This window comes from Rosa rugosa, chromosome 3 (assembly GCF_958449725.1).
Source record: "Rosa rugosa chromosome 3, drRosRugo1.1, whole genome shotgun sequence".
In the NCBI taxonomy this organism is placed as follows: domain Eukaryota; kingdom Viridiplantae; phylum Streptophyta; class Magnoliopsida; order Rosales; family Rosaceae; genus Rosa; species Rosa rugosa.
Genome location: NC_084822.1, coordinates 25,634,353 through 25,756,346, shown reverse-complemented (window position 1 = coordinate 25,756,346; position 121,994 = coordinate 25,634,353). Strand labels below are relative to the sequence as shown.

The 121,994-nt window shown below is 38.6% G+C and overlaps 8 protein-coding genes and 3 long non-coding RNA genes across 24 annotated transcripts in view; 7 read left to right on the top strand and 4 right to left on the bottom strand.

The window, feature by feature from the left end:
* Positions 1 to 12,207: 12,207 nt before the first annotated feature.
* Positions 12,208 to 14,016, bottom strand: LOC133735414 (uncharacterized). 2 transcript variants are annotated; one of them, XR_009858990.1, is made up of 5 exons: positions 13,846 to 14,016; positions 13,629 to 13,672; positions 13,447 to 13,524; positions 13,256 to 13,331; positions 12,208 to 12,539 (listed from the first exon to the last, which is right to left on the bottom strand). It is a non-coding gene; the product is annotated as an uncharacterized LOC133735414 (long non-coding RNA). The 2 variants fall into 2 exon arrangements; XR_009858991.1 differs by having other exon boundaries at positions 13,256 to 13,322.
* A 14,178-nt stretch (positions 14,017 to 28,194) lies between these two features.
* On the bottom strand, positions 28,195 to 31,084 carry LOC133735650 (uncharacterized). Of its 2 annotated transcripts, XR_009859197.1 has the most exons (6): positions 30,708 to 31,084; positions 29,639 to 30,129; positions 29,450 to 29,547; positions 29,226 to 29,323; positions 28,756 to 28,823; positions 28,195 to 28,645 (listed from the first exon to the last, which is right to left on the bottom strand). It is a non-coding gene; the product is annotated as an uncharacterized LOC133735650 (long non-coding RNA). The 2 variants fall into 2 exon arrangements; XR_009859196.1 differs by having other exon boundaries at positions 28,756 to 29,323.
* A 134-nt stretch (positions 31,085 to 31,218) lies between these two features.
* On the top strand, positions 31,219 to 41,489 carry LOC133735649 (embryogenesis-associated protein EMB8). Its single transcript, XM_062163050.1, has 13 exons — positions 31,219 to 31,671; positions 31,749 to 31,810; positions 33,539 to 33,639; positions 34,336 to 34,425; positions 35,501 to 35,623; positions 36,134 to 36,211; positions 36,929 to 37,014; positions 37,208 to 37,256; positions 39,146 to 39,202; positions 39,311 to 39,441; positions 39,540 to 39,623; positions 40,524 to 40,590; positions 40,798 to 41,489. Exons 1-13 carry the CDS (start codon positions 31,286 to 31,288, stop codon positions 41,221 to 41,223), a joined length of 1,740 nt encoding a protein of 579 aa, XP_062019034.1. The 5' UTR covers positions 31,219 to 31,285; the 3' UTR covers positions 41,224 to 41,489.
* A 12,417-nt stretch (positions 41,490 to 53,906) lies between these two features.
* On the top strand, positions 53,907 to 55,670 carry LOC133739639 (GRAS family protein RAM1-like). The gene has a single exon (XM_062167423.1). It carries the CDS (start codon positions 53,990 to 53,992, stop codon positions 55,445 to 55,447), a length of 1,458 nt encoding a protein of 485 aa, XP_062023407.1. The 5' UTR covers positions 53,907 to 53,989; the 3' UTR covers positions 55,448 to 55,670.
* Positions 55,671 to 72,354: 16,684 nt separating this feature from the next.
* Positions 72,355 to 77,044, bottom strand: LOC133735559 (uncharacterized). Of its 8 annotated transcripts, none has more exons than XR_009859118.1 (6): positions 76,768 to 77,044; positions 76,495 to 76,640; positions 74,125 to 75,898; positions 73,299 to 73,508; positions 72,876 to 73,107; positions 72,355 to 72,775 (listed from the first exon to the last, which is right to left on the bottom strand). It is a non-coding gene; the product is annotated as an uncharacterized LOC133735559 (long non-coding RNA). The 8 variants fall into 8 exon arrangements; XR_009859120.1 differs by having other exon boundaries at positions 72,876 to 73,084; XR_009859122.1 differs by having other exon boundaries at positions 72,876 to 73,031.
* An 812-nt stretch (positions 77,045 to 77,856) lies between these two features.
* On the top strand, positions 77,857 to 81,162 carry LOC133740874 (uncharacterized). The gene is made up of 4 exons (XM_062168806.1): positions 77,857 to 78,540; positions 78,619 to 78,724; positions 80,560 to 80,708; positions 80,816 to 81,162. The coding sequence occupies exons 1-4, from the start codon at positions 78,400 to 78,402 to the stop codon at positions 80,909 to 80,911; spliced, it is 492 nt and encodes a 163-aa protein (XP_062024790.1). The 5' UTR covers positions 77,857 to 78,399; the 3' UTR covers positions 80,912 to 81,162.
* Positions 81,163 to 90,070: 8,908 nt separating this feature from the next.
* On the top strand, positions 90,071 to 103,091 carry LOC133735324 (protein PSK SIMULATOR 1-like). Its single transcript, XM_062162744.1, has 6 exons — positions 90,071 to 90,231; positions 90,428 to 90,544; positions 90,896 to 90,993; positions 102,203 to 102,272; positions 102,620 to 102,662; positions 102,778 to 103,091. Exons 2-6 carry the CDS (start codon positions 90,475 to 90,477, stop codon positions 102,779 to 102,781), a joined length of 285 nt encoding a protein of 94 aa, XP_062018728.1. The 5' UTR covers positions 90,071 to 90,231; positions 90,428 to 90,474; the 3' UTR covers positions 102,782 to 103,091.
* A 2,518-nt stretch (positions 103,092 to 105,609) lies between these two features.
* On the top strand, positions 105,610 to 109,845 carry LOC133736027 (FHA domain-containing protein PS1). Its single transcript, XM_062163463.1, has 7 exons — positions 105,610 to 106,115; positions 106,187 to 106,338; positions 106,475 to 106,684; positions 106,841 to 108,634; positions 108,741 to 108,876; positions 108,980 to 109,368; positions 109,455 to 109,845. The coding sequence occupies exons 1-7, from the start codon at positions 105,821 to 105,823 to the stop codon at positions 109,686 to 109,688; spliced, it is 3,210 nt and encodes a 1,069-aa protein (XP_062019447.1). The 5' UTR covers positions 105,610 to 105,820; the 3' UTR covers positions 109,689 to 109,845.
* Positions 109,846 to 110,215: 370 nt separating this feature from the next.
* On the bottom strand, positions 110,216 to 112,780 carry LOC133736028 (protein SENSITIVE TO PROTON RHIZOTOXICITY 1). Of its 2 annotated transcripts, none has more exons than XM_062163466.1 (2): positions 112,378 to 112,780; positions 110,216 to 111,929 (listed from the first exon to the last, which is right to left on the bottom strand). In XM_062163466.1, exon 2 carries the CDS (start codon positions 111,902 to 111,904, stop codon positions 110,336 to 110,338), a length of 1,569 nt encoding a protein of 522 aa, XP_062019450.1. In that variant the 5' UTR covers positions 111,905 to 111,929; positions 112,378 to 112,780; the 3' UTR covers positions 110,216 to 110,335. The 2 variants fall into 2 exon arrangements, with proteins under 2 accessions (XP_062019450.1, XP_062019448.1); XM_062163464.1 differs by having other exon boundaries at positions 112,441 to 112,778.
* Positions 112,781 to 113,617: 837 nt separating this feature from the next.
* On the top strand, positions 113,618 to 114,070 carry LOC133737476 (uncharacterized). Its single transcript, XM_062165017.1, has one exon. It carries the CDS (start codon positions 113,618 to 113,620, stop codon positions 114,068 to 114,070), a length of 453 nt encoding a protein of 150 aa, XP_062021001.1.
* Positions 114,071 to 116,643: 2,573 nt separating this feature from the next.
* LOC133740819 (uncharacterized) overlaps positions 116,644 to 121,994 on the top strand; it is a 5,747-nt gene continuing 396 nt past the window's right edge. For 2 of the 4 annotated variants that reach the window (XM_062168763.1, XM_062168761.1), the window contains exons 1-5: positions 116,644 to 116,873; positions 117,024 to 117,126; positions 117,216 to 117,359; positions 120,974 to 121,071; positions 121,155 to 121,242. In XM_062168763.1, coding sequence (XP_062024747.1) covers positions 117,231 to 117,359; positions 120,974 to 121,071; positions 121,155 to 121,242 — 315 coding nt within the window. In that variant the 5' untranslated portion in view covers positions 116,644 to 116,873; positions 117,024 to 117,126; positions 117,216 to 117,230. Of the gene's footprint in view, positions 117,127 to 117,215; positions 117,360 to 120,758; positions 120,888 to 120,973; positions 121,072 to 121,154; positions 121,243 to 121,994 lie in introns of all 4 variants that reach the window. The other 2 variants (XR_009861431.1, XM_062168762.1) reach the window with 2 other exon arrangements.

The following is a 121,994-nucleotide window of genomic DNA, read 5'->3' as shown; positions in this document are numbered from 1 at the left end:
TTCTGCCAGAAAGATGAGACTTGGCTTTTTCGCTTGCACCATATTAACTAGGGCTCGTTGTGTTTCATGATTCACAATTCCCCGACAATTCCATGCAAGTATCTTGCATTGAAGCATGGCGAAGAATATAGCAGCGCACGGCGGCGCAATGGCGGCGATGGACTCACTTAGGGTTCCTTTCTAGACCAAAGTGGGTGTTTCCGTGTTTGGCGGTTCTGGGCGTGATATCCTAGAGAGGAAGAATAGAGATTAATATGGGTGGCTGAAAGAGTGGAAGAAAATGATAGAAAAGGACATGTGGCAGCAAGTGATTGGAGAGAGGAAAAATAATAATAATAATAATAAAAATAAAAAGAAGTAGCAGCACGTGGGAAAGAAAGAAAAGGAGCTGATGATTTATTGCTGACATCAGCACAGTTCAGATATTTTTTTTTTCCTTTTTCTTTTCTTTCTCCTTTCTTCTTTTCTTCACCTTTCCCCATTTTTTTCTTTCTTCTCTTCTTTCTCAATGCACTTCCACACATTATCAGAGGTGGTTGGATTCCGCTCCCTTAATGGTGTTGACCATGGTTGACCCGCATTGACTATTTCGTCATTTTGTCGGAAACTTAAATTTGCTCCAATTTCGCACCATTTTCTCTCGTTTCCGCAATTCCGCTTATTTCCTACAAAATAAATAAAAATAGATTAATTACATATTAATTGACATGGGGATTTGCTTATTTTTAGTGTTTTAGATATAATTACACGCATATAAATGCGTATAATCACATAGCTATCGGACTTATTCTCGTCTTCCTGTTGATATGGTTTGACATACCGATCACCGCTCTTGCTTCCCTAGTCTTTACTTCTCTTATACGTCGACCGATTAGGCTTCTGATTCCAATCTCACTTCTTGTTTTCTTTGTAGATTGAGGGGTTTTGTGTTGGTTTGTTCTCGGTTGCCTGCTCTATTCTCAACAAGGATCCAGTACCATAGGTCTCGAACTCGCATACGCATGCCTTATGGTAGTTGTGATGAGCTCATCGTAGTCTACGGGCGAATTGGTATTTATCACGTACGAGAAGTTCTTCGGTCTAAGCCCTTGGCGAAAGACTATTTTTGTTAACCCCTTATCGAGATCCCGGTCCTTTGCTGTTGCCATATGCCAGCAGTTTACAAATGCCTTCGTGCTCTGCTTCCTGCCTCATTGGATCTTGAAGAGTTAGGTCGAGGTGTGGTATCCATCAGTCTGTAGGATGAAATGGGCTACAAATTTGTCAGCGAGTTGCTTGAATGATTTTATTGAACCTACCGCTAATTCATAGAACCAACTTTGCCTCCCCGGAGAGATTTCCTAGAACATATTACAACAAATCTCGTCCGAGTAACCTTTTGTGCTCGTCCGAGATCTGAACCCATCTAGGTGTTGATAGGGATCGCTAGTCCCTGGGTAATCTATTTTCAGTGACTTGTGACAGGGAGCGCACCAAGATGCACGCCTGTTGGGTAAAAGGTCTAGAACGATCTTCGAATCCAGTATTTATTTGGGCGCCAAGTAGCTCGATTCTCGCTTAGCTCTATCGTAGACTGAACTCCAGCGACAGACTAGCTCAACTGAACTAAGGGAGCAATGTTTTCGTCGGGAATATGTTGTTGCGGTGCATCTCCAGACTATTCTCGTGGGTAGTGGTGGGGGTGGTAGATCTTGCAAACACGTGCGAGGTTAAAGTGGCAGATTTATGGACCACCCACTGGTTTAGCCCAGCTGCTGCGGTTTAGGGAGTTGCCCAGACACTCCTTGTAGGGTAGGTAATGGTGTGGCCAATGCTCGCATCAGGACCTCATTTTGTTGTACCCTACAATCCAGTGAACATGCCAAAGTCATGTTCTCTTCCTCTAGCTCCTGGAGTCTTTCTTGAGCGAACGAGCTGCTTTTGTAATTGAGACGGCTTTGCTCCCGGTCTAGGCGACTTTGTTCCTGGAGAGCGAATATGTTGGCCTTCATGAGTTCTAACATCATTATGGTGTCTTGCTGGCGGGTACAGATGTCCTAGCTATTGGCTCCGTGAGGTCCAGAGCTCCTAACCCTTCATTTCCCATGGTCGAGTTATCCACCTGACTGACGAAGGCATCGGTGGTAAATATGAGAGTACTCGCGGTATCCTTTAGTTGGTTGTCTGCATCATCGGTCTACTCAGCCATGGTAATGACCAGTTGTGGGCTGACACCTTGTTTCCTACAGGCGGAGCAAAATATTTTTATCTATAGTCGGGTAAAGGCATATAGAAAGAGCAATGCTGAGTAGATGACCTGGTGGGGCCACACGTACCGCTTCCTATCAAAGAGAATACATAGGGTGTCAAGACTGAAGATTGAGCTAGTCAGTCTAGGCCAGTCTGATGCCAAAACCAGGGCTATGTATATAATCTGATAGGGTAACAATACTTAATTAGGGGTCCTCCCCTTAATGAGGGAGGTTCGACCCTTTAAATACCTTTCCAGGTAGAGGAGTTTTTCCTTGTTTTCGATGTGCGATGGATGCTCATTTCCTCAGGGCTTGTCACCTAATACCAAGCACTCCTTCATGAATATAGCAGCAGGAAATAATTGCTTTAGCTGTTCTAGTATCGAGTTATAATGACTGAGTCAAGGTCCCAATACCCCCCCCCCCCCCCCCCCCCCGCTTTAGTGTATCGGGCCATGTGGACTGGTGCCGAGCCATGCAGACCTTGTGTTGGTTAGCTTACGTGCTATGCCTGCATATTGTTGCTAGTGTCTATAGTTCATTGGTTAACAAAATCGACCCACTTTCTAGCCATCAAAACTGGTTATACCTTAGAGAAATTGCCAAAGCTATATGTCAACGAAATAGTGAAGCTACATGGGTTCCTGTGACGATGTGTCAAATCAAGATTCAAGGTCTATGTCAGGACTTTTTGAGAAGTTTGTATGAGGCTTTGGGAACAAAATTGAACTTTAGCACCGCTTTCAACCCTCAGACATATGGCCAGTCAAAAAGGACTATCAAATTAATTTTAGAAGATATGTTGAGGGCATGCGCTATTGATTTAAAGGGTTCATGAAAGGATCATCTACCTTAGCGGAGTTTGCTTATAATAATATTTACCAGGCAAGTGTTGAGATGGCACCATTAATTTGAAGCGTTATATGGTAGGAAATGCGGGTCTCCTATTTTTTGGAATGATTTGGGTGAAAGGAAGTTATTGGAGCCTGAGTTAGTAAAATAAACTATGGAAAAGATAAAAATGATTCGAGAACACCTACGTACTGCCCAAAATAGGCAAGAGAGTTATGCAGATATCAGAAGGAGTAAAGTGGAATTTCAAGTGGATGATCGTGTGTTCTTAAAGATATCCCCCATTTAGGGAGTAAAGAGATTCAGGTTTCAAGGGAAGTTGAGTCCTCAGTTTGTGGGACCATTTGAATTATTAGAAAGGGTTGGAGAAGTGGCCTATAGAGTTGGCTTGCCGCCTACGTTGGCCGGAGTGCATGATATTTTCCATATTTCCATGTTGAGGAAATATTGTAACGCCCCAAACTGCACCTCACCAGGTTAAATATGTTACAGTGCCGCAGGTCTCAAAAACATAAGCCAAAAATTTGACTTTCATTCTAGAAATCCGCTAGGCAATTTGTTTTAAAATAAATTTTTCATAAAATGCACAACGGAAACTTTTAAATTGTTTTGAGGTGAAGTCCTTTCTATAGATGCTTTGGACTTCTTCTAGATGCTTCTTGAATGTTCTTGGGCTCTCCTATTCCACTCAGTATCCTAGTGTCATTAGGACTCCTTATGCCAACAGGTTTCCAAGTCCAATAAGGATTCTTCATTTCCGAGATGTTCTAGAACCATTCGAAGCCCTTCTTGTTCAATAGGGACTCCAAGTCATATTAGGTTTCCTTTTTCTAGCAAGATTAGGTTTCCTAGTCTAACTGAGATTCTGTCATTTGTTATTTCCGTTATTTTTCCGAGCTTGACTCCTAGTTGACTCAGGATTCCTACGTCAACTAGGATTCATTTTCCTATAGGATTGGGAATGTATCATTTCTCCATTTCTTTCCATTTTTGCGTCTCATTTACTCCTTGCCCTCATTTATATCATTTATGGCTCTCTAGAGCTCATTTCTTGCGTTTGAAGCTCAAATGTACCGAAAAACAATAAACTAAGTTAGAAATAATAATGTTAAGAGAATAACTAAGTTATATCATGTAATACCCCGAAAATTCGTAATTAATTCCTCAATGCTTCGGGAATTATTAAAGAGTTCGTTAATACGATTTCATGGTTCGTGGATGGAGCGGGAGTATTTCGGACGATTATTTATTCGAAAAGTATGGTTTTAGGAGGGGTGCGAAGGTTGACTTTTTATATGTTTGAATTTTGTGAAAACTTCCTTCACGAAAGTCGTAGAGCACGTCGATACGAGTTCGTGGATATGTGGAACTCGTGAATCGGAGTTCGTATGAGAAAGTTATGAGCGATTGAAAATTGAGAAAATTTTATAAATATGAGAAAATTTGGGAAATTGCAAAGAAGGACAGAAATTTCAGAAAACCGAAACCGAGCCCTTTTCTCTCCCGAGCCCAGATTTCGCCCTCACCAGTTTTTCGGCCATATCTTCCTCATCCGGCCACCGATTGACGTGAAACAAAGTGGGCTTTTCTGGTCTCGACCCCTTTTACGAGTTTGTAGAAGAAATCGAAGTGAAATACGAGCTGTAGGAGGTGCTACAAGGCCGAGAAGAGAACCTCGTCGGGGACGAAATCGCCTCCATCGGTTCTTCTTTTTCCGGCCACCATAGCCGGTGGTTCTTGAGGGCTTTTGAAGCCCATAGGACTTTGATACTTCTCCCAAAGCGGCTTGGGACGATTTCACTTGTGGAGGACGAATCGAAGCTTTGAAATTCTAGGGTTCATCGAATTTCTGATATTGCGAGGTAAATTCCGGCCACATGGCTATGATTTAGACTTTGTGTTAGTTATGAAATTTGCAATTCGAGTTGAGATGAAGAACTTTCATGTTGGGAGTTTTGCCAAATTCCGACTTTGGTCCGGCGGCGGCGCCGCCACTGTGGTGGTGGTTTCCAGCCACTTCCGGCCACCTCAAGAACAGTTTCTTTCCATTTTTGTGTTCTACGTGTCGATACAATCGTTTGCATATATAATTCATAATTTTTAGAAGTTGTATGATCAAGTTATGAATTTTCAAAGTTTTAGGGTTTTCGGTTCGATCGATGTTCGATCCGTGAGGATTCGGCCGTCCGATTGACTTGTCGTTTTGTTATGTTGATCGTATTAGTATTCCGGAGACCTCGGGTGGTCTCGGATGAAGTTTCGCTTCGATTGGCGTTACTTTCGGATTGTTGGATTGATTTGGTAGTTCGAAAATTAATTGTTTTTAGTGTTTCGGGTACTAAATCGAGGTCGTATTTTATTAGGTGTTTGACAATGTTGTTTGGACGGATTGTTATGCTTGTGTATCTCGTATGGCGTATGAAGACACAGCAGGATATGGAGGTGAGTAAATCTCACGTGGTTAATTTACGAACGGATTTAGTTATTACTCGGAATTACTTGTTTAATTGTTAAATCATTTTCGAAACAAATTATTTGTTTTAAAATATATGAACTTGATCGACAACGGTTCATGGGTAAGTTAAAACAATGTTTTGATATAAAATGATTTTCGAGAGGAATAATTTACAAAACTATAGTTGGTATTAGTGGTCATTCCTGCGTGAATGACTACGTATATATATATTTACGTGGTATATATATATTGGATGGTGTGACATTGGTGAAGTAATGATTGAGAGTTGTGATTAGGTGCCAAAGTGGCGATAGTTGTGATTAGGTGCCAAAGTGGCGATAGTTGTGATTAGGTGCCAAAGTGGCGAGAGTTGTGATTAGGTGCCAAAGTGGCGATAGTTGTGATTAGGTGCCAAAGTGGCGAGAGTTGTGTTTTGGTAATTGTAGAAATGTGTTCCATGTTGTTTCATGTGAGTGATTGATGTAATTGTATTAAAAGAGTATTTAGAGTTGATGGGTGATCATCTATTTTAGTCAAAGTCGATGGGTGAACATCGACTATCGACTTTAGTTTGGAGTTGATGGGTGATCATCTACTTTAGTCAAAGTCGATGGGTGAACATCGACTATCGACTTTAGTTTGGAGTTGATGGGTGATCATTGACTTTAGTGTGAGTTGTTTGACTTCTTCATTTATTTTTCTTTTCCTTCTAATTGTTGAATTTTATGTAATCTCCTGAACTAAGTTCTATGCAGGGATTACTGATTTTACTTAATTCAATTGTAAGTGCGGTTGTGGTTTGAGACTTGTTGTGAATTGTGAATGAGTTGTGAGGTCATCGTTTTGACAAATGTTTTATGTTGAGGGGAAGTGAGTGTGATTTGTCTTGAGATGTTATGATATGAACTTGATGTTTGGTTGAGTTTTGTGAAATTAATTAATGTTGCTTTAATTCATCTCACGAATTGAGAAATTATAAGCATGCGTGACGTGAGTCACTTTATTTGAGTTTATTCATACGGGTTGAAAAGCTTACCGGGTTTGTTTTGTTCATTCCCGGTGCACTATTCTATGGTGTAGGGGTTATTGTGCAGGTTAGAATATCGATTAATAATCATCAAAGCTGAGGTGTACGTTCGGTAGCGTGGACGTCGAAGGGTACTCTTAGTTTTAAGTCTTCCGCTGTGTAGCGAGTTGTGGTGGGTGTGTTTACTTATTGAATTGTCATTCAGTTTAATTTGTAAACTATTTATAATGTAATATGTGACTCTAAAGAACGAGTCGGTATTGACATTGTGAGTTCAGTTTGTTTGTTGCATAGTTTAATTAAAAAAATTTCTAAGTGTCTTCTTGTGATTGTTGAGTTTTCCCGTTTCAGATTTGAATTTATTTATTCAAAGTTCGGGGCGTGACATATCATTTATGGCTTTGAAGCTCAAATGTACCGAAAAACAATAACTAAGTTAGAAATAATAATGTTAAGAGAATAGCTTAGAAAAATGTAGAGAGAATGACGCTTAAAACGTCACAAAAAATGCTCCTATCAGTATTGGACCTAACCACCGGGGTTAAAGGTGGTCATAGTCTAACAACCTCGCAGTTTGTTTTTTTGTTGTTGTTTTATTTCTGTTTTATTTCAGTCCTGCTTGATCTAGCTAGTTAAGATAAAGATTGCTTATTGAGCGCCCGAGCTCATCGATGTTTTTTTCTCTTATTATTCTCAAACCTTGAGGAAAAGGACATAACAGGCGACACAGTGTACCGGCATAGAGAGGCCAGTTGGCTAAAAGAATTAGAATAATACTTTGCTGAGAGTAACTATTTACCTTATTTCCAACTTGCGGAGTGGATAACGTTGTTTTGGAATATTTCTTCTATTTAAAGTTTTGTAACAATGTTTTTCTTCCAATGATTGATTAACTAGGAGATTATTTTTTGTGTTGCTTTCAGTTTAAAATTGTTGCTTTATGAATTATTGTGTGCGAATTATTAGTTAGGCCTGGCTTGCCTCCATCCTTTATTTGTTATGTGGCAAGCGGCCGTAGTCTCGCCAGTTTGGGGCATGACAATAACAATACTTAATTAGGAGTCGTTACCATTAATGAAGGTGGTTGGGCCTATCAAATACTCCTCAACTGGCAGGGGGTTTCCCTTTTCTGTGATGTGGGATTGATGCCTTCCCAAATAGGAGGTAGCTCCTCAGTTCAGGCCTCCATCAAAGAGATCGCACCGCTATCCAATGGCCTCCAATGTTGCCTGCTACGGGTGTTATGGTGCCGAGCTCTGATTCCAGGTGTCGGTGTGTGGTCTGGATGTCTCTGTGTAGTGTGGTGGTACTGCAAAGTTCATGTAATAGTTCTACATATTCCTACTGGTTTATATAGATACCTTTGCCCAATTTTTATAAATAATATTACATAGTGCAATTAGTCGTAAATGAGCCATCTTGGTAGGTTTATTAACCTTATCAATACGGGAAACACAAGTAAAATTAACCTACCCAAATAATTGATTAGCCAATAGTAATTTAGTAACCTTGGGTACTTCAAGAAAAAAAAAATTGTAATCTAGATTAACTGTGCTAAGAGAACGCGCTCCACGGGCCTACTATTTTTCCTTATCTGATTGGCTTAGCTAGTGACTGTTAACTCTTGTCCGATCTCCAATCGCTGGCTCTCCTTCAATATCCTCCACCCTGATGATGGCATCAGTACTAGTCTTCACCTTCTCCGCCCTCCCACAGGGGAGTGGCGAAGAAATTTTTCTCCTCCAAGCTTAAGTAAGTGATTCTGATATGATGATATAATTTGTGACAAGTTACAGGCGGTGAAGGTTACTGAATCTGAAGTTGCTTCTCCTCTCCCTATAGAATTCTGATAGCTATCTTTCACAATTGGTTAACCCTGTTATCCAATATGGTAATGCTGCAAATGAAGACTTCAAGATGATTGAGGATGACTACCAAATCACTCTAGGTACCATTGCTCCAAACATTAGTTTTCCATAGGTGTGAATGATAAGCTGAATTTAGAATGGAGGTGTGCTATTATAATCAAACTTATGGAAAAACCCAATGCTACTAATGTGTTTACCTATATGTATAATGCTCTGAAGAGAAAATGGAATCCCCAAGGTCCCTAATGTTTCTGGTGACTTCTCCGGGGTTGGTCAGGCAGAATGCTATACCCACTAGTGGGTACCAAGATAACTTCGGGACCCTGTCAAAGAAAATACACAATGTCAGAGGTATAAACCGTACCGGACGGTTTATGCCTCTCCGATGCTGATGTAAGGTTATGTATGTAATTTGACAGAGTAACAGTAAAGGAGAAGAAGTTATTACGTACCCTTATGAAGGTGGTTGAGTTTGGCTTATATACTTGGGCATGGGAAAGGTGTTTCCCATTTCTTCCATATGGGATGCAGTTCACCCCTTTGTAATAATAGCAGGTTCTGGTGTGTACTTTGGTGAGATCTACCGGGCAGGCCTGAGACCTTTGTCACCCAAGGTGCCGCCCATTATAAGCACCATTATGTTGGGTGCTGGACCCGGTCCATGATATGGCACTTGGGTGGCCCTGCGGGGTCTGGTGATAGCATGAAACCTTGTGGCAGTCAAGTATCTGCTAGTATGTACACCTAACATTTAATTAATCTTCCTAATGATTTTTACCTTGTGAAATTCAATTTGCAAGAGGATATGAATGTGTCTTTGTTTGGTGGTGTAATACCCCAAATTTTCCTTATTAGTTTTCATATGAATTTCATAAATTAATAAGTGATTTGATTGCACGATTATTTGTTTTGTGCGTGAAACGAAAGTGTTTCGAACGAATAATTACTCGAAACGTCTTATTTTCGAGGGATTAAGAGTTGACTTTTTATTCATTAGGTTTCTCTGAAAACTTCCTTCATAAAAGTCGTAGAGTTCGTGGACATACGGCATGCAATTTCTTAATATTGTATGAAGCAAGGTTAGAAAAATTGCTAGGCGCTAGTCGGGCGGTGGTCAAGGGACTAGCGCCTAGACGCCTAGGCGGAATTGTATTTTATAATTTTAATTTTAATTTTATTTTTATGGCGTTTCTTTAAATAATTAGGAATATAAGAAGACTTAAAAGTATTTCAAAACAAAAACTACTTAAAGAATATAGAATATATAGCCCAAGTGCATAACTTTATCCCAACTTCCCACGTGCCCCAGACTATCTTGACGGATAGACCATTCAGCCCTTTTCTTTACCATTCATTCCACGTGCCCCGATCCTCAGAGAAACATTTTTGACTTTTTTTCCTTCTCCCCACCGACTCAAATCTTTTCTTTGAGTTTCATTCTTATCTGCAACAACAATGGGCAACTCTGACCCTCTCCCCGCAACAACGCCATCGACCTCTGCAAAGCCTTCAAGGTGTTCGGCTACGACGCTGTCATCAACATACTCCACGGACCTCACCAAGACTTTCCTTCGAGCTGGGGGGAAAAACTAAGAAAGCCCCTCCTCCTCCTCTGGACCTCTGACTCGGCCCCTCGACGCCACCATCATTCGTCAAGCTTTCACCGCCGCCGATCTCCGCAGCATCACTAAAGTCTCTGCTCTCGAACCTCCTCCCAGATCGCTAATTCAAACGACTCGACTCTACAATTTTCAACTCAATACCGCCTAGCGCCTACCCATCTACCCGCCCAGGCGCCTAGGCGGCTGCCTAAGCCGCTTTGGCGGCCGCCCAAGTCCAGACCTCCCATTTCCGCCGATTTGTCATTAATCGAGTCGGAGAGCTGCCGCCCAGAGCCTAGGCGCCGCCTATACAGCCTGGGCGGCCGAGTTTTAGAACACTGGTATGAAGAAGTTAAGATCAGCGGAAGTTATTTCCATTTTTGGAAATTTTAGTATAAGTAAGAATTTTTGGAAAAAAAATATTAGTTTATGAAAATGGAAACTTTCCGAATTTTTCTGGAAACCTTTCTCTCCTAGAAATCCTTGACCAAACCAAGAACCCTTGAGCCAACCCGGTGCTATCTTCCAGTATTTTCCAGTGGCGAAACCGGCCCAAATTGACTCCCCCGGCCATCCTCTCCCTCCCCCAGGCATCGTCTTCCTCCGCAAGCACTGTACCGGTTGGGTTTTGAAACCCTTTTCCTCTTGGTTCGATCCTTACAAGCCATAAAGACTTATTTGAAGTGTAGAGCTCTAAATCGGGATTTGATGTTTTAGCCACACAAACTTTCAAGCTTGATCTAGGCCTAATTGGCCTTAGTGCCAGGTGTGAAAGTTTCTCCCCTTGTTGTGCTCTACAAGTTGGTCGGAGCGGATTCTCCATATTTTAAAGTTCATCTGACGATGCATGGGGCTCACCCGCAACGGCTTGTGGCAGCGCATCCGGCCACCGCTGGATTAGTTCTTTACTCCATTTACCTCCCTTAGTCAATACAGACGTGTAGGTGTGTTTAATATTGTGATTGCTCGACTTTTTGGACGAGTTATGTTATTTTCAGTTTCGATTCATTGGATTTTCAGTTCGTGAAGATCGGACTATTGGATTATCTTTTCATTTGGGCGATTTGATCCTAGAAGTGTTTCGGAGACCTTGCGGTGTCTCAGGTGAAGTTTTGTCTCAATTGGAATAAACTTCAGTTTTTTAGTTCAAGTGTTTCGAACTTTAAACGTTCTTGTACATTGTGTCTTAATGAGTTGTGACCTTGATTTGATTAGGTGCTTGACAAAGTTATTTTGAGCGGATTGTTATGGATTGTGCTTATCTCGTTTTGTGTGTGAAGACGTAGCGGGATTTAGAGGTGAGTAAGTCTCATGGTGTCTCAGTTGATGAATTAGTTATGTTATGGTTTATTAGAAATAATTGTTAGTTGTGAAATCATATTTATTGAAAATAAATTGTAATACCCCAAAAATTTATTATTAATTTCTTAAAATTTTCGAGAATTAATAAAGTGTTCATTAGTATGATTTTGTGGTTCGAGGGTGGAGCGAAAGTGTTTCGGACGAATAATTACTTGAAACGTTTTATTTTCGAGGGGTCAAATGTTGACTTTTTATTCGTTGAGTTTCTCCGAAAACTTCCTTCACAAAACACTACAAAAAAAAATTGCAATAGCCACGGCGCGTCCCCGTCGCCAAAGGCTATTTTGCCGTCGCAAAAGACTATTCGCGACGGCAATGCTTCCGACGCCGTTGGTGGCGTCGCCAATGGTATTTGCAACGGCAATGCGCCGTCGCAAGACTATTAGCGACGGCAAATGATTTGTCGTCGCAAGAATTTTGCTACCGAAAAAAGCCGTCGCAAATACCAATGGCGACGCCACCAACCGCTACTGAAGTTTTTTGCCGTCGCCAAAAGTCATTTGCAACGGCAATAATGCCGTCGCAAAAGTGTTATTTATGAATAAAAAAAAATCTGGCTTGCAAAATGCATGGCCAATTTTTTAATTTTTTTAATTTTTTTTTTATAGATAAAAGCTATACAAAAAGGAATGCAACTTATACAAAAGGGAATGATACATTCATGAATGTTACAAAAGAAATGAAGGTTATACGAAAGTTTACAAGATAATTAATTAAGCTTTAAAGAAATGAAGGTCATACATCTGAGCAATGTTCAAAATTCTAAAATACAATAAGCTTTGGTGATTGGAAAATATATATTGAAATGTGTGATATGCAAAATATATATTGAAATACAAACTCTGAAATACTTGGTGATTGGAAAGCTTTTTTTTCTCTATCTCAACTAGATTCTGGGCATATGGTGCTTGCTCAGATCGATGGAGGTGTCCGCTTGATAACTCTCCCCTCAGTAAAGAGAAAAATATAGTGTTATGAAGTAACTGTAAACCTTGGCTGTTGTAGTAGCTGATACTTGGTAGGACTCATCAGAAGCTTTTGGCCTTGATTAATGCATCTTGTCCCAGATCATATCCCTTCGCAGCCATTGTACTGACAACTTCCTGAGCAACAATTACTGCCTCTCCAGGGCTAAAATGCATGCTGATGAATATAAAAGCAATGTTACTACTTGGCACCTTCAAGAGTATAAAAAGTTCAAAGGGGGAAATGATGAAAAGAAATACTTAGCAGTTTAGACACTCAATAACAATTCCCTTCTGTAACAAAAAATAAAATAAAATAATGCTGCCTGCCTAAGTCATCAACAACCCAATCACTTGTACTGAACAAAAATGGCCAAATATAATGGTTATAACTTTTTCTACATCTCTATTAAGAAAGACTAGACTGAATACTGAAAGACTAGATTTTGTTCTCACATAGAATGAGTTTGAAACTGAAACATCAAAATCTGTAAAATACATGAACTAACACGGGACAATGATATACCAAGTATAGTAGCCACAATGATACATGCAACTTCACTAATATTTGAAGATATCAAATATCTGATGAATTGCTTTGTGTTATTGGAAATTGCCTCTTATGCAACAACAACCCAAGTATTGAATGATAGAGAGAGAGTTTTCCTTTAACGATTGCTTGTGACATGAAAAAGACCAAGTATCACAATGGAAAACAAACTAACACAAGCCAAGCAAACCTGACCTTACAGAAACTTTAGAAATTGATTGCATTTAATTCATGCTCAACCCAAAGGTATACCAACACAAGCCAAGCCAAAGTGACATTACATAAAGTTTTAAAAATTTGTTTGCATTTAATTATGGATATGCTATATTTGATGACTAGCTTACCTACAGACTAGTGGTTGGAGGAATGCATATGTTGATAGTTGACATGTAAGGTCTCTTACTGTCTAGCCTGTAGCTTCTACCAAAAAACATTTGTCAAGCTTCAGACATTAACATGAATTGTTGACTAAAATATATATGCACCAATATTATTACAATTCTAGATACAGATTGCAGAAAAAGAAACAACCCACCACTCGTACAAAATCGTGCAGCTCCAACTTCTGACCACCATTACGTTGAACTCATTTTGCATCTACAAATCTCTTCTCCTGGTAAAATACAATTACCAAGCTTCAGACACCAAACATTAAATGGAATCTGTAACTGGAATATAGTGATCCCTTTAGTTTATTACAAGATATATATGATATACCTGGGAAACCTAGCCCTGCAACAATTCGTGCTGCTCCTCAATATCTGTTAATGGATTCATAAGTTTGGTGAGTAGATTTACTTTTGTTTCTCTGATAATGAAAATTAAAAAGTTAACATCAAGTTTCTCATCTATCAACGTGTTCACTTACCCCTAAAACTCAAAAGAGGAAAAACCATAGTTCCCACAGAAGAAGAATTAGAGAAAATAATATTACCTATAAAGATGGTAATTGATAATTGCACTGAGAAAATACTCAGTGCGATTGCAGTCGGGTCTGAGGAGATCTTTAAGGGCAAAATTGTGAGGGCAATCGACTAAGGCCAGGACTTGCTTGATTCTGTTGCAGAGATTGATGGTGTGGAGCGAGGTCTATGAAAATCGAGATTCTCAATGTCACGCCCCGAATTTTGAATAATTAAATTCAAATCCGAAACGCGATAACTTAACAAGCACAAGAAAAACACAAAGAAAATTTTCAAATAAACTAAGCAACAAAACAAACTGAGCTCACAATGTCAATACCGACTCGTTCTTTAGAGTCACATATTACATTACAGATAGTTTACAAATTAAACTGAATATCAATTCAATCTGTAACCACTCTAACCAACTCACTACACAGCGGAAGACTACAAGTATGAGCGCCTTTCTACACCCACGTGACGGAAAGTCCACCTCAGCTTCGATAACGATCACTTGATATTCTAACCTGCACAATAACCCCTACACCATAGAATAGTGCACCGGGAATGTAAACAACAAACCCGGTAAGCCTTTCAGCCTGTATGAGTAAACTCAAATAAAATGACTCACGTCACTCATGCTTATAATTTCTCAATTCGTGAGATAATTAAAGCAACAATATTTAATTATCACAACAAAAACATCAAGTTTCAAACTAATCAATATCATGCTCAATAATTTCAACCCAACTAAAACCCACATACTCTGACTCTCAATTCATTTTATCTCACTTCCCACAATCTCCAACTATACAAATAACTCAAAATATTTTAAACATTTCACGTCCCCACAATCTATCAGATCTCCATTCCTTTGCCTCAACGGCACAACCAGGAAAACATACTCATTTCCAATCACTACAGATCACAACCCACAACTATACCCACAATAAGAATTAAGCAAAATCAGTAATCCCTGCATAGAAACTTAGTTCAGGAGATCACATGAAAACAAACAAAAGAAATCATATAAATCCCTGCATAGATTTTAGTTCAGGAATTTACATTAAAACAAACAATACAAAAAGCAGTAATCCCTGCATATAACTTAGTTAAGGAGATTACAATAAAGCAAACAATACAAAAGCAGTAATCCCTGCATATCACTTAGTTCAGGAGATTACAATAAAGCAAACAATACAAAAGCAGTAATCCCTGCATATAACTTAGTTCAGGAGATTGCATAAAATTCAACAATTAGAAGGAAAAGGAAAATAAATGAAGAAGTCAAACAACTCACACTAAAGTCAATGATCACCCATCAACTCCAAACTAAAGTCAATAGTCGATGTTCACCCATCGACTTTGACTAAAGTAGATGATCACCCATCAACTCCAATTACTCTTTTAATACAATTACATCAGTCACTCACATGATGAATTGTATACCACTACACTCATACAATTACATCAATCACACACATGATGAATTGTATACCGCTACACTCATACAATTACATCAATCACACACATGATGAATTGTCGCCACTTTGGTCACCACTTTGGTACTACTGTATAAACTATCGCCACTTTGGTCACCACTTTGGTACAACAATATAAACTATCGCCACTTTGGTCACCACTTTGGTACAACAATATAAACTATCGCCACTTTGGTCGCCACTTTGGTATTACAATATAATTAATCACACTCTCAAACACAACTTCACCAATGTCACACCACATTTTCAATTCACTCTTTCAACAATATAACCATCAAACATATACATATCACAAAGCCACTCCATCTATATATATATTCCACGTAAATATATATATACGTAGTCATTCACGCAGGAATGACCACTAATATCAACTATAGTTTTATAAATTATACTTCTCGAAAATCATTTTATATCAAAACATTGTTTTCACTTACCCATGAACCGTTGTCGATCAAGTTCATATATTTTAAAACAAATGATTTATTTTGATAAATATGATTTTGCATGCTAACAATTAAATCTACTAAATTAACATAACTAATTTATCAACCGAAACACCGTGAGATTTACTCACCTCTAAATCCCGCTGCGTCTTCAATACAGCCCAAAATCACAATCACAACCGTTCGCCCAACCAAAACCATCAATCACCTAAACAAATACGACCTTAACTTAGCAACCAATTCATAAAACACACTTAAATGACTATCCCACAGTCGGATCCTCATCCGTGACCACACAAAGTCATCGGAACAGCTCTACGATCAACATATCACAATTTGAAGTAAATCTGACGGTCGGATCCTCTCGGATCGCAAACCGAAGATAACGCGTAAAACCGTAAATCTAGCATGCATCAACCTTTTTCCAAATTAACCTTATAATATATGAAAACGACCGTATCGATGCGTAAATGCATAAACTGAAAACAGAACACAATTTAGAGGTCCTACGCGCCGCCACAAGCGGTGGTTCAGATTGTGGTCAACCACGGCGGTCAACGCCGGATCAACCACCTCCGATGCCAAAGTCACCAACTACAAACTTGTTCAAAATGAAGAGATGAGCCACTTTCATACCTGGAGCAAAGTGAGATTCGGTCTAGATCGTCCTACATCAAGCTTGGAAGTTGGATCACTCTCGTGCGTCTGATCAGATCCTAGATCAAATCAGGACCATCGAAAAAGTCAAACCTTGATCTAGCGCTCTACACCCCAAATCGAGATGCAAGGCCTATATGGGGATGATCAGCAGGAAGAGGACAACCCAAAACTGAGAAGGATCAGTCCGTGCAACGCCGGCAAGGCCGAGATCCGATCGGGTCGGTTTCGCTTGGCTGGGCGTCTTCGATCCGGGTCTGGGGGCAGCGGCTCGGCAAAGCGACGGCAGAGGGAGGCTGTGCGTGGAGCGACGAGCACGGTAAGGGCCGGGTCGTGGCCGGAGGACTCCGGAGCAGAGAGAAAACGCCTGGTCGGGTCGATCGGAACCCGAGGGTTCTGAGGAGAGAGAACGGAGAGAATCTGGGGAGGAAAATGAGAAAAAGGAAACTTTTGGGATTTTCTGAAAAATCCGGAATTTTCTCATATTTATAGAAATTTCCCCAAATTTCAATCGCTCATAACTTTCTCATACGAACTCCGATTTTCGCGTTCCGCATATCCACGAACTCGTATAGACGCGCTCTACGACTTTCATGAAGGAATTTTTCGGAGAAACCCAACGTATAAAAAGTCAACCATTGCCACCCCCCCTAAACCATATTCTTCGACTAATAATTCGTCCGAAACACTTCCGCTCCATCACGAGCCACGAAATCGTACAAACGAACACTTTACTAATTCCCGGAAACCATTAGAAATTAATAAAGAATTTCCGGGGTCTTACACTCAAACTGCTCCAAGGCATCGAAATCAACTTGCCCAAAATCCCTGCATATCTAGAATACTCAGATTAACTCCAACTCAAATAAGAAAATAACTGGAATTAATTGGGAAGAACAGAAATATTGATGATTGAAGAAGTTGAGAGCGATGAGGATGCGGGTGTAGAGTAAAGCCCGCATGTATTGGCAAAAAGTAAAGCAGAGTTACAAAGGGAGCTCGTAGCTCTTTCGATATGCAAAATTAGACAAAAACCTAACCTATCTTATCCAGAATTTGATATTAGATTATGTGAAAGTTCACATAATATGAAAACCCAATCAAATTAACAGAAACTTAAAATGTACCCAATCAAATCAAAACCCTAACCTTTTCCTTTTTCTCACACTTTTGCTGGGTTTTATAGAGGACGCTTTTGATGAACGATTGGTTGGTAGATCTTATGATAACTCGCCAGATGTGACCTAAATTGGCGCCTTTGGTGGGCGTTGCATTCCGCCGCGAATTTGACAGATCGAGAGTGGAAAATAGCTGAAGGAGGTGATGGAGAGAGGAGGAAATCTGAAAGTACTTATCGGTATCGGATCGAGACGGAGTCATGGACTCGAAGAAGAAAGAGGGCGGAGCAAAGAAAGAAAGAATAGGGATTCCAAGAGATAAAATCGTTTAAATCTTAAAAGAATACAAAGTATGAGAAATGAAACATATAAACCACCCTAACACACGACGGTAGCTGCATTTTTTTTTTCTTTTTTTGAGAAGACACGACGGCAGCTACTTTGCAGTCGCAAACTGTTAAAATTTTGCTACGGCTATTCTCGCTGAAGTAGACCAACAGTGGCTGGCCACGACCAGTGGCCACGGTAATTATTACGGTCGCAAATATTTCACACAACTGCGACAGCAACTGTTTTGCCGTCGCGAAATAATAGGTTTTAGCGACGGCAATTTTACGCCGACGCAAAATAGTGTAGCCATTGGAATTCTTTTTTGTAGTGAAAGTTGTAGAACACGTCGATACAAGTTCGTGGACATGTGGCACGCGTAAATCAGAGTTCGTATGAGAAAGTTATTGTCAGCAGAAGTTATTTCCATTTTCGAAAACTTTTGTATAAATGGGGAAATTTCTGGAATTAGAATTCACTTTCCATTTTTAGCATGAATTCTAGAAAATTCCAAAAATCCCAAACTCTCTCTACTTTCCGGTTGACTCGACCCGGACCCAATTTCAAGACCTAACTTTTCCGGCCGATTCCGGCATCCTCCGATGACGGCGCTTGCCCAGTTCAGTTCGCCTCCTCCATGCGGTCCTCCCTGTGGTGGCGACTTGCTCCAATTCTTGTCCACGGCGGCGGATCGAAGCGGAAAAGATTGGCAGTGTCGGGACCCGACCGAAACTCTCTCCTCCTGTCTTGTTTTTCTCGTGGAAGCATCCTCTTTTCGATCCATAGTGGTGATCTTGATCGATTTGCACCGGAGAAGCTCCAACTCACAGTGAACAGTGGTTTCTAGCTTGTAGTGGCGATCTAGGCTGAACCGGCCAAAACCCCAGGTAATAAAAGTTGATCCTTATGGTGAGCTCTCCAAGTTGGATGATTGGATTGAGCTAGTTTTGAGTTTGGCACGACGGTGCGTGCGTTGCACGTGCAGCCGCCTGTAGAGGAGCTTGGCGGTGCGTTTGGCCATGTGTGGGGTAGTTTCTTTCACCGAATATCATCTACTGGTTGATATGCGCGTTTTGATATATGGTTTGTAGCATTTGGAGATCGTATGAGCATGTTAGGGTTTTTAGCGTTTTCGATTCGCTCAGTTTTTTATCCGTGAGGATCCAATTGTTCGATCGGCTTGTAGGTTTGTCATATCGATCGTAGAAGTATTCCGAAGACTTTGGATGGTCTCGGATGAAGTTTCGCCTCGATTGGCATCACTTTCAAGGTTTCAGTTCAAACGGGGGTTCGAACTTTAATCGTTTTGTGATTCGTGTACTAAGTTGAGACCTATTTTACTTAGGTGATTGACGGAGAGTGTTCTGTACTTTATCTCGGCTGTAAGAGAAGATGCAGCCAGATTTAGAGGTGAGTAAATCTCACGAGGTTTTTTATTTATGAACGAAGTTACTTTATTATTCAGAATTACTTGATAAATTGTGAAATCGTTTTCGGAAATAAATATTTTTATTTTAAATTATATGAACTTGATCGTCTATGGTTTATGGGTAAGTTAAAATAAAGTTTTGTTATAAAAAAAATGATTTTTCTCGGTTTTGTGCTTTGTGAACTATAGTTGGTATTAATGGCATTCCTGAGTGAATGACTACGTGTATATACATATATATATATATATATATATATATATATATATATATATATATATTTACGTGAAATATATATATTGATGGTATGATATTTTTGTGAGACTTTATTCTTTGTGGGGAGCAATATATCGTGATAATGATGATTTATATTTTGTTTTGAAAGTGCTTGGAGTGTGGAAACCATAGTTGAAATGAGTACATGATATTGTCATCTATGAAGTGTGAGTAACATTTTTGGGTCTTGAGTGACTCTTTAAAATGATTTGGTCTTTGTACCAAGAGTCTGAGTACCGAGGATCATAATAGTGATCGAGGACGAGAAATCGTTTGATGGTTTTGTGAAACCTTTTGGGTCTAGTGTGACCATGCATTGGGAGTAAATTAGTGACATGTGCGGCAAATTAAAAGGAGTCTCAGAGTATTCTTCATTTATCGTCCAAGAAGGGTTTTGTTGTCCCAGAGGGACTATGATGTAGGCAACATGTGTGGTGATTGTGGTTGTAAAGTGTGTCAGTGGTGGTGGAGTTAATTGTTTTCATCGTAATCTCCTGAACTAAATTATATGCAGCGATTACTATGATATTGAATTATGTGATTTAATGTAATCTCCTGAACTAAATTATATGTAGGGATTACTTTATGTTTATATTACTTGATTTCATTCGTGAATTCTTGAACTACATTATATGCAGGAGTTATGGATTTAGTTTTGATTTTGAAATTAAAGTAGAATGGTTGTTTGAGTTTTTTTAGGTGAGTTAAAATGTCTTTGAGGTGACATTTACATCTTCTACGAGAACAGGAAGGGGATATGAGTGATTGTGTTGTGAGAATTCTCTGTGATTTCACAATGTTACGATGAGAATAGATATTTGTTTCCAAGAGGAAAGGGTTATGATTTTATGTGTAAATACTCGGTTGACTTGGGGTTTGGTGGTTTTGGATCGTAAGTTGTGATATCATATGTTGGTGGTCTAAATCACGAAGTGGATTATTGAGTATGACGTTGATGTAAAATTGTTGACGAGTGTTTTATTTCTTATTTGATGTTAAGTAGAGGTATCTAAAGCATGTGCTTGCTGTTATAATTTTTGAGTTTACTCATACAAGCTTAAAAAGCTTAACGAGTTGGGAAAATTTCGCAAACAGTACACCAAGTACAAGCCACTAATAATTCTTATACATAAAGTTCCAAACCAAACATTTCGGTACACGAAATCTGAAACTCGACCCACTATCAGTACACGACGTCAATTTTTGACACCAAAATGTCCATTATGCCCTCAGTTTTTTTTTTTAATAATTGTTTTTTTCTGTTATTTTTTTCTATTATTTTTTTTCCTTCTTTTTTTCTGTTAATTTTTTTTTTGTTATTTTTTTTTCCTTCGTTTCTTCTGTTATTTTTTTCTATTATTTTTTTTCCTTCGTTTTTTCTGTTATTTTTTTTCCTTCATTTTTTTCTCTTTCTTCTTCCTTCTTCCGGGCTCACTCCCTCGCTTCCAACGCCGCCCTTGCCCTCCAATTGGTGAGATTTATGGTCCTACAGCTTATATTTGTAACTCAGCCAATATTTAGTCATGTGAAAAGAAAGAAAGAGATAAAAATGAAGGAAAAAAAAAACAGAAAAAATGAAGGAAAAAAAATAATAGAAAAAAATAACAGAAAAAATGAAGGAAAAAAAATAATAGAAAAAAATAACAGAAAAAAAGAAGGAAAAAAAATAACAGAAAAAAAGAAGGAAAAAAAAATAACAGAAAAAATGAAGGAAAAAAAATAACAGAAAAAACGAAGGAAAAAAAATAATAGACAAAAATAACAGAAAAAACGAAGGAAAAAAAAATAACAGAAAAAAAAAATTATTAAAAAAAAAAAGAAATGAGGGCATAATGGACATTTTGGTGTCAAAAATTGACGTCGTGTACTGATAGTGGGTCGAGTTTCAGATTTCGTGTACCGAAATGTTTGGTTTGGAACTTTATGTATAAAAATTATTAGTGGCCTTTACTTGGTGTATTGTTTGCGAAATTTTCCCTAACGAGTTTGTTGTTGCAACACGGTGCACTATTCAATGGTGTAGGGATTTGTCCTGCAAGTTAGGGTGAACGTGGTTGAGGCAGAGAGCTTCCTTGCTGTTGCAGTGGTAGGTTTAGTAACCTAATTTTGTTATGCACTTGTTCGTCTTCTGCTGTGTAATGAGCATAGTGCCTGAGTTTACTTATTGAATTGTTATTTTAGTTCATTTGTAAACTTAGTATAATGTAATATGTGACTCTAAAGAACAAGTCGGTATTGACATTAATGTGCTCGGTTTATTTTGTTGCTTAATTTAATTGAAAAAAATTCTCAGAGTGTTCTTTTGCTTGTTAAGCATTGGGTTGATAGTAACTTTCTTATTGATATGAGTTTTCTTGGTTGTTGCTACAATTGGTTTAATAATAGAATTAAAGAGAGATTGGACAGAGCTTTCTGCAACTGCAATTAGAGAACATATTTCTCTGAGGCTTTCATCAGACATCTTCCTAAAATGAAATAAGATCATTGTCCCATTTTGCTACAATTACATTCTAATAATTATGTTAATAGGAGAGTCACTCCTTTCAGATTTCAAGAGATGTGGTTAACTCAATGTGACTATTAGCTTTGCTTCTGGGTGTGCAGATGGCTATTGAACACCAACTTACGCCATTGATCGTTGAAACTGATTGCAAGGATTTGGCATTGGCGATTAATGGATCCTCCTTAGATCATTCTGAATTGGGTTTTTTGCTTCATGATTTAAGAGACTTGCTGCACGAAGCTTTGGCAGCTAGAGTGGTTTTTGGTGGACGGACAGCTAATCAGGTGGCTCATATTCTGGCTCGGGAAGCCAAGTTAGACCAGTTTGTGTTAGACTTCTTTACTTCTATTCCTCCAAACGTGGAGGCCCATATAATCTCTGATTGTAATGATTCTCAATTAATCAATGAATTAGTCTTTCATTCCCCTCAAAAAAAAAAAATGTGACTTTTCTATCTTTGTTGCTGAATCAGTGAATCTTGGTAATCTATTATGGAGACTTTGTTAAAAAAACCACTGACCTCTCCCATGATTTGCAGTAGTGGAATGTCAATATATTTGGCAACATCTTCAAAAGGAAAAAGCATCTTCTTGCTCGCATTGGTGGCATTCAGAAAGCTACTGATAGTTATAGTAATTTATTTCTCATCAATCTTGATAGTGAACTCATAGTACGAAACTTTAAGGGATCAAGAAAACTTGTTTTGGAAACAAAAGTCTAGAGATAAGTGGTTGCAAGGAGGGCAGAGAAACACCAAGTTGTTTCATTTAATTACACTTGTGAGAAGAAGAAAAAAATAAGATTGAGGGGTTCTATGATAATAATGATGGTCATTCGTAGACTAAAATTGGAGTTATGAAGAATATTGCTGTCAATTTTTTTTTTCAAAATCTTTTTCCTGAGTCTACTTTCTCTGATACAAGATACTTAATTCCATGACTTTTCCCTCACATTGATGATGTTGATATGAGTAATTTGTATCTTCCTGTTGACATGAATGAAGTTAAATAAAAAGCCATGTTCTTTATTCGTGGTCTGAAAGTTCCGGGTTGTGATGGATTTCCAGCATTATTGTATCAAAAATTTTGGAGTGTATATTCAACTGATGTCTTTTCTACTATGCAAAATGCCTTCAATTATGGAATTATCCCTAATGTCCTGAATCATACTATTATTTCCTTAATTCTTAAAGTTACTGGTCCTCAAAATATGGTCCAGTTCAGGCCTATCAATTTATGCATAACAATTTACAAAGTGATTTCCAATATCGATCATTGTTGTAAGAATAAGATATTTGATGCAGAAGCTTATTAGTCCCAATCAAGTCAGTGATGTTTCAAGAAGACATATATCAGACAATATCATGATTGCTTAGGAGATCCTTTACAAATTCTGTTGAAAATGAAAGACAAATAATGAAGAAAATGAAAGACAACTATTTGTGGAATGTTTCTACTATTACTTCATATGATGTTTTTTGTATATTAATCTCATAGAACGAGTACAAGATATGGTCCTATAAATGGAGGAAGACAAAACAGAATTAAAGAACAACTAGACAAGGAAAGCCATAAAACAAGGAAAATGAAAAGAAGGAGACAAGGTGAAAAGTGAAAGGAAAAAGGAAAAGTGAAAGTGAAAGCAAAAGGAATAGTTCCTGTCCCTTTCACACTTCTTTTCTTCTTTTGTAGCTAAAGACAAGACAGCAAAAGGAGACAAGGTGAAAAGTGAAAGGAAAAAGGAAAAGTGAAAGTGAAAGCAAAAGGAATAGTTCATGTCCCTTTCACACTTCTTTTCTTCTTTTGTAGCTAAAGACAAGACAGCTCATAATTATTTCCAATACTCCCCCTCAAGCTGGATCAAGGAGATTCATTGAGCCAAGCTTGCCAAGAATTCGATGGAACTGAGCAGTGGAGAGAGATTTGGTGAAAATATCAGCCAGCTGGTCATGACTTCGAGTGTAATGAGTATCAATAATTTTGGATTGAACTTGAGCTCGAATATAATGACAATCAACCTCGATGTGCTTGGTTCTTTCATGAAAGACTGGATTAGAAGCAATGTGCATTGCAGCTTGATTGTCACAAAAAAGGGACATTGGTTGACTAGTAGGGAACCCCAAATCAGAGAGGAGACCTTTTAGCCAAATAAGCTCACAAGCAGTGGAGGCCATAGCTCGGTATTCAGCTTCTGCACTAGAACGAGCAACAACAGTTTGCTTCTTGCTCTTCCAAGTAACCAGGTTACCACCAACAAATGTGCAGAAGCCAGTAGTGGATTTACGATCAAGGGAGTTACCTGCCCAATCAGCATCAGTGTATCCCATTATGTGAGTGTCTCCATTGTTTTTCATCAAAATGCCTCTACCAACGGAACCTTTGAGATAACGAAGGATTCTCTTTACAATGTGAAGATGAGCCAAAGTTGGAGCATGCATGAATTGGCTGACAATGCTTACAGCGTAAGCAATGTCAGGTCGAGTGATCGTGAGATAAATAAGCTTACCAACTAATCTTTGATAGGCAGCTAGATTACAGGGAGACTTACTTGATACATCAAGTTGCAGCTTACTGTCAAGGGGAGTGCGAACTGGTTTGCAATCCTTCATATTTGCATCTTGCAGCAAATCAAGAACATACTTTCTTTGGTTAAGAAATAGGCCTTTATGAGAAGTAGCCATTTCGATACCAAGAAAATATTTAAGAATCCCCAAATCTTTGATAGCAAACCTGTTTCGAAGCGATTGTTTGAGCAACTCAATCTCTTCAGCATTGTCACCTGTTATGATTAAATCATCAACATAGATAAGCACTAGAAGTTTGCTGGTTGAGCCAATGCGAATGAACAATGAAGAATCTGCATTACTTCTGTGAAAACCGACTTCTTCAAGTACTGAACTAAGTTTGGCATACCATGCACGTGGAGATTGTTTTAAGCCATAGATGGCTTTGTGAAGCTTGCACACTATATCAGGATCATGAGATTGAGAATGACCAGGAGGTAACCTCATATAGACTTCCTCTTCAAGATCACCATGTAAGAAAGCATTTTTGACATCCATTTGGTAGAGAGGCCATGCATGATTAATTGCAACTGATAACAAAACTCTTACTGTGTTCATTTTAGCAACAGGAGCAAAAGTTTCCTTGTAATCTACCCCATATGTTTGAGTAAAACCACGAGCCACTAAACGAGCTTTATGTCTCTCCACCGTGCCATCAGTGTGAAACTTGGTCTTATAAACCCATCTGCAACCTACAGCTTTCTTTCCTTTAGGAATTCGAACAATACTCCAAGTATTATTATCATTGAGAGCTTGAAGTTCATCTGTCATAGCCTGCTTCCATTCAGCAAGATGATTGGCTTCCTCAAAACTTTGAGGTTCATGAGTATTATCAAGGGCACTCAGAAATGCAGAATGAGCAGATGAAAATTTATTATAAGAGATGAAGTGTGTCATTGGATACCTTGCATTGTACGTTACATAATCATTGAGCTTTGATGGAGGACCTCGTTCTCGTGGAGGGTTTCTACGAAGAACAACTGCAGATGGAGCAGTGGGCTCATCAACAGATTGCCTATCAATCTCTGGATCAGAAAGGACAGCTGGAACTTCTTGAACTGGAACAGCAGGATTGATAGACGGATTGCAATCCTCAACAGTAGGGAGAGCTGGAGCTTCTTGAACTGGAACAACAGGATTTATAGAAGGATTGCAATCCTCAACAATAGGGAGATTTGGACTTGGGAACATATCAGATAGGAACTCCCCTTGTCCAGTATCACATGATTTCCTTGTGAAATAAGGAGTAACTTCATCAAATCTTACATCCCTGGAGACAATGAGTTTCCTAGTAGCATGATTGTAGCATTTATACCCTTTTTGAGTAGATGAATATCCTAGGAAAACACATTTATCAGCTCTAGGATCAAGTTTATCACGTTGATGAGCTTGAATATGAACGAAACATGTGCAGCCAAAGACTTTCAAGTGAGACAGATCAATCTTTCTGCCTTTCAACACTTCAAGAGGAGATTTGAAACCAAGCACTCTGCTAGGTAATCTATTGATGAGATATGTGGCAGTGAGAACACCTTGAGACCAAAATTTTTTGGGAACATTCATTTGAAACATAAGAGCTCTGGTTTTTTCAAGAATGTCTCGATTTTTCCTCTCGGCAATCCTATTCTGTTGAGGAGTACCAACACAGCTAGTTTGATGCACAATGCCTTGTGAGCTCAAGTATTGTGACATGTTATTGGACATATACTCAGAACCATTATCAGATCGTAAAATATGAACAGATGATGAAAATTGAGTGATGATAAGTTTATGAAAATCCTTAAAAACATCCACAACTTCACTTTTTAGTTTCAAAAGATACAACCAAGTAATCCTCGTAAAATCATCTACAAATGTTACAAAATACTTAAATCCATCATAAGACTCAAGAACTGGACCCCAAATGTCTGAATGCACAATTTCGAAAGGGTTACTAGCCCTAGACAAAGAAGAAGTAAATGGCAATCTAGAAGATTTTGACAAATGGTCTGACATCACATTGATTAACTGCCTTGTGCATATTAGGGAACAAAAAAGACAACACATTCTCAGATGGATGAGCCAAACGCTGATGCCAAAGATGATGATCTTGAGCTAAACTAGTTTGAAAAACCTTGGAGGGAAAGGAGTTTTTTGACAGGTAATAAAGTCCATTCAAGAAGAAACCTTCACCAATGGTCTTCTTGGTGATGAGATCCTGAAATATAACCTTATGAGGAGAGAAAATGACAAGACATTGCAAGGTATGTATAATTCTTCCAACAGATAGAAGTTGAAAAGGAAATGAAGGAACATAAAGAGCAATTGAATCAATGAGACTGGAAAGTAATTTTAGTTTTCCTTTCCCTAAAACAGAAACACTTTGGCCATTTGCTACTGATACTTTAGAAGGGGTGGACAATTTTTCAAAATCATGCAAGTTTTTAAGCTTATTTGTCATGTGATCCGAAGCTCCTGAGTCTATAATCCAATAATCATCCACAACACAAACATTTAGAGCAGTTGAGAAGGATTTTAGAATACCTGAGGCTTCTTCATGTGGGACACAATCAGTTTCTGCAAGAAAGCCAGCAAATTTTCCAAGGAGTGGAGTGTGGCTTTCACTCCCAGTTATAGTTGATTCTTCTTTTTCACCATGCATCTGCCTCTTGTTGAGATAGGCAGCAAATTCATTCATCAAAGCAGCGGGATTGGAGGTGAAATTCATCATACTCCCAGTAGAAGGAGCATAGAGTCAGGCTTTGAATTCCTGCTCTGATACCATGTTGAAAATGAAAGACAAATAATGAAGAAAATGAAAGACAACTATTTGTGGAATGTTTCTACTATTACTTCATATGATGTTTTTTGTATATTAATCTCATAGAACGAGTACAAGATATGGTCCTATAAATGGAGGAAGACAAAACAGAATTAAAGAACAACTAGACAATGAAAGCCATAAAACAAGGAAAATGAAAAGAAGGAGACAAGGTGAAAAGTGAAAGGAAAAAGGAAAAGTGAAAGTGAAAGCAAAAGGAATAGTTCCTGTCCCTTTCACACTTCTTTTCTTCTTTTGTAGCTAAAGACAAGACAGCAAAAGGAGACAAGGTGAAAAGTGAAAGGAAAAAGGAAAAGTGAAAGTGAAAGCAAAAGGAATAGTTCCTGTCCCTTTCACACTTCTTTTCTTCTTTTGTAGCTAAAGACAAGACAGCTCATAATTATTTCCAATAAATTCAGAAAATCTACTGGCCATTCTTTGCTTGGAAGGTAGACTTAGCTATAAATTTATAGATTATGTTCTAGCTATATGAAACTGTTTTTCCTCAACCTTCAATCAAGTTGGTTATGACTGCATTATTCCCAAATGAGCCATCTTGGTAGATTTGTTAACCTTCCCCAAACGGCAAACACGAGTAAAATTAGCCATCAAGAGTAAAATTGACCTGACCCATAATTAATTGACTAGATAAACAGCCCGCGCTTTGCTGCGGGTGTCTTTAGTTTTCAGTTTATTAGAATGCATCAAACATGGCCAGCAACAACCTTACTTAATCAACAATATTTTAGGAAATTTATCAACTGAGTCTACCTGATCAATTTACTCATTACATTTTAATAGCTGGATTACACTTAAAACATTGATGCCATTATCATAGCAGTATTCCCCGTAAATTTTAAAGAGCAACCAGATGCCATTATCGCAACAACCTTCTTTCAGATTTGTGGTTGAAAAAGTGAACTACAGATTTTCCTATCAAGACTGCTAATTAGAATAAAAAATAGTACATGATCATCAACAATGCAAGTACTACTAACTTCGTTGTCTGCCCAAGCTGCAACATTCCAAGTGAAATGTGAAAAGTTTGGATGAGAGCTTGACATAAGTCACATAACCGAACTTTGTCTTCGATTAGCGGTATTCGACTGATGGCAACCAAAACAACGTCATAGAGAGTAACACATCTCAGCTTGAAAGCAGAAACTGAATTGAAGCCTTCCTTGTAAAAGCATAAGTACCGTTTCTTCATATCCTGGAAAATCCAGATGCACGGTGAAATTAAGAAGACAGAAATGAAATCTCAGAAAGCTAATCATCAGAAAAACTTAGATGAATGTTATCAAAACCCTGCAGAATGAGTACCGAAATGTTACAATTCTGATGAACTGCTCCATTGCAAATAGCCTCGAAAACGTGCAATAAGATTAATGCTGCTACCAATCCAGAAATAGGTCTTTAGAAAAGAAATTCTAGATCGGGTGGATAGATAAATACTTGAGGAAATAGTGATAAACTGGTATTTAATACAAAAAGAAGGGTTTGCAATGAGAAACTTGAAGTTATAATAACCATCAATAGTTATAGCAGCAGTACTAATATATATTTTCTTGAATAAAGTTATGCATGCCACTAATCTCAGATTGCAGTAACGATAATGCATGGAGAGAGAGGGAAAAATAATCATTAAACTACTTTGGTTCTATTTTTCAATCCGCCGGTTCTCTAACCATCAATTCAAGCACAACTCATTAAACTATAAGGAAACTGATTTCCTCAATAAAAATTGGCTGATGGGATGTATTAGCAAAATGATGCTATAATAGCTTTTATACCTCAATCACAATACCATTTCACAGTTGAGACTTGAACTAAAAGTTTATTTAATGAAACCCAGCATCATTGGTAATTGAGCTAAGTTGTCCAGGAGAAACTGCAAAACGAATAAAAACATCGATACAGAAATTGGTTACAAAAACACATAAGTTGTGCAAAAATTGTAGCAGAAGCTCGTAGGAATACTGGACATACAATTGACCAAGAATAAGAAGATACTTACTCACACATACTGAGAGAACTTAAAAATAACCCAGCAAATGAACTGACATTTCTTTATGTTCACTCTGTTCTGCCTAGAGATTGAGCAAATTCCATGTCCTGAATAGCAACAGAACTATTATAGATTAGTAATGGTGTTGATGTACTGTTGAAACATAAATGCATCGATGATTGTTCAGGAAGAAGATACCTCTAAATGAGAAGGAGAAAGAACTCCTTCCAACTTTTGTGGATCTTGTAGGTGAATCATTTGATAGTCATAAACGTTTTCACACACACACATAAGTAATAGAAAAGAAAATTTATTCCACTATGTATAATAATCAAAGATGAGAGATTCTAGTCCAACTTGTGATTGCAAGGAGCTTTTTTTCTGTAAAGCTGGAATCAAACATGAAGTCGAAACTGGACATGAATTTGCATTGGACCTCTTAGCTAACCCAAACCATAACTTGGACCTAGGCTGCAATACACCTCCTTAATTGTTTCCTTACGTTCTCTTCTGGACCTACTGCCAATTGATGCCAATAGTTTGGCAAGGAATCCCTAGTAGCTCTTGTTCTTTTCTCTAACACAATTAGGGTCATCCATCTTTACCTAAACAAAAAGCACAGTAATTATTCTCTCTCACAATCCGAAGCAGCAACCGCTGGAGGAGCTTATGCCTCACGGGCACAAAAACTGCAAAAAGATGCAAAAATAATTAGAGAGAGAGCACATGACCTACCACTACCTTCAAGATTTTGACACTTCAGCAAGAGAAGACCCACTTCTTTGTCTGCAGGCTTCTAAATTAATTAATCACTCTTGTTTATACAATACTGTCTGCTAATTAAGCATCTCAATCTAAACAAATATTCATGGTTAATTTAATTATTTGTTCACCAGGGAAGAAAAGAACAACATTTAACCCCCCATAACCAAAACTGAAGAAAACAAAGCAGAAGAAGCTTAAAAAGCAAAAAACCGATGTCTAATACTGTTTCCTTCATTTCCTTAGTAAAGCATCCACCGTTAACCCAATATTATAATTATTTCAGCTATATAAAGCAACCACGAAAAAAACAGAGTGCTCTGCTTTGGGTTTTGCATTTCGAGCTCATCCATCTCCAATCTCAATCAAAATTCGAGCTCATCTCTATCAAAACCCATCAAAGATTCAAACTTTCCCACACATACATAAGCAATAGCCAAGAAAACAAAGGGTTTTCAATCAAATCAAAACCCTGAGCCGGAAACAGTGAGAAATGAAAACGTACCAAGTGAGTTCCGATTTTCTTGATGCTGAAGCTATAGCTTGAAGCAGTGATGAAAACTCTTGCTGTCTTGTAAGGAGAGGGTGAGTTTGGACTTTGGAGGTGGGCTTTTGTTGTTGGTGACTGAAATAGACCGGCCTGTGGAGACAAAATCCGACCAGGAATTGGAATCTCCGATGAAGACTCAGTTGAAGAGGGTGGCCTTGGAGGAAGAGCCGCAGTTGAGGAGGTAGTTGTCTGAGGGAGTGAAGGAGGCGGTTTTAGGAAGCAGAAGGAAGAAAAGAGAAAGCAAAAACACGGCGGAAGAGAGATGGAAAACAAAAGTTGGTCAGTGGCAGAGCCGTAAAACAAATTTCAAATGAGGGCAAAACCATCACTCCATTTCGGCCCTGAGTGAACAGTAACTCATCTTTGGTTTATAGTAAATTAGCCAATAATAAATAGTAACCTTGGGTAAAAAAAGAAAAAAAAAAAAAAAAACTGGTAATCTCGAGTAACTTGACGTGTCCCCACTGCTCTTCCTCTTCCTCTTCCTCTTGAGTAACCTGACGTGAGAAAAAGGAGTAGGTAGAAAAAACGAGATGCGCCATAGGATGGTGGATTGCTGGGGCGGACTCCGTGCAGGTTCAGGTTCAGGTTCAGCGAGCAGCTTCAGCCCCTACCTAGTTTTGCTGAACGATCTCCTCCTCATTCCCGTTTGGCACTACCTCGTGGCCTTGATCGCAATCTGCTTCGCATTCCTCTACCATTTCCTCGAATTCCATTTCCTCCATGACCTCTTCACCGGATTCAGAGGCTGCTCCGTCGCCTTGACCTACCACTCCTCCTCCCGTATCTACCACGACGTCGTTTCCAAGTGCCGGATTCTCCATTCCAGGTATTTGGTCACCCCCTGGCTCTCAAGTCCTCATTTGCAGACCGTCTTCCTCAGTCTCTTTGGCCGCCCTCCGGTTTTCAACTACCGCAGGTACTCCAATCATCATCCCCTTCCGATTCGAAATTGGATTTTGAATTTTTGATTCATGCTTTTTTGTCTAACACTAGAGAACTTTTTCATCTCTCTGATGGTGGAACTATCGCCTTGGATTGGTTACTGGACTCTGATGGTAACCATTCATCCCTTGACACTAATTAATGTGCATGTATGTACACTACATTTTGTTCATCTTCATTTCATTTGGTTCTTTTCATAGTATTTCAAGTCTAAATTTCGTTGTATGCTCTTGTTCTTATATTCTGTTCTGATTTCTACTTAACATCGGACCAATGTTAGTTTGTACTGACGCGGTATTCACTGTTCCCGGGTTTTGTACTACACGGCATTCATTATGTCATTGTTTAGTCTTCATAATCTTTTGGTTTTTGCTCTTCGAAAATGTGTCAAAAAAAAAAGAAAAACATGGAAGAAAATCGGACAAGTATGGATGGGGTGGAGAGGGGAGATAGTATGGCTAGGATGTTTCCTAGAATGGTGAGTTGAGAAGAAAAAGGAATTTGATTGAAGTTTATGTCGAGAGCGGGCAGAAATTGTTGAGAGGCGGTTAAAAACAAGGCTTTGCTTGCAAATGGTTGCGAGTTTCCCCATAGAAAGGAAAGTGCTATGCACAAGATAATGGGAAGCAAATATGGCACTCTAAACCACTAGAGGGGGTCAAGTTTAGAAAGATAGTGGAGGCTATGATAATTGGTTGCAGGGAATGTGTTGAGGAAAGGTTCTCAGAAGATGTGCGGGCAGGGAAATCATGTTTGAGCAGTTCTTTTTTATGGCTGTAATTTTTGATAATTACAGTGTTGCGATTGCTGTATGACAGATAATTAGTCCTTTTCTATTATCTTTGATTTGTGGTTCAGAAGAAGAAATATATGTGACAGGGAATTATTGGTTCTGATGCTGACAACAGGAAGGTTTTAGTGTACACATTGCTCACTAGGATTTTAAAGGCTGCAACGCTTCATGAGGAATTTTCTCTTGTACCTCCTTTTACCGATGGTTATATGATAATGCAGATATTAATCATATTATAGCTTTGGACCCCTGTTAGGCTATTTAGAATGTATTAAAGTTATAGATTTTGGCTTGGTTGGTATCACTTGGTAAGGTTAGTTACTCTAACAAAATTCAAAGAAGACCAAAATAAATGTTGTGAGTTGTGCAAGGTGAGTAGTGAGATTGTTGATCGCCTATTTTTTCTATTCCTCTGGCTTTAAGCTTATTGCACAGAAGTAGTAGCTGGTAATTCTGGAGGATTGTGCAGCCTTGTTAATGAGGCTAGAGTTGGCTGGGGTTGGTCAAAAATTTTGGTTGGTTTCTTCTTGGCTGTTCTATGGATGCTGTAGTGGCAGAGAAGCAGAACGGCTTTAGAGGGATTGGAAGGGACAGTGTGGGGAGATGGGAAATGATTAGATTCTGGTCTTTTGTTTGATTTTGTAAGGGTTCGAGCTATGTTAGACTTTCTTGGTTTTAGTTCAATTGGCAAACGGCTGGTCCTTTTATTGTGCTTAGTATGTTTTTTTTTTTTTTTTTCTAATCTTTCTTGTTAGAAGTTAGAACGTCCAACCCAATTTTTTTCTGCTGTCCTGGTTATACTTGGGTTATTTTATCTATAAATGGATATAGTATTATAACTGGTTGTTTATATAATTATTTGCTTTATTAATTTATGTTGTGGATCTTGCCTGAAGTCTTGATACTTGCGATTTTAATCATTTCCTCTTTCCTCAGTCACATAAATATATATGTACACACACACACACACACAAACACACATTTCTTGTATCAGAATACTTGGAGCTTTATGATAATGGTTACTGTATATCATTTTTCTTTGCTTCAGTTCTGGGAAGTAACTATGACACAACCAGTGCTATTCCGAAAGATGATATAAAACCGATTGTGCTAGCCATTCCTGGATTGACAAGCGACTCCGAATCTCCTGTAAGCTTCATAATTGTTTACTTTCATTCTTTTATTGGGTCTGAAAATGCTTTCTGGTGTAATTCTGGCGTCTCTAGCAATAAAATCTTGTTGTACAGGTTTCCTTCTATTCCGCTGGATTGAAAGGCAGCTGTAGGTTATGTCTTGTAATACTGTTTCGTATGCATTTGATCTAGTTTTCTGGTTTATTGATTTATTTTTTTCTTTGTTGTAGACTTCTTGTCCACATTTATTGTACCATTCTGTGTGATCAATAAAAGTGGTTCCTTTTAGGAAACATAATTAATTTTGGATTCAAATTGAGTAACTAGTTAGTTAGAAAGGATGATAAAATGCTGCTAGAAACTCCAAAGGAAATGTCGAAGCTTGGAGTCTCAGGTGGATTAGAGGATGTTGGTTTAAGAGCGATATACTGTGTAAAAATAGCACTGAATCAATAATTTGGGGTACGTGTTGATCTTGCAAGATGTTTAAAATACAATTGCTCTCTGTCTGTCTCCCTCTCTCTTTGGTATCGCTACTAAATTAATTCTTTGATTTAAAAGATATGAAATTGCATGTTTCATGTAAAACGTTAATTGTTGCCACACTGGGTTTACTCTACATTTTCAACTTCTTGACATAATCAGCTATCTTCTTGGGCTGTTTTTTGCATACATGATGAGTGACTGATGTAGTCTGATATTGTTACTGCAGTATATAAAGCATCTTGCTTTTAACACGGCGCAAAAGGGATGGAACGTTGTTGTTACCAACCACAGAGGTTTGGGTGGTGTTTCAATTACTGTAAGCAGCTCTTTACAAATTTCCTTCTGTACTTCTTTTTCGAGTCTATATATCCATATTGTTAACACTTACAGCCTGGTCTGTTTCATTTAAATCTTTTTTTTCTAATTCTATACCACATGGGAGAAAACCATGAGCCTAACTGTTCCTACTAAACCATCAGTGGTGGGGCCACTGATGAAATTATTCTACACAATTACCGGCATTTTTAGAGCAAGAGATAGAACTTGTAGGACCTATTATCAGATGGCACCATAACTAGCACCATGCTAGTTTTGGGAAAGGAGTATAAGCTATTACTTTCTTTAATGCTTTTTAAGGAACATTAGGTTTTATTTCAAATTGAAAATAAAGTACTACGAATGATGGATATGGAGTAGATCTGTACAAAGCAGAAAGTTCAATAACCACGTCGGAATATTTCGTAACTCTGCCCTGTTTGATAAAGTAAATGGAATGTCCTAGCGGAGCACTGATTCCCTAGATGAGGAATACACATATCCTATTTTGTAAGCAAAACCGGACAAGTTGTCCACTGTAGTACAAACAACATCATCTATCACCAAATAGCTTCTACAAATATCAAAAATCAGATCCAAACGAGCATTTTATTGTATCTAAATAGGTTGTTTGGAATTTGACTTTTGTACTCCTGTACTTATGGATACATTGTACTCTTTGAGAGGCTTTCTATAGGAATACAGTGATAGATATGGACAATTATTATCAAATTCTACAGAATCATTGTGTGGTATTGCTGAACTATTTCAGGACGCCTTTTTTGCACCTCCACCAATTTGTTGGCTTATTTTCATCTCGAGCTCCAAAATTTAGAAGTCGCTATTTTAATTTCCCCACTAATGGAAGTGGTCTAAAATGTAGTATTCGAGTTGTGTTGGCATGATGTTTTGTAGTTTACTGTTCTAAGATCTATGGCAGAAATTTTGTAGGTCGTGCTGTACTTATCCCTGGTTAAGTTTTCCGGCTATTGCCAATTTCTTATTAATTATTAACTTCTCATTAGGTTTATTGATATATAGGTAATCCCACTGTGTTTTATTATTACGTGTTTCAGTCCGATTGCTTTTATAATGCTGGTTGGACAGAGGATCTGCGGGCAGTCATTAATCATCTCCATCATGAATACCCCAACGCTCCTTTATTTGTTGTTGGAACGAGTATCGGAGCCAACATTTTGGTATGTTATGTGGTCATGTTATATAATTCTTCTAAGTGTTTTGAAAGAAGCCACTATTTGTCTTTTATTTTTGCTTTAAATTTTTCTTAGGAGAAGCTTAAGTTTTTATAGGAAAGAAGAAGGGTACGATTTTTGGGGAGATGTGGTGTAATGCAGTTACCAGAGTTGGATGGCAGTGGAAAAATTAGGAAGGTTTTTGATTATGTAAAGGGAGAGGGCTAGTTTATGGGCATCCATCGGGGCATTCATAGTTTATTGTTTGGTGATTCTTCTATCTTTTAAATTATTGGGAACTTTTCTGTAGTTTGCTATTGTTTTTATATTTGCTTTTCCTCGGCATATACCTTGTCCACTGTTGTAGTCTGTCCTTTTATCTATGAAAGTTGTTACACTTGGAAAAAAGAAAAATGCTCACTTGACCTTCATTTCTCGTAATGTTCGCTGTTCTTAGACCAAATCTCATTTTGTAAGTTCCATTCTAGTACTTAACTCTAATTTGATTTATTCCAGGTAAAATATCTTGGGGAGGATGGAGATAGTGTTCCAGTTGCTGGAGCTGTAGCAATATGTTCTCCTTGGGACCTTCTGGTTAGTGCTTGACTTTTGTTGTGAATGAAAATGTTTATTCTTGGTAATTGTTGGAAATTACCACGACATAGGAAGAAGATAATTCTTATTGCAGTGTGAAAAGGATTCTTAAACGATGAGGATTTAAGCGAATTATCGTACTGGCTCTGCTGCATGCTTCGTTTTATGGGGAACCTCTCAAAGCATGCATGTGGATAGACATTCTTTTGAGCCTCATAATTAGCTCCTTTTTATTTTATTTAAGTAATGCATGGACTTCGTATGCACATTGGGGCAAGTACCCGGATATTGAAAGTATCCCTGAAGTTATGCATCATTTTTTTTATCTAAATATATGTGGATTTATCCTTGATATGGAAATATCTGTCAATACATCCTTAAATATGATTCTCAATATCCTTTCACCTGTTTAGGTAGAAAAATATCTAACTGTTGCATTCACCACTGGTACCTGTTTTAAAGTTATATGCTTCATCTCGTAAAAAAAAGATAAAATAAATAATAAATAAATAAATGAAGAAAAGTTATATGTTTTAGCTAGCTAAACAGTTTACTGTGAAATTTATGATATTGTAAAAATAATGTTGGTTTGTTGGGATTTCAAACCAAGATCTGTAAGAAATATGCTCATTGACAATTATGATGGATTTTAGTCCTTCTGTATAGGCAGTAGTCCCTTATAACTGTAAACTTATCCTATTTTGATTTGCCCTGCAGATTGGTGATAGATTTATAAGCCGTAGACTGTTGCAAAAAATTTATGACAGAGCTCTTGCAATTGGCCTTCAAGGCTATGCACAATTGTATGTATGTGCTTCCCTTTTGAATTGGGTAGTAAATAGCTCCTAAAAGATTATGTAATTTTCTACTTTATATGCTTAATGCCTACTTATATATATGTTACACCCTCATATGTAATTTCTTGATATCTTAAAGTTTTGAATTTCTTAATCAAAACGATGTTTGTGTGAAGAAATGTTTAATTGTTTATTGCAGACACCAGCCTATTTATTCTCGCCTCGCTAATTGGGAAGGTATAAAAAAGGTAGGGTGTTGTCACATGCTTAAGATTTTCAATCCCCAGCATTATTTTAAGAGGAGCATTTAATAGTTTGGGACTCGATAATTTGACACTTCTAGAAACAATGGTTTGACCAACAATAAAATTTTTGCATGATTCTTTCATCTATTTATTTTTCTTGGCAGGAGACCAGAATTATTATGGAAATAGTGCATTAGAAATCCACTAGATTAGAAAGCTACAAACTAAACAACCCAACAAAAACCAGAAACAACACCCAAACCCCAGACTTTAAGGCTTTAGATAACAGGTGCATTCCAATTTTAAAACAAATGGCATCAAAGAAATTATGCTTAAACACTACTAAAGCCCATAAAGAAGCAAAGAATCCACTCCTATCCCGCAGATGATTCAACTACTCGCCCCTTGCATCTTCCCTTTCATCTTTGTCACTGAAACATTTAGTTGTCAGTTTTTGATATTAGAAGGATCTTTGAAGACTATGGAAAGGGGGTGGAGGACCTTTGGGAGAAAGTTAGGTTCTTGTCAGCCTTGTGGGCTTCAGTTTATGTTGAATTCAAACACTTTACTTTCTCCTCAATCACTCTAGAATGGAAGGCTGCAGTAATATGAGATTGTTATGTTTTTGGCCTTGGTTTATCTCATTTTTAGGGTAGTCCTTTCGTTGTAGTCTTCTTTGGGTTTTGTTTTGTTTCTTATTGCCATGAACTCTTCCGCTAAATGTTCATTTGTTATCAAAAAATATTGTCAGAATTGTCCAATTTTATACTTTTGTCCTTGGTAAAAGTAGATGCATAAGATGCAGATATAGTTTACTAAAAGATGAAAGCACACATCTATATGTGTGTGTGTGTGTGTGTGTGTGTGTGCCCCTGTGTGTGTGCGAACGTGCAGTTCCCTTCCAGAGAGAATGACCGATTGACGTGTCATACTGGTATCATGATCGATGAAAACATTGACACTTTTTCAACAATGAGGTGTCTGTATTTTAATGTATAGCAGTTAGGAAAAACCCAATTTCCATTTTCTTTTCTTTATTCATTTTGTAATTACTTTACAATATTTGGTAATGAAAGGTCTACAGTTATTATTTTTTATTTTTTATAATTAAAAAATCTTGCGTCTCCTCAAAGGAGAAAAGAAAGGTAATGAAAGGTCTACAGTTCTTGTTATATGTTGTTGTACAGTTAGGTAAGGGTCTGATGTATCTTGAATCCTTGCGATGCATGTGCCTTTTGAGGCAAAATGTTTTTTACAATCATATAATGTATCAGTAATATGAAGAAATAGGAGAGTATTAATCGTCAATATGGTTCAAATAGATGAATTTAGGGGAATGTGATTGCTAAAACGGCGACATTTTGATCATTCTTCTCTTGCTTTCCTTTCATTTGCTATAGTTTTTGTGTTTGTTTGTTTGTTTTTTTTGTTTTGTTTTTTTTTGTTTTTTGTTTCGGCAGTCCTTGACTTGATAGAAAGGTGAGTTTCAGCTGCAAGGAAGACAGACATCATTTGAGTAATAGTGTAATACAACACAGATTAAAAAAAAATGACATTCAAAATTCTATCAACTTCGACAATGTGACCAGCTTAATGAATAAAAAGGCAGCGTCTTGTTGAAGGGCAGCACTTGGGCATAGAAATTTTATGCCTTTTGCCTTTCTCCATTTCCCCAGGGGAAAACTCTGCCCCAGTGTCCAGATTCATGCCTGAGGCGTGCCCCCTTTTGAAAACCTTGATTTAAACCATTCATGTCTCCTGGGATGAGCTTGGACCAAGATAACATTTTAGCTGTGTTTAACATATTTTAGTGTTGAAACATTGATGCTATAGTATATATATGTCCTGCCTTTTACTAATGTTTGCTCTGTTGTTATCTTGGGCTTCGAAAGTCGCGCTCTATTCGTGATTTTGATCATCATGCTACCCGCCTTGTTGGGAAATTTGAGGTATTAATGCACGTGATTTACTAGTTTTTCTTGCTCAGCAGCTTTTTTTTTTTTAAACTATTTCAATTTTTATTTTTTCTGATTAAGTTGAGTGTGCTGCTGTGTCAGACTGTGGACACATATTACAGGCGCTGTAGCAGTGCTAGTTATGTAGGAAATGTGTCAGTGCCACTACTTTGTATCAGTGCATTAGATGATCCACTTTGTACTAGGGAAGCCATTCCTTGGGATGAATGCAGGTGGAGTTGCTTTTAATATTCCATCGATTTCTTTCTTTCATTCATCACTTTTTTCTTCCACATAATTTAAGCACATGTTCAATATTTGTCTTCAATAGGGCAAACTTAAATATTGTATTGGCTACCACAAAGCGCGGAGGACACTTGGCTTTCTTTGAAGGATTAACTGCAGCTGGCATCTGGTATTTAATGTTCACATATTATTATGATGCACTTGTATCATTCCAATCCTAGCTTTCCTCTGTTTTCATCTGGTACTTGATATGGTTTTTGGTATTGTTTTACAAAATGGTTTCTCATTTTCCAAAACCAAACTAAGAGAAAGGCTTTGGTTCCATATTAAGAAAATAACTTTCAAACAGTGCATAATAGAAAGTTTAGGGCTGAAGCTTACACTACGTTTAAGTTTAGTACCTCATCTATGAAAAGTTGCAGATTACCTCAACTTGGATGTCAACTTGGATACCATACTCCATTCGAGTCCGTTAACTCGCTTTATCTGATGACTTGACATATATGGTATATAATTTCTCTTGATGAGGATGCCAAATTGGTGCCATCTGGCAAAGAACATTTAAAGGATTAAATGAGATTCGAAGTTGTTTCTCTCTTTTCAGTTCTGGCAAAGAACACGCTCATAATTAGATTTTCACTATTTTCTTATTGTGAAACTATTACATCTGCAACCAGACTTCTGTTTTAGAGATATGAAGCTCAATTTTTTCATTTTCATTTGTAACACAGTTATTTGCAAGCCTTTACTATTCCAGAGTATCTTTGTACCTCAAATTTTGCGATTTATCTGCCCATATTGCATCTGTATGAAATCCTTCTTTAAATCACATTTTGTCCTGGTAGTTTGGATCATTTTCTACTTTAGCACCCTATTTCCAAATTTGTTAATCACATCTATGTAGTTCATTCCCATTTTACATCTGAAATGCTATTGATCATGTAAAAGGTAATTATAGGCATTTTTATGAAGTTGGAATTTGTATGGCGTCTCTACTTGTGCATTTATTGAGGAAACTGCATCAGAAATTCCCTTCTGACCGTTGGTGGTCTATTTTCTTTCCTTGCAGGTGGGTAAGGGCTGTGGATGAATTTTTAAAAGTTTTACATAGTAGCCAGTATATGCATGTAAAGAAGGTATAAATTTGCTTTCAAATGCTTAATGAAGTAGTAGTTGGTGCATCATTTGTGCATTTTATTTTGTGATACTGTTGAACAGTCGGTTGTTGCTGAAAAGTTATTGGAACTAATGTTCTTATAACTTCATGCTCTATTTTGTTGGCATGCTGCAGCATACTGGTTAAATTCTGCAAGTATTAATTGTTGAGTTTCATGTGTTTTCAGGTGACAAGTTCTTACCCACCATTAATACTGGACTCTTCAATAGATCAGGGTCCCTATGTAAACATTGCAGAAGATGGAATGGTAGCTGCAGTGGGCAATGAACAGATAGAAGAGAATAGGGTAGAAGATGTACTTGAATCAGGAGAAGGTAAAATTTCAGCAGAGCGAGATCAACAGCGGCCACAGCCAGAGTCGGATTCTTTGGCTGGTGTTGTAGAATCTTCTGAACAAGCTACTACGCCTCTTGATGTAATTGCTCCTGTTAGAAGATGCTTAGATCTGCTATCTCGACAGAGTAAGTGGTCATTGTGGTTGCTTGTTTATATTGCTATTGTGACAAGTTGGCCAGTGGTAGGTTCTGTCCTCCAGATTGCATTGCAAAAGAAGCTCAGAAATGTCTTACCTGGTGCTTTCTTCAAAAGATGAGCACAGGCTATTTACATTACTATTGTATGCTAAGTCTAGGTTCTCGATCCCAACTTTATAAATAAACAATACAGCTATATACATGACTAGCAACACCTGTGTATTATGTATAACTTATAATTAAGTTACAAAACCCAATGTAATCTGTATCGATGAAAATAGGGAGAAGTAGTATATTTGGGTTTATGGAACCGAACAATGCAATCTTATACAGAGTGAATCTGCAATATGGACCTCAATTTTTTATTTCTTGTAATTTTCTTTCATTCGGAGAAAATTCTTGGTGGTTCGGACTTCGGACTGGTGTGATTAGTGAATGTTAAAAGGACAATTATTAGGTTCACCCTTAGGCCATGTTTGGTTGGTGGAAAGGAAAGGAATCAATTTCCTTTCCTTTGGGAAAGTGTTTCCAGAGGGGGGGGGGAACCAATTTCCCTCACTTTTTCCTTTCCTTTGGGAAAGTGTTTCCCTTCCTTGGCTGTCCCAAACGCAGGAAAGGAAACACTTTCCTTTCCCAATGCCCACTTTCCAGGAAACAAACATGGCCTTAGGGTGAATGAGCATATTCACTTCTATTGCAATTAATGCATTTTAACTTTATATATATATATATATATTTTTTTTTTGAGAAGTAGATAATTTTATTCCTTATCCATGGCCAGAAGACACGTACATCATATCTTGTCTTACACCAAATAAAACCTAGATGGTCTAAGCTGTTAAGCACATAACAGGTAACCCTCATTGGGAAACAACTTGAGCACAAATTTTAGACCTAGCCATAAGGAGACAAATCCAACAACTATCTAAATCCTTGCTAGAGTAACCCTAATTGCCTAGAGACCTCATTTGACGTACAATCAGAGAAACTAACTTAAATAGCAATAGACTGGAATCAAATGCTAGGTACCGAAAGCAGGAAGCTTAGAGCTTTCCTTTGCCCTTATTCTTAGGGCTAATCTCTTGAGCAGCATCAGCAGGAGGGTAAGTCAGACGCAATGCCCCACTCACCTTCTTATGTGGACGAGGATTTTTATTCTTGCTACCTAGAGGTCTTCCAACCTTCTTCTTCAGAATTCCTTGTTCACTCTCACTATCAGCTTCAACCAACCCTAAGGCATCCGCTTGCAGTGTAGGCAACTTACCACCCAGGATTGTTTTAAGCTTCTTTGGGGAGGGAGTACAACCTCCAGTTCTGCTTCGTTTCTTGTAAACACGAGGTTCCACTTGCACAGCCTGGACAAGTGGACTGGATTCGGAACCGCCAACCATGAAGGCCGAGCCCAAAGAATCAGTCCCAACTTTGTCTGGTTGCTGTATTACAGCAGGCTCAGCAGTCATATCTTGCATGGAACTAGCAGATGGATTATCTTCTGGCGGTGATCTGTCCAATTTCCGGATTACAGGCTTTTTCTTCTTGAGGAAAGCAGAGGAGGGTTTCGGGAGTTCCCGGCTGGCCTGGGTCGAAAAGGAAAAGGATCCACCTGTAGTTGGAGGACCACCAAACTGCAGAACCCTAGGGGTAGATATGATCGTATTAGGTTCCATGCATTTGGTCCCAGAATGCGTAATCAAGCCACATTGAGAACACCTTCCTTTGAGATGCTCAAACTGAAACTTCAGAATCAGTTCAATCCCTGCAGCCAAGAAGATCTTACGTTCAAGGAGAATGGGTTTGGAGATATCATGCAAGAAGAAGATGCGCATAGATCCTTTTCGAAACTCCTTCTTGTCATAATCCAGGAAGCCCCCCAACAGATTCCCAATGAGGATAAGGTTATCAGGTTCTTCATAGAGTGGAGGGATACCTGAAACCCTAGCCCAGATTCGAACATGCTTCAGTGGAACCTCCACAATAGGTAGGACTCCGTCGTACTCCTCCAGACAGACCGGAGCACGATCAAAGCACCAAACTCCACCTTTGAGAACCTTATTCCAGTCTCGGGCTGATTCAAAAGAGAACAGGAAGAGGTTATCATTCTTTTCCTGAACCCTAAATTCCTTTTCCACCATCCAAGTTCGGAGGAAGTGGGATTTGAAGGTGGCAGAGTCCACAGGTCTGCGAGTGAGAGGTTTTCCGAGAAGAAAAGATTGGGAGGATTTCTTCACAGGGCCTCCACCAATTCTTCCAAGGTTTGGGGCGTGACCACCCTCAGCAAGAGCCAAGGAGGCGGCAAAGCTAGAGGTGACGGCGTCGATGGAAGCCATGAAAGAGAGGCTGGGGGTAGGGAGCGGCAAGGAGGCCGCTTGCTAGGGTTTTGAGATAAAAAAAAAACCTAGTTGAGAGAAAATCTCGTAGCTCTAACTTTATAATTTTCTAATCCAACTATTCATGTTGTATAATATCATACAAAGATTAGCTCTGTAAAAAATCAATCAAATTGAAGACTTTTTAGTTATTCATTTCTATGAAATACATGGACGATTCATTATAATAGTAGTAAGTGTTGTTAGAACTATATATTTGTTTGATTCAATTAGATAATTAAACGAATTCTGTTTTGATTGATTTTTTGCAGGGAGGATCTCTAAAGGCTCATTTAAAATATGAACCGTTGGATGATAAATTTCTTAAATAGAAGTATGTTAATCGACAATAGAGGTGAATATGTTCATTCACTCAAGGGGTGAACCTAACAAATACTTGTTGTTGATGGGTCCCTTTACGTTTTTATTTTTTATTGTTATTATTATTATTACTAGTCTGCATAAGAAAACTTTTTGTTGTTAAAAAAAAAAAGTTATCTGCGCAGATAACTATAGTGGGTAGTTTGTTTGCAGAGAAAATAGATTAAGTGGGCAGTTATTCATGGGGTTGATAGTTTTTTCTCACGTACTTATATGTTTCCCTATTTTTTTTCTTTTCTTATTTTTCTGTTTCTTTTATAATAAATTATTCCTATATATTTTATGAGTTTTAAAGTTTATTAATATTTCAGGATTATTTTGGTACATTTATTCAGTTTTGGCTAACAAAACCTCTTCTCTTAATAATAATATAGATTATTATTTTGGTTCCATGCATTTGCTCTGCTGAGATATTTCTATTGGCAATGTCACATGGTACCACCACTTGGCAATGTCACGTAGTAGGACAGAACCACAAAATAATTACTCTTCATATGGAAGGTTGAGATGTGTTCGCCCATGTTCAATTTCACAAGCTTATTTATTAAAGCTCTTGTACTTTAAAATTTAAATAGACCTGTAAATAGACCAGATTTGGAGCGCATCAACATAAATCCGAATCCGTTTAGTAATAAAACTTTTCAACCTGACCTAATCCGATAACCCGGTGGATCGTTGATAGCTCAATCCAAATCCCTATCTGGTGGATTAATGAATACCAGATCCGCTAATTTGATCTATTTATAATAACGAATATTATAACTTAAGTAAAAGAAAAGGATTTGGATTTGTTGTTGAGATTTCAAATGATTTGATTTGTCACGATGGTGACGTGTGTTTTCCTTAAAAGAAAAGGATTTTGATTTTGGAAATAATCATCGTGTTGATTTGTTGTCTTGAGTCGGAAAGGTGTTTTGTGATTATTTGGGTTTACTCACACGAGCTTGTAAAGGCTTACCGGGTTTGTTGTTTCAACCCGGTGCACTATTCCATGGTGTAGGGGTTATTGTGCAGGTCAGAGTAACGAGTAATCGTAGTTGAAGCTGAGGCTTTGTTGCTGTTGTAGCTTGGATGTAGAAGTACTTTTGGTTTTAGTCTTCCGATGTGTAGTGAGTGTGGTGGGTGTGTTAATTATTGAATTGTTGTTCAGTTTAATTTGTAAACTCTATATAATGTAATATGTGACTCTAAAGAATGAGTTGGTATTGACATTTGTGAGCTCGGTTAGTTTTTTTGCATAGTTTAAATGAAAAAATTTCTTAGTGTTCTTTTTGGGCTTGTTAGGTTATCACGTTTTGGATTCGAATTTCTTTATTCAAAATTCAGGGCGTGACATACAAGTACAGACATTTGCAGAGGAACCTAGTTCAAAAGCTAATACATCTCAGAGCTCGCATTTCTCCAATACCGAGTTATCGTGGCTAAGCGTAGACGGAGATCAAATTATGATTTAGAATACTGTCTAAGTAGTAAGTTCTGACTTACTTCTTGTTTTTCTCTTGCAGGATCAGTTTCTGATGATTATTTATTATACAAGTTGTTACAGTTCCCTACCAATGTTACTGCATGGATCTGTCAAACCTCAGTCACCTCAAGTCTACTAAAGGTTAGAGACTGTCTTCAGGTCATCACTTACTTTTTTGCAAATATGGTTTAGTTTTTAATTATGCACTACTTGCAGGCTATTGGTGTTGGCTCTTTCTCTGGCAATACTGTTCCAATGACCCTTGAAAATATTGTTTCTCTGGATTACATGCAAGTCTATTCAATAAATAAAGGGAGTTGGTATGGAATTTAATGGTAATCAGTACGAAAAGGACTTCAGCACTGTGGGAGCGTCAGACTTCATTTCCTCATCTGAGAAGTGGGGTTATAGCAGTACAGGGGTTTACATGAGGAAGGATGATGCAAATTACAGAGCAACAAACACCTTAACTGCCTCGCTCCACTCTTAGAGAGGTAAGAAAACACTTGACCTTGAGCTTGGAGGGTTTTTTGCCTAACTAAATGAACAACTTTTGCTGCTATTATCGATCATTTTGACCCTAGCAAATTAGTCAATTTCAGGCTGGATTGATTTTACTTTGTTGAAAATTTGGAAGAATTGATGTAGTTTAGTCACTTGGTGGCTGATTAAAGGGGTAGTACAATTTTTGCAGTGTTTATCAATGGATATGTTGGTAGTGGTTTCCAGGTTTTTGATGAATGTATGGTACAAAGCGATTTCCAGTTTCTATATGAATGGTATATTGTGGTTTATATTTCCAAGTTCTGATGAATGTATGGTACATTATTGTGGTTTCCAGGTTTCTGAATGTATGTTCCTTCATTAAGAAAAGAACAATATATTGAAGCCAAATTCTGTGGTTGTAAACCAAATCACACAACATAAAAAGCATAACAATTGAACATCCAACAATAGAATTCAAGAAAAATTATGTTGCCTGAACAACTAGAATCCATAGATAACTCACCGTAGATGTTATTTGAATAAAGTTTACACAAAAGATTTGCCAAAGAAATTTTGAATTTCTACATATTCAGACGATATTTTATTGTCGTTTCACATTAAATCAAACAATAGATAATTGGTAAAGTCTGTTGCTAAAGTTTAACTACAACAATATTTGATTATCGTTCTATATTATATATAACCACATATACTTACAATTTGTGCATATTTGGGCACATTCAGACGACATAAATTTTTTAAGTGTCTGTCGTTTGAGTTACCGTCTGACGTCGGGCTGTACCCGTCGTTTGAACGTCAATCAGATATCAGCTTACTAGAAGACAGTTTTTCTTCATATCAGATAACAATCCAAGTCTGTCGTCTAATGAGGTTATTAACATAGTGTCCTTTGCAGGTGACATTGGAACATCTTTTAGAAACTTCATGAATCTTCTTTGACGTCTCCTAATCCACTCAGGTCTCCTGGCATCATTAGGACTCCTCATGTCAACATGTTTCCTTATCCAACAGGGATTTCTTAGCTGATATATATATTCTGGAGTATTCTGAAACTTTCTCGAGCACTCCTTGTTCAATAATGACTCCTTATGACACTAAATTTCCTAATCCAACTTGGATTGGGTTTCCTTATTCAAGTAGGATTTTTAATTCCGTGACATTAAAAGTTTGAATCCAAGTCAGCTTCTGAATCCTACTCCAACTGGGATTCCTTTTCCTAATAGGATTAGGAGAACTTCATTTCGCCATTGTTGCTCATTTCTGTGCCACTTGTGCCTCACTTATATCATTTCTGGTCTTTGAGGCTTCATTTTACTCCTAAAGTATCTCCTTCACTACACATTACCTAGAAAACGAAAACTAAGTTAATATGATTAAGTTAAAGGAAATAACTTAGCAAAATATGAGAATATAAACATTATAAACGTCGTATTATATGCTCCTATGAAATTCTCCCACACTTAGATTTTGCTATTTACTAGTCACTTAGCAAAATCAAAACAAAGAAAACAAAAACTAAAAGACTCAAAACCAAAGAAAAATAAGTAAGTGTAGAAAACGAAAATAAAAAAACTCAAAGGCTAGCTAGAAAACGTCATACCTAGTGACTCTGGTTGCTTTGGTTTGGGATGGCTTGGTTTTTTTTTTGGTTTTTTTTTGTTTTTTTTTTTGGCAGATGCATAATTGCTCTCCAATTATGTCAGTGGCAAACTTCCTCAGATATCTTGGTTTATCTCGTACCACAATTGCGTGCATTGGTGAGTCGCGTAGCTAGAGTGAATTATGAAGTGATGTAATTGTTGATTAATTTTGTTTTTTTTTTAATGATAGAAAAAAGTTACATAACAAAACCACGAACAACACCCCTTCCCAACTAATCTTATTGGAAAGTTGGAGACACCCCTTCCCAATAAACAGGAAAACCAAACTTTTGGATTCTGCTGATTTGAAGCTAAAGATGCTAAACAATCAGCTACAAAATTAGCTTCCCTAAAAATATGTCTAAAAATTATCTCTTGGAACTGTGACGCCACAAGCTTGATGTCTCGAATTAGAACCTGAATTCTCCATTCTCCAAGGTATAGCAATATTTCCTTTGATATTGTCAATGAGAATTTCGGAACCACCTTTGAACACAATATGGGAATAATGACTAAGGAGAGCAGTATGAAGACCTTCCCTCAAGGCAGTAGCTTCTACAACCAAACTGTTAGTAGAGCCAATATATCTACATGCAGCAATAAAAGGATTACCATCAAAATTTCTAATAACAAAAAAAATAGATGCATCACCATTTCGAATAAAACCATCAAAGTTTAATGTAACAAAATATTATGAGGATGATCAATTGTGCTTCAATAGTTACGGTTATTTGATTAAGTGCGCAGTGATTTCTAGAATGGAGATTACTTGTTAAGGCTCTGTACTCCGTTTAAGCCTAGTAAGCATCACAATTTTGTGGGCTTAGGTTTTGATGTATGTATTTTCCTAACAATGTCTCAGTGAAGCCATGCGAATATATGAATGTTCATTCTCTTAAAAAAAAAAACAAAGAATAAAAAAAGAACAACACAATTCCAGTTTTCTAGCATTACCTGGCTTAGTACGTAGTATTGTTATTATTTATAAAGTTTTCTTGTTTAGCCAGAAACCCGGTATATCTGTAAAATGGTTGAAGACTGCAACGATCAGAGGTAGCTAGACTGCGAAAAAAGTTGCCGTTCTTCATGAGACTGTCCTTGAACGGATCTTGTCTATTAAACTATATACACACATGGAAGAAACAAACCAAATTTAACTAGGCATTAATGTGTTTCATACCTAGAGAGCATCCTAGAATTTGCCATATGTCAACCTCATGATAGTCTATGGAACAGAATCTAGTCTTCTTACTTGCATATAAACAATAATCTACGTGCATTATATTTTGGCATTTTCCTAAGTGCCAAATATAAGTTAGGGGGCCATTTTTATTAAACTAACCTACATGTCCTCCATAACCAAGACAACCAAGAGAGCTTCGATGCCTCCATGTTTTATGTGACTTTCCAGGATTGAAGACCTCATTGGACTTGTTCAAACAGCTATTTCCAAGAAAAATAAAGGTTCTCCAGCTAATTTATTCTTTCCAATGCTATTTGATCTCTCTTTGTTCAGAGGCCTGTGTATTTATTAATTTACATGCTTATTATACAATATCTATACGTTCTAAATATAAAAGCAAAATAGTCAAACCAAAACTTGAGAAGATTCAGCTCAAACTTAAGAGCATATTGCCATATTGTGTGAAACATGCAGCTAAACCTTTGAAAGAGTCAAGGATATACCAATCAATTAATGGTTTAAAAGAATAAAAGTTATGAATACTAAGCCATACAATGTTGTTCTTTTCAATGTAAATAATTTTAGTTTTCTTAAGTTTTTTTTTTTTTTTTTTAAGTAGAAGTTGAATGCATTAGATCAACAGCCAAACGCTAGAGTCTACAAGAACTTACATAAGAAATCTGACAAGAAAAGCCGAACTACCTACCTAAGCTAGAGCAGATCATTAAAATCTCTGGGACGCTCACATTTAAGCGAGCCTACAAGAATGAAAAAACCTTACCTCCTACTGAAAAGAAATCATTCAACTAGCCCTCACTTGCCAATCATGCAATTGTGGTACAAACAAGATACTAGAAATGTCATAGAAAACTTATAGAAGTTTATCCAACCTCCCACAGGCTTAATACCCTAATACATTAGGGCCCACATTGCCTTGGCCTGAGCCCAATCCTGTAGGCCCAAACCCAAAACAAGTCTTGTCTAGCAGGAAAGCCTCCCTGCCCCATCAGCCCAATATTGAGCCCAGGCCCAAAGACCCAGGCCCAACCCCAAACAAACAGAGGAGGAGCCTCTCTGCACCGCTGCTCCTTTGTTGTCGCTGCCGTCATGTCCTCCGGCGGCAAACCTTTGGACCACAGCATCAGAAGTGCAACAAATCGCCGCACCCGCCGCCTTGCCTCGACTTGACCGATTGCTTCCTCACCACCAGCGACACCGATCGAGCTTGATGCTGCACCAGAGCCCAACAATTTAATCCACGCCTACCTTGCAGTAAAGAGCTCTCCTACGTAGCCGGCCAGAAGTCGCCAAACCGCTGTATTCCGGTACGACCCAAAAGCCCAGACCAAAGTAAATATGATCGAAGCCTCGTAAATGAAAACATTGTATCCGATATACTGTACCATACTGTGATACCCCGGAAATTCGTATTTATTTTCTGAGGATTTTCCGGAATTTAAAGTGTGGGTATCGGACGGTTTCGTGGCTCGATGGAGCGGAAGTGTTTCGGGCGAATAATTATTCAGGAAGCGTCATTTTAGGGGGGGGGGGGCAAGGGTTGACTTTTTATTCGTTGGGTTTCTCTAAACTTCCTTCACGAAAGTTGTAGAGCGCGTCGATACGAGTTCGTGGATATGTGGAATGCGAGAATCGGAGTTCATATGATGAAGTTATTGGCTTCGGAAAAACTTTCCATTTTTGTATAAAAGGACGAATTTTTGAGAAATTTGCAAGAGAGCCCAGATTTCCCAAAATGGAAACCCGAGCTCAATCCCTCTCTCCCGAGCCCGCGCGCAGGCAGCCACTTCGCCGGCGTCGTTCTCGCTCGTCCGGCCACCTTTGGATGCGATTCAAAGTGGGTTCTTGTCGCCTCAATCTCCTCTAGAGGTCTGTGGAGGGATTGAAGAGAGATTTGAGCTGTGGAGGGAGCTACATCGACTGGAAGAGGCCGCTTCGGGGACGAAATCGCTTTGATCGGAGTCGGCGATTCCGGCCACCATGGCCGATGGTTCTTGAGGGCTTTTGGAGCCTTGAGGACGTAGATGCTTCTCCCAAAGTGGCTTGGAGCGATTTCACTTGTGGAGGACGAATCGAAGCTTTGAAATTCTAGGGTTTCAATCGGTCTGATTTGTTCTAAGGTAAAATTCGCTCGATTGGTTTATATTTGGACTTTGATGTAGTTATGAAAGTTGTAATTGAAGTTGAGATGATGAATTTTGGTATTGGGAGTTTTGCCAAATTCCGACTTTGGGCCGATGGCGGCGCCGCCTCTGTGGTGGTGTTTTCCGGCAGTTTCCGGCCACCTCAGGGATAGTTTATGTTCCTGAGTTCGATGTACTCGTCTATACGAGCATTTCGATATATTGTTTGTAATTTTTGGAGATCGTATGAGCATGCTGTGATTTTTACAGTTTCGGACCGTTCGATGTTTCGATCCGTGAGTATTCGAGCTTCCGATCGACTTGTGGTTTTGCCATATCGATCGTAGAAGTATTCCGGAGACATTGGGTGGTCTCGGATGTGGTTTCGCCTCGATTGGCGTCACTTTGGGGATTTTAGTTCAAAACATGGGTTTCGGACTTAAATCGTTTGTGGATTGTTGTTAAGTTGAAACCGTATGTGACTAGGTAATTGACGAGGTATCCTTGGACGGTTGTTTTGTGGTGTGGCTGCCTTGTTCTGTATTGAAGACGCAGCGGGAGTTTCGAGGTGAGTAAATCTCACGATATTTGTTATGAGCCTAATTACCATATTGTCTTGGAGTTATGGGATTAACTGTGACTATAGTGGTATTAGTGGCATTCCTAAGTGGATGACTACATATATATATATATTTGCGTGATATATATATGTATTGGTGGTTTCACTGTGAGGTGAATAATATTTGAAATGAGTTCATTATTGCTCGAGAATGGTAAAATTGTGTATTGAGTTGTGATTGTAGAATATTATGTGTTGAGATACCATGGGTCTAATATGACCGTCTTAAGTGAGATTTAAGATATGTAAGGCTTGTGTAGGAGTATCTGTGTAATGAATCGATGACATCAGTGAATCTTTGTGATGATTGTCATGTAAGGCCTGTGTAGGAGTATCTGTGTAATGAATCGATGACATCAGTGAATCTTTGTGATGATTGTCATGTAAGGCTTGTGTAGGAGTATCTGTGTGATGATCGCTATCTGTGTGATGACTGGTGATATCTGTGTGATGATTAGTTGGATGATCGCTATCTGTGTGATGATCAGTAGGATGATGGCTATCTGCGTGATGGTCAGTGTGATGATAGCTCGGTAGCGGAGTTGAATTGTTATTAAGTTAACAAAGATCGAGAGGACTGCTGTGATAGCCGGAGCTACCTATGGATGTCAGAGTGTGGGGTTATGATGATTACTATGACTTGTTTTGCTTGTTTTGAATTGTGATTGCCTTGTTTTCTTCTTGATTTTATTGATTAATGGTTTGATTTATCTTGAAGACCATAGTGGTGACGATTGTGCTCTGTGTGAGGATAGGAAGGTGATTCATTGTTTTCACCTTGATGTCATGTTGATGACAAAGGCTTCCGGTGGAAAGGAAACGAGTATGATCCTTGTGATTTGCCGTTGTGCGTCAAGGGATTTCCAAACATTATCTGAAGTGGTTTTGTTTAATGGGAAATTTGTGTAATGGGATGCTAGGTTGAGAATCTTAGCATGTAGTTTAGTCACGAGTTGACCTACGTAAGCATGTTATGGAAGATTTTGAAAACAGATGGTTGTAGTTGTGAGTTATGTGCTTATCGTGATTAGGTTGAGGTGACTTAAGAATGTGTTTCTTTTTAGTGGTTTTGAGTTTACTCATACAGGCTTGCAAAAGCTTACCGGGTTTGTTGTGTGGCAATCCGGTGCACCATTCAAACAGTGTAGGGGTTAATCCTGCAGGTCAGGGTAATCGTGGCTGAAGCTGAGGTGGCGTGCTGGCAGCATTACGGTAGGAAGCCAAATTTTGTGACTTTACCGTTATAAAGATTTCCGCTTGTAGTGAGCTCTGAGAAGCATTTACGTTTTATCTTGTTGTTGACAATTTAATTCGTAAGGTTATGTAATATATGACTCTACGGAGCGGGTCAATATTGACATAGTAGGTTCAGGGCATCAATATGTGTGTAGTTAAAGGGGAAAAAGTTTCCAGGTATTTTGTATTGATAACTGAACGTTCACGCATGTATAATTATGGGGTTATATATCGATTTTTATTTGTGTTAAAAATCAGGGGCGTGACACATACACTGTCAGAGTTGGAAGAAAAAAAAAAAAAAAAAAAAAAAGAAGAAGAAGCTTTTGGTACGTCCACCAAAGCTTGCAAAGAGTCTAGACTCTTGCAACATATATGAAAGAGCATAATTAACTACGACGGACCAAAGTTGATGATCAAGATTTCTTGTTATACACGTCATACTTTGCAAGAATTGAAGCATCCTTTATTAATAACGAACAAATGAGATCGTCTAGCGGTCCTTTCAAATAGAAGCTAACTTGGCACTTAGCTAGCCAACACTTCCAGCATGCACACATTAATACCCTCGATGTGCGTGTTCCATAGGATTGGTGTCTAGAGGATCAAATTCCATTTGACAAATTAACGGAATCTTCATATATGCCCCGGCCCCTTTTTCTCATAGCATACAAATGGCAGTCATTTTCAGAATAAAGAAAACGAAACTAGCTAAGGAAGTAAAAGAGAGTATTATTGTATCTAGAAGCAAAGTAATGTGCAATTTCTTTGAATTTTTTTGATAAGGGAATAAGGGAGGACAAATCTATTGTTCAAGGACGGTAGGTTTTGATACCCCAAATTTTTCCGCTGCTGTTTTTGTCCAATGCGTACGGCATCTTCTTCCTCCTCCGAACTACCCAAAGGATCATTATAAATTAAGGACCAGAAATCAAGCGTTTTCCTAAACCTCCAAAACAGCCTCGAATAATAAAATGACCATAAAAAAAGAAAAAAAAAGATCAATTCGTTTTCTTGACCTAAGACACTAGTTCTCGAGAATAAAAAGATACCCATATATGCATCTTGTCTTTCTGATAGGTTTAACAAAAAGAAAAAGTTTATATTCTTCAATATCTCTCTTGTCTTTTGTCTTTTGTTCCATTCCCATGTAATGACACAAAGGAATTTTCATCATGAGATATTCCATCCCACCCTCTATCTCCTTCCTTCGATAAATGGTCATCCATCCCTCATGCTCCTCTCATTCTCTTCATCTACTATTTATTATTGAGTTTTCTAATTTTTGTCTCAGAGAGAGAGAGAGAGAGAGAGAGAGAGAGAGAGAGAGAGAGAGAGAGTAGTAATATGGAAGATATAGATGAGGAAGGGGATGAGCTTTTGAATCTCAGCCTAGCAATTGTTACAAACTCAGGCGGTGAAAGAATGAAAAAGAGAAAGAGAAGGGAGAATACTGGCGATCTCAGTTCATCATCATATGAAGGTTGTGAGGGGAAGATATTCAGGCTTCTTCAAATGAGGGAACAAATGCTAAAACTAGACCACAAGAAGAAAGGAGGAAGAGGAGATCACAATTATTGTAATGATAATAATATTTATGATAGTGTTGATGAAGATGGCAAAGGCCTCCAATTAGTCCACATGTTGCTCATAACAGCCACAGCCGTAAATGAAAACAATGTGAGCTCAGCCTTGGAGAATCTTACAGAGTTGTACAAAAGTGTTTCCTTGTGTGGCGACTCAGTGCAACGAGTTGTGGCTTACTTTGCAGATGGCTTGGCAGCGAGGCTTCTCACCCGGAAATCACCATTCTACGACGTGATTTCCAAGGAGCCAACGCATGAGGAAGAGTTTGTAGCCTTCACTGCTCTTTACCGGGTTTCCCCCTACTACCAGTTTGCTCATTTTACAGCCAACCAGGCCATAATTGAGGCATTTGAGAAAGAAGAAGACAAGAACAACCGTTCCTTGCATATAATTGATTTCGACGTCTCCTATGGCTTTCAATGGCCTTCACTAATACAATCTCTTTCCGAAAAGGGAAGCAGTAGCAGTCGGATATCCCTCAGGATTACGGGGTTTGGAAGAAGCTTGGATGAACTGCGGGAGACGGAGAACAGATTGCTCAGTTTTTCAAAGGGATGTCGCAACCTCGTTTTCGAATTCCAAGGATTGCTGCAAGGCTCAAATCTCATAAACTTGAGGAAGAAGAGAAACGAAACGATTGCGGTGAATTTGGTTTTCCATTTGAACAGCTTGAACAATAATATGAAGATATCTGACTCATTAAAATCTGTACATTTACTTAACCCTTCGATTGTAATGTTGGTTGAACAAGAAGGAAGCAGAAGCCCTCGAAGTTTCTTGCCGAGATTCATGGAGTCTTTGCATTATTTTGCAGCCATGTTTGATTCTTTAGATGATTGCTTACCACTAGAGAGCGTGGAGAGGCTGAGCATTGAGAAGAACCATCTGGGAAAGGAGATCAAAAGCATGCTCAACTACGACCATATTCAGGAGGATCGAAAAACCGAAAAGTCGACGGAGACATGGAAGGCGAGGATGGAGAGTCATGGTTTTGAAGGAATTAATCTAAGCTCCAAGTCCAAGATCCAAGCTAGACTTCTCTTGAAGATAAGGACCCATTATTGTCCGCTTCAATTCGAAGGAGAGAGTAGTAATGGTAGCAGTACTGCAGCTGGATTCAGGGTTTTTGAAAGAGATGATGGAAGGACAATTTCTCTAGGATGGCAAGATAGGTATCTGCTTACAGTTTCTGCATGGCACTGTCACTGTGTATCATAAATATATATACAGACATTTATATTCTCCTATATCCTAACACATTCAATTCATATCATTTTTGTAATAATCTACTTGTATAAACTGATTGTTAAGCTAATGCTTAAGCTTACTGATCACTTTGCCTCAACATCGATTTGGTTTCCTAGCGCTAAAGTCTGCTTAGCTGTTCATCTGTGATTTGCGTTCCCTTTATGAATGAGATATTTGACATAAAGAAATGATATTTACCAACTCACACTTTATATATATATATTTTTTAGTAACGTCTTAAATTTTTTTTTTTATAAGAATTTCAATTAAAAAAAAACAGAAAGTGTGAATTGCAAATTAGGGAGTGTAAATTTTATTATTCTTTAATAATATTATTATTATAATACTTTTAACAAAACAAGAAAGAAATTTTTATATTAATTGATATAGCTCATACCCATGAGAGTGTGAGAGCTGACAGATCAAAAATGAGAGTTGGGAATGAGCGGTTATGAGCATATTAGTTTTATGTGATATTTAAGGTTTAGGGTTGACTTACTAGATCGAGACCCAAACGACGACAAAAATAGCTGCAATTTTGAGCATAACCATTTCTTCTTATCATGATAACATCCAACGATCGATTTTGATACAGTCTATTTGCTGCACATTGTTGCTCATGGGAGATATACTTTATGATACAATTAATAAATAAATTAGACCATATTAGTAGACATATAAAGATTCCACGGGCCCACAAGCAGTACCCAAGCCCAAATGGTCAAACCAGGAATTGGGCCGTACGTACCCATTCCTTCCGGCCTAAGGCAATGGCTGCAATGCGCCGCCTCCAAGTCTGCCTCCCCAACACTAGCGTCTGGCTTCAAGCCGTCCAACCATCGGCGATTTACAATTATAAACACGAATAGTTTAGGTTAAACAGATTCGGTTCGTCCATTGATTTAATCTAGTTTGATACCTTAATACATTAGGACCTAAAAACTGAACGGTCGAGATAGCGAAATACTATCGAAAAATGGGTTTAATAAGCGATCCCTTCAAATGACCAAAAAAAGGATCCCTTAGTGGAAGGGCTCTGTATATATATATATATATATATACAGGGCCCTTCTAGTGAAGGATTTTTTTTTTTTTTTGGCCATTTTAAGGTATTGCTCATTAGATCCAATTTTCGATCACATATTCAGATCTCAACCATTCAGTTTTTAGGTCTATATGAGTAGATCATTTCTGCAAATTTTCAGCCAAATTGGTAATCATTAAGGCATTCATAACTACCATTTACAATTATAAACATGAACAGTTCAGGTTGGACAGATTCGGTTCGATACTTTAACGATCATCAATTTGGATGAAAAGGTTGACCGCTTTGTTTGATATCGAAATGACGGCGGATCGGATTAATTTTTGTACACAGTACCTATGAATACGCTATAAATAGATGGGTAATGTCAAATTTATTGATTTCCAATTTCGATTTTTTGGATCATACAAAATCCTTGTCTACTAATGTGGTCTAAATTGTTTATTAGTTGTATCTTAAAGTATACCTTCCATGAGCAATAATGTGGAGCAAATAGACTTGATCAAAATCGACCATTGGATGATATCATTATAAGAAGGAATGCTTATGGTCAAAATTTCAGCTATTTTCGTCATCGTTTAGGTCTCGATCTGCTAGGTCAACCCTAAACCCTAAATACCACATAAAATTATATGCTCATAACCACTCATTCACAACTCTTTTTTTCATTCTGTCAGCTCTCATACTCTTATGGGTATGAGCTATATCAACGGTGAAAATTTTGGGAACTTTATCTCCTCATGGTTCAGCTCCCCTTAGAAAAGTATAAGCATATAAAGGGTTGACTGCTTTGTTTGATATCGAAATTACGACGGATTGGATGAATTTTTTTTACACAATACTCATCAATACACTATAAATAGATGAGTAGTACCAAATTTATCGATTTCCAATTTCGATTTCTTGGATCGCACAAAATCCTTATATGTCTACTAATATGTTCTAATTTGTTTATTAGTTGTATCATAAGAAATTCAGTTATTTTTTAATTTCAAAGACATAGTAGGTTGTTAAAAAAAAATTAATGGGCTCTTGACCATTTACCCAATTTGGGCCGAACAAATGCCCACTTACTCCACTAAAAGATTTGTGTACCCACTTACCCAATTTAAATGTAAAAAGACAAGTTTTCCCTTTAAATAATTAGAAAATCATTGGAGATTTCGCCGAATCCGGTCATCAGCCGCCGGAATCCCGTAATGGCCATCGGAATCCTGTCACTGGCCGCCGGAATCCGATCATGGGTCGCCGAAGACTTTTATTACGCCATAATAAATTTTTATAAAGTTTATTGGAGGGAATAAAATTTTTATTGAGTATTATTAGGGGGCAATAAAAAGTTTATTGAGGGGCAATAAAATGCTTATTGGGTATTAACAGGGGTAATAAAAAGTTTATTGGGGGCAATAAAATAGGACGCCGGACTCCGGTACAGGTCCGGAGGTTCCCGGAAGTTCGCAAAGAGGTCGTCAGAGACTTTTATTACCCCCAAGGTTCGAAAAATCGCTAGGCGCTAGTCGGGCGGTGGCCAGAGGACTAGCGCCCAGGCGCCTAGGCGGGTGCCTAGACGGCGCCTAGGCGGTTTTACTTTTTTTAATTTTTTTATTTATTTTTATAACATATGAAATATAAATAAGAGTTTATATAGACTTAAAAAATAGGGCTAAAGTCTGTTTAGTCCCTGTACTATGCCTCTCTCATCGTTTCAGTCCCTGACATTCCAATTTAATCTGAAAAGTCCCTGAGGTCTCAATTTCCGTCTAATAGGTCTTTTCCGCGGAAAATTAGGAATTGGTCTTGGGTGAAATGTCCAATATACCCCTCAGTTATTTCTTTTTTCTTTTTTAATTTATTTTTTTCCTTTTTTCTTTTTCCTTTTTAATTTCTTTTTTCTTTTTCCTTTTTAATTTCATTTTTCCTTTTTTTATTTTTATTTTTTTCCTTTTTCCATTTTAATTTCTTTTTTTTTCTTTTTTCTTTTTCCTTTTTAATTTATTTTTTTCATTTTCCTTTTTAATTTCTTTTTTCCTTTTTTTTCATTTTTCCTTTTTGATTTCTTTTTTTTCTTTTTTTTCCTGTTTAATTTCTTTTTTTTCTTTTTAATTTCTTTTTTTCCTTTTTTATTTTTCCTTTTTAATTTCTTTTTTGCTATTTCTTCTTTTTTTCTTGTTCCTTTTTAATTTTTTTTCCTTTTTAAGTTCTTTTTTCTTTTTCGTTTTGCCTACTTTCTACTTCCTCAACCCACCAATCTCATTCCGATCAAACTCCACAACCCATCTGTTTCCCAATCAGCTCGAAAATTCGCCACTAAACCACTCCCCTCTTGTTTTCACAGCCTACTTCTCTCTCTCCCACTCAAATCCCACTTTCTCTCTCCACATCAAGCCTCAATTTGGAAACTTTTCACTGAAAATTACCATTTTTTAACTTTTCACTTAAAACTACCATTTTTTCAAACTCTGAGGTTTTTGGGTCTTGCTCAAAATGGTGATTTGGATTTTGGGTTTGGTAGAAATGGTGGTTTTTGATGGCCAAGTTGACAAAAACCAGAAGTGAAGAAGAAGAATAGTGATGGAAAAGAAAAATGGCCGCTGGCGTGGAGAACAAGAATTGGGGTTTCGGGTCGATCTGGATTGGTTCGCCGACGTGATGCTACTGATGCAGCAGAATACGATGGTCATTAAAAAGGAAAAAGAAAAAAGAAAAAAAATGGAAAAAAGAAATTAAAACGGAAAAAAGAAAAATAAAAAAAGGAAAAAAGAAATTAAAAAGAAAAAATAAATTAAAATGGAAAAAGGAAAAAAAGAAAAATAAAAGGAAAAAGAAAAAAAAGAAATTAAAAAAGAAAAAGAAAAAAGAAATTAAAAAGGAAAAAGAAAAAAAAGTTAAAATGGAAAAAGGAAAAAAAGAAAAATAAAAGGAAAAAGAAAAAAAAATAAATTAAAAAGGAAAAAGAAAAAAATGAAAAAAAGAAATTAAAAAGGAAAAAGAAAAAAGAAAAAAAAAGAAATTAAAATGGAAAAAGGAAAAAAATAAAAATAAAAAAAGGAAAAATGAAATTAAAAAGGAAAAAGAAAAAAGAAAAAAAAGAAATTAAAAAGGAAAAAGAAAAAAAAGAAATTAAAAAGGAAAAAGAAAAAAAGGAAAAAAATAAATTAAAAAGTGTTTTAGAGAAACTGAATTTGAGTGGAATTTGCTGTGTGTTCTCATTGATAATAGGGGCCTCTTTAGATAGAGGATTACAATGCATAGAATCTCAATCGTACAAGGAAAGTAATCGTACATTGAATAGGAATCTAGATCCTTCTAATTTAACCCTATTACCACTAGGTCAAGTAACCTAGAGTTTGGGCCAAACACAAATAGAGATATCCTTAAACACTCCCCCTTGTGTTGTCCAAACGCGGTGCTTCTCTCGTTGCCTCGTTAAAAACCTTGCCGAGTAACAAAAACCCAGTGGGACAAAAATAACCTCGGTTGAAGGGGAAAAAGAGCACAACACACCCTTCACGTTTCGAGGTGAACATGTAGACATCTCCCCCTGATGTCTGCGCCTCCCCCTGATGACTACGATCATGGGAGTTCAGATAATTTCCGCAAGCCAATTCTTGCCACATGTTTCTTGAACGTGGATTTGGGCAATGACTTAGTAAACAAGTCTGCCTCATTGTCCTCAGATCGAACCTGGTTCACTTTGATCTTGAGGAGCTTCTGTTGTTGCTGATTGTAGAAGAATTTGGGTGATATATGCTTGGTGTTGTCGCCTTTGATGTAGCCTTGCTTCATTTGTTCAATGCAAGCAGCATTATCCTTATAAATGCTCGTTGGCTCATCTGTGGTAGACTTCAAACCACAATTGCTTCGAATATGCGTAACTATGGATCGAAGTCATATACATTCACGAACTGCTTCGTGAAGAGCAATAATCTCTGCATGATTCGAAGAAGTAGCGACTAAGGTCTGTTTTGTAGACCTCCAAGATATCGCGGTCTTTCCCATGGTGAAAACATAACCAGTTTGGGAGCGACCTTTGTGTGGGTCAGAGAGGTACCCAGCATCAGCAAAACCTTCCAAAACACTTATATCGTTTTGGGATGGGGATAGGGGACGCAGTCCACCATGTGTGGCGTCCCTGGCACTTGATGGGTCCGAATCCATCTTCTCTCTGTAGGGATAGAACAAGCCCATATCGATCGTACCACTTAGGTATCGAAAGATATCTTTAACACCAGTCCAATGGCGTCGTGTAGGCGCAGAGCTATATCTAACTAGCAAGTTCACAGCGAATGAGATATCCGGTCTTGTGCATTGAGCTAAGTACAATAATGCGCCTATTGCACTTAGGTAGGGCACTTCTGCCTCTAGCACTTCTTCATCGTCATCTTTTGGACGAAATTGATCCTTCTTTGGATCAAGACTACGGACGACCATTGGGGTGCTTGAAGGCTTAATCTTATCAGTGTTGAAACGCCTAAGCATCTTTTGGGTATAAGTTGATTGATGAATCAGGATACCATCTCTACGGTGCTCAAGTTCTAAACCGAGGCAAAACCGTGTTTTCCCAAGATCTTTCATCTCAAACTCGGATTTCAAGTGTTCAGCGGTTTCCCTTAACTCTTTAAGGGTGCCAATTATGTTCATGTCATCGACATAAACCGCTACTATTGCAAATCCGGAACTTGTCCTTTTTATGAACACACATGGGCATAGTTCATTGTTGACATATCCCTTTCCAATCAAGTAGTCACTTAGACGGTTATACCACATCCGTCCGGATTGTTTCAATCCATATAGTGAGCGTTTCAATCTAATCGCAAACGCGCTCCGTGGTTTAGAGCCACTTGATTTGGGTAACTGAATTCCGTCTGGAATCTTCATGTATATCTCTGTATCTAGATCCCCATATAGATACGCAGTAACCACATCCATAAGCTGCATGTTCAGTTTTTCGGAAACTACCAAACTGACAAGGTAGCGGAACGTTATGACGTCCATTACGGGAGAATAGGTCTCCTCGTAGTCGATTCCAGGGCGTTGTGAGAAACCTTGCGCCACAAGGCGAGCTTTGTACCTTACAATCTCGTTTTTCTCATTACGCTTTCTAACGAATACCCATTTGTGACCAACTGGTTTGGTGTTGGGCGGTATTGGCACAACCGGTCCGAATACCTTTCTTTTCGCTAGAGAATCAAGTTCTGCCTGGATCGCATCTTTCCACTTTGGCCAATCAGCTCTACGTTGGCATTCATCAACGGAGCGTGGTTCGATGTCATCGGTCTCAATAATCTCACGTGCCATTGAATACGCGAATACATCATCAATGATGATGGAGTTTCTTTCCCACGTCCCATGTACACTAGTGTAATTAACAGAGATCTCTACATTCTCAGGGATAGGTTCTGACATTGAGGCGTCCCCCAATGATGTCTCTTGGACATAACCATAATCCGGAACATTCTCATGGGACGGATTTTGAGTATCGATGATCAAAGGATTTGTTTGTGCCTCATTCGCTCTCTTTCTAGGGCGAGTATCCTTCGAACCAATCGGTCTACCGCGCTTTCTTGCGGGACCTGCGGCCATAGATGCCACATCATTGCCATGTTGGGCAATGGCGCCATCTCCTGGTGTCACAGGAGAGGCGTGATGTCCAGTATTTGGGACATCGATTCTTGCAGGCACGTTTGCAGCAGGTATGTGTGATCTCGTCACTTTGGCAACATCAGAAAACGCATCAGGCAGAGTGTCTGCTACGTTCTGGAGCTCGATTATTCTTCGCACTTCAAGTTCGGACTGTGCGGTACGGGGATCGAGATGAGACATAGTGGGGACAGACCACGACAATTCCTGTCGTTCCTGTTGAACAGATGTGTTCTTATCTCCCCCTAACGATGGGAAGACTGTCTCATCAAAGTGACAATCCGCAAATCTAGCGGTAAAGAGATCGCCTGTCAAGGGTTCAAGGTAGCGGACGATCGTTGGAGATTCATATCCAACATAAATGCCCATTCGTCGTTGTGGACCCATCTTAGTACGCTGTGGCGGCGTAATAGGCACATAAATGGTACACCCAAAAATGCGTAAGTGCGAGATATCAGGCTCGTACCCAGTCACTAGCTGTAACGCAGAGTAAGATTGGGTGGCAGTGGGTCGTAGTCGAATTAGCGTCGCTGCATGCAATATTGCATATCCCCAAGCAGAAACAGGGAGATTGGTGCGCATAACCAATGTCCGTGCTATCATATGTAGTCGTTTGATAGCGGCTTCTGCGAGACCATTTTGGGTATGAACATGGGGAACTGGATGCTCTACATCAATCCCCAGTGACATGCAATAGTCATCGAATGTTTTCGATGTAAACTCCCCAGCATTATCAAGTCGAATTGACTTAATAGGATGATCAGGGTAGTGAGCCCGTAGACGGATAATCTGGGCGAGGAGTTTAGCATAAGCAGCATTTCGAGTGGACAGTAGCGCGACATGTGACCAGCGTGTCGACGCATCAACCAAAACCATAAAGTATTTAAAAGGTCCGCATGGTGGTTGAATGGGTCCACAGATATCCCCTTGGATTCTCTGTAAGAACGGAATGAGTATTTTGGGATCCTTTGCGTAGGACGGTCTCGGTCCTAATTTCCCGAAGGAACAGGCTTTGCAGAAAGAGCGAGGGGCCTTAGAAGCAACCAATGAGGATTTTGGTTGGGCCTGAGCGTCTGTAGCGCTATTAGAAGCAAAGTGTGTGACTACATCTCCCATTATGGCGTTAGAGCCATGGAAATTGGTGTGTGTGGCGTCATGGCCACTAGGAGGAACAACCATGGCGTCATGCTCATGGTTGGCGCCATTAATGGCGTCATCACATGGGACTTGGGCGGCCCTATGGCGCCCCAAGACGGCTGCAGCTCCAGATGCTGCAATTGTTGCGGTCTTGCTAAGTCCTGGAATCAATTTTCGATTCTTGCTTCTTCTCACTCTGAAGAATGGATGTCCGTGTGAAGTCTTTAGTATACGGAGCATCATATCACGACCAGGATGTCCTAGTCGGTCATGCCAAAGCCAATACGTGTCTGAATCCAAGAGATCTTCTCTTATGACATTATTGGATTCAATAGGTCGAATTGTAGTGACATAAAGTCCACTAGATTGACACATAAGCTTCTCTAAGATGCGTTTTCTTCCGCAATCATTAGAGGTAATGCAAAGGAATTCTATTCCGTTCTCACTATGCATTTCCGCATGGAATCCGTTGGCTCTAATATCTTTAAAGCTCAATAAGGTTCGATTTGCCTTAGGAGCGTAGAGAGCTTCAGTGACTTTAATCAAGGTGCCATTAGGCAAAAGGAATTGGGCCATTCCATGTCCTTGAACTAAACCTGATGGCCCAGCCATCGTAGTCACAGATGAATATGTAGGCAACATCTCCAAGAATAATTGCCTATGTCGTAGAATGGTGTGCGTAGTCACACTATCCACAAGACATTGAAGTTCATCCATTCCTAAAAGAAAAGCTCGTAATTAAAAAGGAGTCATAAAGAAAAGAACTCAACTTTTATTAATAAGCCAAACGGAATTACATCATCGTTTCTAGGCCTGGGATCGGTTCTAGTTTTGTCATTTTTTGCCGGAACCGGAACCGGAACCGATATGCTTTTGCCGGTTCGGTGTGCCTGTTTTTTTTTGCCGGAACCGTAATGGAACCGGAACCGTTTCTTTCGGTTCGGTTTCGGGTTGTAACCGGTTCCTAACCACAAAGAAAAGAAACCATTTTTTGCAGTTTCCCAGCCTCATTTACCTGCAGCACCCTTCCCTTTGCCGGGATCGTGAGACTTCCTTCTTCATCTTCAGTTTCCCAGACCAAGAGTGACTACTTGAATTCAAAGGAATGGAAGGAATTGAAGGATTCGAAGCCATCTCCTTTGAAAATTCGAATTGAGAATGGCCGATTGGGGATGAAGATGAACTGGGGGTTTATGTCTTTCTGGCTTTTCGATTGACTTGGGGGCTGGGGCAGCGTTTTTGAAATTGGGGAAGAACAAGTATTGAAGGTCGAGCTGGGTCTTGTTTGATAAAAGAGAAGAGAAATCAATCAAGTCATCATCCTTGGTATTTTTTTATTGTTTTTGGGTAAAAAGCATGGGCTAGTGGGGGTATTGTTTTATTATTTTCGGGTACAGGATCATTGCTGGTCGGTGGTCTGTTGGCTTTGCTTTAATTGTTAAGTGTGCCAGGTAAAAAGGCATGAGCTAGGCTGCTAGTGGGTATTATTTTATTGTTTTTGGGTAAAAAGGTATGGGCTAGTGGCTATTTATAATAGGTCTGGGTGCTATTCGCGGTTCTTTCGGTTCCTGCATCAAACACAAACTTAGAACTGAAACCGAACCGGCAGACTTACAACGGTTCGGTTCTTCAAAAAATGAACGTTTTTCACACAAGAAACCGAACCGAACCGCCTATTTCGGTGCGGTCCGGGCCGGTTCCACCGGTTCCCGGTTCAAAAATCCCAGCCCTAATCGTTTCTTTAACCAAAGAAAATCTAATCCAATAAACTAGTTAATGCAAAACAATGGTAGTCGTCTAACTCCTTTCGGTAATTCCAATGTAAATGTGACCAGGTGAGTAGAGAGATGTCGGTGGAGCGAGGCTCACTTAAGTACCACTTATCTCAAAACCTTCCTAGACATCACACTCACATTGAGTACACCTACTTTGAAGAAAGACTAATAGCATTGGCATCTACTATAAAAATAATATGGCAATTGCCTACATCTCTTGGAAATAAAAAGGCTTAATCAAAATCGCCAGTTTCTGGGTCTTGATCCTTGTAATCTTCCACCCTTAGATCGAGATCTCCATCTTGATCTTCTTGTTCCATGTAATTTGCCTCCCTTGCTTCACGATACATCTTGTATGCGTTTGCAACGTTCTGGGATGCAGTACACTTCTTTGCCCAATGTCCACTTGATCCACATCTGAGACAAGCATCATTATGGTCAGGTTCCCTTGATCGAGGCGCTCTAGGAGCGTTTTGTAGACGGTTATTGCCTTTGGTGGCGTGACCACCATAACCGGAGGCTTGGCCTCTCTCTCTCTTCACACGTTTACCTCCACGGTTCCGTGCACGCCTATCTTGGCGATTTCCTTCCTCTTTAGGGCGAGAATATGGACCAGAACGTCCAGAATTATCCCTACTCTTAGGGTTTCGCTCCTTGCGTCCTCCCTTGGAGGCGCGACTATAATTAGACTCCGAAATTGACTTGGTTCCCACGGGTCTAGAGTTATAGTTCTTCACAAGTATGTTGTCGTGCTTTTCAGCTACGTTCAAGGCACCAATTAGCTCATGAAATCTTGTGATGCGTCTGGCATTGACATCAATCCGATAGTTTTTGGCTATCATCAATGCAGAGACGGGGAAGGTGGAGAGAGTCTTCTCGATCAACATCGTATCAGTGACGTTCTGTCCACAGAATTCCATCAACGATTTGATACGAAGGGCTTCCGAATTGTAGTCAAGTACAGACTTGAAATCACAGAAGCGGAGGCTAGACCATCTCACTTCTAAGTCTGGAAGCAGGGAATCACGGACGTTGCCAAAACGCTGCTCGAGTTCTACCCATAGTCTTCTTGGGTCTTCCTCATTGAGGTACTCATTTTGGAGCGCGTCATTCATGTGCCTTGTCATGAGAATGATGGCTTTGGCTTCATTCGCCTATCTCGTAGCTCTATTTGCTTCAAAAGCAGCAGCTTGTTGAGGAGTACGCACGTCCTGACTTGGTTCTTGGATCGTACTCAGGATCCCATCAGCCTTAAGATGCTGGCGCACATCACGGACCCACTTGTGGTATCCTGCGCCTGTTGTCTCTAGTGGAGCGAAGCTCAACTTGTTCAGGTTACTCATCCTGAAAAACAACAAGAAAATAGGGTTAGTTTCGGAGCGAAAAACGCTACCACGAAAAACTATAAAATTTCTGAGCGTAGTCGCTTCCAAGAAATTAGGGATTTTCTGAGCGTAGTCGCTTCCAAGAAAATCCGATTCCAAGAGGGGTTTTTGGATTAGATCGAAACGACGATGTAAGTGGTCGATCGTTTTTCTTCTCAACAAACTCTAAGTTTGGAGGACTCTACAAGCTCTAAGCTCGGAGTGAGCACGAACCCCCACAGTTCGGCTTTTGGTCTCCCCTATGAAGAAGAAAGAGGGGTAGAAGAAGGGATGTTGGAAGTCCCCGAGAAAAGAAGAAGAAATTGAAAAACTTCAAAAACGGGAACTTTTAGAAAAGTTTACCTTGAAAAATAGCCGGAAATCTTGACCGGAAAAGATGACGGAGGTGGCCGGAAAAAAGGTTGCCGGAGGTCGCCGGAAAAGTGGACGGAAACTGGTGACCGGAGCTAGGCAGGTTGGTGCAGGGCAGTTGCGGAGGCGTGCGGGGCTGCTGGAGGGCTTGTGCAGGGCTGCTACAGGGGCTGTGCGAGGATATGCAGGACCTGTCGGCAGTGGCTGCGCAGGGGCTCGGCAGATGTCGGCAGGTGCGTGCGGGGCTGTCGGCAGGGGCAGGCACTCGTCTCGGCAGCTCTCGGCATGTCTCGGCAGGAGGCTTGCAGGGGCTGTCGGCAGGTCTCGGCAGATGCAGGCACAAGACTCGGCAGATCTCGGCAGCTGCTCGGCAGGGCTCGCAGGGGCAGGCACAAGGCAGGGGCCGGTCCGAATTTTCCGATGGCCGGTCCAGGGGTTTTCCGGCCGGTTCCGGTGGTTCCGCCGCCGGTTCTGGGCTCCTTGGGAATAGGGCTTCGATATGTGGGGCGGTGGTTGCAGGATTTTGAAGGTTACGAAATTAGGGTTTTCAGGGTTAGGGCTTCGTGCTGATAACGTGTTTTAGAGAAACTGAATTTGAGAGGAATTTGCTGTGTGTTCTCATTGATAATAGGGGCCTCTTTATATAGAGGATTACAATGCATAAAATCTCAATCGTACAAGGAAAGTAATCGTACATTGAATAGGAATCTAGATCCTTCTAATTTAACCCTATTACCACTAGGTCAAGTAACCTAGAGTTTGGGCCAAACACAAATAGAGATATCCTTAAACAAAAAGGAAAAAAAAAAGAAAAAAGAAATAACTGAGGGGTATATTGACATTTCACCCAAGGCCAATTCCTAATTTCCTGCGGAAAGGACCTATTAGACGGAAATTGAGACCTCAGAGACTTTTCAGATTAAATTGGAATGTCAGGGACTGAAACGATGAGAGAGACATAGTACAGGGACTAAACAGACTTTAGCCCTAAAAAATATATAAAGGCTTGTTATAATTTTTAAATAAGAATATAACAAGTTATGGTACTTGAGGGCAAGCTCAAGCCCATGAATCCATCATCCACAATAAATCCCTCTCTTAAGTCCTGTAGCCCAAGCCCTTCCTTTGTTCTACTTTCTCTCTCTCTCTAAACCCCTAGATTCAAAAACTCAATCAGCCGCTCTCTCTTCGCTTTCTCTCTTTCTCTCTGCAACTCCCTAACTCTCTCTCATCTCTCTTGAGCAGTCTGCTTCGGATTTAAAAGAAAAAATCAATGTCTCGTACTATTCACAAGTTTACTGGAGGCAAGCCTCCAAGGATGCAATTATTTGAGGTTGGCTGCAGATTGGTTGAAGACGGAGCTCTTGATTATGGGATCAAAACGTCGGAGTCAAAGTGGTCAGATGCAGAAGAGGAGGAGGAGAGGGAAATGGAGTAGAGTTCAGATTTGGTAAGGAAGTAGAGGTCCGATGTTTGGGGAGAGCAGAGGTTGCGGGTTATTTTTGCAGTTTGGGGATCGAATGGGTTTAGCCGTTTAGGTTTGGCTGATGTCGAGTTTGGGTTTCGGGAAAAAAAAAAAAAAAGGAGGCGGAAACCGCCCAGCCGCAGAGAACGCCCAGGCCGCCTAAGCAGCCGCCTAAGGCCTCCGATTATACATTAATCTCCTCGGTCTCCTTCCGCCCAGCGCCTAGGCCGCCTGGGCGGCCGTTTTTTAGAACACTGATTACCCCCAATAAATTTTTATTGGGGGGCAATAAAAAGTTTATTGGGTATTATTGGGGGATAATAAAAAGTTTATTGGGGGGTAATAAAAGCGGACACCAGTCGCCAGTGACCGGATTCCAGCGACCGGTGATAGGAGTCCAGCGCCGAGCAAGGGATTCCAGCTGCCGGTCACTGGATTCCGGCGGCCGGCGACCAGAGTTCTGTGAAGTCTCTCTCTCTTTAAGTGACAAAGGGAGAGAGGGCAAAATTGTCCCAAAAATTAATAAAAAATATCTTAATTGGATATTAGGGCAAAAAATATGTAATTTGTTAGGTAAGTGGGCAATCTTATAAGATGTTTGGAAGTGTAGCTCAAATTTGGGTAAATTGATATTTTTCCAAAATTAATCATTGAAATATATAAATAAATAACACTGAAAATGAGGAGGTCGAGCTTTCCGTAATTTTTTTTAATAATTCATTTTAACTTTATTTTAGTAATGTAGCGGAAAGGAAAAAAAAAAGGGAAATGAGGGAAAATGTCACATTAGATAGTGAAATGATAAAAAGGTCACCTAGTTTCCCACTTGATAAAAAGGTCCATAATGAATTGTCAATAATATTAATTTAATCCTTATGAATAATCAGGTGATGTTAAAACAGGTCAGTTTTTAATTTTTTTGATTCCGATTATGCCCCTATTTAGGTAACAAACGTTTATAACTGTTCAATCAAAATTTCAGAGCTCAAATTTTCTGTCTCTTTTGATCAGAAAGCTTGATTCGATTTGATCGAAGATTCTCTCTTCGAGTTTCTCTCTCCACCGCCAGCTTCCGATTATGCTTTGTCTGTCTACGACGATATGTAATCTCGATTTTGGAGCTTCAATCCACAGCTTTGTTCTCTTTTTCTGGATCTCTGGCTTCGTTGCTCTTCGCCTTAATCACGTCACTTCTTCTTCGTCTTCCGCCACGATCAAGCCGAAACACGTTGTCGTCGGCAAGAATGGAAGGATTGAAATTGCAGGGATCAGATTCTGAACAAGGCGGGGTCCTACTGGTTCAGCCATAAGGCCACCAAGGAGATCTCCTCCGACGATGACATCAACGTAAGCTCGAATCTCTCTTCAATTTGATTCAGCTTGTTTGATCTGGTTTTGCGATCCTGAATTGTTGTGTTTCTGATCAGAAGTTTGAAATCTTTAGCTGCTTAATTGAGTCATTAGATTAATCATTCATTTAATTGTTGTTTAATTGAATCTTAGGATGATTGATTTCCTTGTTATATGTGTTAAGATGATTGAATCTTAGTTGTAAGGCATGAAAATTGTATGGTCTTGCTTTCCTTGTGGATGGGATTTTTGTTATAATTTATCAACAAGTTTCTTTGTATTGGCATGCTCTGCCTTTTGGTTATTGTCTGAGATTGTGGCTTTGAAACTGTGTAAACCATAGATGGAATGGAAAGCCCGTATTTGATGCTGCCAGGTATGTCATTTATTTAACTCATTTTCAAACCTGACATGATGTGTTTGTGGTGGTTCAAATCTGGTGTGAGATGCTGATATATTGTTCAACTTTTTTTCTTGATAATTATATGCAAGGGGGTTTGGTTAGTACGTTGCAGTATCTCTTTGCTTTATAGGCTTGTCAAAATTATGGATTGTAATTCACATCTTTAACATATTAGCCGTTGTCAAAACTAGGTACTAGAACATACATTTTAGGCCTAAAAGCGTTTTGAAGTGTGGCTCAATTGAAAATTATGTTTTTTTGTTATGAGGGAAGTCTATCTACATGAAGCAATTTTTTAGTGCTTGGAGGTATTATAGTTGATGCTTATCATTCTTTGAATTGGTTTAGTAGAATTCTCAAACTAATGGGCACTGTTGGATCAATCATTTTTAGGAACATAATCAGCCAACTTTGAGATAGAAATTGATTGATTTTGCTGTATTCTCGCTTGCTTCTCTTGATTTCTTATTACCCGATGGTGGATTCAAAAGAGATATCAAGTGTGACTCAATTAAATCCCGGTCAATTGTCTCTGTTTGCAGGGAATTTATGATGATATGAACATGGGATTTTACCTTTTTGCATATGATGACATTGGGCATTTCCTGCCAAAAGGTCTGCGACTCATCTAGTCACATTTGTAGTTTCATTCGGGTTATCAGTAAGCACCCAGTCTTTTGGACAGCAGCCCTACTTTTTCCGAGTCTCCATTTCTCCCAAAGGAAGAAAGTTTATATAATAGTCACATACATCTTCGGACCAAATGCCGTAGCAGATCACATTCACCAGCTCACAGGTTTTGAAGTGGTCTCTCGCATTCTTTGAAGATGTTAGTTGCTTAATACTTTTCCACCTAATAGGCTTTTTGGCCTTCCATGGTTCAACCTTTAGAGAAGCGGAAATCACTACGTCGCTCACTTTTGATTTCCTTTGTTGAAGTTAAGACATTATATAATAGGTTTACTGTAATCATATAGCCTGAATTTTGTCTCCAGCATTTTAGTTAATGAGTTTTAGAAACTGTGTCATGAATTTTCTTTGCAAATGCAATGTATTACCATCAAATTATTTTTCAAACAAAATAGTTATATCTATTCAAGACAAGGATGGAATCAAGCAATACTTTTGTATCTCTAGTGCATTTATATAGATGGAATAAAGAAAAATCACTAGAATTTTGTTGGTGATTGTACACTCTTGTTTGACGTATAATGAATGTGATGTAGCTATTAGAACATATGTCTTGTAGTATCTGTCCAACCTTAGGTGATAAGTTCTTAGAAGAGATTCTTAGTCTGGTGGTTAGATAATACAACAGAGATTGACAATGGCATGGTTAGTGACTTGCCCAAGGATTGACAATGACTGTGCCAGTGACTTGAGGTTCACAGTAACTTGGCCAGTTATATGATCAGTGACTGGGCCAGGGATTGACAGTGACATGGCGAGATACATGATCAGTGACATGGTCATGACTATGACATGGCCAGTAACATAGCCAGTGACTTGAGGTTAACAGTGACTTAACCAGTGAGATCTTAACGAGTGATCTCACTGATTAGGGACCGGGGCTGGCCAATGATATGGCCATGGCAAGTGACTTTATCAGTGACACTAGTGATATGGCCATGGCCAGCGACTTTGTCAGTGACATGTATATAACAGTGACATGCAATGTGACTTAGCCAGAGATTGACAATGACATGGTCAGTGACTTTACCGGTAACTTAAGGTTAACAATGACATGGTCAGGGATTGACAGTGACATGGTCAGTGATTGATAGTGACATATGCAGTAGTAACTTGGCTTGCCACATAGCTAGTGACATGGCTAGTAACTTGGCCATGGATTGACAGTGACACGGCCAGTGACTTTGCCGGTGACTTGAGGTTTAAATACATACTTTATAGGATCATATAATGAAACTAGCCAGTGAGGTAACTGTCCAAGTCGTTAGAAAAATCATTGGCTAGAGAAGTCACTGGAAAAAGCCAACTCCTTGACAACGTGTGTTAACCTCATGTCACAGGTTATGTAACTGATCATGTAGCTGATCATGTAACTGACCATGTAACTTACAATGTATGTAACTGACATTGTTATTGACATGGCCTGTGACTTCACTAGAAATATCCAGACAAAAAGAAATGAAATATGTTGAAGAGAGACGATTTATTATCTTCAAGCTCTAGCTTACAATGTATGTAACTGATCATGTAACTAACCATGTAACTTATAATGTATGTAACTGACCATGTAACTGACATTGTCATTGACATGGCCTGTGACTTCACTAGAAATATCCAGACAAAAAGAAATGAAATATGTTGAAGAGAGACGATTTATTATCTTCAAGCTCTAGCTTACAATGTATGTAACTGACCATGTAACTGATCATGTAACTAACCATGTAACTTACAATGTATGTAACTGACCATGTAACTGACATTGTCATTGACATGGCCTGTGGCTTCACTAGAAATATCCAGACAAAAAGAAATGAAATATGTTGAAGAGAGACGATTTATTATCTTCAATCTCTAGCCCTAAAGAACTACTCAACTCATATCCTATATACTATGACATGTCCACAACATCAGAAACATAGATTTGAATCGATGATATGTTGTTTTAAACCAACTTGTATCCATTCTCTTAAAACTGATGACATATACGTGCTTCAAACCATGAAAGCTGAGGGGGTGCCACACTTCTTGACAAAAATCCAATGCACTCTTAGTTTCACCTAAAAGAAAACATGTAAACAAGCCGATCAATATAAAGCATACTAAGTATATTCAATTATCAATATGATTTTAAAGCAACGGTGATTCTATTCCAATTACCATTTGATGATCAGCCCAATCACATCAAACGTTTGGAAGAAGAGCCAGATATAGCAGCTACTCTCTGAGAATGTTGCCCTTCACCCTTGTAAAGTCCCTTCAATTTCTTTTTAGCGTGCCATGCCTCATGTCTTTCCTCATTGACAGTTGCTTGCACTTAGATATATTCAAGTTATCATCAAAGAACCAACATAAATTTACCAACACAACTACAAAACAGAAGGTACAATTCCTGGAATTATCAAATGCCAAAATCAGTAGCTATGAGATATTTGAATGCAAGTTATATGCTCACAGTTTACTCTTACAATGACAGTTTCTGGATTTTCATTATCATAAGCTGGCATATTAATCTTTAATGGTAAGGCAAGATGAATAAAATATCATGTCCAAGATGAGCTAAAACAAATAGCAGACCCATACCTTCCGCTCTTTCTTCTCCTCCTTGGACTCCTGTCCATGTTGCTTCCTTTGCTGCTGCTCAATTTTCAAGTTACATATATCTTTCACCTTATCTGTCACCTTCTCTGTAGAAGCAGGTCTTCTATTACGAGGCAAGCAGTCCAAAGGCAACATCTATCTTCCTCCAAGCTTTATCAAATTATTGGAGGCATCAAATCCTCCAAAAAGTACCTGGTCAGATATGTAAAGCCATCTAACTTCAGTAAGCATACTTTAAGTGTTAACTGAACTATCCAAGATATAGAAACATACTGTGAAGTACATAATGTCATGACTATAGACATTTGTAAAGCCATAAAGCCATAAAACCTGAATAACAAAAGAGCTCTTCAGAAAAATAAGATCAAAGCATGCCAAGATCAAAGCAAACCAATTCTATAAGCATACACAATTCATCAAAGTAAAAAGATTGCTCGTTGCTAAACTTCTTCGAATGCACAAGATTTATCTATACAAAAATCCTTATTTGGACAAAGCAACTACAACAAAACCTCTACATCCAGCACGAAAATCACAAGATAAAACCATCATTTTGAATTTGAAAAAAATTATAGAGACAAACAAACACAACAACTGATACCAATACCTCCTCTAAACATATTCTACAATCAAAAAATTAAACTAATTATTTTCACAATAATCACAAACGAACAAAATATATTCCATCTTCACTATTCCTGATGAACCAAAAGTAAAGAATTCAAATCTGCTCCTCCAAAACTGACCGAACATCATGAATTTTACAGTTAATAACGACTTTTACATTTCGGAATCGCATTGTTTATACCTTTAAGGCTTTCAACAACTCCATGAATGATCTCGTGCTCGAGCCCCGAGTACTCACCCTCGGTGTTCTCCCTGATCACCACAATGTCGATGTTGTCATGCCTGGTCTGTAACGCATATTGAAGCAGTTGACCAACGAAGCATAGAGATCGAGATCTCGCCGGAGCTTCATGTTCAGCGAGCTAACGCCGCTGCCCATCGGCGTCGCCAGCTTGCCTTTCAGGCACACCTTGTTCTTTATGATCTACTCAATCACCTCCTCCGGCACCCTCGGCATCTCGCTGGTGACATCGTACTTCTCGAAGTAAAACGGCGCGTGCATCGCCTCCATCACCTTCTCGACGGCGTTCGTGACGAGCGGTCCGATTCCGTCGCCAGGGATTTTGGTTACGGCACGCGGAGCTCCGTCGCCGGGTGGGGGCATGTAGGTGAACGATCGGGTTTGGACCGTGATGCCGGGTTGGGGCTTTGTTAGAAGGTGGCAGAAGATCTTCGAGCCATGGCGGTGAGGTCAATTGAGAGAGAGAGAGAGAGAAGGGTTAATTATATTCTGAAATGGATTGGGGAAGCGGGAGACGATGGCATGAGTTGTAAATTTTGTTATTTCTAATGGTAGGTTGTAAAGATGTGACCTTAGTTATCATGAGGACATTTGTGTGTCCTGAATTATAATAAGGCACTTGAAAATAACATTTTTTTATCATTGGCCCAAAAAAAAAAAGATTATAGAAAGAAATAATTAAAATAAGAAAAAGAAAAACGAAGTTGAGCTAGATCGACCATTCGAACCCACGCAGCCAAAATATCGTTAAGCCAGCCTTATCCACTGAGCTAACCTTTGTTTTGTGTTGGATTATTGTTTGACCTTATATAAGTGACACAGTAGAGATAGACCTATAAATAGACCGGATTTGGACCGGATCAACCTAAATCCAAATCCGTTTACTTAAAAAAAAAATTTGATCCAAACCCGCTCCGTTAACCCGACGGATCATTGATAGCTCGATCCAAATCCGTACCCGCCGGATTAACGGATACCCGATCCGCTAATCCGACCCGTTTATAATTTCAAATATTTTAAAATTTTAAATAGTAATATTAAATTTATATCATGATACCTCATAAGATATTAATAAAATATTAAAACAACATGAAAATGATCACCAAAAGTAGAATTACATTATCAAAATTCTTAATGTTTTTTGGAATCTTAGGTGATGGACTGTCTCTTAGATTTTTGCAAAAAATCTGTATTAGAAATTCTTCATATTTTATATTTTATATTTTAAAAAAATAATAACATATTAATAAAAAATAATATTGTATTATTACAAAAACGGGCCGGATCATTAACGGATCGGATCGACCTAAATCCGTATTTGATCCGTTAAATAAACGGGTTAACGGATTCGGATCATTAACAGATCAACGGATCAAAATTTTCAATCCAAACCCGTTAATAGCCATGGATCTGGAGCGGGTCTGGATCAAAATCCGGTCCATTTACAGGTCTAAGTAGAGATTCTTGAACCCACATTTACCTCACCATAATCCCAAATACAATGGCCAGTCATCAGGCCAATTAGGCCCACCGTTTTTCGATCTCGGAGGCGGCGCCGATCTACGAGCAGCTCCTGACAGTGTTCCCCACCATCGCAAAAAACTGGACCCAACACGCCGAGGCCACCAAAATCATACACTTGTAACTCAGAGTAAACAACAAAAGATCAAAACCAAGCCCCTCGATCTCCTACACAGTAATTTTTTCAACTATCCTATATAAAATGGTAAGTAGGTTAGCCAGTTATCATTCTCAACCATTAGATTAAAGAGTATATATCCAACGGCCCAAGTACCGCTTTATTTACCATTATTTCTTATTTATTTTTAAAATAAATAAGTAAATAATTATAAATAAAGTTTACTTCTACTTTTACCCTTTTACTCCTCCTTTCTCACCTTTTTATTTTTACCGTAGTTTTTATCTTTTCACTTTCACTTTTATCTTTTACCTCCTTTTACTGATTTTACCTTTACTTTCACCTTTTTTACTTTTTACCAGTTTACTACGGTAAAACCCCTTTAATTCAACTTTTACTCATTTCTTTATTTTTTTTTCTTCCAAAACAAAGACTTTTCTTTTCTTCTTCCCTTCCTTTTTCTTTTGGTCAAAATTACACAACGAAAACCACCAAAATCTTCAACACAAATTCTCAACACTTTGAAAACTAAACTGATAAATCCTTCTAATTAAATCCTCCTCAAAAATCTCACTTTTCACAATTTTCCACCAACAAAATAACTCAACAAAATTTAGAATCAACAAAACAACTCCAAAAATTCAAGGGTCTGTCCAAAACCCAATCCTTACCCTTTCTTCTCCAAAAACCGTGGCCTCTCCTCCTCCTTAGTCTTTTTCACTTACAAATCCGTCCAAAAACAGCACCTACAACCAAAAACTCAAAATAAGGTTGCATGGAATAGATCCTTACCACAAATCCTTGCCAAACCCGTAGCCTAGCCTCATGGTTTAAGGGAAAATCGGGTTCATGCACCAAAATCACAAATTGAAATCAAAAACTCGAATTTGATAAGAAATAAGCATAGATCGGATGAATAGAGGTTAGATTAGGAGGGAGATTACCTTGATTTGGACTTAGAATGAAGAAGTCACAAAAACCCCCAAATTAATTTTGGGTTCTAGAGTTTTTGGATGATTGAATGGCTAAATCTCACGATTTTGTTTTGAGAAATAAATAGAGGGAATAAAGAGGAGAAAATCTGGAAATTTTGATGTTGATTGGGGTACTGCGGCGGCCGGCGAATCAAAGAAAGAGAGGATCGGATGAGAGAGAGGGAGAGTTGAACAGAGAGAGAGAGAGTGTGAAGTGAGGAAAATGAGGTTTGGAGGCTAGGGTTTGGTGTTGTGAGGCCTTAAATACCTCCCCCCATTAATTAGTGTGAAAAGTCCAACTTGCCCTTCCTTTTGGGCCAAGTGGGCTTGACTGCTTCCATTTTCTTTTTCTCTTAATTTCCCTCAAACCAATTTCAAAAATACCACTCCAACCATCCTTATTTCTCCGACACTTCACCAAATCTTTTTTGAATAATTTTCCGGGCTTTTCCTAAGCCTCGGTACTTCAAGAAAAGTTTCCTGGACTCAAATTGGATTTTCTCTAAATTCTTAAACCTTTAAAATAGCCTCATAATCTTACCTAAGCGTGAATACTTTTGTACCTTACGAATACGTAGTCCTATACGTTGTACGACAAAATAAAATAAAATAAACAAGAAAAAGTACTGGTGTCTACATGGGCAATCTTATAAGATGTTTGGATAAATGGGGTTAGTGTAGCTCAAATTTGGGTAAATGGATATTTTTCCAAAATTAATCATAGAAATAAATAAATAAATAACACTAGGAGGTCGAGCTTTCCGTAATTTTTTTTTTAATAATTCATTTTAACTTTATTTTAGTAATGTAGTGGAAAGGAAAAAAAAAAAAAAAAGACTATAAAACGAAATACTTAAAATAAGAAAAACAAAAACAAAGTTGAGCTAGATCGAGCATTCGAAGCCACGCAGCCAAAATATCCTTAAGCTAGCCTTATCCACTGAGCTAACTTTTATTTTGTGTTGGATTATTGTTTGACCTTATATAAGTGTTGAAAAGAGGTATGAATATGAGGAGTTGTATATCCAATACAATGATCGGTCATCAGGCCCACCGTTTTCCGATCTCGGAGGCGGCGCTGATCTACGAGCAGCTCTTGACAGCGTTCCCCACCGTCGCAAATTACTGGACCCAATACGCCAAGGCCATCAAAATCATACAAGTGTAACTCAGAGTGAGCAGCAAAAGAGCAAAACCAAGCCCCTCGACCTCCTCAATTGCGATACTAATGCCCGACTTTATCTTTCTTCCAAAAATAACTGTTTCCTACACAATAATTTTTTCAACTATCCTATATAAAATGATAAGCAGGTGAGCCGGTTATCATTCTTAACTATTAGATTAAAGAGTATATATCCGACGGCCCATAATATGCTGACGTGCCCAAGCATGGTATACTCGGAGTGTGGAAGAATTTTCCAGTTTGCAGAAATTGGAAGTTAAAATCGGCGAGTCTCTTCTTCCTCCTCCTCCTAACAGGGTGCAAGTGCAAACTGTTGGACTCGCAAGTCTCTTGGTCTTTTCTTTGGATCTGAGATTTCAATTCATTCTTGTCTTGTGTTCTGTTCTGTTTTTGAAAGTGAAAGATAAGAGAGTGAGAGAATGGAGCAGATTCGGTCTGGCATGGAAGCTCACCTGGACCAAGTAGCAGATCTCGTCCAGAAACTCTCCGCAGACTTCCGCTCTGGTCTTGGACCCGCTTTAGATAACTTCATTGGTTTTTTCCACGCTATCGACTGGAAGGTACCCTCTCTCTCTCTCTCTCTTTGTTTTCTTTGAATGCAAACCAAAACCAAATTCTGATTTCTTTTTGATTTGCAGGAACCATGGTTGATGGGTTTAGTGGGACTCCACTTTCTGTTGTTGGTAATATCCATTCTCTCCAGGAAGAATCTTAACTTCCAAATGCTTTTGTTCCTTACGGCCTGTAAGTCCTCTTTATCTTCAAACCATTTTCTCTTTGTATCTCTCTTGTTTTCGCATTGCATAAATTATCGCTATAGGAGAAGTAATGTATTCACTGTTCCTTTATCGCTGGATTGATGTTTAGTAGCATTCGGTAGGTAAGCAGAAGATTTCATGGTCATAGTACCTTTGTAGAGGCTCTCCAATGGTGAATGATTGCAATTTCCTCATTAGTTAAATACTTGTCCCAATCAAAGTTAGGCCAAATAATAGTCTGAGTATTTCCCTGAAACGTTTTTCTTCCTGTACAGCAATATTCAGCTTAATTGGAACTGGTGTTTGGTTATAGGTATGGATAGAAATGTTTCTAATGGATGTGGAACATCGGCTTCTGGACAGACTTGTGATGAAGCACATAATATTTATACGCTTGTGGCTAGATAATTGATGAAATGCCTTATAGGATGCAGATATGTGTCCTTTTGGTTACGTTACAGCTTTTTTCTGGTCCCATTTTGCATACTTTAAGAACAGAACAGTTGATGATGCCAAAACCAAGTTGAATGCTAAAGGTAGAAGCATGATTGAGAATGATAATTGGGAACCTCTGCTCCAAGATCCGAGTTAATTGGGGCACTAATTTTATTAAAATAAATATCGACTCTGGCACACATATGATTAGGTTTGTTGCTTACTTCAAAATGGGAGGGATTCTACATTTGCAGATCTACTCAACAGCAAGCAAATTTGCAGATGATGATATGGTTCTATAAGGCCACTCCAAAACATCAATTGATTGCTTGGCTGGCCAGTACAAATAGCTTGTCCACCAAGGGTCATGTACTGCTTTAAGTGCATACAGATTTTTTTTTTCCTCACAATTAGATCCTCTTTCTCTGCTTGCATTTCCAGGAAAAAAAATTAGAGTTATTCACATGTAGCATAACTTGTTATAAAAGTTTTTCACTATGTGTTAGTTAAATTTTTCCGTGATGCCTGGCTTTTATAAACCATGAAAATATTCAAGCTCTAGAGTGAATCTGAACGTAAGGAAGAGATCAAGAAACCTTGGAACTTTTTGTTGTGAGGGAAGATGCAGAAAATTTATCGCCCTTCTGTTGCTCCTTGAAGCTTCTGATATGCAATGATTTAGGAAATGCCATTGGAACTTCTAATATTGGTGCACAGTTGCTTTAGAAAAATTAGGTATGAGTTGTGTGGCTGAGATGTCATCCTCCTCATATCCTTTGTAGAAGCTCTTTGACATTAAATTGTAGTAGTTTCCAACGTTGTCGGTAGTTTTGGCAATTCCCTTATCAACTAGTGCTTTCTACATGGACTTATAGGATTACGCCATCAATGCTATGTGCCGACATTCTGCTAGTGCGTATGAGGGCAAGAGAGAGGCATTCCATGTGTTTAGGGGTTTTTCTATAAGAAAGGGTGTTACTGAGGATTTGATTTTACACGATTTTATGTAGATTTAGTTGGAAGCAAGAAGGTGGATGTGGTGTATTGCTTGTGCTTTGGGTTATTCAATTTTTTACAGAATTTGGAGCTCCTGTTTTTGAGGAAACATGCCAGTGCTAGTATCTCTACTTTGAATTTTTTTTTTTTTTTTTTAACTCATCAGATTTTCTTCTTGCTTTTAAGTGAACTCTTGTCTAATGATTGATACTCATATGTTATGATAATTGAACCTGGTTTCCTGATTTAAAAAAAAAAAATAATAATAATAATCACGTTCAAACTCTTGTTGGTTGTAGGAATACTTGTAACTTTTAGTTAGGGCAAAAAAAAGTTTTATGGATGTTTGCTTCGTATCTAGACAGTTGTATGACTAGTGATGTTATGCAGTGGCTGGAGTTTATCTTGCTGAGAGGTTCAATGGTTTCCTGGGTCAGAACTGGAAGAGTTTCGCCGGCCAGAATTACTTTGATTCAAATGGAGTTTTTTTGTCAGTACTTTGGTCTGGGCCTCTTCTCGTAATTGCAATTATAATTTTGGTTAGTATATGCAATTGCTTATTATATTTTTTCCACTTTTTTCAATCATTAGGTAGTTCCGTCTTTGCAACTATTTGCTTTAGCCTGATCTCTCATTGCTCTCACAGATAAACACGCTCTTTTCCTTATGTCACCTGATTGTCAAGTGGAAAAGAGCTGAGCTGAGACACCGTGCACGGCTTTCTCAGAATAAGCAGGATTGAGCTCCTCCCATGGTGGACAGCTGACCAATTGAACATGGAGTTCTTTTCTTCTTTCACTTTCCTAGATTCTTATTTTTGGGTGGTGCTATGGTTACAATATAGATGCTTGTTGGGTAGTATTTCCCTTATAGTTATGAACGGTGTAAATGACCAACTAAGTAATGTGCTCAAGCTTCTAATACCTTTAGTTTGTCTTTTGTAACATTACTTCATTGACGAGTTGAGTTTATATATTTTTATGTTTTTTAATCCATGTATGTCTCTCTCTCTGCCTTTTTTTCTTTTTCTTGTCAATGTCTCATCTCATAGACTTATGGTTTCTTTTGTTGGTAATTGATCTCTAACACTTGGCTCGCAACTTCTTTATGCTTTATATGAAATCAAATCTCTCTTGTTAACAATTGGGATTTATGTTTTCCCGAGAGGATCGCTTGATGGACAGCTGAGGTTAGTTGTGAAGGGAAGATTTTTGCCTAGGAAGTTCGGAGCAATCTTGCAGAAATATGTCAATCAATATGTGATTTGCTTCGCATGCAAACGTACACACTCAACTATCAAAAGAAAAGCGGCGAAAGTACCATCTTATATGCGAGTGGTGTTTAGGGTCTAACTGCGAGGGATTATACTAGCTGCTAGCTAATACTCTTAAATCAGTTAAGAGCGAATTTTGAGTGAGGATCTAGTTTTGTTGTTTAATTTTTAGTAGATTAATCCCTTTGTTTACCTAAATGAGTATCTTTCTAATTTTCGCGTTCGGTAAATGTTGCTTTTTCTAAGAGGTTTGGTTTGGTCCCCCTCCTCGTATCTTTTCTTTTAGTTTTGAATAAAAGGTGCTAGCTAAATCTGATCATATTACTTGATGGATTTCACTGATAACAAACACTCAAGATCAAAAACAACTGAGGGAAGAAATAGTGCACATTATCGAATGGAATTGAGATAATGTTACTGAGGGATAAAAGATCATTTGATTGGAATGAAATTTGGAATGACAAATAGCTGTGACGGAGGCAATTAGCTTTATTGGCTTTCCTTTATCTGCAAAAAGGAACTTGTATTACAAAACCAAGCATGAGACAGAAAACAAAACATACTGCTAACTAATTAGACCGAGTTATGCACAAAATGTAATCCCCTGACTTTTTTCTGCATATGCTAGGCGGATATACAGATGGTCAGATTGTCTCCACCAACCGGAAACTGTTGTATATCAATTAGATCTCTGGACCAGACCAGACCCTATTTTATCTACAAATGCATAAGCCTGGCAAGAACAATTGTTTAGGCACTTTTTCTCGTAGGCGCCATTCGAGTTGTCAGCATCCATACATGCATCAATGAATTCATGAGAATCCGTTACTTTCAACAATGTTATCTTCCAAAACCAATCATCATCTTGTTTTTCTCTCAATGAGTCCAACTTGCTTGTGTTACTCTGACAAAACAATTTAGTTCGCCTCACTCAAACCTCCTCTCCAGTTTCCTTTGCTCCATAACCTCATCTGACTCTGGTATGGCGAAATTCCTCTCGTACTCGTCAGTACCCTTTTCTGGGCAGTCATCAGGCCAGTGATCTCCACCCAGGCCACAGCCAATGCAATGCATCTTAACAGCAAAAGATTTATGTCCACTCTCAGGGCAGTAAGAAGTCCATGCATATCCCTATGGTAAAGGTTTTGAAGGATCGAATTTTGGCCCACTGTGTAAGACTTCCTTTGGATAAGAAGAAGCAATTCTCCCCATCTCTTCCAGCCACCTGTTTTGGATCTCATCTACCCTTTTGCACTAGAGGGTTCGTTCATTTATATCTACATGGCACATGATATCAATTGCATAATTTGGTAGCTCGGGGCTGTTCGGCCTCGACCTCTTGGTTGGGCTCAGGTCCGGTGCGGAGGATGTGGGTGAGCGAGGATCTTGTGAGGATCCAGTTCATGGCTTTGCTTTAGGGTTTGGCGTCCTCCTTCAACTTGGTTGTTATTTTGATTGAGAGAGGGAGGTCTTGTTTTCGGTTTATTTATAGGTCAGTGGCACCCTTGTACTTTCTTTAATTTTTAATGTTTAAAATTTAAGTCCATTTTTCTAATGGCTATTGAGAAAAACTGTCATGCTTGGAGTTTCGGAGGTTTGTGCTGCTCCGTTCGGCGGCCCGTCCCTGTGACGGTGTCGTCGGACTAGTAGAGTTCGTAGGTGTCGGTTGTCAGCCCACAAGTAAAGGCCGAATTTGGAGTGGCGGCGGGGACCAGAAGGAGCGATGCTGGAGCACTGTGTTTTGGTGGCCATGTCTGCAACCACCAACGCGGGTCACTGAGGCCAGCACCCCACTCTTCCGGGGACTATGGCGGCCTGGTGAAGGGTTGCGTTCCGGATCTAACTGGTTACTGGGCACCATGGTGGTCCACCATGTTTGGAGTTCTTCGGCCTCCATGGTTCAACGTCGGTGTTCACAGGAGGCTGAATTCGTTACTGGCCTGGTCCGGCCACTGATGCTGGTCGCGGTGCATCAGCAGCGTGTTTTTTCAGAGGTGGTAGTTCGGCTCGGAGGGTACGCGCGGGAGACAATAGCCAAGTCCGGGTCGCAAACCCGTCCTGTGGGTTTGGGCCTCTCATTTGGCTATGGGTCTGTCAGGCAGGGATGGGTCACTCCTGTGGGTTTGGGCCTTTGCTTGTGGTTCTGTCCTAGGTATTATGTTTTCCTATTATTAGGTTTCATTGTTTCAATTGTAGGTGTTTCTTATTTACAATAAATCCTTTCCGATTCTTGGTAAGGACATGTGGGCTTTGTCCCGGCTTGCACGTTAGGTGTGCCTTGTCTGGCTTAGTGAGGCGGCGTGTCGATGTTGACTGGACGCAACCTCCTAGTGACAGAATGAAACAGAATGTTGTCGGTCTTGTTTTCGATTGGCAACATAGTGAGACAGCTGTTTTTATTTGTCAATTAATGATCCTCTTCGTGAGAGTGATCTTGTCGGTCTGTCACCATAAAGCAAATGCAGTTGCCAGAGGTGCAACCATTGCTATTGGATGCATGTTAGGATACATTATTTTTGTAGAGGTTTCTGCTATTATTGCGGGACATTCTCTTAACGCTATTTGTAAGTTGGGGTTAAGGCACCACGTCCCCCCCATGTATCCTTCTGTTTCATTAATCAAGGCTTAAGGGCAGCCGCACCGCCCTTCTTCAAAAAAAAAAAGAGGCCATTTTTTAATATTTTAAACTATGAATATATCTCTTTACAGATTTGCTCACCTAAGGGACAATTTTAAGGGATTGTGAGAGACAAATGCATCTCAAGAACATGTATTAACTATAAAAGCAGAAATTATAACAACTTAAAACTGTGCATTTATTTTCAGCCGTCAGATTCACTTGTCCCTTACAGTCCCTTAAAAACTGTCTCTTAGGTGAGCAGGCTTTTATCTTTTTATGCTAATTTATAGGTGCAGGAGATGTGTGTAATATTTAGTGTCTAAGAGCATCTCCAACCCTTCTATTAAATGAAGGGTTGAGGCTCAACAGCACAGAATGTGTGAAATCCTACGTGGATTTGACATATCACACCAATCTGCCAAATTTGACCGATCTCTTAAATCTGTCAAATATTTTCTTTTCTTCCCTCCTCTGTGTTCTCATCTCTGTCCTTTTTTCTTTTCTTTTCTAGTTTTCTCCCTCTTGTCTTCTCTGTATCCTCTTCCTAGTCAACAAAAAGTCATAATCTGGGCAGTGAAGTCAGGCCCAGCACCTAGGCGGCCGCCCAGACTGCATTTTAGAACTCTATTCAAAATAAGCACACAGAAAGCAATACACAATATACTGCCAATAGTTGATAGACTTCGGTCAAAACATGTATATATTGAACAAACTAGGTATGTACTTTGCTTACTCGAAGAGGAAACTATATATCATATTTGTCGCGGCTGCTCTTACAGAGAAGAAGATTGTTGGACTCATATTTGGAAATCAGAACAGTTTGCTTTACGACAGCAGCTAGTACGCTGGTTTTTTGAGATTGGGTGGAATTTTGTGTCTTTAAAATTTATCAACCCTAGCGTGGAGTAAGCTGCTATTTTTTATGTGGGGTGCCTGGAAAGAGAGGAACAATCGAATCTGGAGAGCAAAAGCCCAAGAAAGGGTAATGTGATTTTCAGGTTAAATGACAAATTCAATGATTTTCAATTTTATAGAAACCAAGCTACTATGAAACCAAACCGTGTTCAATGCTCCAAGCCTCCTCCTCCTCAAGGGGGGATTAAACTAATCTGGATGGTGCTTACATGAAGGCTACTTCGAATGGTGACATTATTCTAATTGCTCGGGATGCAGCTAGAACCTGTGTGGGTGGTATATATCAAGTAGGCTTGGCAACGTGTGGGTATAGTGCGGGTACCGTGCGGGTTCTTAACGGGCGGACCCGGTAAGAACCCGTTAGCTTAACGGGTTTCGCGGGCTAAACCCGGCGGGTTTGCGGGTTATCCGTTGGAACCCGTTAAAACCCGTACAATTAAGAACAAAACAAGAATATACAATTAAGGGGGGTGAAATTTGCACCCCCAAAATTGCAAACCACACCCCTTTCTATTATTTTAATAGTATTTTTTCTCACATCTCTTTTCACTTCCTAAAATGCCCTTGAGTCAGATCCCTCTTCTTTTTTTTTTTGTCTTTTTTGGTCCGTGGACATCACACGTTGAACTAAAGAGTGGGACTGTTGACTGTCTTTTCCTTCTACCAACTCAGAAAGAGTGAGCTCCTCCTCTGTACTCTCTCTGAAACAGAGCTCTCTCTCTCTCTGGCTTTTTATTTATCTCTCTATCTCTGAGCTGCATGCTCTTCTGATTCGCATGGTGGTTTTCTGGCTTTATTAAGCCTCCGAATTTGTCACATTGTGTTCCCTATACGCCTCTCTCTCTCTAGCTAGCTAGCTCTCTGCTCTGTTTCATTTATTGTTTGCTTCCTCTGTTTTTTCTATTCCTCTGTTCTCTGCTTCATCTTTCATTTTCTCTATTTCCTTCTTCTTTTTCTTCTTATTCTTCACCAAAACCCATCCATGACTGTGAGCAACAGCACCGGCAAAGAATGCCTTGTGGTGGAGGTGGTGGCGGCCCACAACCTCATGCCCAAAGACGGCGAAGGCTCATCGTCCCCATTCGTCGAAATCGAATTTGAAAACAAGAGGCTCCGAACCCAGGTCAAGTACAAGGACCTGAACCCGGTTTGGAACCTCAAATTTAAAAAATGGGGACCTAACCTTCTGCAAAAATCAATAAAAGCCCAGATTTCAGATTAATGAGTAAAACAGATACAAATCAATGAATCATACAATTTAATTCCTATCTAAAACTAGAAAAACAGATTCAAGAGTGAATTTGACAACTGAACACCTTGGGACTATCCGCTTCTCCAAACTAAATGCCAAAACCTGTGGGTATTTGACAATCATTTCTGAAGGCAATTCCATCTTGTTCAAGAAAAAACCATTTCTTGCATTATTTTCTTCTCCGACTTAAATTCTTAAAGGCAGAGTGAACATCATCCTCAACCCCATCTCATCATATAAACTTGGCTACTTCGATTCCATATCGACTTACTATTCTCAGTACCAATGCACGTAGTGCAGAAAAAAAAATTAAAATCAAAAGAACAAGAAGTAAAAAAGTGTACCAAAACCAGCAAAACTAAAAATCAAGGAAAAGAGAAAGACCAAATCATGAATACCACATACTCAATTGACTGACATAACCTGTGGGAATTTGACAACTATTCTTGAAGGCAATCCCATCTTGTTCACCAGAAAATCCATTGTTTGCATTATTTTCTTCTCCGACTTGAACATACACTGAGGGAACTTCTTCAAGGCAGAGTGAACATCATCCTCAGACCAACCCCATTTCGTCATATAAACTCGGTGACTTCGATTCATTATGGACTTACTATTTTTAGTACCCAATTGGCCTAGTGCCACTGCAGATGTTGAATTATCAAAACTAAATCCAATTTCCTTAACCCGACGAACTAATGCACCAAATTTTTCCTGATCTTGAAGCAATACCTGAGTAAAATGAGCTACAAACAGAGAAATGCATGATTGGGGCTTTTTTTTTTTTGACAACTAGCAACTTACCAAGCTTGAAGAATCCGAAATCGAAAAGTCGAAAACTGAAACCGAACCCAGAAATCTGCCGTGCCAGGGGGGGGAGAGAGTGGGAGAGAGGCGAGCTTTAGTTTGAGTTTAGGTCAGAGATCGGGTTTAGAAAGTTTCAATAGAGATTGGGAAGAGAGAGTCTGTCGTTGTTTTGAGGAGAGAGAAAAATAAGAAGGGTTCTGTCGTGGAGAGAGAGAGAGAGAGGGAGAGAGAGAGAGAGAAGATAGAGACCAAAAAAAAAAAAAAAGAGGGATCTGACTCAAGGGCATTTTAGGAAGTGAAAAGAGATGTGAGAAAAAAGACTATTAAAATAATAGAAGGGGGTGTGGTTTGCAATTTTGGGGGTGCAAATTTCACCCCCCTACAATTAATTACCATTCAAACAGAAAAGGCAGATTCTTATAAAAGTCACTAGGCCAATTTCGGAATCAGACAACCCATATCAGACGACATCAAACATTTTAACTGTCGTCTGATATAATCAGACGACAGCAAGAAATATTATGTCGTCTAAGTTTTCAAATCCAACAATAGTTTTTTTCTTGGCTCTTGTGCAAAAGCATTTCAGACAATGGTTGATTTTTTTGATGTTGTCTGAATGAGTTAATTCAGACAACAGTTATTATATGATGTTGTCCAAGGTTCATTTATACAATGGTTTGTTTTTGCTGTTGTTTGATTATTTTCATTCACACAACTGTTTTTTATTTATTTTAGGTCTCTATTGTCTGATATATTTTAAGTCAATGCCTGCTGAAAGATGTTGTTTGATTGTTTTGATTCACACAACAGTTTTTAGTTTTCTGTTGTGTCACTCTCCTTCAGACAATATACTTGAGTTGCCATCCGAGACCCAAATCCTGAACCTTCCTCCTTCCGTTTCTTTCCTGCCAAAACTGGCCAATCCGATCTCAAGGCTCGAATCATCAGCCACAGGACGACGGCTTCATCCTCGAAGACGTTCCTCACTTGACCGTTTTCCTCCCAAACTTGCCGGTAATATCCAATTTTTCATAATTTTTGTACTAATTTATGAAGTTTAATTTTGAATGCTATCTTCTTCTTCCTTTTCAGTCATATCCGAATCTATTGATACGCTATAAGCAAGTGCATAATTTAACCCTGAAAATATCGTTAGTAATATAAGCAAATAGGGATCGTTCTATTCCGGGGATTGAGGGTACACATGTCATTGTCAAACAATTAAACAATTAAAATTAAAACAAAGTATAATATTCACAAAGATATTCACAAGTATAAACATTATTTACGAAATTAGGGGGGTTTTTGTTTTTGGTTTTCGAAAATAAAACTAAATAAGTAAAACAATTAAAATGCAAAAACATAAAGATAATGATGGAATGAGAGAACAAAGATCAAAACCGAAACCATGATTAAAATCGATTCAAACCCTAATATTGTTCATCTAAGTCATGAGAAAGGAGTTGATCATGTGAAACGTTCGAAAGCAAACAATTTCCCATATTTTACTTTTCAATGTTAATTAACCTAAGTGAAAGCACCTAGATTAATCCTATCAAACATGTAATCAAACCCTAGAAAGCTAGTCAATCATGACATGTTTAACGCATTAGACATAGAGAAAGGCTATCAACTCAAGTGTACAACTTAGTATGGAAAAGTCCACCTAATTGCAATCCTCGTTAATTAAATTCGATCTTTGTCCAAAACCTTTACTACTTTTGATTCAAGTCACACAAAGCAAAAAGTTGATTTATGTTCTTAAACCTAGCACCAATTACATGCAAATCCTATAAGTGTCGACCCAAATAAGATAAACATATAAAAGTTTTCTGTAAAGCAAATTTAATTAAACAAACTCACATAAGCAACTCTCGAATTACAATATATGAATCTGAAAATTCTCAATTAATCATAAAATTCCAGAAATTAACAATTGTTCAAACATATATGTCAACTAGAAACAATTCCAACGAAATCAAACAAGGTTACAAAGAAAGAGGTTGAATTACACCGTGAGATGGAGATGGGGATGAAAGATAAAACGTATGGAGTCTTGAATCTCGAAAGCAAGCTTCAAGGTGGAGAATGGATGATGATGCTCACGGCTTGGTTCTTCTTCTTCTTCGGCCTTGCTTGAACTTCGTGGCTTGCTCTAGAGGATGGAGAGAGCTTTCGCGTATATAGTAAATTTCTGAATTATGGGGGCGTTGTGGTGTTGTTGTTGTTGGTGTTAGAACATCTAGCATAGGGGGGTTTATATAGGGGAAGGCAAGGCTTCATGAATTTAATTTCCAAGGAATTTTCTGGTTGCACCACACAGCTCCAACCAATGAGTTAATGCCACGTCAGCTCTGCCATGTCATTCAACCAATCAGGAAGCTCCAAAATCAATCCCTAATCTTTCCAAATATATTATTGCTGATTTTCCCAAGATTTTATCTGATTTTTCTCTTAATTTTCGGCCAAAATAATCTTGAGTGAAAATAGGAATGAATCGGGACTTGTTTTGGACATTTTCTCCCTTAAATCTCTCCATGGTTTTATCCTTAACATCCTCCCCTTGATTTTCTCTTGATTTCCACATTAAAATTGCAGATTTTATTCTCTAATTTCAGCCAACATATCTTGAGGGAATTAAGGAACGAATCTGGACTTGTTTTGAGCTTTTTCTTGTTGCACAATCCCTTGAAACTCTCCCTTGATATTCTCCTTGATTTTTCACGTTATCTTCATGATTTCCCATGGCAAAAATCAGATTTAATCTCCCACTTCATCTACAAGCCATGTAGTCTCCTAATGCCTTCAGATTTCCTAGCCTCATCAGGATTCCTAGTCGGACCAGGAAAACTCTATTTCTTCATTTCAGCTCATTTCTGCATCCCTTCTGCCTTTAAGCTCATTTCTTCTCCATTTATTCAATGTACCTAGAAAATAGAAACTAAATTAAAATTGATTAAGTAAAGGAAATAACTAAGCAAAATATAGGGAAATAACTATTAAAACATCGCATTAAAATGCTCCTATCATCTATTGCAATAGAGCGAAGCTTATGCAGTCGTGAAGTAAGTTGCTTATTCTGTAATTTCTTTTTGTTTGTTTTGGAAACTTCAATTTCAGTGATTATAAAAAATGCTCTAGTTTTGTTGCTATAGGAAAACTTGTGTGAGCCCTGCGGATGCAGTTGCACAGAAAGTAAGCAATCATTTTTCTTATTGGGCTAGGAAAGGGATTACGAATGTCCAAAAAAAGGGATATATGGTTTTCTTATATCAGTCATCTCTGTGGAGTTTGGTTATTAACTTAAGCAACATGTTTTTTCTTTACTTCGGGATACACTGTTACGTTATTGAATATTAATCACTCTTCTTGGCTTTGTTTTCACTTCTAGATTTCAAGCTGCCTGGTATTCATTGTAGTTGGAGTTGCTTTAGTCTTATGCCTTCTCATGGGTTTTGGCATTCTTTGGTTCAGAGGCTGCTTTGGAGGCAGGTTGTCTGGGAGCAAGGTAACATAGCAAAGATCTTTTGCATGTAATTTTTTTGTGCAATAGATGATTATTAAACTAGCTTTTTTGAATTCAAGGCATGTTTGATATTTCATATTTTGACGGTTCATTGCTGTCACAGGGCATGACAATTCTCAGTCCATGGATATTTTAGTGTTACTAGATCTGGAATGTCCATTGATATTGATAAATGCACTCAATGAGTTTTTGGAATTAGTTCTGTTTATATGTTTCTTTGGCTTGGCTTGGGAAGGAATGCACCATTTTACCTAAAATTGCTGTTGTTGGCTTTGCTTTTGTCCAGAAGATTGTCCTCTTGTTTGATGATTCACATAAATTCTTGACATGCAGGAGACAACCTTGCAATTTTAAAAGCAGATGTAAAGAATCAAATGAAGCTTGTAAACAGCTTAAAGAAAAAATCACTTTGGTCAAAGACTTTTGAAGAGGTACAAATGTGATCCTTCATGTAGCTCTCTTTGTGAGCACGTTATGCACAGAATATATAGAAAATTTCACTTATAGTCAATTTGGCAGCAGCTATACATAAAAGGACCACCTAATGTCTTCTGTCTTTGTGTCCACAAGAAAAAAAGTGTCGAGTGATTTCAGGTTTAATGTTTCCTGACAATATTGATGCGGCTAAAATAGCCTCACAATTTAACCCTGCAAAATGTAGTTGTCAGTATAGGATAAGCAGTGTAACATCCCGTATCTTAAATTACCAATTTACAAGTTAGGTGGACGGTAAACGACCGTTATTTTCACTTTTACTGTCGTTTAAGTACTTTTAGTGGCCCTAAAAGTTGACTTTTTGATCGGGCCAAAATTTGAGGAAATGTTCTTCATGAAAGTTGTAGGGGACGTTAAACCGAGCGCGTGCATATGTGGTACGTAAAAATCGGAGCTCGTATGCAAAAGTTATAAGCGAAAGATTGAAGTTACTGTTCATGGTAATTAATATATATATGGAAAATTACTGTTGGTAGATTTCCATTTTTCGGAAATCCACCCCAACTCGGTAACTCTCTCTTCTCCTTCCCCCGACCCTTTCTCCTCTTCGGTCCGAATTCTTCCTCCTTCGATTTCTTCCTCCTCCGGCCGACCCACGACGGAATCCGGGCACCGGCAGGCTCGCCTTCTCTCCCTTGTCACGCCTGGGGTGGTGTTTTGCGGTGGCTTGACCGGTGGAGCTCGGAATTGAGCTGTGAAGATTACTGTAGCCGATCGGAACTTTCATCGATTTCCGGCGATTCCGGCCGTTTCCGGCCACGAAATTGGCATCGAAGGTTCGGTTTTTGACATAGATCATTTCCCCTATGGCCTTGTATCATGATTTATTGTGTAGAAGTCGAATTGACGAAATGAAATTCTAGGGTTCTTGGAAATTTCTGGGTTTGTGTTCATCAAATGATTTCGGCTGTTTTTATTTGTTATTTGGATGTGTTGTAGTTGAGAAAGAGGTTGGGTTTGTTGTTTTGCAGATACTGCCAAAATTTGGTGGCCATTGGAGGTGGTGGCCGCCGGCGCGTGGGGCCCCTGTAGGTCGCGCCTGGAGGCGCGTAGGGCAGCTTTTTAATTTCAATTTTTAGCCCATTAAATCCTATAATTGAGTAGAGCTTGTTTATGAAGTTTGGTAATTTTTGGAGGAGTTTGGAATTGTTTGTGAATTTTGAAAGTGTGGAGTTTCGGTTGTTGATTTGTGGGAATCCGGCCTTCGGATTTCCCTTATTCCGTCATGGAATACCTTAATCGACGGATTGATATAAATGGTGAAGTTTGGCTTGAAGTCGAAAGGAGTTGGAGTTGCTAGTTTACGTGGGGTTTTCGGGATTCAATATAGAATCGTATTGTTTTATCGAATTGTTGTTTACGGAATACAATTGTGTACAGGACGAGATACTGACTCATCGCTCGACGAGGATCCTTACGCTTGGATACCACGCTAGCCGTATACTGTGAGTGGACTTTTATTTTTAAATATTGATGCATGCAATTATTTTCTTAAATAATGCTCTAGTTTTAATCATATTACTTATTGAGCAAATGATTTGATTTTCGGAAATTCGATCTCGGTTTATCTCGTGGATTCGCTCTCGACAACGAGTTTCAAAGGTTGATTATGACTTATAATATTATTTGACAAATTGCTTATTTCCGAGGTAATTTTCCGGAATTAAGTATATTTCTAATTGCCGATTTAAGTTCCTGGAAGATTCTCGAGATGAGTTTCGATGGAGTTGGATTTTCTTATATATTTATCGACTTTCGGTTTTGGCGTTGGGAATGCCTTAATGATGATTTCGAGATTTTTCTGGAATATTATCGGAAATGGGATTTCCTAAATAAATTATAATGATTTATTAATTCTCGCCCATTTGTTTATGATTTCGAGACTATCTTGGCGTGCGGGGTCACGTCGTTGAATACATGGATTTTATCTTAAGAGATTTTGGAGAAGCCTTACAGATTTACTGGTTTTCGATGGTTTCTCCTCACCATACGCGGGTCATGTGATTAGGTCTCCTCCTCACTGACTTTGTGTTGGTGAGTGGCAGTTGAGGTAGCTTATTCTCCTCCTCACTTACTTTGTGTTGGTGAGTGGCAGTAGAGGTGATTTATTCTCCTCCTCACGTGGGTGGCAGTCGAGGTAATGTTCTCCTCCTCACACAATCTATGTGTGAGTGGAAGTCGAGGTTATTAGTTCTCCTCCTCGCACAATCTATGTGTGAGTGGCAGTCGAGGATAGGTAGAGCCTGGGAGGCTCCATTACCCGTATGGTGATATTTCTTCCCCATATCCTATCATTACTTGACTAGCGGGGCCTAGTCTGATTTCCGTTTAACCAGCAGGGCTGGTCTTATTCTGTTGAGTATCGGAGTTTCCATCCTTCCTTTCAGTTGTTTGGGACTAGCGGGGCTAGTCGGTTTTCTTGAGCAGAACTCCTTTTGTTTCGTTTCCTAAATCAGTGCATGCATCGGGAGATTTTTTTTAATAATTAAATGTGGGGAAGTATAAAATCTCTTTTGTTTAAAATTGCTTATTTTTGTCCACTCACACTAACGTGTTTTCAATACTTTCCCCTGGGCCCTTCGGTTTCAAATGCCCAGTTTGCAGGCGAATTGGTTGAGGTCGGGCGTACACGGAGTTGAGGCATAGTCAACAGCATGGCTTCTGTGGTTGCCTTTGAGTTAGGTTGTCTTTATTTACCTTTCTATTAGAATTGCTCTGATTACCTATGGGATTTATGTTTTTCAAGTTGAGGTTTGTGTTTTGTGAATTGGAGATTGATGTTGAGTTGGGGAGCAGGGTAGCTCCAGAAGTATAAGGATGATTTGATTTAGAAGTGTAAATGCTTTCTACAGGTTTTGGGTAGCCCATTTTAGGGGAAGTTCTGCCAAATTTTTGGTAGAATTTCTTCTAAGGTGGGCCCCGCAGGGCCACTTCGGATTTCAGGGTGAAATCCGGGGTGGGTCCTGTCAGTTGGTATCAGAGCATTAGGTTGTCAGATTCTGTAGACTCGTTTCTATTCTGTTACCTTATATGCTAGGTGTTGCCCAGTACCTCCCGAGTGATGGCCCGACTGCAGCGGTTCCCCATCGTGTACTCTTCGGTGCTGTGGTATTCATCAAGTGTGTAAGGTACATGTCTAGTGGGTATTTCCTTCAAGTACTATGCCTCGTGTACGCCGACCTCATAGGAACTTCACTGTGTATCGGATTATCTTCATTTCTTATACTTGTCCGGTTGTGGTAGGGTAAGAGCACTCTACCTGGTTGTGTTGTGCTATGAAATGTGATTCGAGGAAATGTTGCGAGTAGCTTTTCCTCGATGTCAACGGATTATTGGAACATGGTTTAGGGTACAAGACCGGAGTTTGATGGTGTGTTTCATTTCTGGAAATGAGCAACTACGGTTTGACCTATCTTTAGAGACTGTAATTGATTCAAAATCATGATTGTTGGTGGAAATAGAATTGTTAATTATGGTGGTTCTGTTTGGAACCAAGTTTAAGCAAACGTGTGTTGTGAGGTGATTGATTGTAGAGCAGTTTATAAAATACTATGGGAAGTTGATGGAGGTCCCTTGAGAATCTTAGTGCAAGAAACCGATTGTAGGTAAATCTGGACTGGAATTTCTTCAATTGGACAATTTATGTGGGAATTGTGAACGTATTACCTTTTGGTAGACAGCGGAGGAAAATTGAATAAATATTCTGAGTTGTATAGCTGGATGCCATGTTTTCTAGTGACTGTGGTCACTGAGGATGGTAAATAAGGAGTGGAGGTGATAACAGTAGATAGGAGATTATAAGTGGAATGAGTCATTTTGGGTTGTTGACCTGACTGAAACAATTGATAGCTTTGTTTGGATTAGAAGAATGTGAATTCTAGATATTTTGATTTATAATTGGTCAAATGTATGGGAAAACGGATAAAGAGCGGGTTTTTGAAGCTAAAATGTGGTGGAAGTTTGAAGAATTGAGGAAATGATTAAAGTTATGACTTCGGTCCATATTTCTAACTAGTAGAATTAGAATCAACCTTTAGTATGTAATATCATGCCAACAGGTGTCCTTTTAATTATATGTTTATTGAGATGGTGGAATGTAATATCAGAGAATTTTTCTTAGGTGATATCGCCAGATATTTGTAGTATTTTGAGTGGGATTACTTTATGATACGGAATGTGATTCGAGTTTTGATTAGTGAAGTCTTGGTGATTAATTGTGATAGGTTTTGGTGGAACTTTTGATCGACAGTTTGGTAGTGACTTTAGAAACATTGTTAGTGGAGTAACTTTTATGGAAATGAGTTTTCTAGTTGGTTCCGGAAATCTTTGAAGTCGGAAATATTTGAAGTTAAAGAATTGACCAGTATATTTAATTATATTGGATGAAGCATATTGAGGTTTGCCTTTCTAATGAAATAATTCAGCATATTGGACGATTAATTTGAGGAATTGGATCGTCATGCTGTAAGATCACTTTTAGATTCGGGTGTTGTCTTAATTGATACAAGGTTGGACGAGCGTCCTTCGTTTCTCTCCAGCAACTTGTTCGAGAAAGACCGGGTGAATGATGGCTTGTTGTTTTGGAAAAAAAAAAAAAACTGTTTGTTGATTGTGTTGGGTACTTGTATTAAATGTTTTGATTTGGGGAAAATTGAATGAGTTCTTACTACACTGGTGTTAGTATAGGTGGAAATAGGTAAGTCTGTTGAATTGTGATTCTTACCTTGATTAACATTTCTGTCCTGTGGTGACCCTTAATCGAGAATTTAGAAAGGTGAATTTGCAGACCTCTAGCTTTCTATTCGAAGGTAGTGGAATATAAAAATTTTGTACAAAAAGGGGGAAAAGTGGTTCGTTTATGTTCCATAAGGTTTTATCCTTTCCGATCTCGTGGATTTGAAAAATTGGCAGTTTGAGAAATTATAGGTCCGCAGTAGCTGCATAACAATTGATTGTATTTGATAAGCTGCTGTCTACATTTAATTTGAAAAAGGAGTAATCTATAAGGAAAATTTTCGATCTTGTTGCTTCTTATGAGATTGAGGCTTGAGATATTTAGTATGGTCATTTAGAATGTCGCTGAAGCTAAAGTTTTATTGAATAAGTACTGTTTAGAAAGTGGATCTCTAGCTACTTCATCCTCAGTCAGTGAAGACAATGACGCTTGGGAATATCGACTTTGAGCCATGCAAGGGAGAAAGAATTGACTACTTTGTGGTAGTCTTGTACGGAAATTTAAACGGGAATGGGTGTGTGGTACTCAAAGAGTAACGCCTTGTGGCAGCCAAAGAAACTATTTGAATAGGAACTTATCGGTTTAATCGAAGTTATCCTACGTTACTTTTGACAATTGTGGGATATTTACGTAAACGACATTTAACCAGAGATCTAGGCACAAACGGACAAAATGAAAGTGTGGTCCTGTGGTGGTTAAGGAAATTGGTAGTTTTAGACTTGTGGGGAATCTGCGAATATCTTATGGTGTTTTATTAGCGGTTGGACTTTCCCACAAACCCCTATACGAATTGAGAACGTATTAAATGTGGGTCAATGTATTTTCACGACGTTGTTAGTGAACGGGTTAGATCTTCCCCGTACGAGTTATATGAGAATTCTGTGAATGCTACTGTTCCAACCGAATGGTTTGTGATGCCGATACCTTGCGTCATTTGGGCTATTAGCGGACACGAATTTCTTGACGCCGAAATTCAGGTACTTGTGAGATTATGTTGCTACATTATTAGGCAAGGCATGTGCTTCGACTTGGGTGTTGTTAATTCGGGGTTATGAGCATGTTTTATTTTTATTTGTGTTGTTGGGTTGTCGGAGAGTCTATTGGCTGTTAAAGTAGTTGATCTGAGGTGGTAAAAGAAAACTTAACCAAAGGAGAGTCGACAAGTTTTGAGATTCCGGCGGCATCGGATGGGGCCTTCCTGCGATAAGTTTTGGGGATTATGAAAGAAGTTGTTCTTGCATGTGTTAGAAGTTGTTGCATCAATATCTCGTTCCCCTTGACACGCTAGTCAATTTTCCATTATGTGGTACTCAAAGTATGATTCATTCCAGTCACCGACCTCGGTTTAACCATAAGTCTTTATTCTCGAAATTCTACCATGTGTTCCTGCTCACATATTCGAATCATTTACGGGTTTCTTTGAACATAAGGTTTTTCAATCACGAATGGAGGTAAACTTTTCTTGTGGGATGGTTAAGTTCAGCGGGGTTACTATGGAATCGATTGAATTATTGTGACGGACAAGGTTTCAGTTTACGAATTGTTCATTTCAAGTATTGAAATTCTTTTCTAGTTGATTAATTCTTGAACCAGATTTGGAGTATTAACTAGTGTTGGAAACCTTGTAGTCCATTAAAGAATCTGGTATATACAGAGTTGGGAACTTTCAACAATGTTGTATCTGTAATGATGTAGTTGTGAGGTTTTGTCATACAGTTGGGTGGAAATATCCTATGTAGGGCTAGTGGAGATCATCAGAGTTTTTTTTGTTGATTGCCGATTTGAGGTTACGAAAAGGAAAGTTTAACTTAAGGGAAGAGTGATAAGTTTCGAGATTGTGATATTTTTGAATTAAATGGTGTGCCGTTTATGTTCTAACCGGCATGAAATTTCGAGGGCGAAATTTTTATAAGGAGGGGAGAATGTAACATCCCGTATCTTAAATTACCAATTTACAAGTTAGGTGGACGGTAAACGACCGTTATTTTCACTTTTACTGTCGTTTAAGTACTTTTAGTGGCCCTAAAAGTTGACTTTTTGATCGGGCCAAAATTTGAGGAAATGTTCTTCATGAAAGTTGTAGGGGACGTTAAACCGAGCGCGTGCATATGTAGTACGTAAAAATCGGAGCTCGTATGCAAAAGTTATAAGCGAAAGATTGAAGTTACTGTTCATGGTAATTAATATATATATGGAAAATTACTGTTGGTAGATTTCCATTTTTCGGAAATCCACCCCAACTCGGTAACTCTCTCTTCTCCTTCCCCCGACCCTTTCTCCTCTTCGGTCCGAATTCTTCCTCCTTCGATTTCTTCCTCCTCCGGCCGACCCACGACGGAATCCGGGCACCGGCAGGCTCGCCTTCTCTCCCTTGTCACGCCTGGGGTGGTGTTTTGCGGTGGCTCGACCGGTGGAGCTCGGAATTGAGCTGTGAAGATTACTGTAGCCGATCGGAAATTTCATCGATTTCCGGCGATTCCGGCCGTTTCCGGCCACGAAATTGGCATCGAAGGTTCGGTTTTTGACATAGATCATTTCCCCTATGGCCTTGTATCATGATTTATTGTGTAGAAGTCGAATTGACGAAATGAAATTCTAGGGTTCTTGGAAATTTCTGGGTTTGTGTTCATCAAATGATTTCGGCTGTTTTTATTTGTTATTTGGATGTGTTGTAGTTGAGAAAGAGGTTGGGTTTGTTGTTTTGCAGATACTGCCAAAATTTGGTGGCCATTGGAGGTGGTGGCCGCCGGCGCGTGGGGCCCCTGTAGGTCGCGCCTGGAGGCGCGTAGGGCAGCTTTTTAATTTCAATTTTTAGCCCATTAAATCCTATAATTGAGTAGAGCTTGTTTATGAAGTTTGGTAATTTTTGGAGGAGTTTGGAATTGTTTGTGAATTTTGAAAGTGTGGAGTTTCGGTTGTTGATTTGTGGGAATCCGGCCTTCGGATTTCCCTTATTCCGTCATGGAATACCTTAATCGACGGATTGATATAAATGGTGAAGTTTGGCTTGAAGTCGAAAGGAGTTGGAGTTGCTAGTTTACGTGGGGTTTTCGGGATTCAATATAGAATCGTATTGTTTTATCGAATTGTTGTTTACGGAATACAATTGTGTACAGGACGAGATACTGACTCATCGCTCGACGAGGATCCTTACGCTTGGATACCACGCTAGCCGTATACTGTGAGTGGACTTTTATTTTTAAATATTGATGCATGCAATTATTTTCTTAAATAATGCTCTAGTTTTAATCATATTACTTATTGAGCAAATGATTTGATTTTCGGAAATTCGATCTCGGTTTATCTCGTGGATTCGCTCTCGACAACGAGTTTCAAAGGTTGATTATGATTTATAATATTATTTGACAAATTGCTTATTTCCGAGGTAATTTTCCGGAATTAAGTATATTTCTAATTGCCGATTTAAGTTCCTGGAAGATTCTCGAGATGAGTTTCGATGGAGTTGGATTTTCTTATATATTTATCGACTTTCGGTTTTGGCGTTGGGAATGCCTTAATGATGATTTCGAGATTTTTCTGGAATATTATCGGAAATGGGATTTCCTAAATAAATTATAATGATTTATTAATTCTCGCCCATTTGTTTATGATTTCGAGACTATCTTGGCGTGCGGGGTCACGTCGTTGAATACATGGATTTTATCTTAAGAGATTTTGGAGAAGCCTTACAGATTTACTGGTTTTCGATGGTTTCTCCTCACCATACGCGGGTCATGTGATTAGGTCTCCTCCTCACTGACTTTGTGTTGGTGAGTGGCAGTTGAGGTAGCTTATTCTCCTCCTCACTTACTTTGTGTTGGTGAGTGGCAGTAGAGGTGATTTATTCTCCTCCTCACGTGGGTGGCAGTCGAGGTAATGTTCTCCTCCTCACACAATCTATGTGTGAGTGGAAGTCGAGGTTATTAGTTCTCCTCCTCGCACAATCTATGTGTGAGTGGCAGTCGAGGATAGGTAGAGCCTGGGAGGCTCCATTACCCGTATGGTGATATTTCTTCCCCATATCCTATCATTACTTGACTAGCGGGGCCTAGTCTGATTTCCGTTTAACCAGCAGGGCTGGTCTTATTCTGTTGAGTATCGGAGTTTCCATCCTTCCTTTCAGTTGTTTGGGACTAGCGGGGCTAGTCGGTTTTCTTGAGCAGAACTCCTTTTGTTTCGTTTCCTAAATCAGTGCATGCATCGGGAGATTTTTTTTAATAATTAAATGTGGGGAAGTATAAAATCTCTTTTGTTTAAAATTGCTTATTTTTGTCCACTCACACTAACGTGTTTTCAATACTTTCCCCTGGGCCCTTCGGTTTCAAATGCCCAGTTTGCAGGCGAATTGGTTGAGGTCGGGCGTACACGGAGTTGAGGCATAGTCAACAGCATGGCTTCTGCGGTTGCCTTTGAGTTAGGTTGTCTTTATTTACCTTTCTATTAGAATTGCTCTGATTACCTATGGGATTTATGTTTTTCAAGTTGAGGTTTGTGTTTTGTGAATTGGAGATTGATGTTGAGTTGGGGAGCAGGGTAGCTCCAGAAGTATAAGGATGATTTGATTTAGAAGTGTAAATGCTTTCTACAGGTTTTGGGTAGCCCATTTTAGGGGAAGTTCTGCCAAATTTTTGGTAGAATTTCTTCTAAGGTGGGCCCCGCAGGGCCACTTCGGATTTCAGGGTGAAATCCGGGGTGGGTCCTGTCAAGCAGGGATCGTTCAGTCCGGGGATTGTAGGGTACACCTACACAAAAAGGTCAATTAACAAATAAAAGAATAAAATGGGGGTTTTGAGATTTGGTTCCTAATCTACTTAAAATAAAAACAAAACAAATAAACCTATATACAATGATCGACTTCCCTAACCTAGACCAATACCACTCAGAAATTCATTTCAACATGCTACAAAACTGTGCCCATCTTGAATGCATAGATAAGAGCCCAAATGAAAAGCCTCAGCGGATCAATCCATTTATCTGATTCGTTCTAATGTAGGCTTGGATCGGAAAAGTCCTTACCAAGACTAATACTACTAATTTTCGAAAACACTCAGCGTAATTCTCTTAACTAGTAGTATTATCTAACCCTCGAATCAACTCACACGTGTAAATTAACCATTACACATAGAATTTAACACGTAATTTCCAGAATCGTTTAATCATTAAAGCATGATTTTTACCACTTTTTAGAACTAATTGCTACTTGTTTAACTCAGCGCCTTAACAAATAATAATTACTCTTGGCAAATTAAGCAAACACACAAGAACTCTCACCATTATTCTTGCATGCAAACTTATGAACCTAACTCTGAAAATTACCTAAACACATAAAAGGGCACAAGATTGTAACATGCATCATAAAAGAATTCTCAAAATTAACTCAATAATAAACTGAAAATCTCAAAAATATTAATAAAAATATTCTGAAAATCTCATGTCTCCAATTACACAACTCGCAAATCCAAACACACAAAACCGAAACAAAAATTATAAGTAGAGTCATAGTTACACTTTGAAGCTTTCCTCAGCGGCTTAGCAACAAGGTGATGAACTCGTCTCTGCTATGGTGGTGGAGCGTCCTTGACTCAGCGCTTAAGAACTTCGTAGATTGATGGATGGATGGTGGTCACGGTCTTGTAGGTGTTGGAGGTTGGAGAAGTGAATTGGGCAAAGTCTTGGAATAGCTTTTGGCCAGGAAGTGATAGGCCGGGAAGTGATACCAATTCTATTCTGGACGTTGCCTATTTATAGGGGAGCATTGGTTGGCTTTTGTCGATCATACCCTTCATCATTGGACGGATGGGATTGCATCATAATTCCGTTAATTTCCCAACTGAAACGTCTCCTTTATGGCCTTAATTCCTCTCATAATGGGGTCTTTTAACAAGCTGAAACGTCTTTCTCTTATTTATTTTCCAGTTGAAACATCTTTCTCCTTTATTTCCCCTTCTTCATTGCTTGGTCAAATGTCTTAAATGCTTTATTTTATGACTCCATCATTGCTGGTTCCAAGAGTTCCACCAGGCAAGGTTTCCTACAACAAGCAGGAGAATATCAGAATTTTCTATAGAAAATAAAGGGAATTAAAATGTAAAGACCGCAAAAACAGTCGACAGTGAGGAATCCTGATCCAGCTAGGATTTTTCATGAATTTATCTTTTTCCGCTTATTTCACGCCAAACACTCTACAATACTCTTAAAATGACTCGATGACTCAAAACACGAAACTTAAGGGAGAAACAAGGCTAAAATGGGGCATATACTCAATAATATTGTCGCACTTTATGCTCCTATCAAATATTAGTCATATGCATGTTCTTGTGAAGTAATGGGGTTAAAGTCGGTCCTTTAATCCTTCACCAGATAAATCAATAATATTTACTAATTCTTTCTAATATCTTATTTTTTTACAGGTTATGCCGAAGCTTGTAGACATTGTACAATTATTGCACTTCAAAATTCATGAAGCTTTTGAAAGTACTGGTATGCTGCGTATGCATTCAAAACTTGGTCTAAGTCTCTAAGTCTCTAAGTCTCGAATGACCCCCTTGATTTATCATTAATATAATTTTGTATCCTCATTTTAAGGCCACCATTATTATAATGATAATATAATATATTACTTTCAAGCAGGCTTTGATAGGATAGTGCTAGCTCTTTCTAAACCAAAAGAAAGTCATTCATAGAATCTATTACCATCGAATCAGATATTCATTTATTATACTGCTATTTCTTCAAACAGAAGATGATAGATTTAAGTGTTTTTAAGTAGAAGAAGGTGATCATGATTTGTAGAAAGTTTCTTGATGTCTTCCCCCTCCCCCTTGCAGATGATGATGAACCAGTGAAATGTTCTCTGAGGAACTGTGAAAGGTTGGGGCCTGCTAGTACTTCATTACAAAATGTTGGAAATACTTGCCTAGAATATACTTGCAGTTAATATATGGATTCTCCTTTATCGTTAGTCTATCTTTGCTATCGTTTGCAGATAAACCACTTATGAGAAATTTTGTATCAAACTGCTCAAGGCTTTGAACTGAGATGATGGAAATGAAAGGCAATGTGGAGTCATTGGGAGATCAAGCTCGGAACACCCAGCAAATTGTATTATTCTTTATCATCATGTAAATCTTATGAAATTAGAAAGCTTGTTAAGCTAATGAAATGGATTAATGCTTTATGAAATTGCCTTTGTTGGATCTATTGGAGTTTATTATCAAAGTTGTTTTTAGTAAAATATTAGTGTCACTTTCATACCACTCTCAACTAAGTAAAAACAATTGTCCAAGGGAGCTAACACAACTAAATGGATAGCAAAAATTGTTGTTGGAGCCATTACAACACAATAAGACTCTACATTGAAACCATTGTCCAATAAAAATTCAAACAACAGTTTTTTTTTTTTTTTCTTCAGAAACATGCAGTATCAAATACAAACAGACAATGCTTTCTTCAATTTTCTGTTGTCTTGTTTAAATCCAGTCCATAGAAAACAACTAGTCAGGTGATGTACAACCTTCATTCAGACAACAGTTTATTTACAACCCAATGTTTTCTGATTCTTCTTCACAAGTTTCTCTCTTCTAGCAGCTGTTGTCTGAAATTGATTTGCACAAGAGTTAGCATACTTGTCGCTGTTGTTCTTTCTGGTGTTCAGACAATAGTCATGTAGGTCGTTGCTGTTGTGCAAAATTTTCTCAGACGACAGTTACGTCCTATTGTCTGATTCACCTATCAGACGACATTGAGATAGACAACAGCAACGTGCCTTATCAGACGACAGTGAAAAACTGTCGTCTGATTCATTTTTTGGCCTAGTGAGTTGAAGATTGAAGAACTATGAACATCATTCCAGCTTTAGTCACTTTAAAACAAAGGAGTAAATTTAAATTTGTAAGCAACAAAGACGTACGATGAAAACAAATTAAAATTAATAAAAGATTAAAAGTTGCAGAATGTTTGTTAACAAGAACAATTTCAAGAGTTAGTTTTTGATGTCTGCCAAAGGCGTAAAGCTTCCAACATTCAAAAGGTAACTATTGGCTCTGCAATAACTATTTGTCATATTCAAAGTAGTATTAGATCTGAAGCCATAGCTAGTCATAAGAAAGTGAATAGCTTTGGAGAAAGGAAGCAAAACAGAGAGAGAGAGAGAGAGAGAGAGAGAGAGAGAGAGAGAGAGAGAGAGAGAGAGAGAGAGAGAGAGAGAGAGAGAGAGAGAGAGAGAGAGAGAGAGAGAGAGAGAGAGAGAGAGAGAGAGAGAGAGAGAGAGAGAGTCGGTTTTTGGGTGAAGGAAAAGAAAAGGGTTGTTTGTGGAGGTTGCTGTGCTCGCGTAGTTTGTGGTTGCCGAAAGACAGAAAGAATCAAAATGGGTCTTTGGGAAGGGTTTTGAGTTAACGGGTTCCAACAGGTTTAGCACGCAAGGCCCGTTAATTTACGGGTTTTTTGCGTGCGGGCTTTTCTTAGCCCGGATTAATAAACGGGCGGGTTTTTAGCGTGCGGGTATCGTGCGGGTTTGTGGGTTACGGGTTTAAATGTCAGGCCTAATATCAAGCAATCTCGTTTATTTAGTCAGTTGAACATGCTGAGAATCTTGCAGGAAGAATAGCAGTTCTCTTTGCACGGGAACAAGGGTTGTCTCTAGTGATTTTTAGACGAATTCAATGCTTCTTGCCAAAGCTAACAAGCAGGTTGCCATTCCCCACATTTCTCATTTGGATCGTGTGTATGATAACGTTATATATGGACTTAATTTGGTTCCAGGTTCTATATTCCGCCATGCTTATCGTCAAGCCAATTGTGTAACTGATACTCTAGTTAAATTTGCTTCTTTTAGGAGTTCTAAATCATTGAGACCTATTCTCGGCTGATTTCATTACTGATTTTTTATCGATAGATTGTACCTACAATAACGAGCCGACTATTTTAACCACCACAGGTGGTCGAGTTGGTAAGAGCCTCCAGGTGTGGAACCCTCATACCCGGGTTCGAATCCCGCCGACGCTTATTGGAGTTAAATCCCAATATATTCTTGGTGGCCAGGGGAGAGGAAGCGTTTTGACAAGATCCCCCGTCTCTGGTAGGGATGGCAAAAATCCCCAGCGGGGCGGAGCTCCATTGGATACCCGCCCCTAATGGGGGGAGAATTCAGGGACAAATGGGGAATGGGGATGGGGATCCCCAATCCCCGCTATCTAAGATTGGGGATGGGGCGGGGATGGTATTGTGATCCCCATCCCCAAACCCGCCCCAATAATATATACATATATTTAACTTATATATATTTTAATTTATTTTTTATAATATAAATCACAAATATATACATTTACTACTTTACTTTAATGGTACACTTTTACTTTAATGGTGTTTTGACTTTTGCACTAACTGAATTATGATTTATGAATTTAATCATATTTTAAATTTATTTGTTGTAGATTTTGATTTTAAAAAATGCAATATGAGAAAAAATTATTTTATTTATTAAATTCTTATTGGGGATTTGGGGCGGGTTTGGAGGCTTAGTCCCCAATGGGGATGGGGACGGGGAATCCCCAATATATTTTTATTAGGGATTGGGGCGGGGATGGGGGTAGAAAATGACCCCGGGGATGGGGATGGTATTGTGATCCCCATCCCCAACCCGCCCCATTGCCATCCCTAGTCTCTGGGCCTAAGAAGCCTTTGAGGACACCGTGTGATTGAACAATAAAAAAAAAAAAAAAAACCGACTATTTTACTAAAAAAAAAAAAATTGTCTTTTATTTTATTTTCTATAACGCCCCATTTGAGCGGAAAACAAACAGATGCCCGTTGAGTAGAAAATCGCAACGGTCGCCTTTTCGAAATAACACCCCACCACCACCACCACCACCACCAGAACCTTCCAAATATTTTCTCTTCAATTCCCAACAGATTTTCAAATCTCTCTCTCTCTCTCTCTCTCTCACTCACAGAGTCCGAATTCTTGAACAAAAACCGAAGCACCATTCAAATCCCTAATTCCAAGTGAAATTTCAGGAAGCAAAGCCACCATGGGCGGCGACGAGAAAGCTAAAACAGTGGTTGAAGAAGAGCCCAAAATCCCAGTGTTCACAGTCCTTAAGAACGGAGCGATTCTCAAGAACATCTTCATCGTCAACAAACCCCCACCACCGCCACACTCGGAACCAATCTCGTCCGTCCATCAAGAAACCGAAGAAATCTTGATCGTCGGACGGCACCCCGACTGCAACATCGTGTTGACTCACCCCAGCGTCAGCAGATTCCACCTCCAAATCCTCTCTAATCCCTCCTCCCACAGGCTTTCCCTCACCGATTTATCATCAGGTAGGTTTTTCTTTCAATTTTTGTTTTTTCTCTAGGGTTTTTGCTCGGACTCATCTCTAGTGTAATTGCAGTCCATGGGACTTGGATCTCGGAGAAGAGGATTGAGCCAGGGGTTCGAGTAGAGCTGAGGCAAGGGGACACGCTCAGGGTTGGTGCTTCTAGCAGGCTCTACAGGCTTCACTGGATTCCTTTGAGCCACGCCTATGAACAAGACGCACTCAGGGTGAGACCAATTGTCTTCTTTGGCTTCTCTGCTTTGAATTTCTTGATGCGGATTGAATTGGTTAGGGTTTTTGTTTGGCTGCAGCTGATTAAGGTGTTCGTTGAAATGTTGATAACAAGAATTCAATGTGTTGCAGGTTCTGAATTGTTTGCCAGTTGAAAACGCAGAACCTGATTGTTCTGATATGAATTTTGAGGGTATGGAGTCTTTATTCTCTGATGAAAATATGGGATTAATTCAACCTCCGGTGCCTCGAGGAGGAGATCAAAGTGAACAAGGTGTTGGCAACTCATCAGAAGATGATTGTGAAGAGAAAAAGATGTGTGAGATTCCAGAAATAGACCAGGTAATTAAGCAGTTGTGCATTTTATTTTACAAATGAATGTGTGTAGATTTCTCTCTCCTGTATTTGTTATGCGAGTTGAGTAGGTGGAGATATAGACTGTAAGATGTTTGTTAAAATGATTACAAGGATTTTCTTTTGCTCTTGTGTGTGTTACAGGTTGTGAATATTTTGCCAATTGAAAAAGCAGAATTTGAATCTACTGAATCTCTAGTCTGTGGTGATAATTTGGGATTTATTGGGCGGAAGGAGATCCCATCAGCACCTCCAATGCCTGAAGAAGAAGACCGAAGTGAACATGGTGGTGAGAACTCGTCAAAAGTTGTTGGCCAAGAGAATGTGTTGTCAAGCTTCTGCGCCTTTGGAACTGAATCGGTGAACCTGTTTTTTCCTCTTGAAGACTCTACTTCTAATTCAAAGGAAAACCAGTACGTGCAACTAAATTGTGTCACAGGAGGTTCTGAATTGGAAAAAGACCAGGGACAGAGTGATATCTCTGGTCTTTCAGCTGGACCTTTTGTGATAGAGAATTCATCCTTGCTGATCCGAGAAGTCCTTGCGGAGACGAAACATCAACAAGTTGAAGAAGTAAATCTGACCCCAGAAGCAAAATCAGACTCGCTGGTTAATCTGGATGGCAAAAGCTCTATAACGAAAGACCATGGACAGGCTGATCAATTGTGTCTATCTTCTGAACCTCTTGAATATTCCGATGACAAGGAAGAGGGTGCCTATCCTGCTGCGCAAATACCTGGGACAAATGCTGACCAAAGCTCTTTGAGCAAAGACCATGGACAGAATGATAATGTCTTGTGTCTTTCAGCTGGACCTTTTGTGACGGAGAACTCATCCTTGCTGGTTGGGGAAGTCCTTGGGGAGATCAACAATCAACAAGGTGAAGAAGAAAACCCATCACAAAAACCTACCTTGCTGGTTAACCTGGATTTTGAGATTTCTAATGAAATCAGATGTCTTGTTGATGAAAGACGTGGAGAAACTGAAAAGAGAAGTGTGTCACCCAAAAACCACCATGAAAAGAGGGATACCAAAACCATCTCCTCTGTGCCTCTTGTCACAGATTTTGTAGACTCATTTTCACCAGACAGGGATCTCTCAGAGAAAATAGATGACAAAGAGAACCAGACTCCACTATCTATCTGCACTGCAGGAGGACAGCCTGAATCAGAATTCTGTAATAGCCCTCCCCTGAGATCCGAAGATAAGTCAATCTTTGGAGAAAGCATTTGGGAAAGAAGAGGTAAACCTGCTAGTGCTGTTACGATTCAAACAGAGAGAAGCAGAGAAAGAACTACTGTGGAGGCAGGAATTGATAACGATAATGAACAGGCAGGAATTGATAATGATAATGAACAGAAGGTGGAAAGCTTTACTCCAGACAAGGAGAATCTAACACCAAATACTCTTCGTCTGAGGTCCTTGAAAAAGAAGTTTGAGGTAGAAATTAAGCTGGATGATACTCAAGAGGAGCAGGAAATCTTTACTCCTGACAAGGAAAACTTCACACCAAATACTCTTCGACTGAGGTCCTTGAAGAAGAAGGGTAAGCTAGAATTAACCGATTCCAAATCCCACAGATCATCCTTGTCGAAGCAAAACTTCAATTCCAATATCCCTAGAGAAGATCTGCTTGTATCTCCAGGGAAAGAGAACCAGAAATTGAAGGATATCCAAGAAAGCAAATCAGTAGAAACTACTACTGGGAATCAAGCAAGGCTGGAAAAAAAGTTGATGCTCACAAGCAGCACGAAAAGGATGCCATTCCAATCACTACTTAAAAGTTCTGCAGGCAAGAACAGCACATCAGAAGCTTCAGTGCCCGATGTAGCTACTAAAAGCAGCACATCAGAAGCTTCAGTCCCCGATGTAGCTACTAAAAACAGCACATTTCTTGCTTGTAGTCGAACGAAGGAGAAGGTCAAGAATACACTCTCTGTAAGTTGACTAACACTAAACGTTAAATTTGTTTCAAGAATTTATTCCTGTGGCTCTAAGTAGCTTTATCAAGTATGAACTTACTACTCAAAAATTTAATTTTCAGAATAAATTTGCTGGAGAAGGAAAGAGGGGCTGGACTATGGTTGCAGACACTAATACTCTCCTTCACAAGGAATCAAGGAAGTCATTGCAACTTCTACAAGGTCTTAAGGGGACTCATTTGATCATTCCAAGAATGGGTAATGAAATTTGAAGTGATTCACATATATCATTGACATTGCCCGAGTATAATTTATTTGTACAACCGATCCTAATGATTGCAACTGCTTTTATCTCAATCAGTTATACGGGAACTGGATTGCTTGAAACAGTGTGGCAGCCTGTTCAGAAAGAAAACAGAGGCTTGTTTGGTTCTGGAATGGATTGAAGAGTGTAGGGTAAAAACAAATTGGTGGATCCATGTCCAGAGTTCACTGGAAGATGGAAGACTGATCGCTCCAACCCCTCCTGCTTCTCCACTGTCTCTATTTAGTGAGGACAGTTGGGGACTTACTTCTGGAACAACAAGCTCGTTTCCCTTCTTAAGATGTAAGAGTTCTATGGAACTTGTATCGCCAGCAGCAGAAGATCATATACTTGATTGTGCTCTTTTACATAGGAAGATGAGCAATGAGGGACAACTTGTTCTTCTAAGTAGTGACATCACCCTGAAGATCAAAGCCATGGCAGAGGTAATATTGCAACTACTATAGATTGTCCTTCTATGAGTTATGACACTATCAGATCACCCTAAACATGTCTGTCTGTTTTGTCTCAGGGTTTGATTTGTGAGACAGCTCAAGAATTCCATGAGAGTCTAGTGAACCCGTCTTCTGAGAGGTTTATGTGGGCTGGTAGCTGTCCCCGTGGGCGTACTTGGTCCTACTTAGCTGACATAGTTTTGGCGGAGAAGTATAATCGCTGCCAACTGAAGAAGTCATCAAGGGGGGAAGGCGCAAAAGGTCTCAAGCTCATTTTACTCCACAATTCTCAGTATGGACAGATCCATTAGATCAGCTAAAACTCTTTAGCCTGTATTGCAATAGGTTGACTGGTTTTGCTTCTATCAATCACTTCAAAATTCTTATTCTGTGGTGATTAATTGCAACAATGCAATTGATATGAGCATGAAATTCTGGAATCGAAGTTATATATGGTATCTTCTAATAGATATGATGCAATTTATGTTTGAAGCTTGGACAAAAAGTAAAAGGCACAAAATGCAAGCTTGGACGAAGTTATATCTATCGTATCTTCTAATCATTTCTTGTTCTTTTACATTTCTATTCAAAATATAAAAAAAAAGCCTCTAATTCATTAGACAAACTGACAAACCAAGTATTGTCTCTTCAAGCATTTGGCGAAGCTTCACCAAGTCGAGAACAGCATTGTTTGGTCTGAGTTTTCGTACATCGTCTTGTAGCAGAGGGGGTGGCCTTGTGTTCCAATCCTTTGCCATAATCATTCTTTGACCATCTTCCCTCCCAAACCAACACAAGAAAGAGAAGTAGATGGAAAACAAGAGTGCCATTTGGGTAGTACAGAGAACTAAAGAAAACCATTTATTCAAGTTCAAGAAATCACATAATACATGGGGATCACCTAACTTATAATTGTTACAGAAAATGATACACCTGGTCCGAGCAGTCATCAGTGTCACTAAATTTTTTTGGAATTTGACTCGCCACCTGTTTTCTGAGTGTAATTACAGGACCCTGGCATAAGAAAAGAGAATGAACTCTCTGAATCTTCAAATGGGGGTCGAGGGAACTCATGAAACCCATCAAAATTACATGTATCAAAATTCAACGGCGAGAAATAACTAGTAGGATCGTCGACACTTTCTTTCACATCCATAATATTCTGAACTAAACCACTGCCACTTGGCACAGTGGAGCCAAAATTGAAGTTGATGCTACCAACTCCGTTTGGTGCTTCACTACCTTCCCCATGTTCAGATGGCCCAACAGTTGTTTTTGTTTCGTCCAGGGGAATGGCAGGAGTGTGACCTTGAAACAGCGCAATATGTCCAAAAAGCTTGTCTTTCCTGGAGAAGGTTGTGCCACAAGAACAAAGCCACTTGTCCTTACCACAGTGCTTCTCATGAGTTTTCAGATCTGCAATAACGGAGAATTTCTTGGTGTTGCACCTGCTGCAAGTGTAACTTTTGTCACAGTGGGTTCTCTTGTAGTGATTTTTGACACATAAAATGGTCTTCAAAGGCTGAAACTTCTTGTGATCCTTGTTCCGCTTGCAGCCAGCATAAGGGCATGAATACCTTTTGATGAGTGTTGGTTCAGAACTAGATTCTTTGTTGGGCTTTGCAAGTGCAGCTGGGGTTTTGTACTCGTCTCCATGACCTCTCATGTGCATCCTTAAGTTTGCATCCCTCTTGAATCCCTTTCCACATATAGCACAGAAATGAGTGTGTGGTGCAAGGATTTCTTCTTTCTCTAGCTGTAAGATTTCATAAGTACCAGGCGGAAGGTTCTCGCCATCATCAGCATCCTCTTCATCTTTTGATTCATGTTCTTCAATGTTGTAGCTTTGCTCAGTCCCATAGTTAGTGATCAGGTCAGTTTGGTTGGGCTGTTCAGATAACTTGCTTCCGCTATTAATTTGCAACTTAACCGGAGCTTCAGTTCCTGCTCCAGAAGAAACAAATGAACCACCAAGCTGCCCAAACTGTCCCACAGAAGATGTTGCAGCGGAAAGCGTATGCTTAACGGATGGAAGAAGACTACCTGCCGTAGAGATCAATTGAGCTATGATTGAAGTAAGATCAGCAGTTATGAGCTGCTGTTGTTGAGCCACCAGCTCATCCGGTCGTCCTAGAACTTGTCCTCTCCGGCCAACAATCAAATGCACTAAATCCTGGAGCTGATGGATCTTTTGTTCCAGGAACGAAAGATTGGTCAACATTGTTCTTGGATCCCAATCTTGAATTTTACTGGCATGGAGTATCTCATTCATCTGAACATCTTCTCCATCTGCAATTGTTTTCTCATTGTTGGAGTTGCAAGGAAGTGAAGTTTGATCCTCGGACGGCTGGCTGAGTTTCTGGAAGGATGGTTCAATCCTCATGCCATAATCTAAAATAGAGGGATCTTCCCACTTGTTTTGATGCTGGTGTGAACCGAAATTGGCAAAAGGCGGCCGATCCGAGCAAGCCTTATTTCTTAAATCCTTTGCCCAGGGGTCTGCACAAACCTTATCTTTATGATCCATTTGTCAACTTTGCTACCTTATATACCTGAGGTAACAAAAACCAAGACCAGCTCAGCCGAAATTAATATGCAATGACAGGAAATCCAATCACAGTTCATTGCAAATAAAAGCTAAACTAAAAAGCAGTTGAACTAGCTTGTATTCAGTAAATTGACCAAACAAAACGAAAAGTAGTATTCAGTCAACAATATCAAAAATTTAACTGATTATATCTAATTCTTATTAACAATTACAGATCAATTCAAAGAAGATCCCTTAAATTCAGAGTTCAATATGGCTGGCATACAGATTTTTCTATCTTTGTGTGTATGTGGCATAAAGCTGGAATCTTTTCACTAGACCCAAATCAGTCTAATTCTTGTATTAAGGAACCAAAAATCCCACAAAAATATCATGTCCAAACTGGCAAATCAGAATCAATATGAGTGACAGAAGATGAAAAGGATAAGATTCTAGGAAATACAAAAGAGCACCTTATGAAAGAGAAGTAAATCAAAGTGTAAGAAGAACCCTAGAAAGGGAAATAAGAAAAATACCAGATTGAAGATGGGTTGGAGGCTTTTTGCTGTTACAGACTCATACTTGAAGAAACGCCAATGGAAGGGAAGGGAAAACCAAATTGGAAATCTCTGTTACAGAAAAAGGGAAGGGGTGGGAGTGGGTCCCCACAGCGATTCCCGTCAATCCCGTCAATCATACCGTCCAGTTGTCGCGTGTGTATGATTTGATTGACTGTTTAGCTTCCAAGCCCATTAGTGGGTCCCCAACTTGCAAAAATTGACTCGGTGTTCATTTATTAGGAGGCGGCGGAGGAGGAGGGACTGGGGTGAGTGACCTGGTGGCGGTGTACTTGGTGATTTACCTGGAAGTTGCTGCCCTGGAAACACGGTTTACTGGCATTAGAGCAGCCCGTACCTTCTCTCTCTCTCTCTCTCTCTCCCTCTCTCAATAAGAATTTCATAAAAAAAAGGGAAAATTTCACAAATGGTCACTCAACTATGACTCATTCGACACTTTGGTCACTGAAGTTTCAAATATATCACTTTGGTCACTCAACTATTACATTGTCAATCACTTAAGTCACTTTGTTAATTTTTTTCATTAAAAAAAATTATAAAAAATACTCTTTGGGTGACTTAAGTGATTGACAGTGTAATAGTTGAGTGACCAAAGTGATATATTTGAAAATTCAGTGACCAAAGTGTCGAATGAGTCATAGTTGAGTGACCATTTGTGGAATTCTCCCTAAAAAAAAAAAAAAATTAATCTTATTTTACATGCTTAACCTTTATCATTTCAGTATGAATATGGCAACCTGCTCCTAAGACCATCTCCAGCTGTGAGAGGTTAAATTTTAGCTCCTGATAATCACTATTGATGTAAATAGTAAGGGCTATAATTTCTACCGTCTCTAACTTTTGGATATGATTTTATAGTCTCACGTGTCACTTTGTAAGCAATTATTCAGATTCTTGATTAGATTTTATGTCCTCTTATCCTGATGTCATCTTCTCAAAATTTTCAGATAGGCGTGTCACGTGTCAATATATAATTCCTTATCGAGATTTTTGATTAGATTTTATGTCCATGTGGCATATCTTATATTCAGCTCTAAAACTCAATAAAATGTATGTTTTGAGTTCCATTCTTCACCGTCTCAACTACTTCCTCTTCAATCATTTTCTTTCGTAGAGATTTTAATCAAATTCTGTAATGAATTACAATTTGGGTGCCAAGTGGGAGGAGATGACCACTAATGAAGAGGAGGAGGAAGAAGAAGTTGATGCAAGCCTCAAAATTGCAAATAAAATTATGGCGGATGCAGGAAATTGGTGGGCTCATGAGCAACTTCATCAACAACCACAGTGGGGCGGCTCAGTTGCAGGTCACGCTTACAAAAATCGACAACGTGGGCTAGCTAATCAAAGGTTGTTAAATGACTACTTCGTGGATAATCTGGTGTTCAATGATGTCGAGTTCAGACGTCGCTACAGAATGAGGCGCGAAGTTTACCTTCGCATGCTTGATGATGTTCAGACGGCCAACTCCTACTTTAGGCAGTCATATGATAGCGCTGGCCAACCCAGCTTCTCGCCCTATCAAAAGATAACATGCGCACTCCGTATGCTTGCCAATGCATGCTCAGCAAATTGCATGGATGAATAATTTAGGATGCCTGAATCAATTGCGATGGAGAATATGGGACAATTTTGTCATACCATTGTCACAATCTACCGGGAACTTTACCTCCAGGAACCAAATTCAGATGATTTGTATAGGCTTTTACAATGAGCTGAGAGACGAGGGTTTCCAAGGATGATCTGGTCATTAGACTACATGCATGGCGGTGGAAGAATTGTCCGACAGGGTGGCAGGGAAGCTTCAACGGTAAAGCGAAAAAACCCACCATTGTTCTGAAAGCCGTGGCAGATTTTGACACATGGATATGACATGCATTTTTTGGGATCTCAAGAGCGCTAAACGACATCACTGTTCTCAGGCGCTCTTCATTATTTGATGCCCTTACAGCTGGCTAATCACAACATCTAGATTCTGAAATCAATGATAAGCATGACGATATTGGTTATTATCTTGCTGATGATATTTATCCAAAATGGGTGATGCTTGTCCAATCAATTAAGCGACCTGTAACTGAAAAAGAAGAGTTTTTTTTCACTAAACAAGAGGCTTATCGAAAAGATGTTGAAAGAGCATTTGAGATTTTACAAGCACGGTTTGCAATCATTCGGCATCTTGCAAGGGGGTGAAATCTTGCAAAACTTAACTCAATTATGCTTATATGCATGCATAATACTTCATAGTATGATTGTGGAGGATGAGTGTTATGACTATTATGATTGTGATTCTGACGATGATGAACCTGACCCAAATAGGTCAACAAGAACTTGAGCAAGAATTTATGATGGTCCAAATTCACCTCGCAATCCGAGAACCGGTCAAATCTCAATGGAGGAATACATGCATTGTTATAGGATAATACGCTCTAGAGCTGCAAATACTGATCTACAACAAGATCTTATCAAGCACATTTGGGCAACTAGAGGCCAAAGACGTCGATGAGCACTTAGTTATGAGTGAGGTTTTTTTTTTCTTTGTTTGGTTTGTGTGTGTGGTTATAATAATTGACAATTAGTTGTCAAAATTTGTAGCTTGTTATCTAATTGTTATATTGTTGTGTGGCTTGTTTAATTATGATGAATAAAAGTTGTTTCAATTATCATCTTTTTTTAATGTTTTTTAATGTATGGCCCCAATGTACGTTGAATATAAATATTATTCTAATTTCTTACCAATTTATTTCATAACTTGAAAATTACAACTTCATAGCCTACGACAACTACCCATACTAACCTACAACTATAAAAGTTTATTAACCCAAACACTTAATCTAAGCACAAATTTTAAGCTTCATCTTCACCGGATAGTAGTTGTGGATGATAGACATCGGATGTTTTGCCGGAATTTGGAAACAATTCACGTCCTTGGAGTTGGTGCAAAGCTTCTCTTTTCTTCCCATCAAAATATTTTTTACTCATTGGAGTAAAATTGATGGTTTGCATAATTAAAATAGCCTCTAACCTAGCAACCTCTCTTCGATCCTCCCTTTTCTTCTCTCTTCTCTTCCATTCATCTTCCGTCTCTTTCATTTGTGCTACCATTTCTCACATTCCGGCAACCATTTCTTCTCCAATGACTTTGACTTTTGCCTTTTTGAATCATTTTTCTTGCTGTATTTCTTCCCATAAGCCTAGGAATTGGCATTTGAGATGAAGTAGGAGAATCCTCAATGGGATCCTCATCCTCCAAAGAAATTGAGGTGTTATCCTCAATGGGATCCTCATCCTCCAAAGAAATTGAGGTGTTTCGGTGCACAGGTGTTGGACCAAATTGTTCTTGAGGTGGATCTTGAAACATCACCCAATCTTTTCACAAATTATAACAATTACCAAACTTAAATGGTTGTCTTCTGGAGTCGTGCCTATAGAAACTCTCGACTTGCCGATGCTATCAAGTTCAATCAATAACAAAAATTGTCACAAAATTAAATTATACAACAAAAACTAAAAGAAAATAAAAAAATATATATGTTTACAATTGTTATTTGTAATAAATAAAACAATAAATTAATAAAAATGAAAACTCACTATGTCTTGGAGATTTGCTCCACTTTGATCCCTCCTTTCGGAACGCTTGAGACATTAGTGCCATTTGTTCATGTTTGGAAATATATGTTTTTTTCCATCGAGAGTTACAACTCTCTTCCGATCTTGCCTTCGGAAGTGTGGTGCCTTCATAATACTCCAAGTATGTTTGTTGGATTCGTGCCCAAACCTTTTTCTTTGATTGGTTGGTACCCTTCTCCATATCTTTCGAGACTTTGACATAAGCAATAGTATGAGCTTCATCTTCTTTTGGCATCTAATTTCCTAATTTTTTTTTGTGGTGGAGGCCATTTTTGAACAAAGAACACTACCAGAATTTTGCTCTTAGACATCATGACAATTACATCGGTGATAAATTCACGCGATCTAAGAAAATGTCATTAACATCGATTCCTCAAATTCTGATTTGTATATATATAACTGACATCGCTTTTTAAATTAGCCGGTGACTAAACTTTCATTAAAATTTTTGTGAAAACGCTGAGCGGCTAAGTTAAAAAAAAAATTAAAGAAACGCGGGGATGAAAAGTTAATTCCCACACTTACATATTTGGACTAAAATTGACTTCAGATTGCCCTAACTATTCAACGACCTCCTTTTCCTCCTCTTCGTTCTCTGCCTCCGACTGAAACCCTCATCCTCTTGATTCTCTGAATCCAACCAGAACTCGACCCCTCGTCCTCCTCCTTTTTCGCCTTGGACCAGCTCCTCTGCTCGAAGACAGTGAACAGAATCGGAGTTTGAGGCTGCCGTTTCGGAGAAAATTTGAGCTTTCGAGTCATAGGTAATTCACGAATCTATTCAGTATATGTCTTTGAAGGATTTGTGAGTCCTGAAATCACTGATCTGAGCTTTTGTTTCTTAATTTGCTTCCAAGGATTTGTGAGTCCTGAAATCACCGATCTAAGCTTTTGTTTCTTAATTTGCTTCCAAGGATTTGTGTTTTATCTACCAATGCATTCTTCATTGAGCTGGGCAAGTTCGAAGCTTGGTGACCATGTAACTGGAGCTTTCTGGGCATTCTCCATCACTGGCCGGTTTGCTCTCTCTCGATTCTTCTCATTGTTTGTGACTGATTTGGGAAATTTTGGGGCTTTTGTTGAGTTTTAGGTTTTGGGTTTTGCAGAGGAGATTTCGAACTATGTTCTCTGGTCATGAAGGTTTCTGTAGCTTGAAAATAAGTTATAAAGAGGGCTATCTTTTGGGTTTTGCAGAGGAGACTTCGAAATTCGAATTGTGTTCTCTGGTCATGAAGGTTTCCGTGTTTCAGGTTTCATGCTATCTTTTGGTTTCTAAGAAATATCAATAATTTGAATTCGTTGGTCCAAATGATTTGTCAAATATCGATTTGTGTCTTAATCGCATGAACTATTCTAAACAAAGATGTGATTGATAATTGATGAGTCATAATCATTGAGGTCATATCTTTGCTTGGGAAATCTTGACCTTAAAACTTTAATATAGTATTTTTCATCTTAGGTTTGGTAATTAATCTTGATTTCGTGAATGCCCAGAAAGTAAAACTGTATATTCTTTGCTGCTTTATACATGCCTGAAAAGTATATAATTGTATGTAAACTTTCTATATGTGTTTTCTCGGTTAGGAGTTTTTGTTGGTGGGTCACATTTGTCCCTCCATCTATGTCTGTCTATTTCATGCCTCAATCTTATGTGTTCTATCCATAATATTATATAAGAATCATTTATCAAAGTAGGGCCTTTTTTTTTTGCTGTTGTATATGATTGTTTCCATATATGTGGGACATGAAAGCTTTTTATGGTATGAGATTATCAAGCATATTTTTCTTTTCTATTACAAAAATGATTGAAGGGAGCTAGCTAGATTCAAATAAGTGTTTTCATAAATTAATGTATACTAGTCAAGGACTAAAAAATCGAAAGTTTCGGCGATATTTTCTATTACAAAAATGATTGAAGGGAGCTAGCTAGATTCAAATAAGTGTTTTCATAAATTAATGTATACTAGTCAAGGACTAAAAAATCGAAAGTTTCGGCGATATTTCGTCGAAATTTTCGGTTTTTTGGGGTGTCGATATTTTCGTGACCATCCAAATATATTTCGACGGATATTTTGGAAATTTTCCGAAATTTCCGGAAATATCGAGAAATTGATGATATTTTGCAAAATTTGGATAATTTCCGTAACCATCCAAGTATATTTCGACGGATATTTTAGAAATTTCCTGAAATTTCCTGAAATATCGAGAAATTGACGATATTTTTTGAAATTTTGGGTAATTTTCGGAACCTTCCGACTCTTCCGACCCTTTCTCACATGAGTCACACGCAAAGTCACCACCACTCTACCATCCTTTCTCACATCAGTCACATGCAACAACATCATGTGGCTGACATATAGTTAGCCAAAAATTCCAATAAAAAAAAAAATCAACAAAGTCACCAAGGCTCAAACCTTGGTCACTTCATTGCTCTTTGAGCAAGAGCCTTAGCCAACTCTGCTGCACCTACACTTGTGTTATCATTGCAACATTCTAATATATATTCATTTTGCCTACGAATCTGAAAACTTAGGTAAATGTTCAATCAATAACTAACATAGAACAATCATGCAATTACATTTTGAATTTTGTATCTCATAAGTCTTCTATATGATTTTAAGTTACTCATGCAATTCAAGGTGTAATGTATGATGTGTATAAAGAATATATATAATATGTAATGGCTTAGCTCCCATTGGGTTTCCGGCCATTAAAAAAAAAAAAGATATTGATGTCTAAAATTTTCAGAGTTGTAGGCGATTCAGCATTTACCGTTTCATCTTAAATTATTACAAATTACTATATAACAATGTTTATTAAGGTTTTCTTTTTATATATAGTAGACAATTGATTTAAATAAACATATCTAGAAGTTTTACTTAAAATTTCCATGTTTTTCTTCAAATTTCCATCATTTTTCTTGATTATTTACCGAAATCGATATATCCTCGATATTTCCGTCGAAATTTCCGTTTTGGGACAATCAAAATTTCCTCGAAACTCGATATTTTAGTCCTTGATACTAGCTATCGATCTCCATCTTAATCCAACTTGATCAAAGAACTAATCACCAGCTTAAGATTATTTTTTTTCTATACTGATTTTGACATTTTGGGTGCTAACCCACCAACCCATCTCATTAATTTCAACGGTCTATTTCCAAATACCTAAACTGGTGATGGAGCTTGAGATTATGGTATAGTAGATGAATTAAAAGCACATAAATACAAGAAACGGAAAAGAAAAAAAAAATCTTGGAACTCAAACAGGAAAAGAAAACAGTTGGGGTCCTACTGGAGCTAATTAAATCTTACTTACCTTACTGTAAAATTGAATACTTACCTTAAATGCTTTTCTTTGTTTTTTTTTTTTTAAATTCCCGAGGGCATTAGTCGTTAATATTTTAACACCCTCATTCTTTACATTAGCTTTAGGTGATAAACTTAAATAGGAAATTAGGAATCTATATTTCATTCATGCTTGCATCTTATGTCTTTACTTGTAAAGTTGAACATGAATGATGTTGTTACGTGCACATATGGAAAGGTATGCATACCTACAGTGGCGTAGCCAAAAATCTCACTTAGGAGTGTCAAACTTTATTAACTAACAAATTAAACTCATTTTCAGTCATCCTCTAGAAATGACAAAAGATTTATTAAAAATAAATAAATAATATATTAGTATAAGAAAATTTAAGTGTAATATTTCCCATATTAATGCAGAAATTGAAAGACCCTTAAATCATGTTGAATAAATTCTGGGATTTGAGATGAATGATAAATATAGAAAAAAGGGCTAAATACAAATTACTACCCTGTGGTTTAGGTCTAAAATCAATTCAGTCCCTGAACTTCTAATTTCATCAAAAACACCCCTGCACTTTCAATTTTGATCTAATAGGTCCAATTTGTTAGTTTTCCGACAATTGAGTTATTTAACTTGTTAATGTGGATCATATATGGTCTATGTTTTATGATGTGGTGTCGAGGTGGTCTGCATTGTCAATTTAGGAGTGAGTCCTACTATTAAAAATAAATAGTTTTTCAACAAATAATCCAACTATTTGAAAGAATATTAACGAATTGGACCTATTAGATCAAAATTGAAAGTGCAGGGGTGTTTTTGATGAAATTAGAAGTCCAGGGACTGAAATGATTTTGGACCTAAACCACAGGGTACTAACTAGTATTTAGCCCTAGAAAAAATTATGTGTTACTTCGATTTAGCATATTAACAAAGAATCGTAAATATTCACATATGGGCATATATCGATCAATAAGGTAAGAAAACCTTGAAAAGATTCGTATTAATTGGATATATGTAGTGTATAAGTATTGTAAAATATTATTTCATTCCATTAAAGTTCAAGGATAATTAAGACTAATTAAGATAAATTTATATCAAATTTAAAAAATTAAGATTAATTAAGAATTTTTCAAAAATTTAGAAGGGTCAATTTTATTTCATTCCATTAAGATTCATAGATAATTAAGACTAATTAAAGATTTTCTAAAAATTGAGAAGGGTCAATTGACCCTTCTCGCCCTAGGCTAGCTACGCCCTTGCATACCTAGTTAGACTATTGTTTTGTTGCAGGAGAGTGATGCATGCCTACTAATATCATTTTATATTTTAATTTCTTGCAGGTAATGTTCTCTCCCTCAGAAACAACCTGAATTTGAGTGCAAACATTACAGAAGTCTCTAAAGAAAATTTACTCTCACTCGTTGTTGAAAGATTAATTGATTCTAACAGTAATATTGATGTGATCAATTGTAATTTGCTTTCATGATCACCTTTTTATTTTTCTTGTTTTTTATCAGTGTAAATTGAAATTAACAACATTCTTGTCATTCTGTAGACAAAAGATGTTGGCTACATAGAAAACCAACAGCAGAACATAGCCGATGCTATCGATCTACTCCCTCGACTTGCAACCTATTTCGTTGTTAACATAAGGTAGTCTTTATTTATTTTCACCCATAGTTTATTAAGGTGATATACTTTGTGACATTTCATTCAAATTTACTTAATGCTTGTAGGAAAAGTGATTTTGAGTTTACTCCGGAATGTACAATATTTGATATGTTAGACATCCCACTATATCATGGCTGGATAGTTGATCCCCAGGTTTGTTTTTGTAGTTCTCAAATCTTACTTGGCATGAGTAAATTAAACACTTTTCTTATTGCAATATGAAGGTTGCTGATTCTTGGTGAATTTGAGCACATTCTAGGCTTGCTACTTGTTATCTCTTATGTATATTGGCCTCACATGAAATAAACATTGACACACTGGGGAGAGAATTATATATATTGTAACCAGTAGTTGTAGCAGATCAGTTTATCGATCTTATGACTATTAGTTTGTTATGATGAAATGGACATCATTGTTGGGGAAACCTTTTGATGGGTCTATGAATTTTTAAGGTAAAGTCATATGATGCCATGGCTATGTCATTTAGGGTATTTAACATCAGGAACTTTCCTTGCTCATGTAACTGTATTAAGCCTAGATAAATAGGTGAGATGATGCAGCTAGAGGTTTGTGAAAGAAATGACCTTGTTTGCTTTTTAATATTATTTGGATGTACATGGGAAGGAAGAAATGAACTTGTGGGGCTTTCTAATTAACATTTATGGTTAATGTACGTCCTGTACAAATGTTATCCCATAGTTGCTTATTCATGTTCCAAATTCCATTGTATCAATTGCTGATTTGAACTACGTTCCTTATTGTTTGCACTTCTCTTATATATACTATGAAGCAATCTGGATACTTGATCCTTCAAGAAAGGTTGTAGTTTTAATCAATTTATGATGTACTTAAGGGAAATAAGATGTATTAATTCGATTTTGGCCTGGTTTGTATGTCCAAAATTT

Bases quoted from the DNA above. Each gene is read 5' to 3' on its own strand.
- LOC133740874 (XM_062168806.1), top strand. From the start codon at position 78,400: ATGGAGCAGATTCGGTCTGGCATGGAAGCTCACCTGGACCAAGTAGCA. The intron at 78,725-80,559 runs GTAAGTCCTCTT...GATGTTATGCAG, and splicing joins GCTTTTGTTCCTTACGGCCT to TGGCTGGAGTTTATCTTGCT. The intron at 80,709-80,815 runs GTTAGTATATGC...TTGCTCTCACAG, and splicing joins TAATTGCAATTATAATTTTG to ATAAACACGCTCTTTTCCTT.
- LOC133736028 (XM_062163466.1), bottom strand. From the start codon at position 111,904: ATGGATCATAAAGATAAGGTTTGTGCAGACCCCTGGGCAAAGGATTTA.
- LOC133739639 (XM_062167423.1), top strand. From the start codon at position 53,990: ATGGAAGATATAGATGAGGAAGGGGATGAGCTTTTGAATCTCAGCCTA.
- LOC133735324 (XM_062162744.1), top strand. From the start codon at position 90,475: ATGCCTTCTCATGGGTTTTGGCATTCTTTGGTTCAGAGGCTGCTTTGG. The intron at 90,545-90,895 runs GTAACATAGCAA...CTTGACATGCAG, and splicing joins GCAGGTTGTCTGGGAGCAAG to GAGACAACCTTGCAATTTTA. The intron at 90,994-102,202 runs GTACAAATGTGA...ATTTTTTTACAG, and splicing joins GGTCAAAGACTTTTGAAGAG to GTTATGCCGAAGCTTGTAGA.
- LOC133735649 (XM_062163050.1), top strand. From the start codon at position 31,286: ATGCGCCATAGGATGGTGGATTGCTGGGGCGGACTCCGTGCAGGTTCA. The intron at 34,426-35,500 runs GTAAGCAGCTCT...TACGTGTTTCAG, and splicing joins TGGGTGGTGTTTCAATTACT to TCCGATTGCTTTTATAATGC. The intron at 39,442-39,539 runs GTGGAGTTGCTT...TGTCTTCAATAG, and splicing joins ATTCCTTGGGATGAATGCAG to GGCAAACTTAAATATTGTAT.
- LOC133736027 (XM_062163463.1), top strand. From the start codon at position 105,821: ATGGGCGGCGACGAGAAAGCTAAAACAGTGGTTGAAGAAGAGCCCAAA. The intron at 106,116-106,186 runs GTAGGTTTTTCT...GTGTAATTGCAG, and splicing joins CCTCACCGATTTATCATCAG to TCCATGGGACTTGGATCTCG. The intron at 109,369-109,454 runs GTAATATTGCAA...GTTTTGTCTCAG, and splicing joins AGATCAAAGCCATGGCAGAG to GGTTTGATTTGTGAGACAGC.
- LOC133737476 (XM_062165017.1), top strand. From the start codon at position 113,618: ATGAATTACAATTTGGGTGCCAAGTGGGAGGAGATGACCACTAATGAA.